We start from the raw sequence: 144,179 nt of genomic DNA on the forward strand, positions 1-144,179 counted from the left end.
CCACCCAAGGTCCCTGTGGCCGTTCTGAATAGAGTAATTATAAACGTGAAAAACTGTTGAGGCCAAAAAAATTTTAAGACCCAAACAGATTAAGTTAATGAATTTTATTGTTTCCTGTGGTATGTGGGTCTTGCAAGTAAGTTGTATATTGCTCCACACAATTCTGTCATGGGGTGTTAACTGCCATTGTTGTAGGGGCTTCAGTTGAATTAATCTTTAAGGAAATCAGAAGGCAGTGCTATGTTGAAAACCACATAAATCAGTTCTGCATGTCACATGTTCTTTTAAAAAACTCTTAAATGTACTTCATATTTTGATATGTTTCCTATAATCACAGGGAAATGGCAGGCAAGAAGAAAGAAACCCAACTCCAGGTATAAATGCTGACTACTTGACCAATTCTAGAGATGAGGAGATCTTTTTCTGCCTTTTTAAATTGTTAAAATGTCAATTCCTTTTATTTCAGGCCATAATAAACAATCAAAACCAGTGGGATGCAATGTTGCTGACAAAAGGTGTAGTAGGTACTACTGTTTCTATTTCTATTTAGTCTCTCATGGAGGCATTTACAGTTTTTCATACGTATATATCACATCATCTTTAATAGATACCTGTTGTAAATCTAGACGACTAGTGCCATATTATCTTTTAAAGACAGGTTATGTTAATATATTTATAAATGTATATATTGTGTTTATGAGTATATACTATCTTCTCTGATAAATAAATAATTGACACAAATCATATTATCCATTATTTTGTGCACTGCTATAGACTGATATTTAGAAAATATATCTTTCCAGTACGATATTCTGTATGGTAGGAGGTAGGACATTTCTGTGGAATTTTTTACTTCAAATCATGTACAGGCCAAAGTAATACTGTATGGTTGTACTTAGCAGTTAATAGGTCAGCTTCCTTGAGAGTGCATGTTCTATGATACGTATTTTCCCCAGTTTTCAGTTTGCTCAGTCCAATAACCTAGTGTCTCCTAGGTCTCCTAGGAATGGTATTTGGGTAGAAGGAAAAAATCTGTAAAGGGATCATATCTACAGAGGAGTAGTAATGGGAAAGAAATGATCGGCATGGGCTCATGGAGGTAAAAATTCTGTAGAATAAAGATCTAGGTAAGAATGAAAACCAGCAGTGGGAAAAGAAAAAGAACAATTAAAATAAAAAGGAGTATGACAGAAATGTAGCTGTTTGGATTATTGTCTCAAATAGTATTGTTTATGTCAAAAGTAAATGAAATAAAAGAGGAAACTGTGATGTATCCACTGAATACACCAACGTATTCACGATGCATTCATTGAGTAGGAGAGGACTGAAAGATGCATATGAACGCCTTTCCGGTACTGTTCCAATATACTCATAAATATGTCTTGGTTTATAAGTTCCACAGGTCGGTTGTTTGTAACTCCAAACTATTACATTTTAGTGATAGATGTGTACCAAGCTTGGTGTGGTCCTTGCAAAGCTGTGTTGAATTTATTCAGAAAACTGAAGAATGATTTTGGTGAAGACGATGTGTTGCATTTTGCAGTGGTAAGGATGTAAATTCTGTATGGAACTTTACTTACTTTTTTTTTTTTAAATATACCTTTTTATCTGTCTGCATATACAGAACTTTCATTTTACTGTCCTTATACCGAGTGATCCTAATTTTGGCCTGGTTGCCCCTTCTTCTGCATATTCCTCATAAGACTTTGTTTAAAGGTAGATTAGAGATGGCAATAAATATGGAAGGAGCTGTAACACAAAGGGAGGTGATATCCCACAAATGTTGTTTTCCTTGATGAGGTTGCAGAAACATTCAAAAGCCAGACTATACGATTTTTTTGTTTTAAGCCTGTACATTATTGATTATCACATTTAAAATTCTTACATCCCAGAAAAATGCTGTTACACCTTTTTCCCAAATATTACTTTGTATTTCATTTTTAAGAGAACAAAATAGGGGAATTGAAAAATTATCATGAACTATAGTGATAAAAATATTCTTCTACACTAGGAGTATAAAATAGGAGGTATATATCGTATTTGAAGTAGATGAATTTGTTCCACAGATTCAATTCCTCCCAGGTGCTGACCAATCTCATCCTTTTTCACGTGACTGAAAACTTTTAATTACCTAATCGAAGCTTTTTTGGAGAAAATACATGTAATGTTTACACAAAAAAAAAGAAAAGTAGGCAGTTGTGTTCAGCGATTATCTCAAGTGCTTTCATAGAGCTGACCACACGTCACAAAGAACTTAATACAGTGGATAATCTCTTCCATCAAGAGGTTCAGATTGGATATTAGGAGAAATGTTTCCACAGAAAGGGTTATTGCACATTGGAACGAGCTGCCCAGGGCAGTGGTTGAGGCCCCATCCCTGGAGGGATTTAAAAGCCAGGTTGACATAGTGCTTAGAGACGTGGTTTAGTGATGGTTTTTATCAGGGTTAGGTTGATGGTTGGACCAGATGATCTGAAAGGTCCCTTCCAACCTGGACAGTTCTATGATTCTATTCGATGACTACTTCCTCATTTATCTATGTTATTATAACCTACATGGGAGAAGAGTATTTTTCTGTGATTAGCTGTTTTAATATGAAGGGAGACCAGTCCTGTGTTACCAAACTAGCTCTTTCTTCATCACCAGCAAGTGCCATAAGCACTACTCATTGTATTTAAGACTGCAGTTTGAGTGTGTAACACCAAAGCATATAAGACTGCAGTTTTCTTGCAGGCAAAAAGATTTGTGTGTGTGTAAACATATATATATGCATACATATACACACGTAAGTAAATAATATTTTTCATCTGATTTCAGGCAGAGGCTGACAGCATTCCGACTCTGCAACCATTTAGGAATAAATGTGAACCCGTGTTTCTTTTTTGTGTTGTAAGTACATGGCATCCGTTTCTTTTAATGTGCTGCCTACTTTTGCCTTAATTTTTCAGTAGATTAAATAGAAATGTGAAGCTGTATAAAGCATATCTTTACATTTTACAGTATGTAAGATCATATACTCAGATGTTTACTCGGGGCTGTTTCCCATGCCTAAATCTGTGGTTCTCGAGCACGTTTTTGTTGTGGTTGCTGCACGTATAGCCACAGAAGATTTGTGGTAACCACAGTTTTGGTAGCTACTTAGTGAAAAATCCATCTCAGTTCTCCAGGGCTGCCTCACATAAAGTGCCCGCACGTGGCTACACTGAAATGATTATTTTATGCACACTTTCCCTCAGGGAAAAAGAGTTTCTATTTCCTGCCACTTCAAGGTTTTTAAGATAAACAGATAAAATTGCATTTTTCACACCTAAGCAATTGTAACAATTAATTGTATACTTATTGTCTCTCACTGGTGGATACAGAAAGACTGACCTCCTAGGACTCCACTGTGAAACAACGCTCACTTATGAGGCAGTGGGTTTTTTGACTTGAGGATGCTGGGATCCGAATTCACGCAACTAAGGGGCAGGAACAGGACACATTTGGGTTTGAGTCTGGGCACTGCCAAGTGAAGTTAGCAGTATCTTTGATCACTAGTTCTTTGATCACTAGTGATCTTTGATCACTAGTTAACTTCACTGTAGTGCTCCTGAATGTGGCAGAGCACGCGCTGAAACGTAACACAAATAAAAAGATAGAAAGCTCCATGTTATAGAATGAAGAGCCAGTAAATTCCATATTTGCATTTACTTCTGACTGTATTATAAATGGCAAGCCTAGAAGTAAATGTGGTAGAGAAGGAAGGGAGGAAGTAAAAGCTAGGACGGTTTGTTCTGAACTAGTAGAGGCGGTAGTAGATTTGGTATTCTCTTCAGTGGGCATGGGAAGTTGTTCTGTTGTTCATCTTGGAGAAGAGAAGGCTCCAGGGAGACCTTAGAGCAGCCTTCCAGTACCTGAAGGGGGCTACAAGTGCGATGGGGAGGGACTCTGTATCAGGGAGTGGAGCCATAGGACGAGGGGTAATGGTTTTAAACTGAAAGAGGGGAGATTTAGATGAGATACTAGAAAGAAATTCTTTCCTGTGAGGGTGGTGAAGCACTGGAACAGGTTGCCCAGAGAAGCTGTGGCTGCCCCATCCCTGGAGGGGTTCAAGGCCAGGCTGGATGGGGCTTTGAGCAACCTGGTCTGGTGGGAGGTGTCCCTGCCCATGGCAGGGGCGTTGGAACTCGGTGATCTTTAAGGTCCCTTCCAACCCAAACCATTCTATGATTCTATGATTCTGTTGCTGGAAAGATAGCAAGATACAGCATGTTCCAAGACTCAAGTTAATGTGTAAACTAAGCAATGAAAACTCACCAAGAGTGTTATTTTCTCTTTTACAGAATGGCAAAATTATTGCAAAAGTGAGAGGTGTAAATGCTCCTCTTATAAGTAAGAAAATAACAGAGCTAGTGGAAGAAGAGAGGAAAATTGCAGCTGGGCAGAAGAAACGCTCTGAGGTACTCACAAAACAGATAGATACTTAAATATAAATGAGGTTTTTTTCTTACGCTTACATGGTTTCTCTCAATGCCTGTGATAATATTTTCTGTAATATAATATTTAATTTTTTTTGTATTTTTTTCTTGAGAGTATAGTACCATATATGAGGGGGTTTTTTTGGAAATTTCCATTAAATGGTACTTTATAAAAACTTAAGAAATTTATGGATTAGCCTACTGATGCAAGAAATGAAGAGACGGACAAAATATCACAAGCACATAAAGGTTTTAGTCATCTTTTGTCTTCCAGGACTGAGTATTTGTCATATATAACAGCAAGAATGCATCATAAGAATGCATCATATGAAACAAAGACTTGGGAAATAGTCCTGTTTCATTGTTTGTTTTGAGTGAAAATGGAGATCAAAGAACTCTGCTTACGGTTAAAGGAAACTTTTAGCAAACTATAGCTCAGTTCAGGAAAATCAGGCTAGCCCAAGGTCTTTCCTAGAACTCCTCGCTTTCCTGGATAGCAAATATCACATTAAGATAGAAGTGTAAAGTTCTGAGAGCTATGTTTGGTGACTTTAGCTTCACACTGGTGATGTACTGTATTTACAATTACCTTAGGTAGATGAACTTGTTTTCCTAGAAGAGAAATCATCAGAAGAGACCATTGGGGAGAACGTACACGAGGGTAAATATATTTGATTTATTTTTAGAAATGTTAGCAGAAAGAAAAAGAACAAATGTCTTTAGTTATTTGACTAAGAATTGTGTATGTCCAGCACCAATACTCCTTCCTTTGAGTTAATAGCATGAGTGGTTGTGACTGAGGTTATCAAACTGAGGGGAAGCTTTCTTCTTTAAGGAATCAAGATATTGGACTGTCATCTTTAGTGTTTTCACCACCCCCTTTGGAAAGCTTCAGAATTCCCTGGCACATAGAAGCAGCGCTACCTGACAGGAATTTTCCTGAGTAAAACTAGTGCCTGAAAGTCACTTCTACACAGTCCCTGCGTTAGCTATGTACTTTTTTTGAGATGGTGCATGTTAACCCTTGGATGTTCGACAGAAACACCAAGATGGGGGCAACCTGTGAAGACCAGAAGAGTTAATCTCTGAAGGAATGGCATGCCTTATATTTCAGGTTATTTTTAATTAACTCTTTCACCAGATTAGATTTAAGCACTAAAGAACAGACTTACATATGAGCATAAATCCACAATAGTAGGATAAGATTCCAGAAATACTGAAAAATATGCACCATCCTACTTGTGGGTCTCGTGATTTGGCATGAGCTGGGAGCTACATCTTTTCTATTCTTATTGTTATCTGTGGCTATTGAAGATTCCTACTGCTTTATATACGCAGAAAATGCATATATGAATGCATATATTTGGCAATGTTCAGATGGGATAAACTCCTCCTTCCCCTCCCTTGTACTTCATTATCTTGGATTCTTTTCCTCAGATAAGGCAGTCAATCACTGTCAGAGACTAAGTTGCGTCCATTCTCCTTCCTCTTCATGTCTTCTTTATTATATGGTTCAAGCGACATGTTCCAGACCTCAGCTTTATACCCTCTGAGACCTAGTAGTACAGTATCATAAATCCTTTAGCAATTATATACAGACTTTGCACTAATCCACGGAACCTAAATGGGTAACAAAATCAAGGAACAGAGTTTTCAGCGTGGTTTAGCTTCAGGTTAGGGGATTTCTCAGAAGCTATAACACGCTAACATGTTGACGTCATAAATTTGACTAAGTGGTTTTTATCAGAGTTAGGTTGATGGTTGGACTAGATGATCTGAAAGGTCTCTTCTAACATAGACAATTCTATGATTCTATAATATTTTCCTTACTGCATGCAGGCACCTATCGGTGTTTTCTACTATTGGAAACAAGTAGTAGTCTGATATTTCCATTAGAGATCAAGCTCTTCTGGAGTGTTTGGGATCTGATTGAATGTAATGCTAACGCTTAACTGTAAATCCCAGATTCTGTAAAGAAAGATGCAGTTTATATTCTCTTCTGACTGTTTTCTGTCATTTTGCAAGGATCTGTATGCTATGGATGTTGTAACTACACGTCTACAACCAGGAACACCTCTTGTTTTAAGCATGAGATTGTCTTAGCAAGCATGCATTACTTCAACAATTATTGTAAATGACTTCAGCATTCGCAATGCTAAGGAAAGAAACATCTACTATGATGATAAATGTATATTTTATTGGAAATCTCCCATATTCAGGGGGCTGGAGCACCTCTCTTATGAGGACAGACTGAGGGAGCTGGGGTTGTTCAGCCTGGAGAAAAGGAGGCTCCGGGGAGACCTCATAGCGGCCTTCCAGTACCTGAGGGGGGCCTACAGGAAGGCTGGGGAGGGTCTGTTTACAAAGGCCTGCAGTGACAGGACGAGGGGCAATGGTTTTAAGTTGGAGAAGGGGAGATTTAGATTGGATATTAGGAAAAAGTTCTTTACCATGAGGGTGGTGGAACACTGGAACGGGTTGCCCAGGGAGGTGGTTGAGGCCCCTTCCCTTGAGATATTCAAGGTGAAGCTCGACGAGGCCCTGGGCAACCTGGTCTAGTTGGGGGTGTCCCTGCTGACTGCGGGAAGGTCGGACTAGATGACCTTTGGAGGTCCCTTCCAGCCTGGACCAATCTATGAATCTATGAATCTATTCATACAGACTTTTACTTAGTGAATTTTCTCTAGCAATATCCATTCTTTTCACATTTCTAGTCTTGTACATACAGAACTCCCTAAACAAACTGTAATCGTAAATTGTAGGTTTTCCACCACACCTAGCTCCATGTGAATCACTTCACCATCAGACACAAAACACCAGTGGTTCATCAGGAATGTGTATCCCAGGGATGGCCAAGGATGGTCCCACACTCCAAGATATACTTTAAGTGCTGGAGTCACTTATTTTCTGGAGCCACTGTTTGGTCATCTCAATATTAAAATGGAAAAAGTATTTAGGGAAACCCACCTGTAAGTAATGGAAAATTTAGTTGTGTATGTATTTTAATATATGTATTCATTCACAAATGTTTTTTTTCCCTTTCTCAGAAGAAGCAGTCAGATATTCTGTTGGAATTATAAAACCTGATGACGTTTTAGAGGGACGCGTAGAAGAAATTAAACAAAAGGTAGATTAAATTCGAAGATTCTTTCATTCTATTTAGCTGAGGCATAGCAGCAAGATGTACGATTAAGTAGATCCTAATTTATGCTCAGGCTTTAGAACAAGACCTGTTGATGCTTCTCTGATAAGGATGATAAAAGCAAGATAATTTTGACCTGAAATAATATTGCATTCAGAGTGACAGTATTGGTTTAATATATGATGTCACTAGGTGAGGTGTGACATTGATTCATATTGTGACGACCAGCGACATGTGGAATTGCAAACAGAAAAGTGTCTTTTTTTCCTCATATTGCAATAGAAACAAGAAGAGGAAACTGTGGCGGTGAAGTTAATTCTTCACATATCTTTAAGAATTGTAGGCACACATAAATCAACTAGCAAGTTCCCTGTGGAAGAGCGTGTGTGTGCAGGTGCATATGACAATATATGTGTGTAGGTAGCGAGGTTAATTGAGGGGCACTAGTAATCAGAGATTGTACACTAATATTTCTCACTAGTGAAATATTTGCTGCTGCAATATGATTCCAGCAAGTACACAAGGGCGCACCCAAGGGTTTAGTAGGTGTTTAAGCCATCATACAGTGAAAGAAAAATTCTTTTGCCTTCCAGAATATGATACTGTAGGAACACTCCTTTCAATTACAGGAATTTCTCACTTTTTTTCTGTTACAAAAAAAAAAAAAAAAGTCTCATAACACTATATATTAAGATAAAATTATGCTAATTTTAAAAAGTGTTATGACAGGGACAGTGACCTTGGCAGGAAAGAAAATCGAGAGTGTTGTACAGGTTATTTCAGCAGTTACTTTACCTTGGCCAGAAAGGAAGGAGGATCAGTAAATGCAAAAAAATAGGCAGTGCTTGAAAGCAATTCAGCTGGAGCTGAGCAGCTACTAGTTGGGTCTGCCTTTGTCCTGCCTTACGAGGCGTGTATCCATCATGTTTCCGTACTCAGCCTTGTCAAGGCAGGCTGGAAACCCTTAGCAGCTCACAGGGGCTTTTAAAGAGCAAAGTGCTGGTAAACAGACTAATATTGGCGTACAATCGCTATTGGAGCTGGGTAGCGCCTTTGTCATTTAAATACCGGTATATGGTATCAACCTCATACCAGTGGACTATGAATTTTGATATAGGTCATGTAAGTGTGCATCTCTAGCACATATTTGAAGTTAGTGCAGTAATGTAATTTAAAAAAGAAAAACATAAAATAGATTTTATTTTCATTTATTTGCTGTTTCTAAAGCCAACTAGTTTAGCCTAATACAACTGTTGACAAGTACACATTTATATGACTACTGGGATTATAAGATAGTTTATAACAACATTTTTAGAAATGTTTGCATGTTAATCACTCACAATGGTTAAAATGAGTTTATTCAATGTTAAACAAAAGGGATTATTTACTAAATGAATACATACGTTGAACTGCACTATATTTTTCATAAACTTTAACTTACTGGGCATTGTAATCCTGAATTTAGTGAAATACTTTGAAAAGCTTTAGGCAAAGTGTAAGTTATATTTGGAATATTTCAGAGAATTTTAAACTTGAGATAGCTTCCAAAATCAATCAATCCTTAGATTTACATTAATGTATGCTTTTGTGTATATCCATTTTCAAATGCCACTGACTAATAACTGAATAATTGCAGATTAGAAAGGCAGGATTTGGCATTGAAGTAGCAGAGGAGAAAATGTTAACTGAAGAGCAAATCAGAGCGTTCTATGCCCGGAATAAAGACCAGGTAAAAGTAGACTAAAAACCTAAACAAATAGAACAGGTAAAACATATAGTTGTAGCTATATGTGTTTGCAAATCTCTGGCTTGTAAAATTTCAATATGTTGAAGAACTGAAGTAATCTAGATTTAGTACATAAAAAAAAGGAAATATGATCTCTCTTATTTTCTTGTCAACTCATACAAATATGGCTTGGTAGCACCCTAACATTCCAGCTAAATTAAACTGAGCTCCTATTAAACACCAAAGTTTTTGTAGTTCTTTCTGTTATCAGAACGTGTATGACCTTTAGTCCTGACCCTAAACAGAGGCTAAATTAGGGGCCGACATGTAGCACAAAACCAAAATCTGGTGTCATCTATATGACAGTATGTATCTATTTGACACATACTCTTCCAGCCAGAAAATAAGTGATAGTATATATTACATCTTTTCTTCTTTACATGGGCCAATACTGGGAATAAGCAAGGCAGAAAGAGAAAGCATCTTTCTGGCCCTATCCTATTTTAGGAGACAAAAAATAGCTAAGGACAGAGAAAGAGTTCAAGAAAGCAATGAAATTGTTGGTCGTCGTTAGATGGTAGTGGTCTAGCAAACGAGCACCAGGATATTGTCAAGTGTTTTGCCAGTGTGATAGCTAAAGTTAACTCTACAGAAGGATCTGAATCACAAAAAATGAAGGCGCTTAGCAAATAATTATACCTTCTCCTGTTTAAGATCTGCATTAGATAGACAGAGGCTGGAATTACATGCAGACAACTAGTTTGTTTTGGTGTTTAATTAGAGGGGCCAATGGCAGGGATCAATGAAAAGGTTGGCGTAATCAAAAGAAGCTGGGAAAGCCTTCCTGTGGCATTCCAAATGAATGAGAGTGAGACAAGATGGTTCCTACTGAAGCCAGAGGGAAAAAAGGAATCTGACAGTAATCACCAGATAACTGCACTATGGTTGAGAAAGGAAGTAACAGGGAGAGCTTGTAAGGAATTGTGAAAAGCTTGGTTTTGGCAAAGGTGGGATTCTCATTCAGACAGAGACAGTTTTGAGATAGAGGTAAAAATAAAGTTATCTTCATGGGAACAGCAGCCGATTTTGAGATTAGTTAGGTGTAGAGGGAGATGTGGGAAGAACAAAGACAGGGATAAAGAATGCAGTGTTTGATATATGGCAGCACTACTACACCGCAGCAGATCCTAGCCTAGGGAGAATAACAAAATTACTATGAACTATCAGAAGGGGTTCAGAGAACCCTATGCATATTGAGAAGCAATCATTTGCCATTCTTTAAGTGTAATTCTAAGCTGAAAAATAATTCTGTTAAACTTACAATATGGAACATAGATTCCTTTGTGCTCACTGGGCAAAATTATTCCTGATTTAATACTCTGCAAGCTTGCTGAAGGTCCAGAGGCTGCCTAATGTAACAGAATGGAGACTCAAGTTAATAGACCTTCAGATATAACTGGAGGCAGAAATTGTTTCTTTTTAATGATGAAGCTGGGTGAGCCGGGAGAGCCAGACCTAATAGCCACATTTATTTCTTTTAACATAAGCAAGTGTACTTTTAAAGCCATAACTGTATAGATATTCCCTTTATGCATTGTACTAAATGTTTTCGTGTTTGCATTCATTCTGTCTCTTTTGAGTTTGTTCATCTCGTGGAACGGGCTTAAGTTTATGCACAGATACGAAGATAATTAGAAGGGAGATGTAACAAATTGAAAGCACAGATGTAAATATTTCATCCTCGTATTATTACAGGAAAAATGTATCATATTCAACCAGATGAGGGTGACTGGTAAAGAGAAGATTTAGTCAAATATTTAAAAGGAGAGAATATATTTGAGGAAATTCACAGTACTGAAGAAAAAGGGGACATACAAGAAAAAAAAAGATTAAAAAGTCAAACCAGCTTCAAAAGTTATTTTCTGTTGCAAGTGTACATTTGTAGGATTGAAAGGCAGTGAAGGAATGGAAAGAGCATAGCAAAGAGAATGAAGGAAAAGCCTACAAACATCTTGCAAATATCTCAGTGTTCTATACTTGCAGCCAGATGCATGATTTTTAGTTTCAAAAATTATGCCTGGAACTGTATGGCAGTTTTTTATGTCACACTATATGTGCTACTGCAAGCATAGCATTTGGTCACATTTAGTTTCTAGATCATTTTCTTCACTCTCATAATTTGCATTTTATCCTGGAAGAACATGGTACTTGCTTAATGTAATTTCATGACTTCGTTTACCTCAATTAATTGTTTTAGACATTTTATAGTGGTGGTGTCTCAAATGATTGATCAAAAAAATTCACAATTTGACAGATTCTGTAGTGTATGTGAATGCCATTTTAGATCAGGAATTATGAGTTACTTTGGAGAGTCATCTCATTTCTGATGATAAGCTCAAAGTTCCTGCAATTCATAGGGGAAAAATTATGTTTTTCAGCCTGATTTTGATGATTTTGTTCAATTCATGATGAGTGGACCATGCCACGTTTTGGTAATCGCTAAAAAAGGAGCAACTGATCCTATTCCTCACTGGAAAGAACTACGTAAATTGAGTGAGAGGGGGCCTGATGAGCCTGAGGCTGAGAATCCAGACAGGTAACTAACAGTGAAAATGTGTAGATGTGGCTCAGTTACAGTGTTTGGAGCACACCGTAAACCAAGGCACATTCTTGCAGATGCTCGTGTGCCCGTATGCACGGGGTCCTGGGAACAGGCAGAGTTCTTCACCTGGTCTTTCACAATTAGAGAGGCAATCACAGTTCCTGTGGGACGCATAGAAAGTCCCTGCTTCCTAGGTAAAGACAACAAGCAAAGGGCACTAATCTCTTGCCATTTCTGAACTAGCCTTGAATGGGTCGTCAGACCTATGGGGAAGGAGCCATTCTTAAGGGTTGACGTGCTCCATGCAATTCTACTTCACGCTAGTTCCCCCAAAGTGACCGCCAGCATTGGCCCATTGAGGGTTGCACTCTTGCCCACGTTTACTCCTGTGTATGCTGGGAAGGTGTAGATGTGGCCCAAGGGAGACCGGGGGACACCTGAAAATGCTGTGCTCCCTGGGACCACTCTGTGAAAGTCAGCAAACAAGACGGACGGTTTTGTTCCTCCCCCCATCGCCGCCTCCCTGCATAAAAACATTGTGAGGATTAGCTGTTCACAACCATGGTATCTCGAAATCTCTGTTTTCCTCCTATGCCAAAAATTTGTAAAGAATTTTGAAGAGGATGATAGTTGTATACACAGCATCAGATAATAAAGAGCAGAGAGCATTCGCAAAAATTCAAGTATTGGATCGAGTTTTATATTTAGACATGAGATTTACTTAAAGCAACATGAACTTGAGTACTTTGTTTCAAAGAAGAACTTGTCATAATAATTGATATTTTTGTTGATGCCTGCTGTATCCCTTTCTGCATTAATTTGGTACAGCTGGGGAATATTGCATTTTCTGTAAGTGGCCAAGAATGACTATTTACATAGCTAAACAAAGCTTAGAAATACAGGCTAGTAACGATGAGAAGTATCTCTGTTAAAGATAACCCTGCAGTGATATCGTTTTTATGATCATGCTGTACGTGAGTTAAGCACAATCCTTTTATTGGTCATTCATTATACACCGTACCCTCGTCAGCGGTACTTCTGTCTAGTGGGAGACCGTTTCTAATAAGCTAGAGGGGAATTAGAGAAGCTGCATGGCTGAGTTTTCCCTTTCTCAGCACATGCCACGGCACTTCTTGAGAAGATAAATAATTGTCAGAAACGTTATTTCAGTCATGGATTTGAATTTAGTAAAATCTTAGCTTGGCATTTTATTCTTAATTTTAACTGACCTTTAAGAAAGTACATTTTCAAGAAGTCCATTGTTAACACAATGCATGCAGTGGCTTAAATGTTATATTACTTTGTGTCTCCTTAGGTTGGAAGAAGTTGTGGAAGCTGAGAGTATATTAAATATATGTGATGTGCAAGACAGCGTAGAAGATGCCAGCAGACAACTTGCCTTCTTTTTCCCAAATTTTGATGAAAGCAAGACAGGCCAAAAAGCTGAAAAGACTTTGGCCTTAATTCGACCTTCTCTCTTAAAGGAAAGACGGCGTAAGTGTTAATAACTACGTTTTCCATCAAGGGTATATAACAAGTCTCATTTTTTAAGCTTTAAAAGTTCTAACTCTAATAATGAAGTGTTCTTAGGCTATGTTGTCTCCCCAGCATTAAAGTAACAGGAATCTTTGTCAGGAAAAAAGTTACATGGTTAATGTTTTTGATATATTGAGAATGTAAACGTCAATGCTATTTTGTTCCTTTGCATGGTTTTTCAAGAATTTCTTTAGATTGTATATTTGGGTGGAATTTTTTTAGAACACCTCTCAGAGAAGCTAGCAATTTTGAAGTATAGTGCAGGGGATCCTACCTCCTGCCGTAATGAAGCAGCTGATATTATCCTCAAATGGTAGGCCAGAGGTCGATCAATGGCAAGGTGAAAAAGATCAGACCCAGGATGTTCTACGCGCCCTATTTTCATTTTTTCCTAGATTCTAGATAGCACCTTTATTTCTAACTTCAGGATCTCTGCATTGGAAATAACCTATACACAGAGATATGAAAGACTACAATTTTGACCTCTCCTTCTGCATTTATTTTCTGGATTGTCATCTGGCACATTGCTTAGGGCAGCAGTTTTGCAGTCTGTATATAGGCAATTATGGAGTCATTTTGACTTGTACCAAGCACTGTTTACTTACTCACGTGGTCTTATAGGGATTAGTCAAATGAATATTTACCTGTTCAAAATCCTTAGACCTTCTTCTAGTGATAGTAACACATATCATTATTTCTCAGTCAGGAATTCCTGCTGAGGTTTCTGAAGTGAGAGAAAGCCTTAAGGTGAGCGTCAGCTTTCTGAGTGTCCAGGCAACACTAGCAGTTGCTTTGAATTAGTTTTCTGTTCTTAAGAAATTAATTAGTTAAGAAATTAATTCACCTGTAAAAAATTAACGTTCTGATTGGAAAGCCCATGGCATTTCTTCACAAGTGTGCAAATTAAAGAATGCTTGGCAACTTAGCATTATTTCAATATTTTAAACAGATTCTATCATGCAAAGAATAAAGGATGATGGCTTCGAAATAGCAATGCAGAAAGAAATAATCCTGTCTGAAGAACAAATACGTGAATTTTACAGAGAGCATGAAAATCAAGACTACTTCCCAGTCCTTCTAGAGCAAATGACCAGGTACGTTGAATGAAAAATGAGCATGTGCATATATAAATAAGACTGAACTTTTCACAATGAATAATTATCCTGAATAATCCACGGCTAGAAGATACACATGTATCTGAGCGTTTAGTAAAACTCAAAAACAGGGCCAGACAACTGCAGATCATTCCCAAGTACAGTAGAGAAATAAATCAGGTTTTTAAAAATTACTAGCTATTCCATATCTCTGTAAGTAGGATCTTGAAGTCAGTGGCAAATTCCATCAATTTGGGTGAAAACAGCTGAGCTCTGCTATGGAAGGCCGTGTTTAGGTTGTCTGTAGGAGAGTTCTGAAATCTTCATCCAGGCTGTGTGCTGGATTCCTCCGGGAGGAAAAATAAATGATTGCTTTCATATGAAGCTGGGACATTGCTGAGACAAATACAAAAACCGAGCCGATCTGCATTTCTACATCTAACAATAAAGACATAGCCCAATTCTGCAACATTCCTGCTCTTGTGTTAACTTTCAGTAACTCTGAAATTTAAATTTGCATTTAAGCTCCTTAAAGTTTTATCAGACTGTATCTGTTTGATGCCGATGAGTTTTTTAATCCTCCAATACTAGGGTTCACTTTCCTGGCCTGGACTATATAAATTACAGAGAATTTAATATTTGATGGTTTTAATGCCAGTTTTCCCATTTTACAGTGGTCCAACTCTTGTACTTGCTCTAACACGAGAAAATGCCGTAGCCCACTGGAGAGATTTATTAGGCCCAAAGACTGTCGAAGAGGCTAAGAAGGAAAATCCGAACAGGTGATACTTACACTAGCAAACTACCATTCACAATTTCCAATTTACTTCCACTTTCCTCACCTCAATGACTACTGCATTCCAACTGGTGTAACTATAGTGCCATCATGTGGGAACTGATACATATTTCTACACTTTGTTAAGCTTTTCTTGGAAGAAATGTTGTATTACACAAAGTGACTATAGATTTTTTTTTTGAGAAATAACGGCTACTAAACGTAATGAAAAGTTGAGTTTGAAAGAGCGTATTGAAGCGAAAGAAGATCTCTTGAGTCAGAGAAAAATCCTTGACTGCTAAAAGCACATATCACAGGAAGAATCTACCTGTAAGGATCTTTTTATAATCTCGCTCTGAGAGTCGCAAGAGCAGGATACTTGGCCATTAAGTTGAACCTTTGTGACCTTGGATGGAAATTTTTAGGCTATGAGGTCTACAGAAGTATTGCTATTAATTTTCCGCATGCAAAAAATATTGGTAATACCTCAAGTTTATTGATGTTTTGCTTGAAATAGTACCATTATTTTTTAGAACATAAGCTTATTTTCTTAGCTTAATGAAAACTTCCTATCAGTAGTGTATTTTATTTGTGAATAAGTTTCTTCTACACGTTTTATAAATGAACAGCTTAGTTTTACCTGCTTATTTTATTGTTCTAAAAAACTGCTGTGGTATCATGTTACCTGTTGTTTCATTAAGCCAGAACTGTTATTATCTTGGAAATGTAATAAGATGACAGTTAGGAGGGGAGATGTTCATATTTCAGGTGGTTAACTAAAAAGTTGGTTGTTCTTTCTCTAGGCAATGAAGGTTTCTTACTCCTACAGAGGGATCGTCAAGCACTTAAGTTGCCAGATCAACATTAACTTATATTCACTAGGTTAATTTATAGTTGAAGCTCAAAATGGCTATTCCTGTAAGTAACTTCCTCTTTTGATGACTCTTAGTTTACGTGCACAGTACGCAGTCGAAAACATACCTATTGGTCAGCTGCATGGTAGTTCTACACCCGATGATGCTCAGAAAGAATTAGAGTTCTTCTTCCCTCAGGAGCACACGCTGGCATTGATCAAACCCGGTGCTGCTAAGACTCATAAAGGTAAGTGTTCTAGAAAGTTTGGGCTAAGTCTACAGTTGGAATTTCTGCAAAACATTACTAATGTACACTGCAGTAAATCATGTCAGATGCATCCTTTTTATTGTCTGAAAAGCTTTTTCCGTGCAGAGAAATGCTTTTACAGGGCTTGCATAATTCATTTTGAGGTCTTAAATGTCACATTTCCTTTGTTTAAAGCTGCCTATAGCTCTCTCTTCACAAGAATGGTGGTGAATTGAAGTAAGAGAGTTACTAGCTAAATTTAAAAGCCAGGAACTTGTGCAAACTAGCCATCCAGCATCCTTCTGAGTCAAAGGAGAGGGAGGCTTTCCAAATTCATGTTACTTATATTAGACAGGTATCTCTACTGACTCAGAAGAGGTCATTGCTCAGTTAGATGCACTTCCATCTTAGGTTGAATTCACTGTCAGACAAAGGGAATGAGGAGGAAAGGTCAAAGCAAAAATTACGCTATGTACAATTTGGAATCTTACCTTAAAGATTTTTGCTACCACTTTTTTTTTTTTTTTTTAAACCCTCTATCTGGAGCCTCTTCTTGGCATTCTTCTTTTCTGCTCTAACAAATTTTAGTAGACTTTCTAAATGTTAACTCATCATTGGCTTTAGTGAATCTTTCTTCCCCTCTTGTAACAACCCAGATTGGTTTTAGCAGACCAGCTGGTGTGTGACGTAGCATTATGACGACAGTCCACTTTCTGCCCAGCGTGAGAAACAGCAGTGAATGCTACTGGTATAATTTATAACAGCCCGGGTTTGTCACCTCCATAGAGATGGATTAGTGCAATCACAATGGTTGCTGTATATTTTTAGAGGACTGTAGAAGTGTTTGTCATATTGTCCATTACTGTTCAACACTGTAAGTAGAATTTTAATAGGTATTGGTGATTTTTTTTTTCTAAAACAGCATCTGGTATTTTCTGAAACTTTTCAAGTTTGGGTGTTTTTTTGCATCTAAACTTTTAAATTTTTTTTTGCATCTAATCTGTTCCAATCAAGAATGAGTTTGCTTTTTATTCTTCTAGATGACATTATGCAAAAAGTTAAAGATGCTGGATTTACCATCTCAAAGATTAAAGAAGAAGCATTAACTCGTGAAATGGCTGCACAGTTTTATAAGGACCACACAGGAAAACCCTTTTTTGAAGAGTTGGTGACTTGTATGACTGAGTAAGTGTCTCGTTATACAAAACTGAGGTATGTAAGTATACATCAAACTTTGAATTTGCAGTGCAAACAAAACATGCTACACCCAAAGTGGGCTAAGGATTTTACATTCTTTTACTCCTTCTGGCAAGTTTAGTGGCTTCTAGCATGGACTGCTCTCCCTTTAAAAGGAAGATTTAAAATTATTTCCAAACTTATGGATAGTGACTATTATTTTGGATTTTTTTCTCAAAAAAACAAAACAAAAAAAGAACTAATTTCTGATGGAATCCTTGTTCTTTCCCTGTAGGAAAAATATCTTCCTCATAATATCATCAGTAGAGCTATTGATAAAACAGTATGTATTGTCTTGCTTCAGAAAATTTTGGGTGGGAATCTTTTTAGAACAAAAAGTCCAAATCCAAATAGCTGATCATCATAACCTTTTTGGCTTTTGAATATAGCATATTTTCTTAAACAAAAAACTCAAAAAAAAAAATTTTAAATTGAACCAGTTTAACAAAATTCTGAGAGCTTAATGCTTAACGTAACCCTTCATGGTACCTCTGAAGTCAAAACCAGGTCTGCACCTCAGAATAGTGTAAGAGTTTCCTTATATTGATTTTACAGGGGCCCATCGGTGGTAATGATCTTAACAAAGGAAAATGCTGTGGAAGAGTGGAGGCAACTAATGGGTCCAACCGATCCCAAAGTGGCAAAAGAGACCTCTCCTGAATCAATTCGCGCTCAGTTTGCACAAGATATTTTGTGTAATGCTGTTCATGGATCATCTACTAGAGAACACGCACTGAAAAGCATTGAGTGCGTATTTGGAGAGATTGATATAGATTGAACAATTAAGATGCAGTCTCTGAAAACTGATACTTGTGTCATTAGATGAATTTGTCTACCCAATCGCCTATATTTAAGGCTCTGTATACAGTCATATTTTCCCTCATACTGCGTCCATTTTTTTATCAGCTTTGTTTTTTGTTATCAGCTTTGCCATCTTGCAAAGGCTATCAATGTAACTAGTAGTACCTGCTAGAAGTTTGATGTTGGTAATTATTTCTTTATGTACACTTATTAGATAGTGTTTCTTTTATCATTTTAGCAGATTTATGCCTTTCCAATAGTTCCAGGAGTCTAAGGTGTTTTGTATTTAACTACCTTAAAAAAACAAGGTCAAGGAAGATCAGTAAAACACTATTAATGGTATGTCTACTGTGGTGTGGGTAGAGTCCTCCAGTTAGGCAGCCTATGAAGGAGAAACGCTGAAAGGCAGTGGAGGCACAGCTACAAGGTTGGTAGGAAGCAGCAGCAAGTGTGAGAATGCTCCACAAGGGAGAAGGAGCCAGGGGCCAGGCATGACCCAGAACCCTTGCCACAGCATCCAAGCAGAACTGGGTAGCCACATCAATCAACAATCCCAGACAAATCAAGCAATGAGACAGGTCCAGGACCCATTAAGGGTCCAGTCAGGAACAACAGGCAAGAGAGGTAGAGACAGATAGTCCTGCAACACAGCTCAGGCAAGGGTTAAGGCCAAGTGCGAGGTTAAATGGGGCTCCAGGGTCTGAGACTGCTCAAGGCTATTAAGGCCTCCTGGTTCCCTCAGGGCCCTGAAAAACATTTGCATTGTTTATTTATCCTTTCCCTAAACATCGTCTAATGACTACTGTCACAGGTAGGATAATAAACTAGAAAGTCCTTTCCAGTCCATTTACTCCATTCAAATATATCGGATGAAGTAAAACATAGAGTCAGCTCTTTCATAATAGCTATTTTTGACATAGACCTCCTTGCCAAATTAGTGAATTTGTATCCTGTCTCAGTCTTACTTGGCTGGCTTTCACGAGGAACACAAATACTCTTCTGAAGCTGATACATTCTCACTTTTGCTGTCCGAGTCTGCTGAAGGTTGAGCTACTAAAGAATAGCATTCAATTAAAGCATTGATTATAATTGCAAAGTCCAGAAAGAATGAAGTCTTTCTCACACCTCCTTTACTGTTCCCATTGTGTTTAATACAACCAGCTGTTTTAAAGAGCTTCCTGACAAATATTTCTGTTGTGATGGGACTTTTGTTATTATAGACATTCCTCCAGCAGAAATTGGCCTGAACGTTCTCCTGGTGGCCCATTTTCACCTACAGCTGCTTTACTGCCATAAACTCAACTGGAGGCTAGCTAGCCTGTAGGAAGTTGTGATTAGTGCAGAATTTATATGTCACCTCGGTGAGGTGAGTTCTGAGAAGCATACTTCAGGATTGCTGTATGTTCTTTGGCTAGTTTTTTACTTCAAAAAGCCATTAAAACCGTTCTTCCTGGCATTATTTCACCACTCTGCGTTTTTTTGGGTGCTGGCACACTGTACTTTAAACCAAGAAGTAGTCTCAGAAAAGGCCCGAGCAGGGCGATTTCAGGTACCTCAATTCAGCTCGTTTCCTGAGACCTTTGCTAGTGTTAATGACTTCCCTACCAAAGGGGCAAATACGACGTTGAAAGTTTAGATGGGATTGTTTTTTGACAGAAATGCTGAAAACAGCAAAATATGTTTATGTCTTATTAAGAGGTCATGAAACTTCTGACAGAAATTCACAATCAAATAGCTTGATAGCTATCATGCACAGATTTTGAATATTGTGGATCGTTTATTGCACTGGTCTTAGAAATTTCAGCTAGCTGTGGGAGTATCCTAGCTCTGCCTCTTTAAATGTGATATAATTTTATATACTCAGTTATTGCTGGTTTAACCATCCTTCCTCATCCTCCGTTACATCACTCAAGCAGTACAGCATTTTTTTCTGATTGATTTAACTACTAGATGTTGAAGGATTCCATTTATCTGGGTTCACATACTCATGTGTGTCAATTATGATTCCTGTTTTGTGCTTGGTTAAAATGATCCAGTAGATTACATATTATGCATAGATCTGTGACAGTTTTTCATCATATTGCACAAGTATCCAAACCCAGATTGAAATGTGGGAACAATTAATTTGTTAATGTTTATTTGCTTCTCCTAAATATGATTTGGATCTTAATGTCTTTTTGCAGCTTTGGGAAGGAGGAATTTAAGAGATTCATTTCAAAACAATAAACAAGAGGTCCATTTCTAAACAACTTTCAGTCAGCTGATGAAGCGATTCAGGTTCACGAAGGCTTTATATCTTTGAGATACAGAGTTCTGTAGAATTATCAAGATTTCATGACTATGAAAACTTGGTAATTGAAATCTTGTCGATATTTTAAGAGATCACTTTGTCTCTTTAAAAGTTTAACTCACCATTTAGGTATTATACACATAATTTAGACCTCCATCCACTGTTATTCAAATTTGTATTACTGTGACATAGACATGGATGTAGTTTTTAAGAATTTGAGCACTTGTGATGGTATCATCAAGCGTGTGCACTTATAGAGCCGGGAGGAATGTGTTCCAACATAAATTCCATTGAGTCTCACAGATTAAAATCTTCTTGCAATTAAATTTGCACGATTCCTCCTGCAAATCTTACAGAAACTCTGACTCTGTCCTTTTATGTCTTATCTAAATGCCAGACCAAAAGAGAATGTGACCTTCACAACTGTTTATTTAGAAAATATCTTGTGGTTCAGCATAGAATTAGGTGGTGCAGAGATGTGATGAAAATTCTTCCAACACTAACAAAAGATAACATAATTATTCTTCTGATTTTTGTCCCAGCAGCAGAAAAATGGAACCACAGGGCATGTTTATTTTTACAACAGACCACATATTTCCTTGTTTAGGAACTTTAATGAAATCATAATCTGACACTAAGACTGTATTAAAGGTCTGTTTCGGTTTAGAATGATAAACAGGCTGGTTCTAACTCTCAAAATACCGTTTAAGAAGAATTAGTATGTCTGATCATAGCGAGTATTTGTGCTGAATTACTGCATAATAAAATACGAGAAATGGTGAAAAAGCTTTTTTCCCCGCCAAGAAGATGGAGTCAATCGGCTTGTGGTTGTGGTTGTGTACGGCTGCACTGTTTTTCCTTTGCTCTGACTGTTGGATGGGCTGCACCGGCTAGTCGGACCTTGCAAGTATCTGCTCGCTTTATCCACAGCTTTTTGTGAGCAAATGATTAGCTTTCTGATTACTTCGCTGAGAGGATAAATACCGGTGTGCTCTGAGTACCTACAAACTGAAGTTTTTATCCTACTGTAAACCGAAGGAATCAGAATATTTAGTGTGTTGGTCTCTTTGGGGCATCTCTTCGTCGCTCTGATGTATCCTTTAACCTTCTACCTGTAACATAGACTGTCTGACATATTTTGGATTTTGAGCTTAGTATTCTCCTCTAGAGAAAAGGAGTGTGTCCTCCCTTCCGGATGCATCCCTTTCTGCTTATTGCCACGCTGATTTATCCACAAGCCTTTTGGCAGAAACAACAGGAGCCAGTCTGATATTAATAGGTTACCCGGAATTCTGTGAATTTACTGTATCTCTAAGCAGCAAGTTTGAAATCCTGTTTCACCTCCCAATAAAGACGGTGTTCAATTTCAGAGATGCTACAAGAAATATACTGTCAGACGTTGAAATCAAACGTAGAGACTTGACTAAGTCTAATTAGAAATAACGTACCTCTATAGAAATTAAATACAGATTTGTAGGCCTGTGCAAGTCGGGTTGGTTTTTTTGACCATAAATGGAAACATCGTTCTGAATCTTTGTTGACCTATATTGATGGATTTATATTTATTTACAAAATTAATCGGAGCTGATGTGGTTTACCAGAAAAATCTGGTCGAGGAAACGTTTTCAGATGTGCATTTACGTTCAACTACTAAGCACAACCAAGAAGTGTGTGTCGGTTGTGCGTAATTGGAGTAAATATTTTTTCAGGTTTCATTCATTTGGAATCTAGGTTACAATGCTGGATAAAATAATTTAAGAGCTGTTTGAGTATTTTGGACTGGAAAATCTTTTTATTTGCACAGGAAGTATTTCTCAGTTATATGCAACGACTGGACAAAAGTAACAAAGCTGCAACACTGAGCTGAATTCAAGTGACCGGGTCATTCAGGGCCTGTTGAAGGGGTTGTTTTGTTTTTTTTTTTTTAAGTGTGGTTCATAAAAGAGTTCTGATTTGCATTTACAGTGAGCTTCTAAACCTGTGCCAATTATTCGCAATCAGAGTAAATATTTTTTCAGGTTTCATGCTTTTGGAACTGAGGTTAGAACATCCAGTGAAAATATTCAATGGCACTTCTTACTAAACCGGGGACATGTGTGTGGGAGGTAGTAAGAAACACACTAGAAACATCTGTGTTCCAGGCAATTTTTATTTTATATGAAAAAAAAGTGCCTTCCTTAGTAGAAAGGCAGCTGTAACACAGAGAAAAAAAAAAAACAAACCAAAAACATTTGACACTTCAAGTTATGGCCTGTTAAATTTTTTCAGCTGTCAATAGGTACGGTAATTACTTTCCTCCATCAGCAGACTGTTTGCCCACTCGGCCAAACCGAGGTTTCATGACTCTGGTGCTAGGGTCCACTAGGATGGCAATGACTACAGCTGGCCATGGATGGGCACGAGGAGAGGCGAGTCCGACTCTTTGCGGGGAGCAGAAGTGATGATTTGGGTCCACGTGGGGACACAGGAGGACGCGTTCGCCTGCTCAAACAGCCCTCGCTGCTCCAACGTGGTTCACACCTTCGCGAGAGAAGGGCAGCAGGCTGGAGAGTGGGGATGCTCTGGGTTCAGCTGACATCCGACGTCGCAGTGAGTTAATAATCCTGAGGGGTTTTCAAAACGGAGTGACCTCTGTTAGCGCTGAACTGGGGAGACTCGTGGCTTCTTAAAAAATAGAAAAAATGGATTCGGGAAAACACACTATCTTACTAATTCATCTCCCCTGTCTGCACATCTGTTCTTTGTATTATGATATCCCCTGCTTTTTGTTGTATTGCCTTTCCTTTTTCCACATTTTTACCATATCGGAATGAAAGTCAGTCAGCATAAAGCATACATAAAAATGTCGAGGAGTTTGGAAGCACGGAGCTCAGTGCATCAAAGTTTATTCCAACGTAGTGGAATGGTCAGTCTAATGGCAACTTACAGAAGGAATGGTGACAATTCCCTGGAAAAAATAATTTTTGCATTTGTTTTCTCCAGCATAAAGAAATGAAAGACGTTTTATTTTAAAAGTTGTAAAATAATATGTGATGTTGCTATGAAGCCTAGCTATCTGTTCCAAAAGTTTCATTCAACAACATGACACTTGACCGTGTTCACGATAAAGCCTGTTGGAGTGAAATATCACAACTTTGGTATTTGTTATTTCAACATCACATTGATAGGATGATCGTTCATTTTAACAGCTAACCTCAGGCATATTTATTAGGGTACTTTAAATTGGGATCAACGTGTAATCAAAGCTTAAGAACTCCTGCTGCACAGTAGATAAAACTATTTCAGAAGCTTTCCAATCACGCTGATCTTTCAGATCATGTTTACTTAAAGTCAGCATTTTCAAACTCACCTGATTTAGTCACCTGCAGCGAAATTCCGTCTTGTTTGATTTCAATTTCAGTTTTTCCATTTCCTTATACAGGATTAAGATTTCACCTCTAGTCTCTATTTAGGCACCTAAGTTTGCGGTCTGGTTTTTTCAGACGTGTCAAATGCACGTTAACTCCCACTAAAGTCAATAGATACAACATACACTCAGCACTCCTGGCACCTGGATTGAATTTTGGATCTAATTCTACAGATGTTCCATGGAGATAAAAGTTCTGCATCTGCCCACAATCAGCAGGAAGGGCTACATTCAAATGCTGACCTTTGCATATTTTAACCCACTGCCCAAAGTTCATCCAATGATGGCGTAGGGTTGGTTTCTTTCCCCCCTGAGCTACCCTATACGCTATCATTCCATTTTTCTGCAACGCCTCTGTCTCTTTGTTTTAAGCATTCTAACTTGGCGTCTACATCTTGTGTTAGCCTATTACCAAGTATATTACTGCTGCTACCAAAATCACTCTGCCTTAAATTTCATGCATGCAAATGTCATTGGAATTCTGGTAATAACACAGAGCAATATACTGATATGACCAGTTGTAACTCTTTATGTCAACCTACACAGAACTCTTTTTTTTTTTTTCTTTTTCCTGACGTAGACTATTTTAGAAACACTCGTTTTATAGATACCAGAATTGCCAAGTCTAGACATTAGGTTTGCTGCAGGAATTCTCGAAGGTCTTTAAGATGTCTGTCATGAGCTCTTACAACGTTAATGCAGGTGATCTTACGTGTTAATATAAATCAGACTGCGTTACCCATACTGCCTTATTGGGGTAGAGCTTGGGCAGGACTCGCATAAATGCCACCCTGGAGCTGCGCCAAGTAGATTTATATCACCTTTGCTATTTTAATACCCCACATGGCCAATGCTGTCAGCAAAACTTAGCACATAAACCAAAGCATCTGCTTTGTCTGTGACCCTTGGCAGGTTAAAGTGCAGACAGCCAGTTGTTTTGAGAAGCTCAGGAATAGGGACAAACCTTATTATTTATTTATTTATTGATTTATTTGCTATCAGGGTAAGATTTAGAAATATGGTGTCAAATGATATAAAATTATCCAAATGAACACTGAGCCACATGAAGCCATATCTTCTCTTTAATACTGTACAGTAGCTGTCAGTTATATTTAGAATAATGCTTCTATTCCAGTTTTCAGAACAAAGCTATATTACAGCAAACAAAAGTATTACTTTTAAGAATTCTACAGATCCGTTTCACTTTTAAAAAATACTGATTTTTCCATACGATGCTTAAATATATTTGAAATTATAACAACAGAAGCCAGCCTGAAGTACAATAAAAAAAAATTAAATGTCTGCTTTCAATGCATTTTTGCTGCACAAACCCACAAGATCAAATACTAACACTGTAAGCATATTTCTGGCACACACCTAAAAATAATCACATAGTGCATACTCAGATGCTTATTGGTAATCTATGCTTCTGAATGCTCTGAAGAAGGGCCATGATTCCAAAGAGCAGATAGATTCAGCTCCAGCAGCTGCAGTGGTTGCTGCCCCAGGTGTCTGCCAGAGGTTACCATCCCTCTGCTGCTCCTCCGCTGCCAGGGTTCTCAGCCCACCAGGGTAACTCACACACTTAACTTGCCAACGACTCCATCACTACACTTTCTGTCCAGTTCTGGGCCCCCCAGTTCAAGAAGGACAAGGAACTGCTGGAGAGGGTACAGCAGAGGGCTACAAAGATGATGAGGGGCCTGGAGCATCTCTCTTAGGAGGAAAGGCTGAGGGACTTGGGTCTTTTTAGTCTGGAGAAGAGAAGGCTGAGTGGGGATCTGATCAACACCTATAAATACTTAAAGGGTGGGTGTCAGGAGGATGGGGCCAGTCTTTTTTCAGTGGTGCCCAGGGACAGGGCAAGAGGGAACAGGCACAAACTGGAACATAAGAAGTTCCATCTAAACATGAGGAGGAACTTCTTCACCTTAAGGGTGGCAGAGTCCTGGAAGAGGCTGCCCAGAGAGGTGGTGGAGTCTCCTTCTCTGGAGACATTCAAACCCCGCCTGGACACGTTCCTGTGCAACCTGCTCTGGGTGGACCTGCTTTGGCAGGGGGTTGGACTAGATGATCTCCAGAGGTCCCTTCCAACCCCATATCATTCTGTGATTCTGTGAGAGAAGAGATGCCCCATGCAGCTCCCCAACCTCTGGCAGGGAAGCAGGGCAGACAACCGGCATAAGGAGCTTAAAACCTCTGGCAGCCAAGGCTAGATCTATCTAGAATTGCAAATCAGAGCCCAAAGATAAAGTTCACTCAGCTCGAATATGCCTACCACATATTAGTGCAAACCTACGCTCTATGGCTTGCAGTGGCTTGAAAGGAAATGCAAACCTTTTAAAAGGAAAATGCAGCAAAAATGTCTATGTAGAAATTTTAAAGTCGATGAGTTCTGGATTAATGGAACATGCCGACCGAGCCAGATTGTGACCTTCATCGTGCAGGAAAAGTCTTTCCTTTTGGAGCTTTCACACTCATACTTTTTTAGGGTTGATTTCTTTCTGGCCATTTCTTATTTTAGTGGCCTTTTTGGGGCCACTGACCGGCGGGCTGCTGTTCTTGGTTGATGACTTTGGAGCTCCACTCCGACCACTGCGTCCTGCGTTCTTACTGCGGGCGGTTCGCAGCTTTTGTTCCTGCAGTCTTTGTTCCCACCTCTGTGGAAATGCAGAAAACAAAGAGGCTGAGTTACAGAAAGACATTGCCAAAAATAATTGCATCTTAATCAAAGCTATCCTGAACCTTTGACTTTAGTGCTGCTCTTAACGGGTCTGTGCTCGGTCCCACAGGGCCACTGATCTCAGCGTGTTATGGATGTCTACAGGGGAAATCTTGTCTTGGGTGGGGGGAGTTTCATAGATTCATAGATTGGTCCAGGCCGGAAGGGACCTCCAAAGGTCACCTAGTCCGACCTCCCCGCAGTCAGCAGGGACACCCCCAACTAGACCAGGTTGCCCAGGGCCTCGTCGAGCTTCACCTTGAATATCTCAAGGGAAGGGGCCTCAACCACCTCCCTGGGCAACCCGTTCCAGTGTTCCACCACCCTCATAGTAAAGAACTTTTTCCTAATATCCAATCTAAATCTCCCCTTCTCCAACTTAAAACCATTGCCCCTCGTCCTGTCACTGCAGGCCTTTGTAAACAGACCCTCCCCAGCCTTCCTGTAGGCCCCCCTCAGGTACTGGAAGGCTGCTATGAGGTCTCCCCGGAGCCTCCTCTTCTCCAGGCTGAACAACCCCAGCTCCCTCAGCCTGTCCTCACAGCAGAGGTGCTCCAACCCCCTGATCATTTTGGTGGCCCTCCTCTGGACCTGCTCCATCAGGTCCATGTCCTTTCTATATTGAGGGCTCCAGACCTGCACACAGTACTCCAGGTGAGGTCTCACCAGAGCAAAGTGGCAGAATCACCTCTCTGGATCTGCTGGCAACACTTCTCTTGATGCAGCCCAGGATGTGATTGGCCTTCTGGGCTGCGAGAGCACATTGCCTGCTCATGTCCAGCTTCTCGTCCATCAGCACCCCCAAGTCCCTTTCCTCAGGGCTGCTTTCTAACACCTCATCCCCCAGTCTGTATTTATACCGAGGATTGTTCCGGCCCAGGTGCAGGACCCTGCACTTGCTTTTGTTGAACCTCATGAGGTTCATCTGGGCCCACCTCTCCAGCCTGTCCAGGTCCCTCTGAATGACATCCCGTCCCTCTGGTGTATCGACAACACCACACAGCTTGGTGTCATCTGCAAACTTGATTTCCAAGATCAAGAAATCCACAAGGAATTTCCACAAGATCAGTTGATGAAAATGACAACTGCACATCTTGTGAGTGCGCTGCACGTGAGTGCACATCTCACACTTCTTCAGAAACCCAGGGGAGCTGGCACCGGGCCACCAGAAAGACAGGGTCTGCACTCCAGGACTCCTTTGCAAATCCATGCTTTGCTGTCTTACTCAACGTGCTACCTTTTTTTTCCCCTGAAACGTCTGCAGAGAGCAGGCAATCCTTTCACAATGTGTATTTCAACACACAGTTACAAGGGCAGGTAGTATTTACTTTTCTCTGGAGTGGAGAGGACTGGGCATAAAAGAGTTTGTTACACACAGACAACAGAGGTGACCACCGAAATCACGGAGTGTTGGGAGCTGCAATGGGACAGCTGTGAATGATGCACCTGCAGCTTCATTCAGCAGCATCCCTGAGAAATTTTGAAATGCAATTAGATCAATGAGCCCACCAAAGGGAATAGCTGTCAGATTTCCAAACCCCAAAAAAGCAATGGTTAGAAAACAGGATTTTACAGTGCGGTTCAGAGGTTAGGTCGTCCAAAGGACTGAGAGATCCACAACCCTGCAGCAGAGACTGCCGTCTTTCACCTCTAGGAAAACAAATACTTATCTTAAGGAAAGCAAGGCAGGTAATAGAACCTGGAAGGGGTCTCAGCTTTCCCATCTGTTAATGAACTTTCTCTTCTGAAACTCCCAAAGGTAGGGACCTTGCCCAACGCTCAGAGCAAGAGAAGTGCTCTCCAGCTTTACTCTTAACAGTGTCTCTGCACTGACCCTGTTGCTACTCAGACTCTTGTCCTGGCTAGAGAAGAGACCAGCCATTTCACTGAATTTCACTGAATTTTTAAGTTGGAAGGGACCATAAAGATCATCTAGTCCAACTCCCCTGCTGAAGCAGGATTGCCCAGAGCATGTCAGAGCATGTTACTCAGGACTGCATCCAGGCGGGCCTTGAAAATCTCCAAAGAAGGGGACTCCACACCCTCCCTGGGCAGCCTCTTCCAGGGCTCTGTCACCCTCACCAGAAAGAAGTTTCTTCTCATATTTGAGTGGAACCTCCTCTGTTCCAACTTGTGCCTGTTGCCCCTCGTCCTGTCACTGAGAACCACTGAAAAGACTCTGGCTCCCTCCTCCTTCAACCCACCCTTTAGATACTTGGAAGCATTGATAAGGTCTCCCCTCAGCTTTCTCTTCTCCAGACTAAAGAGTCCCAGCTCTCTCAGCCTTTCTTCATCAGGGAGATGCTCCAATCCTTGAATCATCCTCGTTGCCCTTCGCTGGACTCTTTCCAGTAGTTCCCTATCCCTCTTGAATTGGGGAGCCCAGAACTGGACGCAGTATTCCAGTTGTGGCCTCACCAGTGCAGAGTAGAGGGGGAGAATGACTTCCCTCGACCTTCCCTCGACCACAACAGCCATGTTGTGACTACGTTAACAGATGTCTTCTGTGGTCTACAGACAGCTCAAAATATTCATTTTAAATGGTAACTCAAGAATAAAAGTTGGATGCAAGTCTTCAGAGGTGAATCACGGGCATTAAAATGAAGCCGCTGTGACACCTACCTCCATACTGGCCATATTTGTGTAGTCTGGGTCATTATACGCACCTTTATAAAACAAAAGCTATCAGCGGGCATTTAGGTGTGTGCCACTCAAACATGTTTAAATGAGGATTTAATGTATGAAAGTATTGATATCAGAGGGAATGACACATGCTTTGAGAAGTGTTTTGCTTGGCAGTCATGCATCTATTTGACAGTCTGGAAATCAATGTCCAAAGAGGTTTCAAGACACAATTAGAGATGACAAAAGAGCGTGAGGAGGCCACTAAACATGCTGTGTGCCAGTAACAGCCTATTAAGTTGACAGCTGAGGGACTTCAAAAGTCCGAGTCTTATGGCAGTATTCTCCTAAATCCCATATGGTGTCATCTGCAACTATAATACATTTATTTTTTTAAAGATTTAAAGGATGTTTCCTTTTTCAGACATAGGTTTTACATGAATGAGCAAGGAGAGAAGGGAATGATGAACTGATGGAAACACATCTTTTTTTCTCCTATCAATTGCCAATCAGCCCGTAATTAAAATAAATATATGTGCATCTCCTTAATTCTTTGAAACCTCTCCCGAAGGGCAGAAATAATTTTCTTCCATCTCTAAAAGTGTGAGGAAGAGTCAGACATCATCTTGATCCACCCTTTCTTTCCATTATAAAGAGGAGTTTACAAACAGGGAGTGATAGCAAGTGCTATCCTGAAGCCCCAGGAAGCAGGGGCATCTGCTGCTCCTGCCTCCCAGGTCTCTACACTATAGACTTTTCCTTCCAATGTTCCCTGAAACCAGTAGCTGGTGAGAATGTGTGTATCATGCCTGCAAATTTTAATGCAGAAAATCCCATTTATCCAGTGCAGTGGGTCTTGACTTCCTTTCTTACCCAATGTGGACTATATACTCATCTGCGTATCACCTACCTGACAGTTACTTGCCTTAGTAGTAATGGGAAAGTAATTCTCAGGGTCATTATTGTAATAAGTCAGAGTTCACACAAAGATCACCTAACCATCCTGTTTGGGGGCAGTGTGAGGATAAAATTGAAATAAAATTTTAGAGACCCTAAAATGCAAGACTAAAAATTTCAAATTTTCACTTACATCTGTATGTAGTTATAGGGTATGAAAATGTTGAAGTGAAAATAATAATACCCAGAGGTGTTATGGATATCTGAAAGTCAAGCAAGTTATTCAGTGCTGGAGCAGAACAAAGGAGTATAACTTTTTATCAAGAAGGTCAGCATTCTTTTCTTCGGTTGCATTTACCTTAAATCTTTTGTTTAGTTGATCCTTCCATTTTTCAACTAGACATCCATCAAGAAGCATCAACCTGAAAAATAATGAAAAAATACAAGTTACAGGTATATCTGGATTTGATTCCTGAGATGTCATTCCAGGTGATCTAACACAGACTGAGGCTGAAATGCACCAGCAGGTTCTGGTACTGACAATTTCTTCTGTATGGGACAATAGGCACAAAAATATTTTTCTCCATCCCTAAATGCTTTCTAATGGATTTCTAAATGCTTATACTGCTCCTTTGAAAATTCTGTCCTAAACTCTGTAAAAGCAGAAAATAGTTTCCAAAAGAAATCAGATTTTACAGCCAAAACTGCAGCACATGGCTAGTATTGAGGAAGCATTTGGAGCCCTTTGTCCTAACCTGCAGCTATTCCGCAGAAGAAAATTGTACTGTCTTGATCGCTGGTAACAAAAAGCGATGGGTCAGGTAACATCCCATGAAACCGTTTAAGTGTATAGGTACATATATTTTTAGCCCCTATCCATCCACTTTTCACCAACATAAAAGGACCACAGTCGGCGCAAGCCCTCGAGAATTGAGATCAACATGATCTCATCAGCAGGGTTAGGGTCTCCATTCTGAGGAGAGATTAGAGAACTACCATATAGGATTGAAGCTGAACTCCCATCATGACGAATGAAACCACAACATGGTATATACGTCTGATGCAGCTTCTCTTCAGACCAAACTATTAAATGAGACCCTAACCCTGCTGAGGGGTGATGGGTGTTTTGCCATTGACTTCAGTGGAGCTGCAGCTTCCACCCCTTTTGCTGCTGACATTTTAAAAAGCTCCTGTAACTCAAACTCTTCTGTTTGCATGCCACTGAGTTCAACAGGAAACTCATATAATAGTTTAAGTTTCTTTTCCAAATCCATTTTAGTACACTATATGAAAATGAAAACCTCAATGAACTTTAAAACCCATCACAAAAATATTTAGCAAATGGTGTGTTTTTCCATAGTAATGGAGAAACAGATTGAAGTCTTTCACTTTTGAAATCTCCACACCCTCACAGCCTCCTGAGAGTCCTCTCCAACAAAGCTCTGCAGCTCAGAGCTCCTCAATTGCAGTCTTGGTCATGGTCCTTCTGTGCAACTCGGAGCATTTATCCTTAAAATGGCTAACACAAGTAAAGAGTTCTAAATTCATCTTTGTGAAATACTTCCAGATCTGGATGGGCAAAGTGCTGTGTAATAATAAAATACTGCGTCTGTTAGCTCACACAAAAAAATTTAAGGCAATAAGGTATCAGATGGCAACTTTTAGAAACACCTATAAAATGCTTTTAAAATATTGACATAAAACTCATTGAAAATATGGATATGGCCCATCAAGTTCTGTGTATAGCCGTGCTACGGGCCTTACAAACGCATGTGTTCAATTAACAGTCGTATCGCCGTATGCAAAACCAGCCTGCACATTTTAGGTACAGCCTTTCCTCTGACCCACAGCACAGAGCCACACATACCTACCGCCCCACAACCTGCCCTACTGGTACACTTGGGGTGCTAACGGGGATGGGATGTCCCCTTCTGCCTCAGGATCCCAGAGAGAAAAGGGATCTGTGATTCATCGCTCCCTCCCTTCCAGACCAACATGCTGGATTTCCTTCCATGCCTGGGGCTGGGCCGACCGCCAGATGGAAGGTTTGGTAAAGTTAGTTTTGTTTTGTCTTTTAATCATCCAGCAGGACTGGCAAGCTGCTCTGAGAGTATTTACTTTTCATCTGCCATCTGGGAGCCGGAGCTCCCATGGCTGCAGCTTTGGTTGGTCCCGGTACAGCTGTGGAACCAGAAACATCTTGCTGACGGCACCGGTCCAAAGCATGGACAGGCCCGCGGAGAAGGCCTTGCCCTGTCTCCAGCAACTCTGTGAGCAGGAGATGTGTACCATCTCCTGTCCCCTCCCCTGGGGGTCAGTGAGGCACAACTATGCCTTCCATGCAGTCCTGCCAACCATGGACCACCATCTACAGCCACCATCTGGCTTGTAGCATATGAAGCAGCTCATACCTGTGGAAAGTGGTCCTGGAAAAATACTCCCAAGCAGCTGGAGATGCCTGAACCCGCTGCAGGATGCGCTAAGCAATCTACTGGCCAGCACCTAATGCCACCAGAGTTTATGCTCCATGTGTGTGCCAGCTTTTGTAAACACCGCATCACAGTGCAGAGCTGAGGCTGATTGAGTGGGAAAAGTTAATTGCGAAGGTCATTGACACATGTAAGGTATGCGCGAGTTATCCTAAGAAAAACCATCAGCAGAACATGCTCATGATGAGGAGAGGAGCTTTGCTGGTCCTTCTGCCCGTCTATCCCAGCTATAACACTTTTCTGCACGGCACGGCCGGGGCTCACCTTGAGCGCCACTCATAGCACATGATGAGGACATCCTGCTTCGGTTGAAGAGGTGGACACTGGCAGGAGGAGTTTGTAAGAAGAGGCACTTGAGACAGAGGAATTGGCGTGGAGGACTTGAGGATGTCTTTGACGTCAACCACCGTCGTTACCTCATTGCAGTTCCCTCTTTCTATGCTTTTTACTTTAGCGTGAATGACTGCAATCAGAAAAAAACAGGGGCATGAGAACAACAAACGCTCTTAGAAATTTAAAAAACTAAATAAAATCCATTAAATTGAAAGCTGTTTTTTTTTTTTTTTGTCTGTGAAATTAGAACTACTTCTTCACGTGTGGGCATGTACGGTGGCTTAGAATAACAGAGGCCTGATCCCGATTTGGTTTTCAGTAGGACTGTTGACAATTGTGAAATTAAACATGTGCTTAAATCTTTGCCAGATCAGGCCAAGCGATCTCGCCTGGAATTGCACACACAAACAGCTCCTTTGACTCAGACTTGAACAACCCCTTGCATAAATCAGACGCGCCCGATAGCCGCATCCGGCTATTTCCAACTAAGTAACGAATAATTTACCTCACAGACAGACAGTTAGCAGGAATCCAGTCTTTTCAATAATAAAATCATTTCCCTGTAGGTTGCATCCAGGAACTAGAGTCTTTTCTTAAATATAATAAAGAAGGGAAGATTTGAAGCAAGTAGTCAAAAACTAAGAGGCTTAGGATTATCGTGATTTACTCTAAAACCTCTAAAACGGGTTCTTCTGACTACGAATAAACAAATATTCCTATTTTACCTTTTATTGAGGAAAACTGCATGTCTGCAAGAAGGTGAAACTGTGCAGATTGCTCTGAGGATGATCCCTGGCTCGTTTTGCACCTGCAAACCCCGGCACTACCTACCACCGCAGCGTTTTGCCCGCTCTCTCTTGGAAGAGGTACCAAATCAGAGAAAAGCAGCACAATTTTTACACCGAGGACTTTGTCTCTAGGAAGTTTTGAAATAGGAAGGGTCCAATCGTCAAACTTAAAAAAAAAAAAAAAAATTCTTCAGTGAAAGAAGCACGAGCAGTGTAAGGATGTACCACAGGGTGACCAGCCTGCAGCAGTGCCGCTCCTGGCAGCCACTGGGTCCAGAGCCTTCAAATGGATCTACAGATGTTTGGAATCATCTTCCCACATAGAAAACAGGAGACTGGCAATTTTAATGCACTCCGAGGTTTATACGCTAACTTTATCAGGACACGTGTAACAGCCAAAAAACACATGAGGGATTCCAGTTTCAGAGACTCCCCAATTCATTTTCAGGTCAGATTGAAACCAAGTTTTGACCAGTTAGAAGTACAATTTGGCCATAAATATTATTTTAAAGGATTACAGAAAAAAAATTGGATTTTATTTGCAACTTTTTCTGCCTTGTCTTCTCGCTCAATTCATTTTCCATATCAATGTGTCGATTTATTTCGGAGGAGACTGAATAAAAATCTACCTCTCAAAAACAAAGTCTGGATTTTCACAAATCCAATTGAATTAAATTTTGGACCCCAGCCTACAGTTTTTATTCAAGCAACATACCCACTGAAGTCACTTGAATCGGAATTTGTATGGCTAACGACTGTATTTCATTTTGGAACAGTCATTTTCTATCACTGCTCTTTCACCTGTTTCAGACAACTGTAGAAGTTCATTGTCCCACCTGAACATATCACTATGTTGTACTGAGATGGATTAAGGAACTATATAAAAAGAATATATGACATAAATGCACCAAAACGCCATGACAAAAGAGCGTACAATTGCCCAAGTCCGATGTCCAGCCTGATCATTCCCACCAAATTGAGGTTTGGATTATTTTTTTGCCCCCTATACTAACAAAGAAGCAAATAACTACAAACTTACTTTCATTTGGTATCAGACAAATATGAATCGACTGGATATAATAACCATATTGCATAAGAACTGAATACATCCCTTGAAGAAATAACTTTTATCTGAGAAAAAGCCCAGAAAGTTCAAAAGACCCACGAGATTCCATCTGAAATTCATAGTTAAGGGGGGGTTTCTACTGACATTACACATATTTAATTAGGTATTTATCTAATATTAATTAAGACTTCTTCCTGACTCCCAGCAGCATCAGAAAAGCGGAGGAGGGGTGGGGAGCCAGAAGGGATGAGCGATAAATACTTATATTGCCAATACGGCACGCAACATACCATAAAACTATTGGCCAACTCCTTGCCTGGCTCGTGCAAACTGTCTCTGAATTCAATTAACCTCCGACAATTCCGCACCAGATGAAAACTCAGGCTCACTCCGTAAGGAAAAGCGGATCCGCATTTGTAAGCAGTAACTTTTTAACCTTGCTTCAGCTTCACTCGCATTTACAAGTTTTATTTAGGGGATAAACCTGCGTTTATTCCACCTGCTGGAGGAAAACAGGAGCTGGCCAAGCAGCACACGCTGGCGCTCGCCTTAGTTGCGATTTCATTTACTAGAGCGACTTTTAAAGAAGGAAGTTTCTGCCGACCCGTTGATCTCCGTGCGCGTTGCCCACATGTCACTGCTTTTGTTAAGAAACACGCCGTCACCCGCGCAATAACTACCACCGCCTGCACCAGGTGTGAGCCACCGGTGGGTTTCGGAAGAGGACGGCAAAAACCCACCCGGAAAAGGCTGGGGTTGTGTCCTCACCCCACACTCGCTAGATGGGGTACAGCCCCCCCCCAGGGAGCTGCCAAACTTGTAGGGATGGGCACGGCGAAGCTTTTTTCCCCCCCTCCCGTGCACTTACTGTAGCTGTAGTTCTTGGCCAGGTAGGTCGAGAGCGTTGGCTTTGTCTTTTTGCACCTGCACCGCTCTTCAAAGGAAGAGAAGGGGAAACGGTTGAGGGTTTGTCAGAGAGAGGGTCTGCCTCCGGGGAAGGGGGGAGATGGGGGGGAGGGGGGGGGGGGGCTCCCCCCCGAGGCTCACCCTGGCCGCGGCTCTTGCAGTCAGGCTGCGGGGGTCTCTCCGGCACCAGCACGCCCTGCGTGAAGTCCGTCCACTTCACATCTGCAAACAGAGGGGCGGCGGAGAAGGAAAGCCGTCGGGGAGACAGCTCCCGGGACCGACGGCCGGGGGCGGGGGGGTGGTGGTGGTGGTGGTGGTGGTGGTGGTAGCGGTGGTGGTGGTGGTGGGGGTTACATTTTTACCCCGCGGGGGTAGCAGGGGTCCGCCCCACCGCCGCGCCCCCCGACCCCGTCGCCCCCCGAGGCGCTCACCCTCCGGCAGGTCGGTGACGATGGCCTCGGGGGAGATGCAGACGCCGCGGTCGTAGACGGGGAGGTCGTCGCAGGCCAGGCTCTCGGGCCAGCTGTGGTTGTAGCGGCGCATGATGGGCTCGCAGCCGTCGCGGGCCCGCTGGCAGACGGAGCGGCAGGGCTTGATGGGGTCGTAGAGGAACTCCAGGGTGCAGATGGGGGCGTACATGGCGCAGAGGAAAAAAGGGAGGACCGGGCTGCAGCCGGTACCCACCAGCTCCTCGTACTGCTCGATGGCGAGGATGGCGTTCTCCTGGGTGCTGTGGTGGAGGTGGTTGGGCATGCGGGTGATGTTCCAGGGCATGGAGCGGCACATGGGGATGCGCACCGCCTCGCACGGCGCTCCCTGCGCCCGCGGGCTCACCCGCAGCCACAGGGACACCGCCACCAAGGCGCGCAGCATCCTCCTCCTCTTCCTCCTCCTCCTCCTCCTCCTTTCTCCGCCGCCGCGGCCGGAGGGCGCGGAGCGGTGCTGGCTCCCGCCGCCCGGCTGCAGTCGAGTGGCAGGAGCCTCCGCGCCGACAGCCATGGACATCGCGGGACCTCATTTATACCGGTGGCACGAGTGACGTGGGGCCGATCGCGCTCCCTTGGCAGCACCCGCTCCTCCCGTGGGGTGTGTGTGTGTGTGTGTGTGTGTGTGTGTGTGTGTGTGTGTTGGGGGGGTGTGTGTGTGCGTGCGTGTGTGTGTTTTGCTGTGCAGGCACGGTGACATCACCTCCACCCCGTTTAATCCCCCCGGCGACATCACTGCGTCTCCCCGTCCGCCGCTCCAGCCCCGTTTCAGTTTTCGTCTGTGTCATAAATTCCTTCAGGTGGAAGGGGCGGGGGGGAGGGGGGGAGAGGGGGGGAAGGAGGCGGAGGGGGGTGTAGAGCAAAGCAAACCCGCACCGCTACGCGCTCCGAGTTGGGGAGAGAGGAGGAGGAGGAGGAGGAGGCGGGAGGGACGCGGGAGCCCCCCCGCCGTCTTGCGGGGGGGGCTGAACTTCACGCTGCCTTTTCCCAAGGGACGCGGAGCCGAAACTTTTTGCGGGCTCGGGGGAGCTCCGACGCCTGTTCCCGACGCCCGTTCCCGACGGCTGCCGGGGGTCGCGGGCTCACCGCCGTCCGCTCGGCACTGGGGGGGGGGGAAGGCGGAGTGGCGGACAAGCGTGGGGGGGGGGGTTGCTTTTTTGCCCGGTTCGCTCGGAACGGGGGATGCGGCCGGGGGCTTAGCCCAGCCGGGAGCGGGCGGCGGGCAGTCAGACCCCCTGTGCCCCCCCACAGCTGCAAATGGGTGGGAGAAGGAATTTCAGGCTTTTCCCAAGATGTTTTTTTACTTCTCTTTCCCGGATGCCCCACGGCCACACGCTCCCGGTGCGGCGGAGCGGAGTGCCCACGCCGGAGCGGGGGGGGGGGGGGGGGGGGGGGGGGAGATGCCCCCCACCCCAATGCCTGTGCTGGGAAAAGGGAAACACCGATGGGCCCTTCTTCTGCTGGGGGGTAAATGCCGCCCCCCAGTCTTTTGAGGGACCCGCGGAGGGAACAAGATTAACCCGACGCCACGTTATTGCGGTGGCCAGGGAGAGCCTCAGGGTGGCTCAGTCAGCAGCTCCCGGGCTTGCCCTGGCCAGCCGCTGCGGTGGCACCCGTGTGTCCCCTCGGGGGGAGCCGCAGAGCTCAGGGCAGAGAGTTCCACCTCTCCCTTCGCCCGCGGGGAAAAGCTCATCCGGAGCGGGCAGTAAACAAGGGCTGAGAAACCGGAGCGAGCAGAGGGAGACGGAGAGGTGTATGTGCTTGCTGAACTTGTCTGGCAAGGAAAAAGTAAAATTCCCCCCCCCCCCCCCCCCCCGGGCAGCAACAGTAAAAAAACCTTCAGCCAGCGGGTCCCTCCTGTTCTTGTGTCCCCTCCCTCCCAAAGTCCACCCCGAGTGCTCAGAACCTCCCCGAGGCTCGGGCCTTCCAGGCGCTCATCCGGCATCTCCCCTCCAGGGCACAGAGACCAAACAACCCTCCCAACCCCCCCCCCCCAAACCCCCCCGGGGTGCAAAGAAGGAGGACATTGGGGAAGGTGGGGGGGAGGTATCCCCGTCGCCCCACCGCCCCCTGCTTCCCACCCCCCCCCACGCTTCCACACGGCAGCTCCAGCAGCGGCAGCCGCCTCTCCCCGCCGGGCTGATGCGTGTTTGGAGGCGGGCCGCCCCCGCCTTCCCCACCCCCCCCACCGCCCCCCCCGGCGCGGCTCTGCCCGCCCGCCTGCGCGCTGTGCGGCGTAGGGGAGGGGGGGGTGTGTGTGTGTTCGCGGAGAGAGGGAGCGCGGAGGATGGCGCGGCGTGCGGGAGGGCCGGGGTGGGTGCTGGGGCTGGTGGTCGGCGGGCTCCTCCTGGGGGGCGGCGGGGCGGCGGGGGCCGAGCCGTGCCAGGCGCCGCGGCAGTGGGAAGGGCGCACCGTGTCCTACGATCACGCCACGGGCCGCAACACGCGTGCCGCCCTCTCCTACGACGGCCCCAACCAGCGGCTCCGCATCCTGGAGGAGAGGAAGGCCCTTATCCCCTGCAAGAAGTAGGTGGCGGCGGCGGCGGGACCCCCCACCCCTACACACCCCCCCCCCCTTCCCGGGGCCGAGCGCGGTGATGGTCGGCGATGAGCCCGGAGGCGCCTCCCGGAGGGCGGGGGGGGGGGTGGGGCGGGAGTTGGGGGGGGTGGGAGCGGGGAGGAGGTGGAGGGTGGCCCTCGGCCCCCCGCCATGGGCAAGCGGCACCTCCCCTGAGGAGGGGGGGGTTCCTGAGGGGGGACAGCCTTCTTGGGGTTGGGGGGGGGGGTGCGGGGGGAGGACAAGCGGTGGTGGACAACCTGTCACCGACATGACTTGTATCTGTGCACCCTGTATTTATATATATATGTGTATACACACACACACACACACACATATATATGTGTAGACACACACATATATGTGTATGTACATACCTATGTACATATATATGTCCGTATATGTGATATGTATGACGTAGACGATACATACACATGCATGATGCAGATTTAGATGCTATATACACGTGCATATGTATATATATGTGTATACACACACGCGTATATGTGTATGTACATACCTACGTACATATGTGTCTGTATATGTGATGCATGACGTAGACGATATATACACATGCATAATGCAGATGTAGATGCTATATACACGTGCATATATATGTGTGTACACACACGTATATGTGTATGTACATGTACATATATAGGTATGTACATACACATATACGTGTGTGTATACACATATATATGTCCGTATATGTGATATATATGACGTAAATGATATATACACATGCATGATGCAGATGCAGATGCTATATACACATGCATATGTGTATATATATGTGTATACACACACGTATATGTGTATGTACATACCTATGTACATATATATGTCCGTATATGTGATATATATGACGTAGACAATATATACACATGCATAATGCAGATGTAGATGATATATACACGTGCATATGTGTATATACATGTATACACACACATTTCTATGTGTATATCTATACATATATGTATATATATAAAGAGATTTCTGGTCAACAGCATCAGCTTTTTGCCTTCAGAGATACTCCTCTCTCCCAGCTGTTTCAATTTTTAAAAGCCAGTCCAAAGATATGGCCCAAAATCACAGAATCACAGAATGCTATGGGGTTGGAAGGGACCTCTGGAGATCATCTAGTCCAACCCCCTGCCAGAGCAGGTCCACCCAGAGCAGGTTGCACAGGAACTTGTCCAGGTGGGGTTTGGAATGTCTCCAGAGAAGGAGACTCCACCACCTCTCTGGGCAGCCTCTTCCAGGGCTCTGCCACCCTCAAAGTGAAGAAGTTCCTCCTCATGTTTAGGTGGAACTCCTTATGTTCAAGTTTGTGCCCATTCCCTCTTGTCCTGTCCCTGGGCACCACTGAAAAAAGACTGGCCCCATCCTCCTGACACCCACCCTTTAAGTATTTACAGGCGTTGATCAGACCCCCCCTCAGCCTTCTCTTCTCTGGGGTCTAACGGGTGTAAGGAATTATAGCGTGAAGAGATTATACTCACGTGCAGAAATACTGTCGGGGGGGCGGGGGGGGGGGAAGGTGGTTTCTAGCCCGGTAATTTGTTAACAGGTTTGAGTGACTTTTTACAAGTTCTCTGCTCGTTGTCGGTTCCCAGGAATGCTAAGTCAGTGCAGGGTGTGACGATACATCTGTTTGGTACATCGTCCTCACTCCTGCTGCACAGGCTGCCCGGCCCCAGAGGACCTCCCTGATCTTAATTTATACAGTGCGTGTGTGTCTCTTAAGCCCGTAACTAAACCCAACAAAATCCCTGTGTCATTGTGCGTTTCTTGATCTGCTGAAAACTTAGCGTAGGAAAAAGCTGACTGAAGAAGGGCCTCTTTTTTTTTTTTCTCCTCAACCTGCCAAGCTGGGGCCCCGACAGGCTGGGTGGAAGAAACGACCAGCCCAGAGAGTTCTTCCCGAGTGAGATGTTTCTGGGTACCAAGCGTCAGTAACTCTCAGACACCGTGTCAAGACGTACCTGCCCGTGTGAGGGTAGCTGGTCTGCCTGTACCTCTGCCTCTCCCACCTAAACATTTTTCAAATAACGGTGCGTCAGTCCTGGGGATGTGTAAGCTGAGATGAAGACCAGCCTAGAAACGCTGTCTCATCCAAACTAAATGGTCTCTGTTATTGGAACATCAACATTCCTTTTTTACTCCTGACCTTTTTTTTTTTTTTTTTTTTTGTCTTTCCTGACAACAATCCATTTCTTACCGGCATCACGTCGTCATTGTTTTAATCTTTCCAAAATACCTGCTCTTCTTTGGTCCTTCCTCTAAGAGTGTCACAAAGCATTCTTAAGACTGTTCTCTGAGTTTCATTTTCAAGCTTAGCTTTCCCTCATTGTGAGCTTTTCCCTTTATTACCATTTTCACGTAGGAGCCATAATGGGGAGCGTTAAAGGCAACATCCATACAGTTAGTTGTTTGGTGGTGGCCTGCTGACATACAACGTAGAGTCTGACGCTGGCTCTGCTGAGGGTCTCCTTCTTTTAGAAGTCCTAGATTGACCTTCATGTTTGACAAGCGCGAAACCCAGCTACGGACTCTGATGCAAACCTTTTCTAGCTTCTGAGTTGCATGAGCTCATTTCTCGAAGCTTATGTTTATTTTGTTTGAAGATTTCATTTTAAGATTGAATAATTATGGTACATTTTCCCCTCTGGGCTGGATTTTGGCTTCTGCCGAGATCTGCTCTTTTTGAATTTTTGATAAATATTTGCTCTGGCCGCGGTTTTGTCTGGGCTGATGGTGCTAGAAGGAGTCAGCGCGCAGACAGGTGCACTTGAAGCATCTCTCTCTGTTGGTTTTTCCTCTATTACTTTTCTGTTGTAGACAATCTCTGACCTCAGGGATCCCTGCTGTGTCCGTGCTGACCATATTTTGCTGCCGTCCAAAACTGGGGGTGGTGGTGGGGGGGGGTGGGTTTGTTACGCGCACAGCTAGTGCCTGCTCAGGGCGGCACCCAGCTTCCATTGAAGTCAACGGAAAGACTCCCATCGCTTTCAATATGTGTTGGATCAGCTCTGGAGTTGTGATCACAGCTTCATTTCACTGCGGACACAGTGAGTCATAAACCGAAGCCTGCAGAAGTTAGAGGTGAGGGGATTTATCCTGCCTTTTGAAAAATAACCTCTCCCCTACTCCGCTTTGACGTTGGCAAGAAAAGGGTAATTAGGCTGAGGCAGTGGCTACAAAAGCAAGAAGAAAAATAACGCTGTCCTGGTCTCTAAGGAAATTTCAGTCTAAATTCTCAGGAACGGACACATTTTGCTCCTATCAGATGTAACTTCCAATCAGGGCTGGCCAACAACCAAATTCTTACACAAAGCGTTTTCTGAAGCTTGCGAATGTGGACCTTAATCAGACACAGCCCTGTTGAAGTTGGTTGACTGAGGTTAATCAGGGGCACAAAGATCTGCCTGTGTGGAGCGGCTTGCAGGCTCGGAGCTGCAGGAAAACCCAGAACTTTCAGGTTTTATTGTAGATACACGTTTCAAATTCACGTCATTTGCTATGTGGCATTTTCATACCTACATCAACCCAGTGTTCTAAATAATTAACTCCTGCAAACTAACCGTAAGGTAAACATCCCATCGCTGCTTCATTAGCATCCCTTCTCTGCTCGCCCGTCATGGCGAGAGCGCCCGAGATGCAGTGACTCTGTTGGTGAAGGCCACCCGCTCCCCATGGGCCAGCTGCAGCATCGTCACCTGCCACCGGGAGCACACACCTGGCTCACTGTACAACCGAGGGGAGCCTGGCTCGTTAAAGCAGTCATCCATGATTGTTTCAGCCAGCTTGTTGGGTGGGTGTTTCTCTGGGTCCTACTGTTGACTGGCCACACTCCGGCTTAGAGTGTAAAAACCACCGATGGTGATCCTAAGGCCAAGGTTTTTAGAGGAGAACCTGTTCCGGTTGGGATTTGTTACTAAACTTCCCTTTTTCACTTCTTTTACAGCCCCAGCCTTAGCTGCACTCTGCATCTTAACGTTTTCTCCAGTGTGCCTTGCCCTGCTGCTTCTTTCCTCTTCAGGGTCAGAATTTTGGGGGTAGACAAGGAGGGCAGGGACAGACTTCTCTTTTGGTTTCGTGTAACGCTCAGCCAATACCAGGAGAAGGGAAAAGAAAACAAACAGAGGTGTTTATTGAGTAGATTGTGCCATTTCCTGTTTGGAAGAGCTCATGCCAGTAGGGTTATTACATGATGTGAAAGGAGGGCACTTGAAATGGTTCCCTAGAGCTCTTGAGGCAGAGCTACGTCACCTTAACTGTTGAACAAACACAGGACCTTTTTTTTTTTTTTAATCCTTTACTGTCTACTACCTGGTGCTACTTCCTTTTGTGGTCTCTGTATATTAATCCTTCCTCGCTCTTGTTCAACCCTCTGTTGGCCACCATCTGCACCATCATGCACCTGGGCTGAAACAATCCTCGGTATAAATACAGACTGGGGGATGAGGTGTTAGAAAGCAGCCCTGAGGAAAGGGACTTGGGGGTGCTGATGGACGAGAAGCTGGACATGAGCAGGCAACGTGCACTTGCAGCCCAGAAGGCCAATCACATCCTGGGCTGCATCAAGAGAAGTGTTGCCAGCAGATCCAGAGAGGTGATTCTGCCACTTTGCTCTGCTCTGGTGAGACCTCACCTGGAGCACTGTGTGCAGGTCTGGAGCCCTCAATATAGGAAGGCCATGGACCTGATGGAGTGGGTCCAGAGGAGGGCCACCAAAATGATCAGGGGGTTGGAGCACCTCTGCTGTGAGGACAGGCTGAGGGAGCTGGGGTTGTTCAGCCTGGAGAAGAGGAGGCTCCAGGGAGATCTCATAGTGGCCTTCCAGTCCCTGAGGGGGGCCTACAGGAAGGCTGGGGAGGGTCTGTTTACAAAGGCCTGCAGTGACAGGACGAGGGGCAATGGTTTTAAGTTGGAGAAGGGGAGATTTAGATTGGATATTAGGAAAAAGTTCTTTACTCTGGTGGTGGTGGAACACTGGAAGAGGTTGCCCAGGGAGGTGGTTGAGGCCCCTTCCCTTGAGACATTCAAGGTGAAGCTCGACGAGGCCCTGGGCAACCTGGTCTAGTTGGGGGTGTCCCTGCTGACTGCGGGGAGGTCGGACTAGGTGACCTTTGGAGGTCCCTTCCAGCCTGGACCAATCTATGAATCTATGAATCTCAGGACACTTCACAAAATAGGTAACAATCATCAGTATGGTTTTGCTGTTGCGGCAAAAGCGTTTCATTTTAAGGTAACATCTGCTGGTTCGGATTTGAATGTGACATCCCTGCAAAACTGTGAGAAATCCTAGCACTACAAAGGTCTAAACCCAAAATCCTATTGACTGCATTGTGGCCAGAACTTCATGCGTCTTGCATCACCTTTCATTTTCTTGGAGAAACAGAGCAAGAAGCGTGCTGCCTGACACTGCTGAAGCCACTCGACAGGCGTTAGTGCTCAGTTATGAAGGGGGAAAAGCACGAAGTGGGGAGCAGAGCAGAAATCACGCAGGTGGTCTTTGAAGGCTGGGGTGTGTCATGGTTTGGGCCAGACTGGCCACTGAATCATAGAATCATAGAATCGTCTAGGTTGGAAGAGACCCTTGGGATCATCGAGTCCAACCATCTACCCTACCCTACAAAGTTCTCCCCTATACCATATCCCCCGAACACCACATCTAAACATCTCTTAAACACATCCAGGGATGGTGACTCAACCACCTCCCTCCCTGAGATGAGTGACAGATGCTCTCCCCCACCTGCATCTCCAAGGAAAGGAGGGAGAGAGATAAAGAGATCTGTGAGTTTAGGAAAAAAAAGATAAACTACTTTAATGAAAATATTTATAAATTAATAAAATAATAATAAAAAAAAGAAAATAATGAATTACATACAATATATACAAAACCGTATCAAGCTCCCAGGATGACGATCACGTCATTGGCAGGCATGGGGGAAGTCCCAGCCTGGACCTGGCAACGGATGGGAGCTGGATTCCGGATCTGGGTTCAGGAAGGCATGGATCGGGATCAAAGGCAGATGAACAGACAGGGTCCTCCTCGGACACAGGCCATTGAAGGAAGAGGCTGGCCCTTTGATCCCTCACCTTTTATCCTGAGCATGGGGCAGATGGAATACCCTGTTGGTCAGGTTTGGGTCACCTCTCCTGTCTGCTCCTCCTTGCAGGTGCAACCTCTCCATACTTTTGTATTTCTGACCTTCCAGTGGGGCAAATAACGAAGTTAGCTGACCTTGGTTGTTCTAGCAATAAGTATAAGCAGGAGCCTCTCCGCATACCATTCCTTGGCGTGAACTATGAGTGGAGGTCTTATCACTCTGAGAGCGAACAGTTTCTGCACAACATGCTGTTAATTTCCATAGTTAGAAGAGGCTTAGATGCAAAATAAAATTGCTGACCAGAAAATCGGTTCTTTTTTACCTCAAACCAGGACGGGGTGTTACTTACCACATGCCGTTTCCGTAGAGTTTCACCCTTATCTTTTATGCTGTTTTTTTTTTTTTAGAGCGATTTTCAGGGGAGGCCCAATAACTGTTTGTCCTGTGAGAAATGCGATGGTGGGGAGAAAAAAATTTTCCACGTGGTCAGGAATGTCAGTAGGAGGAAGAAAATTCGTTTCTCTCTTCTATGTGTGTAACACACCAGAACCCTCCATGGGCCGTTGTACGGTGTGCAGCACATCATGGTGCCTGTGTATTTGAGACTGCTAGGGTTATTGTTTTATTATTATTACTATTATTATTATTATTATTATGTTATCAACCATAACTGCAGAGCAGAAAAAAAACCTGGAGATACCGTGTCAGCATTTGTTTAGGAGCAGAGCAGCATCTTGGTAGTTCTTTAGCTTTAGTTGTATTTGCAAGAGACAGATACAGTTACTGGCAGGATTAACTTAACTCCTTCACTTGGCAACAAAAACTGCTCGTACAATAGAGAAGCAGCAAAGATGTGTTTTGAGAAATACGTCTGTTACTCCGGCAGGCTGTTTGTGTGCGTGTGTCAATCCCTGTCCTTGACTGAAGAGAAGCGGCGTATGGTCAGGTGCAAATACGACGGCGTTCATCTGCAGAAGAGGTGATGACTTTTCAAAATAAACAAGAGTGTGGGCACGCATGTCTGACTTATCTCAACTACTTCTTAGTTGTTTTAGGATGTGTGATTGTAAAGGAAAAAACAGTGGTGTCTGACCTATTAAAATCATATAATCCATCCGTTCTGTGGTCATTATGGTGACTCAACAGGCTAAGTATTGAGCTACCCTTAGCGACTGCAAATTTGTTTCCCAGACTTGGTTTTGGGAGTGGTTTCTGCAGCTTAACGTTTAGGGGAATGAACGATGGTCACGGGTAAAATTTTCAGAATTGGCCAAGTTACTTGGGAACCCAAGCCCTGTTTTTCAAGATTATGTAGAGTGTGCAGACTTCCGAGACCCTTAATTTGCAGTGAAATGTAGATCTGAATTTTCAGCAGTTTCTCCAAATCTAATGCGAGTTCTTGCGATCTGAAATGCTTCACAAGCTGCTGTGCATATAAGTCACTTTTGGGAATAAGAACTAAGGGAAGGTGCTCAAACTTCCTGCATTTACTTTCCTCCCGTAGCTGCCAGGTTCTTTCAGGTGTGGGCTGCTGGTAACAGCTGTGAGTTTGGAAAGGTGGCACCAGAAAGCTGCTGAGATGGATGCGGGCTGGCAGTGGCCTGAAGCAGTGGTCCTAGTGAGAGCTGTGTGCCATTGGGGTACGGAGGGTGAGCTGTACAAGCCTCAACTTTCGCGTTTCCATCATAAGCCGATTTACGAGTCATTTTACTGAGTCCCCTGAGTGATGCTCCCTGCCAAGGTGGCCTCTTCCTTGGAGAAGAGCGCTGTACAAGGTTGTCGTGGTTTCGGCCGAATTTACCAAAACTAGACTGACAGATGGCCCTTTCCTTCCCCTCCCCCCCCCCCAAAAGAGAGAGAGAGGAGAGAAAGAGATAAGGAGATTTAGAAGTTTAGAATGAACTAAACTACTTTAATGAAGAATTAATATTAAAATAAAAATAAAGAAGAAAATAATGAAGTAGATACAATATATACAAAACCGTGTCAAGCCCCCAGGATGACAGTCACGTCACCGGCAGGCACTGGGGAAGTCCCAGACTGGACTCAGCGACGGATGGGAACTGGATTCCAGCTCTGGAGTCAGGAACACACGGATCGGGATCAAAGGCAGATGAACAGACAGAGTCCTCTCTGGACGTCGGCCATTGCAGGAAGGGGGTTGACCCTTTGATCCCTCAGCTTTTATACTGAGCATGGGGCAGATGGGATGGAACACCCCAGTTGGTCAGGTTTGGGTCACCTCTCCTGTCCACTCCTCCCCACTGATGTGACCCCTCTACGTTTTTTCCGTTTCCGACCCTCTAAGGGGGCAAATAACGAAATGGGTTGTTATAGCAATAAGGATAAGCAAGGGCCTCCCTGCTCACCATTCCTTGGCATGGAGCACAAACATTGGGCTTATCATTCTGAGAACGAGCAGTTTTCTCCACAATATGCCGTTAATTAGAAGAGGCCGAGCTAAGATGTAAAATTACAGAACAGAAAATTGGTTCAGTTTACTTCAAACCGGGACAAAGGTCCACATCTCGCCTTGCCCGGACTGTTCGTTCCCTTTGTTTCTGCCTATGAGATGCAACAGCCGTTTCCCTCTCTGAGTTCTTCATCTTGTTGGGGTTGGCCGGGCTATAACGGCGCGGGAAGGCACTGAAGCTAATTGCCTTCGTTGTTAGGGGTGCACTGAGCGGGAAGAGGTGGAAACACTGCTCAGGGGGAGGGGGTTGAAAGCCTTCAGAGATCGAGCTGCAGCACTAAGGAGCAAGTGGACTCCTATCAGAGGAAGCTGCGAACCGTTGGCTCAGCAGTGCTTTTCACAGAATTACAGAATCTTCATGGTTGGAAGGGACCTTTGAGATCAGGGAGTCATTGATTAATGACAGACTAATGTTATCATTAATGACAGACTAATGCAAAGACATCATTTGCTGTCTTGTGTTTTATGCTTTTGGTAGCTTCCTTGGACAGCAGCATCTTCGGCAGAGTTTGGGGAGGGAGAGAAAAGAAAAAGAGAACTGTGGGGGAATAAAGCAGGTCCGTGGCTTTGACAGGCTGTATTCTGTTTAGTGTAGCGTTCTCAAAACCCTTGTTTATGCTAAGTAGCCTGGAGCCGTTTCATATGCTACCAAAACGCAGCACCCACCCAAACTGCAAAAGGTAAAGTGGGTTATAAGTTTGGGAGAGCAGGATCCACGAAACCCTTTAGAGCTGGAGAGAAAGTGTAGATTAGTAGTGTCCAGTGACCCCAAATTGATAATTTGCTGGAGTGCTGGTTAGTGTGCTTAGAAACCGCTGTCAGACACCCAATGGGGTCATTACTATCACATCAGTTATTCGTTGACTGTGTGTTCTTGAAAAAATAGAAGTTCTCATCAGTAAGTTTTGTTTTAGTAAAAGCCATTTTTAAGTGATAGCCGCTGGCACCGTATTGCTGTTGATACTAGTGGGTATTGGTTTAAGTCTTCTATCCGTCTGAAGCCTTTAATGTTGGGGGAATACTTTCTCTTATAATCTCTTCCTTGTCTGTTTGAACTCTTTGGAATAACACGTGTTTGCTTTGAAACTTATGGCTCATTTTGTACTAATGGACATTACGGAAAAAACTTAAAGCCAAACCAGGACTGTACTGAAGATATAATAAGCTTAAATTTCTGTAACTCAGACCAGAGGACCAGTGTTTTCACGAGATAAATCACTGTCATTTTCATTCAGGAATTTTTTTGGACTCTTTTCTTTCTTTGGTAGGGAGAGTGGAGAGGAACAGAGGGAGAGATTCAAGTTGATGGTTTGTCCTGTGCTCACAGACAGCACGCAGACAGTTGACGGTGACGTGACTGCAGAGCTAAACAAACTCGATGAAAGAAATCTTTATATTCATGATCTTAATTTGGGCTCCATTCAGCTTGAGGCCTGATGTAATTCGGATGGCACAACTGGCAACATCACACCTATTCTCACAGGGCCGAATGTCATTTGTCTGAAGAAGTATCTCCTCTGAAGGATAAACCATAATCTTCTAATTTAAGGCTGATCTTGCATTGCTGTGAGCTGAGAAAAAAAACTGACTACATTGCTTTCAGAGAAATCTGAGGGATGAAAAGCATCCAAAGGACACAAATTTGCTGCATTAGCCCTTCAGCTGTAATCTGTTTAAGTTAAGGATCCAGATCTCCTTAATGTAAAAGGACCAATAATTTAAAACCGTTTTAGGTATCCAAGAGAGCATTTTCTGAAATGCCTCCAGAAATTTGCCCATTCGCACGATTCGTATGCTTTCTATAACCCTCTGGCATCTTTCCTATCTGTAGGCTCTCCGTATCGTCCCATCCCAGCTTGATTCCCTGCGGTTACTGTGCATGACGCCACGGGGTGGTTTAGGGCACGGTCTCGCCTCGATGATGTGCATCCGTCCGTGTCCTGCTGTGGCTGTGGCTGTCCCTGGGCTGGGTGGTGGTTGTGTGCTGGGGCTCCCTTCCTTGCAGGGCGAGGGGACACACTCCTCTATTGTCCCAACAGCTGTGGCGTGTTCCCCGGAGCAGGATTTAGAAGGTACTACTGCATCCTGGCATTTGGAGAGAGCTAAGAGCAGGGGACACGCTGAATTGTTCAGTCCCACTGTGTTATCTTCCACATGCAGTTGAACTGTATTTTCCTTGATGTGCCAGAAAGAGAAGGGGTATGGACATGGCAGCTGCATACGTTAAAGTTGAGGGTATACCGAAAAGCTGAAGAATTTGGGTTAGCAAGCAAAAGATTTTTTTTCTTTACTTTTTGCTTACTTTTGTAATTTCGGGGCTGCAGACTTAGCGAAGTCGATGAGAATTTTGCCTTTGGCACAAGGATCTCATCCCAGGACTTCACGTTAGATGCACATTTGTAACATATGTGGGAGGTATATACAAGAAATACATTTCTCCGTTTCCAAGTCAAACTCAGCCTTAGTTCCTGAGGTTGGTCCAGGCTGCCAAAACTGAAACCATCATTCAGCCTTTAGCCTTATTGATGACAGCAATGGTATAACTGTGGTGGACAGCTTTCAGTGTTGTGTCATCTGAGTGGAATTGGAAGATGTGGGGATAAAACATGTGCTGCTGAATCCGGTCCGCACCCTGCCTCTGCCAGCGCTTCCAAGGGTGAATTTTGGTAGGTGATTGCCAGTTAGAGGAGAGGAAGTGTTCAGGGAAGGAGGCAGGATGTTTTAATTATAAGAAGAGAATATTTTTTGTTAGTTTTTAGCCGTCCCTGCATTTCATTTCGCAGTCTTACTTGTTCACTAGTGTACTTAATTTTCGTGCTGTTGCTGTTCATTGGTTAGTATCGCTATTGATTTTCTTACGTGACAAGGGAATTTATGTCTAAGTTTATTATTTTGTTATTCAGAGGGTACTTTTCTTGTGCGTTATCCTGTCAGAGGTCATCCTGCTCTGACAGTTTTCTTCTCCAGCTAGAGAACTGATTTGCTTTACAAATCGACAAGGCTTGTCTATTTATTAATTGCATGGGACAGGTTTTCAACTGGATGGCATTTTCATAGGCAAGTGAAGTCAGTGAAAATATAGTAATTTATGTCTTTATATGTATTCCAGGTGATGCAAAATTGAAAGGTAGGGTTCAAATATCCTTCCACCCTCTTTGTTTTGCTGTGAGCTGATGGCTAAACTTCACATGATGAAGATGCTTGAGTTCAGGAAAGGACCGTGGCATAGCAAATAATACCGAGTTATTCAGAAAAAGCATAAATACATAATATGGGAGAAGGTTAAATTTAAAGGAGCTTTGGGAGAGAAGAATGCTTGCCACAGTGGCTAGGTGGTGTGAAGAGGTAAGAGTAAGAATATGAGGAATGTAAATAAATGTATAAGATTAGAAATTGAGGCAGTTTTAGAAATGGACTGTTGACAATTTAGGGATGAACACAGTAGAAAATAGGACAGGTTTTTCTTCTCAAGCCAGGATTTAGGCATCAGATCTGTGCAAAGACTGGAGGAAAGAGTCTTTTCCCACCCCTGTGACGCTATGGCTGCTTTCTGGAGAAAGGAACTTGTGGCCATCCCACCAGTGACTTTTGGGCTGTGGATCTGTGTAGCTCAAGCAGCATCAATCCAACTCCTGACCCTCATGTTGATCAACTTCATCCCTATCTTCAGACAACCTTCAGCTTGGCCCTCCCTGTAGATCTGCAAGGAGCTGCATGCTCAGCAACTTGCCGAGTTCTCTCTCTCAAAGTATTTTTACCTGTTGCTCTTCTTAAGGGGAAATTATTTTCTCCTCCAAAGTGTTATTAAGGCATGGTATAGTGTCTGGCGTGCTGGGGAGGGGGGTGATGTCTGGGTGGAACAGGACCACCTTGTGCAATGTTTTGGCTCTTCTAGAATGAGGACCATTATGCCCGGCAGGGCATTGCATAACCTCAAAGTACCACTGGCCAGTGAAACTTCTCCTCATCTCTGCCAAGCAGACCTGTTTCTCTCAGCTGTTTTTGTTTACTGCCTCGCTTTTATGGCCCTGGGGGAGATGCATGTATGTTGACAAGAGATCTTAGATTCCACAGGGAAACTACGTGTCCTCTCAAGGCTCCGGAGGACGGCTCTTTGCCTGTATCATGGTCACTCTCTGATACCTGGGAATCACAGGTCAAGGACAGGAATTTCTGCCAAGAGTTTGTTCCTATGCGTGAAAGTACAGAAGGCTCAAGATGTGAGACAGTCCTTGTTTTCAGTAGTGTATTAATTTCCGGAATTGGTACCTTTTATACTTTCATACCCAGGAGTAAATTAGGGGTTTCCGACAGCAGCATAACTGTCCTTGTCCAAAACCTAGTTTATGACAGGTGGTAGTAAGAAAGAAAGAATCACTTGTTTTCATCTGAACTTTTACTTTTTTTTTTTTTGTCTTTTATAAATATAGATCCTTGGCAAACATTTATTTGAGAATCAGTTTAATCATTCTTTTGAAGGTTATGTGCACATATTTGGCTTTATGTCCCACTTGATTATTAAAAGATGCTTCCCTTGTACTACAAAAAGTGAATAAGGTAAGAGTAATCTTTGCAATTCTTGCTTTTGCTCTGAGAATTTTATTAGCAACATTCCTACAGTCATTAGGACTGTTCCTTTAACTTAGCAATGACCATATTTTTGCTTTTTCAGATTGTGTCTTCAGATTTTCATGATTTTCAGAATTTCTGGCATCAGAACATGAATTTGGCAGGCACTTTCTTCTTGTACAGTGCTCACACTGTAGTAGTTACAATTTTTCAGTCTTTGGCTACCAAGATTTCATGTATCTTGGGAGCTACTTAGCTATTCATTCCATGAAAGCCTATTTTATCCCTTTCATTCCTTATGAAATTTACCCTTTCATTCTGGCATCATCCAGGCTATATTTGTGGGCCAAGTCCAGCCTTCCAGCCGGCCTTCTGCCTTTCCCTGCTGAATAGATCCTTGTTGCTTTAGTAATTGTCCGGCACTTGGATCCCTCCCGTGTTGCTGGCCCTGTGTCCATGTCGGAGGAGCAGAAGGGACTTGGAAATTACCCCAATCCGTCACCCCTATGGATGAGGGTCAGTGCTATGCACTGCCATATTGCAAGAGTAATGGAAAAGTTACCAGGAATATCTGCATGTAATAGCTTTATTTATTTTTTTATTTTGCATATAAAACAACTCAAGGATCTTAGGACATTATTAACTTTTTGTCTGACAAAACAAAAAACCTGTAAGATTTTGGCAGTTACGAATTTTGGGTTATCAGGTATCATTGATGGATATCAAATTATTCTAAACCTGGAGCTCTGTCTGCATATTTTTGTAAATGAAAAAAAGAACGTGTTTCAAAACCTAATAGAAATATGTGTAGAACTGCATAACTGTCTGATTCGACTCAGACGTCCCCAAAGAGCCATCTAAAAGCTACAAGTATAAAAGCACATAAGGTTTCTAGAATTCTGGAAGAGTAGTAAAAATCTTGATTGCTGCCTTCTTTTGGATCTTAGAGGTCTGAAACTGTTTTGCTCTAGCTCCTCCCTAAATTACAAACAAAGGCAATCTCTTCATTGCAGTTGAAATTGTCTTTTAATATGAAATATCCAAGAAATGGCTTATCCTTAAGTTCATTACACTCACCCTTCTCAAATGGAAGGTAATATTGCATACTTACTGATTATCTTATTTTCTACATGTATTATTTGTCCTGAGGACAGTCCTTAATGAAATGTGATATTGTGACTGATAGCAAAACATTGCAGAAGACCAAAATTACCATACGTACTGCAACATCCCATATTAAGGTTACTTATGATGAACCTTGTTTCTTTACTCCGTTTAAAAAATAACATCGTGATAACACCCTGCATATTCACCTCTTGGTTAGTTGAACTGTTCACAAGTAATTCATTCCAGAAATGGCTTCACAGACCCTTGGTGATTGACTTCTTGTGCAGCCACGTGCTCTTCAGAATCTGTTCCTTTATAGCTGTTGCCAAATATTATTTCATATTTTTGAGTGTATGTTCAAAACACACTGTCAACTGCTTTACTGGAGTTAGCAGTAAAGCAAGAATAGTTTTATGACATCTGTAATTAATATCCCAGGTTGTCTATTGGGAACAAACTGTTTTCTAATAGATTATTATTTTTTTTAAGAACTAACTTACTTTTTCTTAGGGCTTTAATGGGATGAGAGAAAAAGCCCCCCAAACCACCTCCACCACTTACCAGCAGGATAAAGAATAAAAACCTTTGCCTTTGTTCTGCTCTTTTCTTACTGTGAGCTTGGGACCAGTTGCAGAAAAAAAAATGGTGTAAATAGCGATGAAGACAACAATTTAACAAGATTTTCCACTGAGGTTTCAGTCTCTGATGTTGCACATCTGTTTCTCTATCAGTTCTGGTACTTTGGCACTTACCAAGCCTTGTCTGCTGTCCTCCTATCAGCTCTTTGTGGGAATTCACGGTGAGGTTGCTTCTTCATCTGAAAATCAGAGGGCTCGGTAGATAAGAGGGTTCCTAAAAACGTGATGTGCTTGGCATTTGTCATTTATTTTGGTAAAACCCTACACGGGGGAAAGCTGGCATGAGACCTGTATAGTGTGTAGCTGCTGAACAGCTGGGAATTTCTCCTGAAGAAGTCTGTCTGCATGGAAACCTGCTGCTTTTAGGGATATCTGTTGTTTCAGAAATGAATGTTTCTGAGGGGGGAATGGCCAGATTTTCCCCAAAGTTTTCCGAGGGCAGTTTTGTGCATGGCTGTGCTAAAGGCTTTTAAGCACCCATATAGGGCACAGAGCTGATGCAGTAAACACAGCAAAGAAAGATCTCATTTTTCATTCTTTCAGTATCTCCTAATACCATTTGCAACTGTGGTTTTATCATATTGAGGTGCTTTTCTTGCCAGGAAACTTCTGATTCTGCCATACTTTTAGGCAGCCAGCACTGGAAAGTTTACTCATGCAATGCAGTTATGGTAATTCTCAGAGGATGTTTATTATTTGGAAAGCAGAGTTTCATACAGGATGAGGAATTCTTACTACAATTAGTTCCCAAATTAATGTATCACTACTTAATTAGATCCAGATTTGTTGGCTTGCATCTTCTGTACAACAAATAAATTTCTTTTTTCTTATCTGTGGTGGCATCTGGGGACTTGGACACCTCCTTGTATCACTTTAAATACCTGTGCACAAAGCCACACGTAGTTCATTACCCTCCCTGTCCCAGAAGAGATTGAGAGGGACAAATTTGGATAATGTTCTTGATAAAGTGTGAAGGTGTGACATCTCCTGTACTTTTTTATAGAGGGGAAAAAGGAGGTAAGGATATGAGAGAGACACCCCTTGCATTGTCTTTATGCCTTTGTTATTGAAGAGTGAAAATGTCAGGGACCATCTAACTGCCTCAATATAGCATAACATGGAAGACTTGCTATTTTTTTAGCTGATCTTCTGTGCTGCCTGTCTCCGAAACCAAGTGTAAGCGTGTAGATACTGATTCTCAATACTTTTATATGCACTCTTTGTTTATTGACGTATTTCCCTTCATTTTTTGGATAGTTACATTGCCTTTAAGACTAGGTGATCTCACAACATACATACCTCATGGGCAGGTTATTTTAAGTTCCGAAATCTGTAATGTAAGTAATGTAGTCTCCTGAAGGGGAACACAGTTGGCCATCGGAGATGGAGGCAGAATTGGGTGTAATTCAGGTAAGTTCAGGGTACCCGATCTGTCACATCGGTGGTGCTAATATAGTCAAGCCAGGGCAAAGGGACATCACGAGCTGCTGTTTGAGGCCCAGCCAGATGTAGTTACCACAGCTGCTTAGTTGGAGCCTGGTAAAGGGATCCACAGTGTGTCAAGTGGAATCTCCTCTCTCACTGTGTTTTAGAAATCCAGCATGCATCTGAAACACGGTTTGGTTCTCTGGATTTCCTTCCCCTGAAAGAATGGAAAAATACGCTTACGAAGCTTGTGTTCTGTCTCTGCAGGATATGTATTGTAACTGAGATGCTTATATCCTGTGGCAATAGTAACTATAAACAGTGTTCAATGTGTTCAATGTCATTCGGTTTATTGTTTTTAACCCTGGAAGTGTGCTTTAAATAGCCAGTATTCTCTTCCGTGTTGGCCTAATGAAGTATCTGCTGTTTGCAACTGCTAATTTATAATCAGCCTGGTCTTCATAATTCACACCACACCACACACACACACACACGTGCCGGTATTTGAATGCAGTTTCAGGCTGTAAAAATCCATATATGATCATTTTTGAAAATGTCACTTAAGATACCATGAAAAGAGGGAGAACATCTCATCTTTACAATATGCCTGTGATAGTTGCTAGGAAGGTGGTATAGCGTGTGAACCAGCATCAAGTGTAACGACAAAAAGCTGCTTAAATCGTTAGCCCAATCTGTTTACACTGAAGCAGGAGATGCAGAAGTTAAGCTTTGTGAGAGCTGATGGCAGCAGCCTCCAGCTACTCTGCCTTTGAGACGGACCTGCTGTGTAGAGGGCTGGGGCAGGCAGTGGCAGCCTGGGGCTTCTTCCTTGGCAGAGAAAGCCTTTCCCGTCGCTTCTCTTCCTCTGGCTGCTCCAGCAGCAAGCCCCGCTGATCCTGGTGGAGGGTGGCTGGCTCTGATGGGAAGGGCTGACCCGTGCCGCTGGGGACACTGTTGGAAAGGGGACAGGAGCACGGTGGCACGTCTCCAGCCAGAGAGCCTCCTGCCCAAAGCCTGGTAGCGCTGTGCTATGGTTTGAGAGAACCCATAACAATCTGTTGTCGTTAGACAATTATTCTATCACCCGATGACCCCCTCCCCACCCGGAAAGGGGAATCGGGGAACACAAAGAAACACAAGGGTTGAATTATAAATAGATTTAATAGACTAAGACTAAATAATTAACAATAATACTAAAGAACCAGTATTAATGCCGATACTGATATAAGCTATACAGGGATGATACTCAGCCCATTCTGTCAGCAGAAGCTGTGCACTCCCAGCAGGGACAGCAAATGGCAGACACTGGGAGCGCAATGGCTTCAGGAGGAAGGGAAGGGCTCAGGGCTCCGGCACCGGGGCAAGGAGTTGTCTGGACCCGCCGCCATCAAGGGAGAGAGAGAGCTACGCAGCAAACTTTTCTAATTTATATTGGATGTGCCGTTCATGGTATGAAATAACCCTGTTGGCCAGCCTGGGTCAAATGCCCAGGCCTTGCTCCTCCTTGTCCCTGCCCCTGGCAAGGCTCGAAAACACGAACCTTGAATCCCACAGAGCCTGGCTGGCTATAAAGTAAATATTTTCACAGATTCAGACACTAGAGTCTTCTAAAAGTGCAATTTTCCCCAGCATTAGAAGAAAAGTTAGTCCTATGTCTCTCAACCCAGGACACGCTGTTAAGCAGTTTGCTGGAGGAAGCGGATCGCATTGTCATGACCTTTGCTTGCTGTCTGGTAAAGCTTTAAGGATAGGGAGGATTTCCAGGGGGAGAGAAGTGATGTATATCACTCAGGTCTCCTCTTAAGACTTCCTCAGGGCTTTGGGCATACCTCTACCCGGATAATTTTTTTTGTAAGAAGAGGTGAGCAGCAACCGAATCACTCTCTTGGCCAGAGAGAGTTTCCTCTACGATTTTTGCTCCTTAACAGCTTCCTCCCTCAGAAATTGCTTTCCTCTTCCCTGTATGAGTCCAACTGCAGGGCTGGCGCAATGCAGAGAACCTGGGAGAGCCAGTTCCCCAAGAGATACAGCAGACCAGAAAACAAAATGATAAATGAAAATGCCGCAAAGATTTCTCATAAGCAAATTCATTTTTCTGAGTTTGCATCCTCTCAGAGCTGTGGGATTTTTATCAAGTTAGCTGTAGCGAATGACTACATTAAAACGGCCCCAAAGAGGGGTTTTTATGACAAAAAGATGTTTCAAATAATTTCGGTGTTTGCAGTTAAGGATAGAAAGTTATTAATTACTTTGCCTAAAAACAAAGTCCAGAACACTGTAAAGAGAACAAGAAATATTGCAAAAGCCAGAATATTCAAAGTCAGCTTAAACTTGTGCAAATAAATTTTGGGGAGTTGAGAGCACATAAAACATGTTATGTTTCCCTTTCAGCGTCTCCTCACATTGCCCATTTGGGATAAATTGATAGTTGTGTTAGGTTTTAAACATTTTTCAGCTCCTTTTTTTCTTCTAAATGGAAGGGCTAATAAACACCTGATCTAACATCTGTGAAAATCAGTGAAACTTTTCTAGCTGCTTTCACAGGGTCAGATTAATGTATAATTTCGAAAAAGGAGTTATAGAGCCAGATTTATCTCTAATTACATAGCTGGTCGATGGAAATTGTAAACAGTGGCAGTTGCATGAGGATCTGCCGTTACGATGTGGAAAGACAGCCAGGGGAAACGTGAGAGATGGGAGGGAAAATCTGATGAGCAGAAATGCATTTTGTGCTGATGCACCTCTCCGGGGAGAGAATTCCGGAGTTTCTTAGGCAGTCTTTGAATAGAAAATAGGTGTCTAGTAACCTTGGGCACCTCAATTTTGCAATGGTTGCACTGACACACTACATTTTGGAAAATACTGAATACTGTTCGTCTGAAAATTTGCCCCTTTTAAGTATCTTCATGTTGAACATCCGAAATAGGAAGCTGTTCAAAATCACTGGTCAGTTTTGAAAATCTTGCCCACTAAATATATAAAGTAATGCAGTTAGAAGCAGCAAAAAACCTACAATGCAAATAAGAGACGCTGTGTGGATTTTAAATAATTACAAAATCATTTGTACTCTGAAAAGAGGAGTAATTTTCGTATTTGTTATAGGAAAGGTAAAGGAAAATAATTTGGCAAGTACAAAAGTTCTGAATTCATATTAATTAAGGAAAGCTCACAGAAAACTGTGGCTCAGTGGCAGTGTATGTATTACACCGGGCTCTGTGTCAGGAAAACACCCCAAAATTAGGTAGGCATACCTGTTTGCTGAATACTTCAGTTTGTATTTGTGTCAGATGCTAAATGGTAAAGCTATTTCTGTCATGTTTTAAGCAGCATGGGTAGTCTAAACATGTTCAATAGGTCTAGTGACCTTTTCCTGAGTAATGGAAAACTTTCAGCTGTGCCAGTGAAGTATATTTATACCAATATTATTTATGGGTCTTGCCCTACTTGCTACTGCTTCTTAGAACCGTCCCTGAATGAAAAATAAATGTGTCGGGTTTTTAATACAATTAAAATGTCTATAAAAGGTCTTAAAAATAGAAATGTATTCTTAGCTGTGCTTACTTTAGCTGGTCCCTGTTTCTTCAGCAACTGTTGTTTCTGTGATGGACTAACAGATAATCTGTGAAACGGTTCTGCATTAAATATAGCCGTGTGTACGCTAACGCATGCCCTCAATAATTTGAAGAGAAAGGTTTTTAAATTCATATTAATGTCTTAATTATTTATGTATTTGCAGTCCGGTTGCTGATTTTTAAGAATATGCTGAGGTCTGCCAGTTTCTTGTGATGCATCATGGATATTGCTTAGGGAGAATTCCTACAAGCAGGATGTGTGCGGTGACTGCTGGAAGTCCCCCACAAAAGGCAGATAAGTTGTGAGTTACTGGACAGTTGTAACAATAAAATGCCCAACAGCTCAATAGAGGAGCAAAGGAAAACAGTTTTGCGAAGAGCAATTTTATCAGATAGTTTGACCTTCTAATTATTCCCTTTGAATGCTGAGCATGTATCACTTGAGTCCTACCTCCTCAGTCCTGATTTTAGACAGTATTTCTCTTGAATTCATTCAGACACTGAAAGCAATGTGATGGTGTAATTAGGGTTAACTGTAAAAGCAATGTAAAAGCAAGCAGAGCTGAGGATCATCAGTGTGCAGGAGATGGCACCATCCCTCAAATCCCCAGGATCCCTGTGTAAAATAAGGTGGAGGCTCAGCTCTCTGCATGGTTGCCACCATTGCTTTTGAGAGGTCTCAGAAAGCAATCCCCAAAGGTTGTTCAGCACCTCAGGGCAGGTAGCAGTGTCAAGGACCCAAGTCATAGAACTGAGAACGTCGGGACTAGTTGACAAGCTGGTCTGTTACCAGAAGAGATGAGCAGCCATTGATATTCTCTAATCACCTACATGTAAGGCTGGGAAAGTCTCTGAGCTGTCGTATAACCTGTTCCTCCATGCTGGAGAAGCAAAGCTGTATTTGGGATATCTGGGACCCTTGATTTTCTTACCAGTTCTTGTAAAAGCTGGGGCTTAAGAAGATTCCATGGAAACCTGCAGCACTTAAACATAAAGATGTTTTAGAGGATCTCACGTAAACCCTTCTTGCTGAAAGTGATGCTGTTTTGTTCCAATGCTACCTTCAGGTAACATGGAAAACAACTGGAGTTCATAGAGTCATAGAATGGGTTGGATTGGAAGGGACCTTCAAGGTCGTCTCCTTCCAACCCCACTGCCATGGACAGGGACACCTTCCATTAGACCAGGTTACTCAAAGCCCCATCCAGCCTGGTCTTGAATACTTTGAGAGATGGGGCATCCACAGCTTCTCTGGGCAGCCTGTTCCAATGTCTCACCACCCTCAAGGTAAAGAATTTCTTTCTAGTATCTCATCTAAATCTCCCCTCTTTCAATTTAAAACCATTACCCCTTGTCCTGTCTCTCCACTCCCTGATAGAGTCCCTCCCCATTGTTCCTGTAGCTTTCTGGGCTGCCAGTGGACATTGCTTGCTCATGTTGAGCTTCTCATCCACCAACACCCCCACTACACCCCTACCAACACCCTTCTCCTCAGGGCTGCTCTCTTTTTTTACCTTTTTATGTACTGGACAGCTTATCATGTGTCCTACCTTTGTCTTCCTCTTGCAAACTGAACACCCCCAGTTTCTTCATTGGTCCTGCTTCTTAAACGTCACACCATTCTTGCTCTTCTCCAGACTTTGTCCAGTCTGTTTATCTGTTCCCTTAAGGGTGGATTTCAAAATCAGGAACAGAATTACCACCCTGACCTCATCGGGGATAAGCAGAACAAAATAAATGACCTCCCTAATTGACCCAGAATTGTAAACGCCTTTCTAAATCATTACTGTGTACTGTACCACATCTTCATGGAGATGTGTTCAAAATGCTGTTTGCTTTACAACCATAGAACAATTAACATTTTCCCCTAATGATATGTTTTCTCTAACATAGACATTCCTTTCTTTCCCATAATTCTTTTACATTGCACACTTTCAGTCAGATCCACCTGGACTTTTAACTCCCCAGCTCTTTGTGTTTGAATCCGGTCACTAATTTATGCACTCAGCAAACAATATTACTTTGGATTGCTAGCAGGAAGAAGAAAAAGATCTGCGCAAAGATTTCTGGATGAAATGAAGAGTTATTTTTACATTAGAGGTGGAGAGGGAGAACAAAGTGCAGTGCCAGGACTTCAGGTTGCGTTTATTTCCAGTGAAGTGAATCTCCATCCTTCACAAAGTTTATTTAAATATAAGCTATACTCAGATCTTTGGATAAAGATGTTAGAAAGTTAAAGTGTACTTAGCTTTCAAACTGCGTTGTCTGATTATTCTAGCTGGCCTGACTTCCAGACTCCCTTGAAAATAGACCTAATGTTTTTTAATTTTCACATTGGACAGATATCTGAAAGACCTGAATCATCCCTCTTAAGGAAATCATTGCAGATGGAAGGTGGAAATCATTACATCTTGGGGAAGTAATCTGGTACGCATATCCTCACAATTTTTTCCAGGGAATATTCCATTGTGAAAGAAAAGTTTGCTCTATCAGAACAGGGACCTACTCCCCATCTGTTCCAAAGGACAATCTGTTCCTCAGACTTCTTCATAATTACTTTTTATACAAGAATGCATACTGAAGAGCAACCAGTTGGCCAAGTATATGCATGATGGGATTTACAGTCTCAATGAAGAGCAATGTAGGTCTCCCCAATTTCATGTAGTCCCTGTTCATGGTATATGAAGGTCCTTCTCTGTTTAAATACAAAAGTTAAGATGTGTGTGAAGGTGCAGTGACCAATCCTAGCTGAAAAAGTGGGTTTTATTTTTTGTTATTCTTTTATTCCAAATTAAGTGTCTGGGAAAAGTAGATTGTTAAAGCTTAGTTGTTTGTGGTGAGGAACCTCGTTCTGCTATGCCTTCGTTATGTGTAAAAGAGATATTATCATATTGGGGCAGAGCTAAGACCCAATTTAATGTCTCCGAGCCTGATTCAGAAAAAGGTGTGAAAACTAGATAAATCTGACAATTAGAGGTAAAATTAAAACCACATGTATGTCTTTTATGTTGTGGGTTTTTCTTTTTGGAGATACTCTCAATCATTATAACCATAATTTTTCTGTCTCTCTCTACATGTTAAATTTATGCTTCCTTTTTCTTATGTTTTTCCAGGCTCGTAGAATGCCTTAATATAATTGCATGCTCAAAAAATCAATTCCCTGTCTCAGTTTTGAGCATCCACTCTTTCAATTGGGTTATTTACTTCCGTTCTGTACGTAGCACAAAGAGGATGAAAAATACAATAAATAAATTATAATTTACCTTTCATTTCCCTCATCGTTATTCTATCCTTCCTAAGGTCTGTCATATATATTGAGAGGTGAGTCCTGGCCTTCCTCATTCTTTTTGGTCTCCTCTAATCCCTGCTATGATTTTCCAGTAACCTTTATTGTTATTACCCTACTCAGGGCAGCAAGACCTCACTGTATTAGACTTTTTTACAAACCCAGAACAGGAAAATAATCTCTGACCTTAAGTATATTTTGATATCATGTGACTCTACTGGTATATACCATATTCCCTAGGAGATGATTCCATTGATTCATTGGAAAGCATTATGGTATTCTGGCCACATCTTCCATTCCTTTCCTTTTGAGCTATGCCGTTGTCTGTCGAGTTCACGAATATACCATTATTTAGGGAAACACACAGATGCTCTCTCTTAAGGCCAGTGGATCTTTTAGCCCCTTGCAAAAACGTGATTCCCTTAAACACAGTGCTTTATTGTTTTCCTGATCTTCAGCTTCCATAAGAATGCGTTGTTCTCACGGGTGCAACTCCATTATTATGGAGTGTCAAATAGCCAAAGATAGACAGCAGGGGAAATGGAGTTCTTCCTTAATTTCCCTTAGTATTTGGCAAAGTAGCTAATCTAATTTATGGGAAAACAATTAAAAGAAGAAGATGTTGCATAATTTTTTTATTGAGTTTCGTAATTAAAATCACAAAAATATGTCATGCTTAAGCTGGTGTAGCTTTGACTTTGTAGCTTTCTATTCCTATATTTAAGGTTTTCTTTTTAAACAAACTTCATAATTAACTTAGACTGCCTAATTCTGCTTCAGAAACTGGTAATGCTGTCAAAGTTCCTCATATACCTTGCTAATTAGATACCTGATACAGGGGGCTTGGTTGCCTTGAAAATAAAAAAAAAGGCCTTTACAGTCTGTAAGTGATTTCAGTCAGACCAAAAAATACTGCTTTTACACTATATCAGATTACATTTGCTGTCACATGTATTTGCAACATACTGTATTTGTACAATATACCATAGCCCAGCACCGCTGCCAAACATGTGAGATCAAACATGGTAAATTACTGTTGTTGTTGAGGTCTGATACACCAGAAGAAAAACACAAGTCTGAAATTACCGAAAACTTCATGGGAAAGAGGAAAGGAGTTCCCAGAAACATATACTGAAAAATGAATGCTTCTCCGCTTTGAAATGAGCTCGCCAGAGCTTTCCAGTTTCCAAAAGCAGATGAGTGTTCTTGACCCGATGAGTGTTTATCAACTGTCTGCACGCCTGCTCGGCAGCTTTGCTCCCTTGAAAATGTTCTTCATCTAAAGAGCTGAGAAGATGAGGTTTTGTAGTCAGCCTTCTAGCAAAGGCTGCCGTTCTCCCAGGACATCTTTGTTCAATAAGAAATGTGTAAAAGGTAGCGGCACTGTTATGAAAATTTTGGGGCAGCATGTTATCAAGAGGATGCAAGGTAATTAGAGAATTATTTGTTTGGATGTACCTGTCCATGCACATTAGAGTAGAGAATTTGGGATAGTTTTAGTGAAATTTCTTCTAGCTAGAAGTGGTTTCAACTTCTTTCACAGTGTTTAAAAATACTTCTTTACAAACAGAAAGGAAGTTTGACAAACCAGCAAAGAATTAAATAATACTTAAAAGGCAGGCAGATGCTTCAAGGTTTCAATTAATCTCAAAGGAGAAAGCAAAGTCAGCTTTTGAGTAATCGCAGCAGCCTCAGCTTGATATCTTATATATCAAATACCATTCCCTGCTGAGTAATACAAATCTCTGATACAAATAATACATAAAATTTTGATTTTGTTTTTCAGTTGCTTTATAATGATGGCTAGGTAATACAACTCCTGGCTAACACAAGTGGGAGTTTTAAGGATGCGATAGCTGCAGCTGGGAAAACTGAATCCACAGCTTAAAGCTCTGGATGCATGAAACCCCTTATGTCTTTGCAGGAACGGAAAGGAAAAGTCTGTTTTACAAGAACCATCGTTCCGTAGTTTTTTGAGGCAGGAATTGCGGTTTTGTTCTTTGTTAATACAAGTCCTGGCACAACCGGTCCTTCAGCCCCGATTCGTGTCTCTTCAGTGCTACAGCAATCAAAAAATCAATAACAAGAATGGCGTTTTAAGGCTCCAGTACTGGAAGTTACTTATGCAGAGCCACAGAGGAAAATGATGCAGAGCCAGATTTAGCACATGGGGAATTTCTTTTACCCAGTCTCAGTCTCAGACCGCTATTTTGCTTCTCTCTAGCAAATGGCCTTGACTGATGGGCTTCGATACATCACACGGGGCTTGGCATGCCACCGCCGGCGCCTCTGCTCCTCTGAGACACAGCAGCAGAAGCTCCTTCTTTCTAGGCTTGACACTCAGGAGGAAGCCTTCGGAAGTGCAGAAGTAAACCCTGGGAGTCACAGGGATGCGTTAGGTGGCAGGCAGGCTGTCACGCTTCAGGACTGACATCTGGGAAGAGCCTCAGCACAGGGTAATTTTCGGCAGGACTCGGTGCAGACTGAGTACCCGAAACAGAGCTGGGAGCTCTATCTCCTGTCTAAAGACTTTTTTTCTTTTTTCTTCAGACAAATATTGAAAAATGATTCATTGTTTTGAATTGCATCCATAATGTGCAGAGTGATAATCCATTCAGAAGACAAGTCATTAGAGGAGTTTGTTGGTTTCAGTCATTTATGAGAGTCCAAGAGTGTGTCCCTGTGGTGTCTGGGCTGTCTCCTGGGGAGCACCTCTGACCATCTCCCCACATTTCAGGAGGAATCTCAGAAGTAGGACGGTATTTAGATGCACAGCCGCTCCTCACAGCATGTCCTCGGTGCAAGTCCTTCGCCTTGTGATTGTGTGGGCACGGTATTCTGCCCTTGCATTGCCTTCAGATGGTGTCTTACTTGGAAAAATACTTTCCTTAGGTCGGGAGAAGAGAGTACTGAGCACAGCGTGTATCCCACCTGTTGGACATGATTACTTCCAGCAGAGTCAATTGAATTATTTGCACAGGATATGGTCCAGCGTTAAGAAATTCTTTAAAGCATAGGAGCAAAAACCATGTGTGTGTCTTTATGTGCTGGAATTTATCCGTTTTCAGGCACAGACAAAGGGAGTATTAAGGATGACGAGAGAGTCCCATTAAGGACGCAGCGTACAAAGGGTATGAGGCATAGCACAGGGTAGGATGGAATAGGATAGGAAAGGAAGGGAAATAATCTTGGTCGGGCAAATAGGGTAACTTGTCCAAGTAACTTCTCCAAATCTGTTTGAAGGTGCCCAGTGAACAGGTTGGGGCTTTCTTGAAGTTACAGTTTAAGGAATGAAATTATTATAAAAATAATACTAGAGGTGGGCACAGGCTGCAAATATGTTACTTTTTCTGAAAAAACAAACTAATTAAAAATCATTTGCCCTTCTGTTTCTTTGCCAAGACCTATTTTCAGGGGTCTGTGCTTCCCCTTAAGCAGCCAATGAAATCTCAGCACCTAAAACAAATAGAGGCAGTATACTTAGGACTTGGCCGGTTAAAAAAAAAAAAAAGAAAGAGGAAATGATTTTTAAATATTTTGCTTTAAAATATGCTAGATTGTCATTTTTATATTCATGCACATTTAGTTATTAATTTTGGCTGGTAAATAGTTCCCTTTATAAAACAGCAACTTAACCGTTCCCCTTTCACATGCAGTTAAACTCAGATCCTGTGTAATCTTACGTTTCTATGCTTGCTATTTCCAGGACACACACAGGAGCAATTCTCTTTGAAGCTTGGATGTGATGTACATCCAGGCTGAATAATGACAGCGTAAATCATGTTCCCTGCTTACCCAGTGCTGCCACGCACAGTGAGTAGAGCCATGTTCCCTGGGGTTCTCGTCTTCTGCGCCTGCCACTGTAGCTGCTGGGGTCATCAAATCGTATGACTGGTGTCTGTTCAACAATATGTTCACTTTGCCTCTCCCAGAACCAAAAATATAGGTGGTGGAGCCTCTCTTGCTCTGCAGAGTGGGTGCTAGAGAGGTGCTTGGGGATGAGTTTGATTTGTTTGGATTTTTCCAGTTCTCCTTTCCATTGTTGTTTCATGATACACATCTTGCTGTCTGCGCGGAAGACAGCAAAGTCAAGAAAGTAGGCTTTTTAGGGTTGCAGCACTCCTTCTGCAAGTATTCAGGTGATCTGTTGAAGTCAGCAGTGTGCCCAGGTGGCCAAGAAGGCCACCAGCATCCTGACGTGTGTCAGGAACAGCGTGGTGAGTAGGACTCGGGAGGTGATGGTCCCCCTGTACTGGGCACTGGTGAGGCCCCACCTCGAGGGCTGTGTCCTGTTTTGGGCCCCTTCCCACAAAAAAGCCATTGAGGGGCTGGAGGGGGTCCAGAGAAGGGCAACGGAGCTGGTGAGGGGTCTGGAGAACAGGTCTTGTGAGGAGAGGCTGAGGGAGCTGGGGGTGTTCAGCCTGGAGAAAAGGAGGCTGAGGGGAGACCTTCTCGCTCTCTCCAACTCCCTGAAAGGAGGGTGTAGCCAGGGGGGGTCGGTCTCTTCTCCCAAGTCCCAGGCCATGGGACAAGAGGAAATGGCCTCAAGTTGCCCCAGGGGAGGTTCAGATTGGATATTAGGAGAAATATTTCCATGGAAAGGGTTATTGCACATTGGACTGGGCTGCCCAGGGCAGTGGTTGAGGCCCCATCCCTGGAGGGATTTAAAAGCCGGGTTGACATAGTGCTTAGAGACATGGTTTAGTGATGGTTTTTATCAGAGTTCAGTTGATGGTTGGACTAGATGATCTGAAAGGTCCCTTCCAACCTGGACAATTCTATGATTCTATGATCCATGTGCTGGAAGTTAAATACATGCATTAGTCAGATTGAGGTTTGAACTGCTGTTTCACTCGAGTGAGTAAAGGTGACACGTGTCCCTCATGCAATGATATCAATTCACAGGTTAAAATTGTAGAGTAAAAAATACTTAACTGCATGAAAATAATTATAAAGGACAGGATAAGGAAAAAGAGAACATGACAAAATTATTGTTAAAAATGTTAATAAAATTTTTGTGTGAAATATTATCAAGATTTAAAATAAAAAGGAAATATAATTGTTTAAATTTTATTCCCAGTATTTTGTAATACTTCGCTTCTATGTTGCTTTTTTGTTCTTTCACAAAATGACTTTATTATCACTCAGATATCTCAAACACATTTATAGGCTCATCTGTAAGGCATTCCCCCATCCCACTTTTATGGGAGCTGCTGGGCAGCCAGCTGAACAGTAGTTGAGTTGTTAAAAGTCTGGTTGCAAACACATAAATAAGTGTATTTTAGTGTTCTTGTATGTTCTCTGGACTGAACATGATATAGAAGTTACATATGTCCTTAAGTGGTTACAGGCTTGGGTGTATGTAAGGAACCAGTTTGTATATACGGAATTCTTCAGTAGCGTATCACAACTGGGGAGACGTTGCCTTTGACTAAGAAAATGACAGGTGAATTTAGGTATTCCCTAAATGGAAAATGGGACAAGCTACCTCCCCATGCTGTGCAAGGTCATGAGTGAGGTTTGCAGATGACACCAAGCTGTGTGGTCTTGTTGATACACCAGAGGGATGGGATGTCATCCAGAGGGACCTGGAAAGGCTGGAGAGGTGGGCCCAGGTAAACCTCATGAGGTTCAACAAGAGCAAGTGCAGGGTTCTGCACCTGGGCCGGAACAATCCCCGCTATCAATACAGACTGGGGGATGAGGTATTAGAAAGCAGCCCTGAGGAAAGGGACTTGGGGATGTTAGTGGATGAGAAGCTCAACATGAGCCGGCAATGTGCACTGGCAGCCCAGAAAGCCAACCGCATCCTGGGCTGCATCAAGAGAAGTGTGGCCAGCAGATTGCAGGAGGTGATTCTACCCCTCTACTCTGCTCTGGTGAGACCCCACCTGGAGTACTGTGTCCAGCTTTGGAGTCCTCAACACAGGAAGGACATGGACCTGTTGGAACGGGTCCAGCGGAGGGCCACGAAGATGATCAAAGGGCTGGATCCCTTCTCCTATGAAGACAGGCTGAGAGAGCTGGGGCTGTTCAGCCTGGAGAGGAGAAGGCTCTGGGGAGACCTCATAGCAGCCTTCCAATATCTGAAGGGAGCCTACAGGAGAGCCGGAGAGGGACTCTTTGTCAGGAAATGTAGTGACAGGACAAGGGGTAATGGTTTTAAATTGGAAGAGGGGAGATTGAGATTAGATATTAGGAAGAAATTCTTTCCTGTGGGGGTGGTGAAGCACTGGAACAGGTTGCCCAGGGAAGTTGTGGCTGCCCCATCCCTGGAGGGGTTCAAGGCCAGGCTGGATGGGGCTTTGAGCAACCTGGTCTGGTGGGAGGTGTCGCTGCCCATGGCAGGGGGGTTGGAACTCGATGATCTCTGAGGTCCCTTCCAACTCTAACCATTCTGTGATTCTGTGAGGCGTATGCCCCAATGTGCCTCGTGTCAGCCTCCTTGTCCTCCCTTACATTCTTTGTCATCATTCAGTTTGGCTAATGTCGTTTGGCCTGCCTGTGTTTCCACACATGCTGGATATATGGTACTCTGAAGAAGTGGTGGGAATGTTGCTCAGATGCTTTTAAGAATGCTTAGACACTTCTCATAGTGCAACCTTTAAACGCCTCCATGTCAGTGGTGGGTGAAGTGATGCAATTGTATAGTGCAGCAATTAAAACTGTAAATTGTTTTGTCGTCAGCCCTATTTTCTGTAAACTTTACATCCTTCCCAAAAGAATGTGAAGGCTGTGAAGCAAAATATGCAGGAGTAGGGAAATACCACAGAGAAGGTCCCCTCTTGCTTTTATGCATTTTCTCTTCAATTCCATGGATTAGGCACGATTTTCCACCAGTTTGTCATCTTGCTGCTGGCACAGGATGAATACTGTTAGGTACTGTTATGGGTTAGCATCAAGTTTGTGAAGTGGAAGACACCACTGTCCATTTTTTGGGCAGGTAATGGAGGCAGCGCTATGAATGAAGCAAGGAATTACAGATGGAGGGAGAGACTATCACAGATAGGCAAGATGAAGCTGTTCAAGGGAATTAATACCATCCCTTCCTTATTCTCTAGGGTCACTGCATAACAGTAGACTGTAGCCAAATACTTGAGATATTCACAGGAAACCTCTAATAACGAGTGGACAGTTTTGGGGCGTTTAGAGAGCGACTCCTGGCTCTCCTTTGCAAAAGGTGCAGAGCACACATGAGGATGCTTGAGTTGTGCTGAGAACAACTCATCTGATTGATAATGCTGGAGAAGTTAGGCCTCCAGTGTTTCTGGTTGTGCATTCAAAATCCAGCTGATACTTCTGATAATTTTGGTTTTAGTTTCTCTCTGTTTCTGTCCCCAGTTATAAGGTAGGGACCGAACCACCTCCTTTTTATAGGTATGAGAGCAAAGTCACAGTGTTTGTGGTAGACCCAACTACTATTACTAGTAACTAGATGAAACCATCCATGAAGAGCTTCATCATCTCTCCTCAGAGCAGAGCTTGGTCACTTCATACTCTGTAGAAGATTTTTTATAAATCCTTATTAACTATCCATTTTGCTGACCTCAACTTCTGGCCTCTCAGGCTCACTGACCTCCACACCTCTCCTTATCTCTCACTTACTCTTTTGCTCCTCTGCTTTCTCCCTTCACTGCTTCCTTGAGTCTGGTGGCTTCCAGAAAGAAACTTTGCCATTAGGAGGGAGAGCCTCTCAGTTCCCCTCTTGGGACCATGTACTTGCCCCTTACTGACGTGTCCCAGTAAGCTACATGGGTTGCCATGGAAGAGCATCTGCCACGGAGGAGTATGGCAGATACCACATCTAAGCAGCACAGAGAAAGGCTCTACTGCTTTCATGGGGAATTGAATCTACGCAGCCTATGCAAGCAGGTTTTTTTAAAGGCTTATAACTTCACCAAATCTGGACAACTTTTAATAAAAACTTTTCCCCTGCCAGATTTCAAGTCCTTTCTTCAAAACATGGAGGCACTAGAGCTTTTTAATGAAACAGTTATTAAAAACCAAAACAAAACTAGGAATAATAACATGTTTTTCTCTCAGTTGTTCTCAGAAAAGTTGTTCTGTTGTTCTCAGAAATGGCAGAACCAGTTCAGGCTGATTTATTTATTTTGGAAAGAGTCAGCTGAGACAAACTTTCAGCATGGGAAATTTTGACCCAACTGGTTAGCCTTTCTCAAAGTTTGGCAAAGTTTAATGCAAGTGAAAATGGTCTTACACTGAGAAGTCAAAGGCAAGCTTACTTATCATCAATGCTCCTTGCTTAGTATAGAAAAAGACTACATATATTAACTGGGTCTTTTTTTTAATGTTTCAGATTCTTTGAGTATATATTGCTCTATAAAGATGCAGTGATGTTTCAGATCGAACAAGTTACAAAGCTTTGCTCGAAGATTGCTCTGACAGAGCCGTGGGATCCGTATGATATTCCTGCCAATTCAACTTACGAAGATCAGTACTACATCGGGGGACCTGGAGATGAAATTATGGTACAGGAATGGTCTGACAGAAAACCAGCCAGGAAACGTATGTGCATGCTTTTGTTTCATCTTCATAATAATTGTTGTCTCTGCTACCCAGGGAAAAATAAAATTGTTCATGTTTCACCCCAGCCTTCCATATTTCTATAAAGTTTGCTGGAAGAAATAATAAATATACCCCATGCACAGCATATCATTTTATTATTAATGCATTTTATTAAGAAAATGTTTCATATCTCAGCAGGATCAAATATGCCCAAGGGACTCGGTTGCATTTTGGTCTGTATCATACAGATTTTGGCATAGAACAGCATCATTTTGCATCTGAATCCAGCAGCCTGTATCCCAAATTTATCTAGAGAAGACTTGGCAATATAATTAGGGGCATATTCAAACTAGCTTGTGTCATATTTCTGCTAAAAGGCGTAAAAAGAAACAAAGCAGATATCGGTGCGTGTCTACACCCTACCATGGAATGTTGTTGTAGAATCCATCCACTACCTGGTTCTGCAGCAAGGGATGTGGTTAATATACGCCTTAAGTTTTGTTATCCGGTACCTTTGTAAGAAACCTCTGCTCGCGAGGCTTAGCTCTGCGCTTGGCAGCTGGACACCTGCATCATAAAAGAAAGTAGGCTGAATTTTTCAAGGTAGAGTATGTTAGCTTTTGGATGCGTAGCAATTTATTAGCACATTGGCTTCGATTTCATCTATGGTTTACTGATGACCCAGACAACTATAAAAATAATTTTAAAACCCCTATGAAATTTATGGCTTTATTCAGCTAATGCAATACTTATGGTTATAGACACCTAATATATAGGCTGATTATGAACCTGAGCATTTAGCCAGGGGGAAATATTTCTTTCTTGAAAAAAAGTAGAAAGAATGAAGTAGAAAATGAAGGATAAGCTCGTTAGAACTCTGTAACTAGGTCGATATATCCTCTGGTATTCTACAAGAGGCAAACTATCACTCACTCCAAGAATTTTGTTTTTCAGATCCAGTGTTTTTGGAACTTTTATGGAACTTAATATCCAGATACCTTCAGTTAATGATGTGTGATTTTTGTCCTGTAGTATTTTGTATCTCCAGTGTTTTTCTGTATGACCATTCAGACGAATAATGTCTTGAAGTTGTCTACCCATCCACCTTTCAGCTAGTTTTGGCTTGTATTCTAGATATTATACTTATGTTAAAGTTATGACGGTTTCAGTGGAGATGCAGGCTATCTTGGTAGCATTGTATTTTCCCTTATTTTTCTTTTCACAATTCTGAGGAAAGTCTTGTTGAGGAAAACAATCCTTCATTTCTGGATACTCAAACCCAAACTCATTGACATCAGAATGGTTTTGATGTACTAGGATGCCTTGGAGAGGAATGTTCAAATATTGCCCAGCTTGACACCCTTTTTTTTAGATACTGTATGTGCATTTCATGTCACAGGTTATCTATTTCCAATAACGTGATTGTAGCACAGCATGTCACACAATACTGGAAGGACAGAAAGAAAGTATGTTTGATAGCTGCTGAGTGGGAGGGAATAAGGCTCCTTGGGACTGGACAAAGTCCGTAATAGGCATCACTTAGAGGAACTGATTTATGATCACAGTAGGTAGTTTTGTATTTTAACCTCATGAGTTCCCATTATCAAGAGAGAGATCTGAAATGCCTGAACCTACTGGATGAAGTGGTGTATGATGGAAGGGATAAAGAAAGATCACAGAAGAGATGCATGGGATAAATAAAGAGATTTAAAAGTGGGATTTTCAAAGCGGAGGGTGTTCAAAGGAAACCACCTCGATGGTATTGACTGCAAAAATAGATGAGTGATGAAAGTAGAGGTGATGGCAGAGGATAGCAGGGGGAAGAGAGCAAGAGAACACCTGAGATATTTAAACTGAAGTTAAAAAAAGAGACAGATTTGCTACATCACATACGTGGAGGAGATCAGCATTGAGTGCAGCCTTGAAATAATTAATGAACTGGTAGAAATATTTGAGAGAAATAGGAATTAAGAAAATGAATATATGATAACGATGATACGGATTTTCCATTGCCTTCTGTGGTAAACAGAAGGAATGAATTAAAAGAAGAGACAGAGGCACTGGCGACTTTGGGAATGTTCCTCTTTCTGACACAAACCCTCTGTGCTTGAGACAGTAAGATGGGAAAAGATGAAGCAAGGTCATATTTATTTGGCTTAAAGATGTGGTGAGCATCATCAGTTTAAGAATGGCAGTTAAGATTTTAGAGGTCTAAAAGCTGTGGAAGCAAGATGGTATGGCTGGCGGTTCTGGTGCAGAGGAGTCCCCACCACAGAAGACAAATGCTTCTTTGGGTAGGTGAGTGCAGAACTTACTGTGCACAGGAAGGAATGAGATGTCCCGCATAGCTGGGAGGACTACGTGTTTCAGAGTGTCAAAGGCCATGTTGAGGAGCAACACTGTGAAATGGACCACAGGTTTTCAGTAATCACGTCTTTCAAGTTGTCAGGAACAGAGTGTAAAGTAAAACGTTCCCTTGTGCCACCCAAGCTGCTGACAGGGAGAACGGGGCATTTCATTGCTTTACTGGTAGAGGTGCACTTGAAAGGTGACATACTGATGGCTCTCTCCAACTCCCTGAAAGGAGGGTGCAGCCAGGGGGGGTCGGTCTCTTCTCCCAAGTCCCAGGCCATGGGACAAGAGGAAATGGCCTCAAGTTGCGGCAGGGGAGGTTCAGATTGGATATTAGGAGAAATGTTTCCACGGAAAGGGTTATTAAGCCTTGGACTGGGCTGCCCAGGGCAGTGGTTGAGGCACCATCCCTGGGGGTATTTAAAAGCCGGGTTGACATAGTGCTTAGAGACATGGTTTAGTGATGGTTTTGATCAGAGTGAGGTTGATGGTTGGACTAGATGATCTGAAAGGTCCCTTCCAACCTGGACAATTCTATGATTCTATGGTGCCGTGACGGTATTATGTTTTTAAATGTGCTTGACACCAACACATTCGGGTTTAAGATCATTGCAGTGTCCAAATTATACCAGTTTTGTAGTGTTGCCATGCATATGGACAGAACTATGGGCGGTTCCAGCCTATTGGCTTTGCTTGAGGAATGGCTTGGTGACTGGCATCATCATGAGACATTCATGCATTCATTCTTGTCCTCTAAAATAACCACATTTCTGCTTGGTTACAGTGGAATCCTGGGTCGGCGTTTACACAGTCAAAGACTGTTACCCGGTACAGGAAACCTATACGAAGAACTCCAGCGTGACAACCTCCACTCGCTTTTTTGATCTACAGATGGGCATTGCAGACCCTTCAGTGTTCACCCCACCCAGCACCTGCCAGACAGCCCAGCTGAGGAAGATGAAAGATGAATGCTGATGACGGACACTGGCTGCCCTGGGCAAACAAATATTAGCCGAGAGGAGGGTTGTTAATAGTCAGCTGCTGACGTCTAACCTGATTTTTCAAGCTTATTGTTGTTCTTTTGGGAATTGTAAGTTTTCACTGGGAAGAGAACATAAACATTTAACTGAGTAAAACATGTAACACAAAAGATCTCTTTTATCACATTAATCTGTTCAGTGATGCACTCGCAGCATTATATAGTTACCACAGATAATATTTATAGATACTATTTATTTAAGCTGTGGCTGATTTTCCTTTTGCAAAGGTTTCATTATTTATTTTTTCAAGAAGACAAAGTGTAAGCAGACTGCAATAATGGCAACATCAAGAAGGAAAAGCTAGATTTTGCTGTTGTTACTTCTGGGGACTGAAGGGAAGGGGAGATTTGTCCTGGGTAAGACCTCATCCCTAACCAAAAAATACCCCGTTTTAAATAATGTACATCAAAAGTGTGGAAACTCATTCTCTTGGTTTTGTTTTTGATTGTGTTTTTGTTTGGTTGTTTGTTTTTTTTTCCTTTCTGCCCTTCAGGAAGCGAATGTTTGAGCTGATTTCTTTTCCTTCTGAAAAGAAACTGGAGTGGCTCTATTCATGTCATGGTATCATCTGACATGCAAAAAATCCTTTTTGTTTCTGGAGAGAATGATGTGGAAGGAAGGGAAGGAGGGAGAGGGACATCCTCCAAAAAGCAAGCCAAAATCTGATTGCATTTACTAAAGTTTGAAGTGTTCCGATAGGGTGCGAGGAGACGTTTTTCAGTCATATTTTACTTTAGCACCCACTTTTCAAGGCAATACTAGTTTTAACCTATGCAAAGAGATTAAGAGGTACTCTACACTTAAATGGCTTTAATATTTGGTAACTCTTTTCAGAAGTCTTCCCTTACTCAAAGAGTATATGAAAACACCTTTATAATTCCAGGTAGAAGTGAAGAACAGTTGTTCTTAATACATAATCAGCAAAGGCTAAATCAGTGTTTCCGCAGTGCTTGGCGATGTGGACAGGGTGAAAGGCAGAGCTGTGTGAGTGGTGTGGGACGGCGGGAGGAGGAATGGGAGAGGTTTTAGATGTCTTCTGTCTGGTGTGGCTGCAAGGCACTGCAAGCTAAGCAGAAATGACAATCATCTTGCTTTCTTTTGCACCCCCTCCATTGATGCCTGCTGTATTTGCTGTTCATCCGTCTTCTGGCGGGCAGAGTGAAAGTTTCCTGATGGGAAACAAATAAGTAACCAAAACAGGCACAGGAAGTGCACATATTTTGCTTTATAAAATCCAAACCGAGTCTTCATGCACCTTCAGGCCCTCAGAGGTGTGGAATGGTGATGGGTTTTGCACTTTTACCAAATGAAATTAGTTGGTTTGTTCTGTAAGTCTAGGCATTAATTTTATTTATTATTTGCAACTGTGTTTAAAACCAGATTCTTGTCCTCTTACACGTGTTGGGTAGTAGTTTGCTCTAGAAGTTGTCTGGCTGAAAACAGCGCAACACAGGGAAGTCTGGTGTGGTTTTTGGGTGGAGTTACCAAGTTCTATCTCTTCCTCAGCAGCTGCTGGACTCTGTCCCCACAAACAGATTTATTTTTCAGGACAACTTTTAGTGAAGAGAAATGATCCAATTTGACCATGATAGAAAGTCCTGCATAAATAGTACCTGGCCGATAGTACCGTGTCTGACAGAAAACTGTGAAGCTTGCACCATTTCTGGAGAAGGGATGCTGGGCAGGCTTCTAGTGCTTTGTACGCTCATAGCTTTTTGTACATAAGCAAGGGGTACAGTGGCTATTTTGCTTTCACAGTTGTGGTCAGAATGGCATTTTACTTTTTATCTTGTGCCCAATGAAAGCATATACCTGCTAAAATTTAGGTAGTTCATTAAAAGTTTTCTCTCGGACATGACCATTTCACTGAAGCACGCTAGTGGGAAGAAGGATTGGGTTTCCTTGAATTTAGGGTGCATTTAGTCTGCACTCGCCTTCTGTAATTTTTGTGACAACCTAAATGTTAACTGCATATTGTTCTCATTAGGGCCGTGATTAACAGGCATTTCTTAATATGTGTCTTGTTAGAATCTGGAAAATATAATAAATCTGGCTAGCAAACATGAAGCTGTGGTACTGTATCGTTTGGGATGACTTTGTTGTGGTACAGCAGATAGATGAGTAACCAGGGTGTTTGTATTATGTTTTGCTGACAGTGATATAATTTCTAGCAATAACACTAAATGTTCCTTTAAATGTGAATGTGCAAAAGTCTGGTACACAGAAGTGCTTTAAAAATGTTGCCGTGACATATAGGGCAATTTTATATGGCTAAATACGTACCTCTAAAACAAGGCTGTTGTCTTCATACTTACGCTCTGCAAATTCAATAAAGAGAGTTGTCAAAGAGACGTCAATCAAAAAAATTTGGGATTGTGTGTTTTAAATTAGTTGTGAGCCAGATATGAAGCACAAAATGCGTATGCCTGGTTCGTTATCTTTGTTGTCGTTGGCTGCAGTTTGTTATCAAGCACCACAAGAGACATTTTGTCTTTATGCGACGATGCCAATGACTCAAGAATGAGCATAAAAGGATCTTAAAGTAGCCATATAGTGTGCTGCCACGGTACAGTAAATACGGGGCTTTGATATGTCTGATGGTCTGGGGAATTTGTTTGAAAAATTAATAATAAATTAGTATGTACATGGGTTACATTGTATTCTACCGGGTAACAGTGGCAGTACCTCGGAGCTGGGTAGCCTGAGAGACAAAGCTGGTTTTGTGAGATTTCCAGTGCTTCTTGGTTTCCTTGGGGCCAGAAATAGTGCAAACATGGACCTGCCTGCCGTATTTTTGTATTTCTGCTTGGAGGCTTCGCTGAAAGCAGGATGTGTAGGAACACAACATTGTTTTATTTGAAGTTAACCAAGCATTCCTCAACCTCAAAACAGGTTTAGTTTGAGTTTGGGAAGGAGATCTGGGCACTTGGTTCAGTTCCTATTTTAACAGTTTGCTTAACTGTAGTATTAGGGCCAGATTTTGCTGCCTCAAGCCATGCTGCACACCATGGAAGTGCTGCCATTTACCAGGGCATGCCAACTTTGATGAAGAATGTAGGAAGAAATACAATAATCCACAGTCAAAGTGAATTTTAGTCGAGAAATCTCTAAACAATAGAATATTCTTCTTTTGGGACAGTCTAACAAAATCAGTGTGTTTTCCACCTTGGAGGTCATTTCATTCCAGTGCTCACACTTACTCCTGGCATCTCTTTTCCCACCGCCCTTTACTTCCTAATGTCAGTGGAGTCAGCTTCCAAACTGGCATTTACAACCCTCACTTGAATTTATTTCAGTGGGCATTCAGCCCCTAAATACCTGATGGGTCTGACCTGAACCTAACCTCTGCAATTTTGCCAGCAGTCTTATCTTGAGTTGTTATGGTTTGAGAGAACCCGTAACAATCTATTGTCATTAGACAATTATTCTATCACCCGATGACCCCTCCCCACCCGGAAAGGGGAATCGGGGAACACAAAGAAGCACAAGGGTTGAAATATAAATAGATTTAATAGACTAAGACTAAATAATTAACAATAATACTAAAGAACCAGTATTAATGCCGATACTGATATAAGCTATACAGAAATTATACTTAGCGCATTCTGTCAGCAGGAAGCTGTGCACTCCCAGCAGGGACAGCAAATGGTGGACACTGGGAGCGCAATGGCTTCAGGAGGAAGGGAAGGGCTCAGGGCTCCGGCACCGGGGCAAGGAGTTGTCTGGACCCGCCGCCATCAAGGGAGAGAGAGAGCTACGCAGCAAACTCTTCTAATTTATATTGGATGTGCCGTTCATGGTATGAAATAACCCTGTTGGCCAGCCCGGGTCAAATGCCCAGGCCTTGCTCCTCCTTGTCCCTGCACCTGGCAAGGCTCGAAAACACGAACCTTGAATCCCACAGAGCCTGGCTGGCTATAAAGTAAATATTTTCACAGATTCAGACACTAGAGTCTTCTAAAAGTGCAATTTTCCCCAGCATTAGAAGAAAAGTTAGTCCTGTGTCTCTCAACCCAGGACACAAGTGCAAGAACGGTGCCAGCCATAACCAAACGTGAACAACTGACCTACACGTAGGTGACCAGAGGTGAGAGCAGCATTGGCGCAGGGGCAATTGCCAGTGCCCTGAAATCCCGACTGATGAGAGGGCTCAGCACAGCTCCTGCATCTCATCCTGCATCTCCTGCATCCTCTGCCACAAACTGGCACCGGAGACAAGCCACAGGACATTCCCACACGACAGAAAGGGCACATCATGAAATCATCAGCTGGTTGCCTGCTCCCTAGCTGTGAGGAATGAATGTTTCCAAATAGCACCCACACAAAAAGATGGAGGTCCCTGACTGTAATGACCCCCAGGTCTCCCTCACCTACCTTTTCAGCAGGCTGCGTGAGCAGCATGGGCTTGGGCACGTACAGATTGAGTGTTCACCTCTGCACTTGGGCACAGCAGCAGATGAGGTGAGCTTGGAAGGCTCTTGAAACACTCCCGAGCATTTACTGCTCAGTAAAGGGGGAGAGGGAGAAAAGCTTACGATCCAGTGAGTAGTCCCAGAAAACAGCGACAGACGTGGAGGATAGGAGTGATGAGATGCTGCCCTGAAGCTGCTAGGGTAGATTTCTAAGCGTTACTTTGAGTGCACACTGGTTTAACATGCTCAATGGTAAAGATTTGTGTGGTTTGACGTGGCTGTTTTCCTCACAGAGCCTTGAGACTGCGTACTCAATGAAATGACGCGTGCAGTTGGAGTACGATGTTTTGTTTGCAGTGAGGACAGACGGCCCAGCAGCGCACATTTCGCAGGCATGAGTGAGCAAGCGGTGACCTGCATGTTCAGCTGCAGGGATATATCTGCCTTTCGGGGGGGGTGTGTGTGTGTGCTTCTTGCTGCGTCTGAGCGGGGAACAGAGCACGTCAGAGGACAAAAGAATTCCTCTTCTCACCACCCCATCCGTGGGAACCTGCTTCAGGCTCCTTCCTTTCCCACTCTGCAAGGTGGGAACAGGGATTCTGCTTTCCACCTGCTCCTCCTGCCTTCCCGACGGCGATGACTCTGGGGCAACATCATCCCCTCAGCCAGCAGACGCCTGTCGGCATTGCTGCGGTGGCACGGATGTCACAGGCTTTGGAAGCCTCTGCCTTCCAACACGTAATAAAATGGTGCCTGTGTGTGATACCTGTGGGCTTACCCTGCGCGCCCCTGCGTGCTCGCTCAGCGCACGGAGCTGTTGCTCATGCGCTCAACGCCCGGCCGTCACCGTTAATTGGGCTCAGCTCAGGCTTCAGTGGTGCCAGGCAAAGGGCAAAGGAAAGGAGCAAAAGGAAAGGAGAGGAAAGGAGACCCTGCTGGGCTCCTCCCGCTTCCCCCCTGAATTTTTCCCACGCTTGCCCAGCGCTGATAAACAGCTTTGACATTCCTGAAACAGCAGCAGCTGAGTTGCCGGCTCTGCCGTTACAGCCCATGTCACGCTGAAGGAGAAGGTCAGGTTTCACCCTCTGCACTAAAATTATCCTTCAGGCCAGGCCAGTTTTCCTTCCTGTGGAGAAAGCATGCCTGGCTCCCATCATCCCAGCCTGGCTGGCAGGGGGGTTCTGCCCACATCACCCGCCTCCATCCACTGACAGATCCTTGGGGCGGCCAGTGCTCCTCAACCTGTTCCCACTGTCCCCTCTCCATCCTCCAATCCCCAGGACAAGCAAGGGTCTAGCAGGGACCTCACTGTCACCACACACAGGGCTGACAGGTCTTCACTTTCCTGTGGGGCTTGCAAAGGTGTGGGGAAAGCCTTTCCTCTCTTCCCACCGCCATGCTCTTTCAAAACTTAACTTTGATGTGCCTGCTTCAGCTGGTTCTTCCTTTCTTCTTCATACCAGAGCTCCTTCTGTTAATTTGGTGGGGCACTTTGTCACAGCGACGCTGAGCTTGGGTTTTTTTACCCCCCTCTTGGTGCCAGGCAGCAGCCCTTGTTCATTGCTGCAATATCTCATACTCACAGAGTTAAAAACCTGGGGAGGGGGCTCTGGAGAGGCTGTAGACACTTAACTCCAAGAAATACCTGATACCACCCTAAAGGAAAATCAGGAGCTATGCTGGGCAGCCCCCGTTGCATTCACTTTATTGATTACTGAATCCTGTATGCGTGACCATGGCTTACTCTTGAGCAGCTGCTTCATAGAGAGACAGAAAAACACATTTTCTCCCAACACGCTTCTACAGAAAGGATGTAAAACTTAATTATTGGTGGAAAATGTTGACTTTCCAAAGACTTGTAGTGAAATGAAAGCTATATCTATAAAGAAATCTGAAGTGTTAAGATAAAGTCTTTCAGCCTTAGCACTTCTACTTTAAAGTACGTACTGCAACTTCTCAGGACTGATCTCCAAATAAGTACTCTCAACAGGCATTCATCTTTGAAAGATGCTGCTTCTGTTGTGGGCTTGAAGAGGGGTTCTTACCTAAAGTCTGCTACTTATTCCAACCATACCAACTGAGCCAATGAAAGATATTGGCTCTTCCTACAAACCTTGCCCTGTCAAAGGGATGGGGTTCCTTTACCTGTCTGTACGCTCCGTACTCTGCAGATTTCCAAAGGAAAAATGGTGTTTTATGCCAGAACTGGGTCTATCCTGGGATTTTTTTTTCATCAAATGTGCTCGCTTGAACACAGAGCAGGCTGTGAGCAACAGGCAGTGTCGCTTCTCAGGGGAGAGAGCTTACCCAAACTGATGACATTTTTCCCCGTTTATGGCCTGATGGGACACCCTGGACTGGAAATGCCATTCAGGAATCTACAAGGCTCATGTTCCACGTAGGTGAGAACAGGAGAAAAACAGCAATGAAAAAGCAAGGTGAAAAAAAGAAGTGACACGAGGCAAAATTAAAGCATGCCAATCGAGTGGTAGCCCAGAAAAGAGTCAGCCACGCCTCAAAGAAAAGTGAAAGGGGAAAAAAGAAAAGTGAAAGGGGAAAAAAAGAAAAGTGAAAGGAGGACAACAGAGAACCATCTTTGCCTGCCCCCTCTCAGTCTGTGTCATGGGTTCATCGAAAGACATGGGGGACCAAATCCAAATTGAAAGGTTCCTAAACACCAACATTTCTTCTCGGGCAGTACAAGTCCCTGAAAGACCTCACCAGCCTGACGGAGCACCTGTGGGGTTTGCTCATGGGGACACTGTTCACTCAGTGCCCGACGGCCCCGCAGGGACCAGCGCAGGGCTTTTGGGTGCCCCGCGGAGGGAAGGAGGCTTTGGGTGAGCTCCAGCTCCTCCTTGGGGAAGAGCCTGTGGGTGGATTTGACCTTTCAGGCTCGCTCCAAGGCAGAACCAAACATTTGCACCTCCCGCTGAAGTGGATAGATTGAGCGCAAAATCATCTCCAGCCAGTGGAAATCAACAGTCAGAGCTTGTGACCCTGTTCTTCCCTTTCCAAGAAAAGTTTTCTTAACTGAGCTGCTGAATTTGGACATCGAAAGCGCCGAACTCCCTTCCATTTAATTTCCACCTGGTGCTCGCTCACGCTGCCAGAATGATATTGCCCTTAGGATTATTTGTTCCAACGGTCTCACTCTTACAGATGTGGATGAAAAGGACAGATGGCCCCCAGGGGAAGCCTTAGGAGAAATAATCAGAGGGAGAAGTCCAGAATGAAGCAAAGGCAGGACACGTTCCCGTGCACCTGCTGCCTTTCCCATCACACGAGCCACCCGAGCTGGGCTCGGGAAATGGGCAAGCGCGAAAACTAAGCCACAGGAAACAAAGGCTGGGGCTAATATTGACTCTACATTAGCGCAGCGCTCGCACGATGTCAAAGGTGTTGTTCACTAATGAAACCTCCCCCTCTGGAGGATCTTTTTTAAGAGCAGAAGGAAATGTTGGATATTGCCGACATGGCCAGTTGTGTCCCAGCCAGCCAAAAGCACCAGGCAAGGGCGGCCAAGCACAATACGTCTTTAAAGCTTCCTCCTTTATTTCGACAGCAGCTGCCTGAAACGGGGCTGTCCAAGGGCTTTAGAGGAGGAAGACATATGGGGCATGTGTTTGGTCAGGTGTCTCCAGTGCTACAATGAACTCGGGGCCACCTGAACCCCAGGGTGTGAGCAGGACCGTTGTGCTCGAGTGCTGTAAACATCACGCACTTTGTACTGGAGCCCCTCGCACGGCAGTGCCGGGCTCTGTAACAGCAGCTCACAGGAAAACATTTGGGATGAGACACAAACCCAGGATCTGGCCACCAATGGCCATAGTTAAAAGAAAAGAAAAGAAAAGAAAAGAAAAGAAAAGAAAAGAAAAGAAAAGAAAAGAAAAGAAAAGAAAAGAAAAGAAAAGAAAAGAAAAAGAAAAGAAAAGAAAAGAAAAGAAAAGAAAAGAAAAGAAAAGAAAAGAAAAGAAAAGAAAAGAAAAGAAAAGAAAAGAAAAGAAAAGAAAAGAAAAGAAAAGAAAAGCCAGGAAGTTGTTAAAGAAAGAAGAAAGCCAAGTAACACCTGCCCTTCCAAAAAATATTTCCATCCGCATTGGCTAAAAGACATGAATTTTTTGTAGGGTTTTTTTTTCTGATGTGGCAGTCAGTGCGATTATCTAGGATTATGTTACTTCCAGTCTGGATTGTTGCTGCATACAGCACAGTATGGGAGTGCAATTAGTGCAGCTAGAGCTAGTTATTTCAGGATGTGCTAGTTCAGCACTCACTTGCCTTGTGGGGCCCTTTGCACAGAGGAAAGCACGGGCTTAAAATGCACCGGCTACAAGTTGCTTTCAAGAGTAACTCAAAACATCGGTTTTAGCTTAGAAATTCCGTATAGACTGAAATCCTTGCTACTGACAGACTGGCTTTTTGCCTCAAAGCCCTCTGGACAGGGGACACTCATGGCAAGGAACTCTTCTCTGGCCTCGCTCTGCCTCCTGACCCATCACGTCCACGTCCGGACACAGACGAGGGCCTGTCTCATCACACGGGGCTGGCACCAAAGTGTTGAGATCCTTTAACTGAACAGAGACAGCCTGGCAGCTTTCTGCACTCACCGCACCAGTTTTCCCAACTAATTAATTACCAAGTGTGTGCTGGCAGATAGCTTTCCATAGTGTCTTTCATTAAAAAAAAAAAAAAAAAATCCAAACCAACAACCAAACAGAGACATTCCTTTGTACCTGAATAAACCCATCAGTAATCTCATCACAGCGACAGTCTCAGGTGGTTTTAAGGTAGGTGTGTACAAAGCAAACTCTTCAGTTCTTCTTTGCAGCTCTCTTACAGGTGCGTAGGGACTCTTTTTTAAAGAGAGGCACTTGCCTTTTAGTGTCGGACATCCAGCTCCTTACCCATCCCAGCATTACCAGCAACAACCTTCCTCTTCACTAAATGCCCGCACAATTCATTAAAAAAATTTCCAGCAGCCTTTCTTCACATGCCTGGAGAGTCATGTGTATCCCCACAGATGGCAGTGCCACTGACTGCATCGCACGGACACACCAGTGCTTCATCTCCTGTAGCATCTCCTCTCTATGGGCTGCTTTGGCGCTTTCTCCAATGGTACGGCCAAAATGGAAACTCACTTAATGGCATCTGGGGATAGTTTCTTTCCGAGGAGGCACATCTCTAGCTTGAAAGGGACGAGGCTAACACCACCAGCTTCATGTTCAGAGCCCACCCACGCAGCCCGTCCGTTGCCCAGACAGCCAGTGGAGGGCTGGACCTGCAGGTTGTGGCTGCCAGGAGCTGACTCCAGCAGGGTACTGAGGGGTGAAAGACCCCTTAACAGGGGCTCTCTCAGGCTCCACCCTTCACACTTGGGTCTCATCAAATGTATGAAATAGAAAAGTTCATGGTCAAGTCTTTTGAATTTAGATTGCAGAAAACCATTGCTCAAGATATGGAGGCTTCCTGCCTTCTCCAGAAGATACACTCGTGGTGCACATCATATTCTAGATTTCCTGGCACCCATGAACCAGACAAAGCTCTGTCTCATGGTATAGCTCTATGGCCCCCATACTCCCTACCAGCTGAAGCTCTCTCAGAAGAGGCATCAATACCCTACATCAATAAACCCTTAGGGAAGAACTGCAGGGTAGAAATAGGTAACAACATCAGGTGGAGGAGCACCATGAGTTTCTGCCACAGTTTGGAAACATCGGGGTAGGCAAATGCTCTTGGTGAGAACTCACCTGAACCACTATGGACATTAATCATTAATCAGGTTCAAGAAGGACAAATTCCACCTGGGATGAAGAAGCTGATTAGGGGCATGGAGGACCTACACTAAGGGCAGGGGCAGACCCCCAGGCCTCCTGGGCACAGGGACTGCCTTGGGGCCACCGCCCCAAAGGGCTTCCTCCAAAGGATGCTGGGGGCAGCGGCGGTTGCCACGGCTGCCCACGGGGTGACCTGTCACCCCCATGTCACAATGCCACCGCCCGACAACGCAGCAGTCACAATAGCCCGGGGCAGGAGAAAAGGGGCATCCTCCCACGTACCGCTGCCACAGCTGGCCTGGGGGCAGCCTGAAGACATTGGAGAGCAAGTCCTTGAGGAGCCAGTGGAATCACTTGCAGAGCCTGATGGAGGAAGGTCAGAGGCCGGACCACGCTGACGGAGTCTCTCTGCTCCAAGGACAGATCCGGGCAGGGACACCTTCAAAGCTCATCTCACGCATGGACATCCTGCTTCAGCCTTTGGGAAGCCCCTCGGGAGAGGAGAAGAAACACCAACCCCTCGAGGTGCCTGAGCCTATCAGGCCTTTCAGCTGGGCACCAGTGGTAAGACCAAGGCAATGCCTTCTTGAGCAGCACTGCAGAGCTCACCATCTTCCTCCCCTCTAGACCATGGGGTAGGAGCCTTAACAGGTGGGATGTAGCAGAGTTGCAAGGGGTCCCAGTGCTTTGGAGGACCCACTGGTGCCCTGCCAGGCGCAGGAAGGATTCCTACCCCAAAGCTCAATTCAAGCCAGGGGCATGAGGCCATTCTCAGACACCTCTGAGATGGCTCCAGGTGGAGGAAGAAGAGGGCTGGGGCATCTCCTGGGAGGCAGGAGCAGCCTGTGGGACAAGGAGGCAGGTCTTGCTCACATGCTCAGGGAACAGCCGATCGCCAGATCTGGGGTCAGGAAGGAATTTTCCCCCGAGGAAAATTGGCACTGCTCCCCGGGGGTTTTTTGCCTTCCTCTGCAGCATCCAGCATGGCCCCTTCGGTCCATTTTGGCCAACAGGTGCCTGCTGCTCCTGCTCCACAAAGGTGCCCCACACCCAGGGGGAGGAAGCTTGCTAGACTCCCAGCCAGGGCACCAAGGGTGGCCCCTGGGGTTGCTTCTTGTCCTCCAGAGCGTTGAGCGCAGTCCCTTGTCACAGCTCCTCAGGGCCATTTTGACTCGGTCCTTCCCTGCTGCTCTCGCACCTCCAAGGCACCTCTCCTGCCCTGGCTCTCCCCGGCTCTCTTCTCCAGTGAAAGCTTGGAGCGGGAGCGAGCTCTGCTCTTCCCTTGGCTCCATGGCCACAGGGCTTCTTGCTTGGGAAAAAAGGCCTGTGCTCGGAAGGGCTCCGGCCTCGGGGCACCATCAGGAGCTGCCACCTTTCAGCTCTCCCGCTGCCCAACACAAGCACAGGGCAGGCACAAGAGCGCTTTTCATGCCTCACAGCAGCAGGGCAACTTCTGGTAGGCAAAAGGAATGCCTGTCATTGCTTGTCATGTGGTACTTTTCTTCAAAATACCCCAAGGAGCCACACACCACCAGCACGTTTGCTGATGATAGGAAACTGGGAGGGTGGCTGACACACCAGAAGGCTGGGCTGCCATTCAGCGAGACCTGCACAGGCGGGAGAACTGGGGGGAGAAGAACCTGATGAAATTCAACAAGAGCAAGTGTAGGGTGCTGCACCTGGGGAGGAATAACCCCATGCACTGGTACAGGTTGGGGGCTCACCTGCTGGAGAGCAGCTCTCTAGAGAGAGACCTGGGAGTCCTGGTGGACAACAGGGTGACCAGGAGCCAGCAATGGGCACTTGTGGACAAGAAGGCTGATGGCATCCTGGGGTGCATTAAAAAGATCGTGGTCAGCAGGTCGAGGGGGGTCATCCTCCCCCTCTACTCTGCCCTGGGGAGGCCCCATCTGGAGCACTGGGTCCAGTTCTGGGCTCCCCAGTTCAAGAAGGACAGGGAACTGCTGGAGAGAGTGTGCGGAGGGCTACAAAGATGATCAAGAGAATGGAGCACCTCTGTTATGAGGAAAGAATGAGAGACCTGGGTCTCTTTATCCTGGAGAAGACTGAGAGGGGCATCCCATCGATGCTTATCAATATCTAAAGGGCAGGTGTCCACAGGATGAAGTCAAACTCTTCTCAGTGGTGCCCAGTGACAGGACAAGGGGCAACAGACACATGCTGAACCCAGGAAATTCCATCTCAACAGGTGGAAAAACTTCTTTACTTTGAGGGTGGCAGAGCCCTGGAACAGGCTGCCCAGAGAGGGTGTGGACTCTCCTTCACTGGAGGTATTCAAAACTCGCCTGGATGCATTCCTGTCCAGCCTGCTCTGGGTGAACCTACTTTGGCAAGGATTTGGGCTAGATGATCTCTGTAGGTCCCTTCAAACACCTATAGCTCTGTGATTTTGTGATTCTCCTCTTCGTCGTCATTGTAGTCATCATCTTAAATTATGATATTAAGGGCATTGTCCAAATGCCTCTTAAATGCTGACAGGCGTGGGGCAGTCCTGTAGAGCTTCTGTGGAAAATCCATGACTGGCCTGGATGGGATTATGTCTCCTAAGGTCTAGTGCTATTTGCTGTGCGGTGAGTCTTGGTGGAGCTCGGTGACTGCTGTCAGGGCTGCTCTAACGAGACACGCAGGAAATGCACGAAGGTTGGAAATGGGTGATTTTGCACTGGGCTCTCCATAGGCATCCATGTGCTCCTGACCTTTGGATCATACCATTTGGGATTCAGGTCTACAGCTTGGGTGGCAAGACAGGGGAGAAGGCAAGGGAAAAGTCCAAGAGAAGGATTTAGCATCTTCTCTTTCTCATGAGTATCCCAGCACGCAGGAGACAGCACGCACGCTTCTGCATTCCTCACAAACTAACCGAGTCCAAGGTGAGGACCGTACCTTCAGGGAAAGCCCATTCTCCAATTGTGCTCTGTGTTTGCACACCCCAGACAAGCTCCATCCAAACCTCTTGGGGAGTGCAATGCTCTGCAATAGAAGGGCCCTTTCACCAACACCAGAATTTCTCTTGATGTGACTATTTTAAGGAGGCTGCGGGGAGGCCAAAGTCACAGAAAGCAAGAGATGGGCACACCTGAGGTTCCTAATCTTTGGCAGGGGGCATGAAGGGCTGTTTTCCCTCACAGAGCTTCCCCAGAGCCCAACTGCAGAGAGGGAAGGGTGCACCAAGAGGATGAGAGAGGAAAGAAGGGTTCAGTCCTTGGGCCAGGGAGGGAGCACACTGTCTGAAATGAGACGTTAAACTAGGCTTAACAGGAACATTGGGAACTCTAGAGCTGCAGGTGTTCAGGAAAGAAGTGCAAGTCATCAGATCCCCTCCTGAAAGAGCTGAAATACCAGGAGGGCTAAGGAGAGTCCTTCCTGGGAAGCAAAATCATAATGGTCCAAACGAGGTTGTTCAGCCATCTTTGTCACTTAGCTTTATTTTGGGGAATTGATATTCAGCTCCTGAGTAAGTCTTCTCCAGTGATGAAGCTGGCTGAGGGCCCTGATGTACACCAAAGTGCTGCGCTCCAGTCGCAGCCTTTAACATCGGGGTCTTGGACTACCTTCTCTCCCTGCCCAGACGCCTGCAGCAGGTTCAGGGCACCCAGAAAGCATCCCATACCTTTCCATCAAGCTGCATTAGTCTTTGTAGATGGGAGTAACAGAAATCTGTGTGGGAGATGCATTTTTGGGGACCATCAAGTGCACACAGGAAAGTGGTGGGGAATCCCAAACTCTCCAAGTCCTCATGATGGGAAGCATTTGTACTTAGAGACCTAGGAGCAGAGGCTGCTGAAGTGTCGCCCGTGGGCCACGTTGAATTTCTGGGAGACTCTGTCTTTCTGCATTTGCAGGGTCAAGTCAAAACCCAAATTTTTGACCTTTTTTTTTAAAAAATGAAATGGAGATGAAAATGAATTTCCAATCTGAAGACTGTTGATCAGTGACCAAAATGGCTCTTAAAATTTTCATTGAAAACCTCTCTGGAAAAACTTGGTTGAAAGAAATCAGACTGTAGTGATTTGCTTAGCTATACCCTCGATGCACAGAGGTTTGGACTTAGTATATACTTAGCAGAGATGGAAAAAACCTCCTTCACGATGCACCTTCTGAAGGATGCAGTGAAGGCTGTGATGGTGTTGAGCATACTGGGATCCTACCTGCACCAGAGCAGTGTGGCTACTGGGTTTTGGGAGGCAAAGAAATGTGTTTAGGATTTGAATGCAGCCAGTGGAAAAAAGAGTTCATTTCAATAGACTTCTGCTGCTCTCATAGATAGGTGGCTTCTGTGATCCACAGCATGCAGGTAGCCACTGATCCACAGACCAGGGTAGCCACTACCCACCAGTACAGAGCAACTTAGGGAGCGGTGGGAAAAGATGTGGGGCTTTTTAAGGACCATATCCAAGCTTCCAGGAAGGTTTCCACACTTCACACCCCAGTGGGCCACAATGGTGAGCTCTGTGCCCTCATGACCAAAGTTTGGGAAACATGCATGCATCAAGGACAAGAAACCAGGTGGATCCAAGTCCTCAGACAGAAACCTCATTCCTGAGAATGAAAGAGGTGAAACTTTGATTTCTCCTTCACACAGACTTGAGTTCTGCTAGGACATGCCATGGAAAGAGGTGTTTTCCTACACCACATGAGGAAAAGAGCTATTGAAGTGCAAGGAAAAATATAGTAAAGACCACAAAACAATGCAGGACTTCTTTCCAAGAAGAAGACCTCACCATACACAGCGTGTTCTCTACATCTCTGTAAAGTTCATGCAGAGGGAACTAAACCCCTTTCTTTCACCTCTGGTATCACCACAAAAAAATGAATAAGGACACAAATGTCCTTATTTACATAGTCTGAATGTACATACCAATTTTGGCACAAAAGTACAAAATGACAAGAACCTTGCCTTCCTTACTCTTTCAGTACTCAAAATACTAAATCCTAATCAAAAAGGAGACCTGCAAAGTTTTAGATAACATCTGAACATCTTCCCACAAAGTGAGGTAGGCAAATGGGATGGAGAGCTATAAGCTGTTCGGGAGGGATATGCAGGGAGGTGGAGGAGTTGTACTGCCTGTCAGGGAGAGGTTTGACTGTCCAGCCCTTACGGTTAGGGATGATGCGGTTGAGAGCCTCTGGGTGAGGATTAGGGGGATGAAAGACAAAGCAGATATTGTTGTGGGTGTCTGCTATCCATCACCCTCCAAGATATTTGTTCAAGATGGTCACGTGACAAATATGGATAAAGAAAAAGCGAAGGTATTTCACTGAATTTCACTGAATTTTTTAGAGTTGGAAGGGACCATAAAGATCATCCAGTCCAACTCCCCTGCTGAAGCAGGATTGCCCAGAGCGTGTCAGAGCATGTTACTCAGGACTGCATCCAGGCGGGTCTTGAAAATCTCCAAAGAAGGGGACTCCACAACCTCCCTGGGCAGCCTCTTCCAGGGCTCTGTCACCCTCACCGTAAAGAAGTTTCTTCTCATATTTGAGTGGAATGGTATTCAATGTTTTTTTTGCCTCAGTCTTTAATAATACTGATAGACTTTTTGCTGTCTGGTCCCCTGAGTCGGAGGACCATGAGTGTAGAAAAAGTGACTTTCCATTTGTGGGCAATGAAATTCTAAGGGATGACCTGTATCAGCTGAGTGTTCACAAATCCATAGGACCTGATGGGACTCACCCCGGAGTACTGAAGGAGCTGGCAGATGTTATGGTAGCTCTCAATTATCTACCAAAGGTTTTGGGAGTCTGGGGACATACCCACAGGTTCAGACTTGGCAGAGGAAACGTTTCTTTACCAAGAGGGTGGTCAAACACTGGAACAGGCTTTCTGGAGAGGTGGTGGATGCCCCAAGCCTGTCAGTATTTAAGACACATTTGGACAATGCCCTTAATGCCATGCTTTAGCTTGATCAGCCCTGAATTGGTCGGGGATTTGGACTAGATGATCATTTTAGGTCCCTTCCAACTGAAATAGTCTATTCTATATTCTATTTTAAGGCTTCCTTCCACAGAAGCAGTGACATATTGCCTGCTAAATCACCTCCCTCGTACTGATCCTCATTCTCACTCTTCGGGAAACAGTGACTGCTTGGTCTGTATTCATGCTGCCATTGTATTTGAGTTTTTGCATCCTTAAGTGGTACAGGACATTAGTTATATCCTTTCTTCTCAAAGGCTAAAAGTAAAGAAATAATTTAGTAACAAGACAGAAAATAATTTTAAACTAGATGTGAGAATGTTTGGGGTTTACTTTTCTTTTAATGCCAAAATATAAATTTATGTGGAAAAAAATAATTACCAAAAAAAGAGAGAAAAAATCTCATTCTTAAATCTTTTGAGTTTGCTCTACAGAGAGCCTTCTTGTGCATCAGTTATTTCCTTTCCTATTTCTGGGAAATGTTAAAGTTTTATAGTTTTTGTTTTTCGATATCAGTTACATATTTTCAGGACTGTTTTATCATCTGTGGGTTGATCCAGTGTCTGCCTCTGATTTGAAGGAGGCTGGCTTCAGCTGGCACCCCTTCTTTCGGCTCCAGGCAGAACCATTGTTTGGGTTATTCAACAGGGCAGGCTTCAGGAAGGATGTGTGGTCAAAATAAAGTATGTCCTAGGAAGGAATGATGTTTACAGACCAGCATGTTCATTCTCTGCAGTGCCCTGGTGAAGGACATTCACCAGGAAGATAAACTGCCCATAATTCATGATATTGCAAGAAACTCCATGGGAAAACTTGCCTGGAGAGATGGAGTTCGTAGCAACTATGCTGGATACTAGCTGTGCCATTAACTCCTTCTCACAAAAGACTTGAGTGAACCAGAAATCAGTATTCCCAATGCAGTCTCAATAGCACATGTCTTTCCACAAGTTGTAGTGGATTTGAGACTTTCTGTAGCTCTCTGAATTTCCTTTGCCAGACTTCAGGTCATGTTTTTTCAAGCTAAACTGAGGATTGCATCAGCCTGCCCCTGGCTACACGTGCGTATTGTGTTAATGCTTGTGAGCATCGGCTCTGAAGCAGTCAGAAAAAGAACTTCCACTGTTTCCACTTGTATCCTTTGTGATTTGTGTCCTTGAAAGTGTTTTTTGAGCTGAAAACCCCCCTGGCATTTCAGGCAAATTACAGTCTCATTGTATTTGACTCATCATGAGTGCAGGAGAATGAAATAGAATAGAATAGAATAGAATAGAATAGAATAGAATAGAATAGAATAGAATAGAATAGAATAGAATAGAATAGAATAGTTCAGCTGGATGGGACCTACAACTATCATCTAGTCCAACTGTCTCACCACTTCAGGCCTGACCAAAAGTTAAAGCATGGCATTAAGGGCATTGTCCAAATAAATGTCACTTAAACATCGACAGCGATGGGGCATTGACCACTTCTCAAAGATGTCTCCTCATGCCAAGTCAGAACCTCCCCTGGCAGACACAGCTTTGAGCCATTCCCATGTGTCCTGGCACTGGGTACCAGGGAGAAGACATCAGATCAGCACCTCCCTCTCCACTCCCCCTCCTCAGGAAGCTGGAGAGAGCAATGAGGTCACCCCTCAGCCTCCTCCTCTCCAAAACTGCACAAACCCTGTGTTCCTCAGCTGCTCCGCAGAGGACATGCCTTCCAGCCCCTTCCCCACCTTTGCTGCCCTCCTCTGGACACACTCAAGGATATTCACGTCCTTCTTAAATGGTGGGGACCAGAACTGCGCTCAAGGTGAGGCTGCACCGATGCTGACCACAGAGCGATAATCACCTCTTCTGACCGGCTGGTGATGCTGTGTTTGATGCACCCCAGGACCTGATTTGCCCTCTTGGCTGCCAGGGCACACTGCTGACTCCTGTTGAGTCTCTTGTCCACCAGCACCCCCAGACCCCTTTCTGCAGGGCTGCTCTCCACCCACTCCTCTCCCGGTCTTTGCCCAGTGTTATTCCATCCCAGGTGCAGAATCTGGAATTTCTTCTTGTTCAATTTCATCCCACCGATGATTGCCAAATGCTCAAATATATCTAGATCCCTCAAGAAGGCCTCTTGTCCCTTGGGAAAGATGGCAGCACCTCTCAGTTTGGTGTCATCAGCAAACTTACCAATGGTACATTTAACTCCTGCATCCAGATAATTGATAAATGTACTGAACAGAACTGGCCCTAGAATTGAGCCCTGAGGAACACCACTGGTGACTGGTCACCAGCCAGATGTAACCCCATTCCCTACAACCCTTTCAGCCCTTCCATCCAGCCAGTTCCTCACCCAACGCACCATGTACCTCTTCATCTCACCATTGGACAACTTATCCAGAAGGATGCTGTGAGGCACAGTATCAAAAGCCTTACTAAAATTCACAAAAACAACATCCACCACCTTCCCTTCATCCAGTAGGTGTGTGACCTTATCGTGGAAAGATAGTAAGTCAGTTTAACATGAGTACCTTTGTGAACCCATGTTGACTGTACCTGATGATTACATTGCCCTTTAAATGCCTTTTGATAGCACCCAGTATGATGTTCTCCATAATTTTTCCAGGTGCTAAGGTTAGACTAATGGGTCTGTAGTTTCCTGGATCTTCCCTCATGCCATTCTTATAACTTGGAATAACACTGGATAGCTTCCAGATGGCAGGGACCTCTGTTGCGTAAAAGTACCTGGTTCCATCACCATGCTAGCTGGAGTAGCTAACTGGGCTACAAAAGGAGTCTGAGAATGCCTTCAAGAATATAGCTCTTGTTCATTGGTTGTAATGCTTATATACTTGTAATATGGCCTCCTGTGAAGAGCACTTGGACTACTGGATTATCTAACTTCTTTAGGAAACTAAAAGCCTAAACTCTCTGTGCATTTACACGAGTATGGTGCCAAGGACAATATAGTTAGACTTTCCAATCTTCCTTATACCAGACAGATCTTAGAAGATGAATCCAGGGAGTTCATTTTCTTATTTCGCTGGCAGGCAGTGAGAAGTTAGTCTCACCCGTTGCGTGGCATCAGATAACAGAAATAAAGTATTCAGCTTCAGATCCTGGCAAGTATGACAGGAAAGCAGACATCCCAGCAGACGATTCAAGCTTCACAGTGCAACCGTCAATAGCAGGAGCCTCAAGGGCTCTGTAATCTGCAGATGGAGCATCATGAAAGAGTCTATCTTTGGTTCCAGGTCCAATAAAGCAATTAACTGGGCTCCTTATTTGTTCATTGTTCATTGCAATGATTTTGTTCATTGTTCGGATTTTCCCTTGTGAAATATCTTTCTGGAAGACTGGAAAACTCTAAGACAAAAAACTGCTATCCTGAATTTATGCAGCTCTCAGAAGAGCACAGGCGTGTTGGCTCTACAGTTCTTAGTATTTTATTTCAAGTTATCTGCAGAAGCTGCAGAGCTCAGTTGCCATTCGTTGAAGTTTAAGCTTATATTTTCCTGTCAACAATCCTTCCTTCTCTACTCACCCTATGGCTGGCCTCTGCTCCAGGCTGTCTCATACCACCTTGTTTTTCCAGTTACTCCATCCCACTGCTTCCATTTTTTGAGTGTTGTAAAACATTCATGAGGGTATTGTAAACATTCTTTGTATGGTACTGAAATGTTTGATCCCTTTTCAGATGGCGTTTGAGAACAACCTCACCCCTCACTCTAAACAGCACATTATATTACAGACGCATGTTGTACATATATGTACAGTACATGATAACATATGTGATTGCCAAGTATGAAAGCGCTGATTACTGCGGTTATTTTCATAGGAACTATTGTTAAGAAGACTGTTCATCTTACATGCAATGGTTATAAACACCATGTTTGGAAGTTTCCACCACTGCTATGCTCATTTTTTTCTAGCCTTATTCCTCTATTTTCCTCTTCCTATAAAGCTTTGTTTCAGTCTACATTAAAAAAAATAAGTTGACATCTGCACATGAAACTTGTTTCTGTTTTGATGTTCCTTTGCAGCAAATCCTGGCAAGGATATCAGTGAGTGTGATGCTCTGTATCACTGTATATACCCTTAAAATACATTTTTTATAGAAAGCTTTTCATTTGAACTTCTGCTGTCCTGGTAGGGGTCTTCCTAAGTTAAGCACGGCATCTCCAGGAGAGAAGTCTTTGCAGATGGTGTGAGCTCATTCTCGTTCTGCGTTTAGCTTTAGTGTTGTTTCCACAGGATCTAAAGATGGGCTGAAGTTAAAATGCAAGTGGAAGGCTAAATCACCAGGGAGATGGAAAAGAGTGTTTTCATGAGATCTGTAAATCTTCTCGAGACGTTCTAAAATTACAGATAGCTGCCTTGGCTGGGTTTGGTGTTAGCAGTCAAGAAACTAAGCACTAACTTTACATTTTTAAACTGCCTTAAAATGGATTGATTTTTCGGTTGGAATGTGGATGACTCACAGCAATCAGGAGGCCCAAAAGATGGTGCACCAGACCCTCGCACGGTGCAAACCGGCATCAGTCCACAGCATCCAGGGGAGCTCCACTGGCTGGCACCCAGCGAGCTGCTGACACTTATTTACCATTTGCTACCCGTGAAATCCAGGCAAAGAGCTCTTCTGGGCTGGGGATGCTGGGGAGATCCAAGGGCTGTATCAGAGAGCTCCCCGTGATGCAACCTGCCGTGTTTTATCTCCGTTTTCACCCACCTTAGCAGTGGCGCTGTTGGCCAACTGCCTCTGAGATACAATAAGAATCCCCTCAACTTTGCTGGTCTGTCTGTGCAACTACACCAGGGGACATGTGACATGACACCGGTAGAGTGACCTCATAATATTAAGCGGTGACATTGGCCCCTTCCTAGCATGATGAAAGCAGGATGTTTTGGCGTAAGTGGTGGACGAGCGCACCTTGGAATTCACTGTCATTGCCTTGTCACCCTGCAAGGCGCAGCGGACGCCAGCGCTGTCCCCAGTTGCATAAACACACGCCATCAAAGACCTGGAAGCTACACGCTGGTGCGGCGCACAGGCAGCACTCCTGTTCTTGTAATTAATGAACTCCTGGCAGGAGAGCTGCTGGGGGCTCAGCATCCCCTAATGAGCACATGCCGGACCGCGCAGGGGTGGCACTCACTGTGATTAAAGACACTGCTCCAGCAAAAAAGAAAGCAGAAGCAAACAGCAGCCTTCTGCCAATAAGTGCATTCCATAAGGTCAAAGCCTGGGAGCTGTGCAAGCTGGTGCCTGGCACAAACTGGATTTTCTTTCTTTGTTCTCAGCTCAGTGCTCCTCAGCATCACTCATGGGCTCCGTGACGTTGCCTGGGTGTCCCGTTTGATGCACGGACCCCACGGGTCTAATCTCTGTGCACCTGAAGCACCACAAAAGGTAATCCTGATCCAAAAACCAGAAAAGTTAATGTTTGGCCTACTGAGTTGTAGTGTACATACAGGCATGCAAACAAATCCAAGAGGTCCCTGTTCCTTGAGATTTCCATACAATGTAATTTGTGTCATCCTCTGTTAATAATCTGGATAACCAGTTCCACTCGGAGGAAATGCCTTGAGAGGACCCAAGCTCAGGGATGTTTTCAAGGATGCCAGAAGAAGACTTGAACCAGAACATCAGAACTTGAAATAACCTATGGGAAAATCCAGTGCATAGCTCTGTGCTAACACCAGGACATCATGATACCGAGCAATGCATCCGTTCAAGGTGAAAGACTTCAATACAAGTCTCAAACCTTAACTGGAGGACTGGGAATGGGCACCTCCAAATTCAAGGCCAAAAGCTTAACCCAAGTCCGTTAAGGTAATTTCAGAGCAAGCTTTACCTTTCCAGGCAAGGACCGTCCATTTTTTTGACATTGTGGCACCCAGCAGGCAACGTCGCAGTCTGAACTGGAGGTCTGAAACGCAGCATATTTGCTTTTACTCAATGCTCAGCATCAGGCTCCACGGGGCAAGCAGGAAAATGTCCCACTGTGATGTCTTGCCTTTGTGAAAGCTGCTGGCACACAGACAAGGTACGGTGGATTTCGTGGAATGATTTGTTCAAAGGAGAATTTCTCTGGCATGAACTCAGCAAATCTTGCTCCTCACCCTTACTTCTTCAGAGCCAGCACAGCTTTGACCTGTTTTGTACCCCCGTGTCTAATATCTAAGTCTTAGTCAGTATTCATAACTCTTAATATCTTCAACTTTCCAGAACTGGAGACTCCTTATCACTATTTTTAAAGTCACGGTAAGCATTAAGAAACCAAATCACCTTGCTATTTATGACTTGAATGGATTTGTACTGTTAGAAATTATGTTAACCTCTTCTTTTTTGACCTTCTTTGCCTATATTTTCAATTCAGGAGGAAACTTTCACAGAATCACAGAATGATATGGGGTTGGAAGGAACCTCTGGAGATCATCTAGTCCAGGAACCTCTGGAGATCATTTAGTCCAACCTCCTGCCAAAGCAGGTCCTTCTAGAGCAGGTTGCACAGGAAACTTTGGATAGAAGCTATTTCTATTTCAATAACCGTGCAGATGTGCCTATGAAAGGAAGGGCAAAGCAACCACAGATAGCAGACACGCATAACTGATTAGAAATTCTTTTTACATCCAGTTTGGGAAGTAACACATACTTTGCAAAATACCTAAAGCACAACTGCATTTAGTTCTAGTTCTATCTTCTGAGAAAACCTATGTAAGCAATTAGGCACTAAGGTCAAAGCCTTCCTGACTCATTTCATATTTCTCAAATGAAAATAAACAAAATATTTCAGTTCAGCAGGAAGTTTTAATTTAGTGTCTGGAAAAAACAAAACAACCCCCCCCAAAAAACCAAAAAACCAAACCAAATCAAAACTCCCCCCAGAAGTCATAGATTTATGTTTCTCAATTAAAAATCACTCTGATATTTTCAAAGCTACCTGTGCAATCTGGACAAGTTTTGGCAGGACTCATTTTACCTAACCTTAGATACCAGCATGGGAAGCTCTACATGTGGCTGAGCAACCTCGGTTCCCCTTCAAAACAGTAAATGAGAAGAGGTCCTTCATGGGGTGAGGTACATAGCCTAGGTGAGAAGTCTGCTTTAGGAGGAGGGAAGTCAGTCTCTCAAAAAGCTTATTCATAACCTTCATTGACTAAACAGGTATCTTTTCCCCAGGCTGCAACACAGGTAACTCGTTGTCACCTGCCTTGGACCATGTGAAGTCTGCCTCTGTTTTCTACTGCTGTTAAAGGAAATTGTGAAAAATTCCCTGATTGAGGCACCCAAACTCAGATATTTATATTTTTTTGTGTGCAAGTATTATTGCCTCCTACTCCGGGTCTTAACAAGAATTGCTATGATTTTCCCTTTGGATAGCGATACAAACCTTACACTGTGTGGCGATTCACTTCCTAGATCTTTTTTCATCCTCCTTTATCATATAACTGATTTCTTGGAGTATTATTTTCATCTGAGTTGAAATTCAAACCTTTAAGTCTGTAGCCAGACTTTTCATTTACTTAAATACGGAGAAAATACTGTATCTGAGGATAAAACAGGGCTTTCTTGGCTTAAATGAGAAAGATATTTTCTTAAGGAGACAAATATCATGTATTTGCTAGTCTCTGCAGTGTATTGCATTTCAGTGAGAGGGGAAAATACCTGTTTTTTCAAATCACTTTATGAAATTAAACCTTGTCAGTGTATAGGCACATATTTAAGGTTAGTTTACAGCCAGTGATCTTTTTAAAAAAAATTTAAATGAAGCCAAAGAGATGTCAACCAACTTCAAAATTCAGTTTCTTAAAATCATATTTAAGTCCTTATAAGACAATATCAAAGACTGTGGTTTCCTAAATGTTCACCTCTGAAAAAAAAAAAAACCAAATCATTAATATTTCAAATGCCAGCAAATTCACTTGAAACCTGACTTCTGACAGCCTGGGTTGCACATACATTGCACAGAGTGGAAGGAAAATTTTGCCTGGGTGCTTGAAACCTTTTTTACCTCACCCACACCACAATAACTTGTCCCTGTCCGAGGGGAGTGCAGGGGCTGGACAAACTTCCTGCATTCTGCTCCCAATGTCTCCTGGCTTGGGAAGTGACAACATCTTGAATTAATTTTTTTAAATGGGGGTTGATTTTAAGCATATTTTCCAAACTTTTTTTTTTTTTTTAATGTAAGTCTAATTCTTTTTTTTTCCTTTTTCTTTTTTCTTTTTTTTTTTTTTTTTTAAACCTCTTGGCAGAGGAAAGAATTCTGTGCAGGGCCTTGAACGAGGGACACTTGGGGCAGCCAAAGACATCAGCAACATCTGCCAGCCACCTCTGGAAGGCGGGAGCGTTGCCGAGGGCTGGATGTAGGCTCCTCCATCGGCTGAGCCCTCAGCCACAGACAGGGTCAGTAACCACAGCCCAGTCTGCTGCTCTTTCCACAGCAGACAGTTGTCCTCTTCCTCACAGTCAGGTACACGGCTTTTGGGACAAATTTGGGGGTTTTCATCACTAGCGGTGAGGGAGTGGGAGAGGAGTTGCATCCAAATAAAGGACCATCACGTGTTGGGCTGGAGTAGAAAAGTCTCCTGTTAGCCAGGCTGCAGATGAAGGGAGAGGCTTCCTCTGTAATTTCTCCTTCTGGATGTTAGGAACCATTTGAAGAGCAGTGAAATGGGCAGCCAAGGCTTCCTCTCCCCCCACTGCCTTCCCACCTTCGTGCAGCCACTCATGGGGCTTCCTTGGCACGTCATGAGTCTGCACGACAGGGAGGAGGACTTGGCCGGCCCCAGACACCTCAGGCTTGTTGGCTCACCTTGCATGGAAAACAGATGAAGCGCCAAATATCATCCAGTGAGCCTGTTTTGCCAGCCCCAAGCATTCAAGCATCAAAAAAAAATTCTCCCAGATATAGTGAGAGCGGTTTAAACCCCCTAAAATTAAAGCGAGCTTGCTGATGGATAGGCAATTGTTTCTTTGCAACTCATGGTGGGACACTCCTGCACGCCAGTGGGGACAAAGCTCCCTGAAAGCTTTGCTTTCCCTAGGCTTGCCTGGTGCAGTGGGGTGATGACGATGCCGCAAGATACCCCACGGTCCCCACCAGCGGGACAAGAAGAGGCAGTTGGCAGAGCTATCACCTATTGTGGTGCTCAGGAGGGCGAACCCAGATTCTTCACGTAGATTTAAGTTTTTCTGCCTCTGTGAAATTTTCCACCTCCTTCGCAGACAGGCTTCTCCAGCTCTAGGCTGGTTTCCATGAGGCTGGATGGGAATGCTTTGTAGCAGCAGGATGTTTTATTGCTGCCTTTTGTATTTTGCCCAGAGAGCATTCCTCTGTCTGGGTGCCCAAGTGTCAATGACTGCGGATTTTTTTTTTTTGGTGCATAGAGTGCTTTTATCTTCCTGGAAAGCCAGCTTCAAAGACTATGACTGAGAGGTAGCTGATATCGAAGCAAGGAAGTGTTGTCGAGGACCCGTCTCTGCACAGTGAGATGTGGATCCTGCCGTGCAGCAGAAGGGCATTTGCCACGTCACTCCCTCAAGCAGGGTGAGAAGCCAGGAGTAGGTCCTGACGCCCAGCCTAATCCCTTCGGGCAAACAAGCAGGCTTCCTGAAGCAGGGAGGAGCTTTTTATCTGGATGTTGGTGTTTTACCCAGGGACAGGAAATTCATAAGAGGTGTTTGCCCAGAAAGCATCCTGGTTATGGACAGCTTTCCAGTCCCAGTAAAGTTACAGCCCCACTTCTTCACATCAATTTCATGTCCATCCCGCAGGTTAGCCCTTTATATTAGGCAAAACTAGGCTGGAGCTAGTTCTCGCACCTCCACCTCTCCAGCAGCTAAGACAAAGAGTTGTTTGACACATCATAATTATAGTTCCACCCTGTAAGCTACATATTTTTCATTGTATATGTTGCTTTACACTCACAGAGAGGGTTTTGTCCAGGTCTGCCCACCAGCATTAGTCTGTAAAGGCCTGGGCTTTTTAGGGAGTGGGTAAGATTGGGGACTGGGGATGGGAAACTTGCCATAAACATGGCAATGAACGGGGTTGTTCAGCTTGGAGAAGAGAAGGCCCCGGGGAGACCTCATAGCAGCCTTCCAATATCTGAAGGGAGCCTACAGGAGAGCCGGAGAGGGACTCTTTGTCGGGAAGTGTAGTGACAGGACAAGGGGTGACAGTTTGAAATTGGAAGAGGGGAGATTTAGATTAGATATTAGGGGGAAATTCTTTCCTGTGAGGGTGGTGAGACACTGGAACAGGTTGCCCAGAGAAGCTGTGGCTGCCCCATCCCTGGAGGGGTTCAAGGCCAGGCTGGATGGGGCTTTGAGCAACCTGCTCTAGTGGAGGTGTCCCTGCCCATGGCAGGGGGGTTGGAACTTGATGATCTTTAAGGTCCCTTCTAACTCTAACCATTCTATGATTCTGTGATTCTATGATTCATTGCATTGCAGCTGAGGTACCGGGCTCAGGCTTCCTGCAATAAAATGTTAACTATGGTAATAAAAGACCTCAGACTGAGCTAGGACTCACGTTTAATATTTAGAGATTACGCGTACAAATCCCATGGCACCATACCAAAATCTCACTCAGAGTGAGCGCGCACACTGGAGACCTCGAAAGGCTTGCGCTCAGCCCTTGGTTTAAACTTAAGAACCAAGTGGGGAAAAGGAGCCAAATCAGCAGTTTTGCAATAAGAAAGAGGGGAGAAGTTTGCCATGTGAGGCAGGCGGCAATTAGCCGAGAGCGGGGTGGCCGGGAGGACTCAGGCTCTGGCTGTGCAAGTGTTTGTAAGGAAAGGAGCAGTGTATTTCGCTGCCTCGCTAATCGTTTCACAGCAGACGTTTTCATTAATTATTCGACTACGTCAGAGGGTCTATCGCCAAGACTGCCACTGAACTTCGTCTAAATCCCCAGAACTGTGTTGGGAAACACTGTCATTGACACAGGTCCGTACATCATGACTTGGAGCTAGAGCAGGCAGGAGTGCAGTTTTCAACTTGCATTTTTGCCTTTATAGGATGCAGATGTTCAGCATTTCAGAACATTATTTCTGGTGTGTTTGGGTTTTTTTTTTTAATTTTTTTTTTCTGAAATGCTTGCGATCTGGTAGCCTCTAGCTCTGCAAAAACATTTTAAAATGTGATGCGCTCTTAAACACCATGGGGCTGTAACGATTGGCGGGCACAGCAGTTTTGGCAGGAAACAATGCAAACCCTTCACTTCACCAAGTTCAGCCCCTGCCACCTAAAACACACGCAGCCCTGCTCCACGCAGGTGGAAAATGCTGTGTAAATACAAAGGCCTGAACAGGGGATGAGGGTTGGAGTGCCTGGGCTGTGGCTGAGGACGATGCCTCCCAATAGCAACAGACCCCGCTTCTGTCTCTCCTCCCCGCTCCCGGCAACAGCGGGATGAATAAGTTGGCTTCTGCAGAGTCCTGCTTCCTTTTGTGCTTTGGGATTTTTCTTTTTGCAAAATTGATTTGCATGGATGCAAAAAGAAAAGAATTGCAAAACTGGCTGATTGCCGTGTGATGCCTGTATCTATGAGACAGGTGAGCATCAAAAATGTCTTTTTTGTTTCAGGTAGCCTTTTGACTTCAAAGTGGCTGGAGGAGACAGGGCTAAGAATCCCACGCTCTGTGGTAAGATGTAAGACTGTATTTTATGCACTTGGAAATATCGAGATCAGGCTCAACAGCGGGATCATGCCAAGCAAAGAGCTCAAACTCACTACATGGACCCCTAGAGCCACCAGTAAGAGAAACTAAACCCTGAGCACATCGCAGGTGTCTCCTGCAGCTACATTAATTAGGGGCATAAGGGGACGGCAGGAGCCTTGGGACAGATCTAAGAAAGGACTTTGTTCTTGCAGAGGATGACCTGATGCCCCTGTAAGATCTGCAGCCTGAAATAGTGGACTGTGCATCCAGTAACAGAGGTGGATGTCAATGTTTCTCTGTAGATTGTGTGGACTGCGCCAGGGGAGGTTCAGCTTGGATATTGGGAGAAATGTTTCCAAGGAAAGGGTTATTGCACATTGGAATGGGCTGCCCAGGGCAGTGGTTGAGGCCCCATCCCTGGAGGTATTTAAAAGCCGGGTTGACATAGTGCTTAGAGACATGGTTTAGTGATGGTTTTGATCAGAGTTAGGTTGATGGTTGGACTAGATGATCTGAAAGGTCCCTTCCAACCTGGACAATTCTATGATTCTATGATTCTATGACTGTTTGCCACAACACTGAAATGGGATGTTTAGTACATGTCACTACTGCACCTCAGACCCAATACTCAGAAACTTGTAGCCACTCATTGCTTTCCCTTCTTTGCATATTCTGCATGGGAGCAGAAGGGGATTAAAAAGACATAAGCACTTAAATATTGTTTATCTTCCAAAGTCTGAAGTGAATTCACTGGAAAGATTCCAGCAAGTTTCAACTGGCTTTGAACCAGTGTCTCAAGGAAAAGATGCAAACTTTGGCTTGCAACCTACTGTACCATCCACTTGAATTAGTTTGGGAAGCTAACTTGTAATTTAGCACTTAAAACATTTTAACCACTTTTACTGAGAAATTTTAAACCTAAGCAGCATAAAAAGTCATTACTCATAGACTCCTTCATAAAACCAGGTTTTTAATTTGCATTTAAGTTGTCATTTTACCAAGCACGATCTTCCTTTTCAGGTGAGACTTCAAATTCAGAAAACTGTTAATTTCTGTTTGCATATCTAGCAGAGGACTAGAAAGCCTCAACTGATGTTCATAAAGCCTTATGTTAAATGAGATTTAAAGACTGTGGTAGTTTTGTTTATATGATAGTTTAGGAAGAGATGTCCTCTTTTCAGAGTATTTTCAGCTTGAAGAAGTCCATCACTTCACTTATGAGAGGTTTTATTTCTTCCTGTCTCACTACAATTACTTTTTTCTCAGGGAGAGAACACAGAACGGAATTAAAGGCAGAGCTACTTCTGGGAAAAAGTTTGCAGAGAAAAAATATGGTAGAACATTTTTGAGGATTTTAGAAAATTGCACTCATTTAAACTTATTATAATATCACCGTTACGGATACAGTGAATATTTTCTAGCAAGAACTTTCTCTTAAATGAAAATGAAACCCACAATACCATTAGCAATTGGAAGAGGAGTTAGATTCCAGAATCTGTATGGCCCAGATAGCAACGGCTTTCAGCTGCTTTACACTGTTGTCAAGGTTGCTTCTGACTTAGGGATTTGTGCTACTCGGAAGACAACCGATTTCTCACTGTATGTTGTAAAAGTGCATCCATGAGAGAACTTTACAGAGTATTTTCTATAATCTGAGAATCTGAAAAAGATTTCTGTTCTAAAGCTTTCTTCTGGAGCCATTTTTCTTCTTTCTCCTCATACCTCTGAAGGGTGTGAGAATGTTCTATTCAGTCTTTATACCTCTACCCCTATCTGGATATCTTACATGAGTGTCATTGACCCATGGGATAGCTGAGGCTGGATGTGACTGCTGGTGGCCCTCAAGTCCAACCCTGCTTAATGCACGGCTATCTCCAAAGGGGAGAGGTTGCTCAGGACCATGCCCAGCTCTGTCTTGAGCTTCTTCAAAGAATGCATCTCCAAGAATGATGCTTTCCCTCTCCCAGGGCTGCACAACTCCCCTAGGGGATCTTTTTTCCACTTAACGTCTAACCAGCATTTTCCTTGCTGCAGATCTCAGCTGTTGCCTCCTGGCCTTTCCCTGAACACCTCAGAGAGCCTGGCTCCATCCACTCTCTAGCCAGACCTCAGGGAGTGAAGGGCAGCAACTATCCTCCCCCTTTGCCTGTTCTCTGTACCCAGCTCAGACATGATATCACCACTTTGGTGGGTCTGTGGTACTAATTTCCCCCCCAGGTTAATGTCCATCTCAGGCAACCCAAGAAACCCTCTGGTTCTGGTATGCACCAAAAGCTCTCAAGGCTCAAGATCCTGGGAAGCACCTTCCTCTTCCTGACTCCAAGGGTATTTGGGTACCGAAATGTTGGTCTCTGCCACCCTTGCTGTGTGATTTGCAGAGGTTTACAAAGTCTGGACTATCGAATCCTGCACCTCAGTCCTCTTCACTGTTTCCGCTAAATGTATTTCAAAGGTAGTAGGAAGAACAGAGGAGATGGCAAATTAATTCCAAGAAATCTGAAAGGTTGAAGACTTGTTTTAGATTTTTGTCAGTATTTTACAACATTTGCCATTTTCCCTTTGAAACTAAGCTTTCAAATTTTGAGGTGAATTTGGGAATGAAATACTGATCTGTTACTGAAAGGAACCTATATTTTGACACATAAGAGAACAAAGAGGCATCTGCAGTAGCTGAAGTCCCCAGCATGGCATGGTAAGCCAGATATGTAACAGACATTTTGTAAAATGAAGAGTAATTTATGGTCTCCTATTAAAGTATCTTTATTAATAATACTATCCTGGAAATTACTTTCAATAGCACCAGCTACATTTTTAGAAACATTGCTAAAAAGCCAGGTCTTCTAAATTTCAAGGACATTTTCAAAATATCATAAAACACAAATGGGGTCATCAGAGTTGATCACCTTCAGATCACAGAGGAAAATAACTTCGATTTACTTAAGTTGTTTTCACTGCCATTTGGACGGAGCAACATCCTCTAGAACTAAAATTTCAACTTTCTGTGGCAAATACTTGAATTTCTGATGCAGTGAGGCAAAAATGTTTGTGGAGAATAATGATAGGAGAAAGCAATATGCTTCTTTAACGACAACAGCAGTTACAGAAAAAATAATACTGAGGTTGATACCCAGCCATGAACTGCTCTATTTCTCCGTGCCTCTATAGATTTTCCTGAATCAACCGGGAGCATTGTCTAAATTAGAGCTGTAAAAGCTGCTATTAGCTTATTATTCAAACATTCAAAATTGATGGATAACTTAAAAAAATAAAAAGCTGGGGGGGGGGGAGGGGGGGGGCGGGGAGAACACACACACAAAGTATTAATCCCAGGAGTATAAAGAGCAGAGACGTGGAAAAGTCAGGCAAATTTTAGTTTTAAACCTAAGCGGTTTCTCCAAACATAACCTCAGCGGCTGGTGTAAATTCATGTTCTGAATTCATAACCAATAATTTGATATGGTAGTATTTTGCTCTAGCTGAAGCGGAGCATTCACCCACCTCTGAACTAAGTTAAGCACCTGGGTATGTAATTAGGGAGACCAAGCATTCTTGTCAAATTTATTTTTCACTTTCACTTCCTCCAACAACCTAAGAAGTTTCCAGACAAAAATTGCCATACTGTACAATACAGGGCAACAAACTCTAGCCCTTCCAGGCCAGGGTTGCTCAGCCATCCCCAGGCAGGCAAGTATCCATGCAGCCAGTACCGCTGGCTGTTTCATTAACGCACCGCTCGAAAGAAAAAGGAGCTGCTAAACTGCCCTGACCCTGTGCACTTTCTAACAGCCCTGGGAAGGGTTGCTTTTCCCTCTCCTCTGCTGGTCTGTACCCTGGCCACAAAGGGCTGACAACGGCACGCGTGCCCTCAGCCCTCTGGAGATGTCTTCAAGGGCTGCACCTGTCAACAGAACTAAAAGGAGATTTACTGACGGATAAAATACAAGTCCTTTTGCTGGCCCACTCTGGAGGGAAAACCAGTTGCGGGTCGGCTGACAGCAAAAGTTAGGTGTAGCTGAATGTCCTTTCCCAAAATCCGTTTCTGTCTTCTGCACTGGAGATAGAGCACTTGTGTAATACTATCACTGCCCCAGGAGGAACCCTAGACAGATATTAGACTGCATCTGAAGGAATAATTGAATGAGAACTTAAAAAAAAACCCCTCTTATTTACCAAAAGGCCTCCAACCCAAACCACGACAGAGACAAAGCCATTACATTTCACAAGACCAGTCTGGAGGGAAATTCTTGTGCGTCACTTAAAAGGTCATTTATTTTTAAAATACAGGACCCTCTAACGGAATAAATGTTTCACCTCCAGCTCACTTCTATCATTTTTGTCATATTAAAATTTTGCTTTCCTTCATGAAGACTTATGACCATTCTTCAGAGTTATGAGAGAGAAAATCCAACAGGACTGTCCGAGTGGATGGCTAATGATAGGGTATCTTTGTTTGTACTGAAAAGACTTTGTTAAGAAAGTTAAAGAATAAAAACTTCAAATATTGACCTTGCCATCAGCTTCCAAAAGTATTTTCCTTGGCAGAAGTATTTTTAAATTCCTCCCAAATAGCCCTTTGATAATATTTTAACTTTATTTTTACATACTCTTTGAAAACAAACCAGTTTATTGAATCTTTTTTTTCCCTGCAAATTTAACAATCTTATGAGGTCTTTTGTTGTAACAAAAACAATATTTTAACATAGAGACATCCAAAACTTCCTGCAAATAAATTATCGCATAGTGCAATCTTAAATAACAGTAATTACAGCCCTGGCAAAGTTACCTGAAAGATTAAAAGACCTTATCCCAAGGTAATCGCTATTTGTGCTCCAATCTTCTCCTCTCGAAGCTTTAGAGGAGAAGACAGATGGGTGGCCAGACTTGAAGATGTCTGAAAATCCCAGACTGCAGTACAGGCACTGTTTTTCAGAATTTGACCTCAGGTTTCCTTGTAAGTCCACGCTTTGGTAAAGATATAACCTTTTACAGTTAGAATTCTGGGGCCCTGTGAAGAGAATTTAAGCTAAGAGCGTTACAGCTACAAGTGGTGAGCAGACAAGATGGGAATCATTCCTGTACACATATTTATTTATTTTTTAAGTAACAATCTAGTTGTCATTTTAAAACAATTTTTTGTTTGAGTTGTTGAATGAAAGAGATACTGATGTACTTTTCCCTCATTTTGAAGACACGGTGGAAGTTCAAGGGCAGTGTAAGCTCAGGCAGGATGTGCTCAATGTCAGGCTTTGAGACTGCAAATTTTGAAGCCAATTAAAAGCAACAAAGACAAATACAAAGCTTTTACGTAAGCATTTCAAAAACACGCTTTTCTTCTGCTGACATTTTTTTAAAAAAGAAATAATCCATTCTAGAAACTCTGGGTTTGTCCAGTCAACAATAAATCAAAGAAACAGCAGCTGAAAACTTAGTGCATAGCCTGAAATCAGATACAACGGAATTACTCCCTACCCTCAGGAAAGCCAGAAAGCCAAATGCCAGTGGATTTTTCCCCTGTCTCCAAAAGAAAACTGTATTATCTATCAGTGAAAAGGAATCCAGCTCTGACCACGACCGTAAACTGCATGGCACAGGAAGAGACAGAGACCAAGATAAATAATTACAACCCCGTTAAAGGATTTATGAACAAACCCCAATATGGCAAAACTCTCGTCAGCGTTCAACAGAAGAATGTTTCAGTTCCCGGCACACGGGCATGAGGTACCGTGGAAAGATGGAGCCTTCGGTACCAAGCTGAGACCTGAATCCCGGTGCTGCTTTCCACTTTGGGAAAAGCATCAGGTGTAACGGCGCGGTATGTCGCAGTAATTCAGTCCACAGCTAACAGGTGAGGAATAAAAACATTCCTCCACGCCAGAAACCTGTGATCAGCAGCAGCAATTATGACTTCATGTGACTGACGTGGATGTTAACTAACCCCTTAATCATTGCTTTTCCAGGGGATATCACTGTGGAGATTGCTTACTCAGACTGACTGACATGGAAAACTACTCATCACCTTTTGCAAAGTGAAAAATTTAGCAGATAATCTTCCCTTTGAAGAGCTTTGCAGAGTTGTTGAAGTATCTGCCAAATGCCTCCCAAACACCTTACTCTGCATTCCCAAAGCTGGTCTTAGTTTAAGTGTTAATTTGTCACATCTATACGTGCAGAGCAAGCACTACAGACACGGGGATTTATTTGAAAACCTGTTTTTCTTATCTGGACTATGCATGAACACTGTACAACAATTCACATTGCTATGAACACTTTGAAGTGAAATCTGGAAGATGCATCCACGCTTGCTTTCGCATAAAAAAAATCTGTCTTCTGTCCCAGACCTGTTGCTGACTTGCTGTGACCACTAGCAAACAGCTTAAACTGATCTCGCTTCTATATTTCTTGAATTATTTCTTAATATTGCTCACTAATCGTTACCTTTTAAGAAGGAGCCCATTTGCTGTATATACGAAACATTTTTTATGGGAGGTGGTGGCTGATACTTAAATCTGGATAAAAAATGGGTCTCAGAAATTATTTTGTTTTGCAGAACAACCAGCAGTAGATCCTACTGCAGTATAGAGAAGACTGTTTAGTAAGACGTCCATTAACAACGCTGCCTCACCCCCCAAAAAACAACCCCAAAACCCAACCAATAAATCACTAGGTTTTGGTATAGAACTAAAAAAAAACCATGAAAACTACTGTAAAACATTCTACTTCTGAATAAATGTAGCAAGCACATCCATCAAATATGCTTCCAAATATTCCCATTACCATTTGCTCATCACATTTTTTTTGGAAAAGGACTCCAGAAGACAGAAGCCTGTTCATTAGCCAAAAATTTAAATGTTGTAACAGTTGTCTAGGGAGTCGTAGGCTAAGTCTGAAAGGTTAAGAGTCTATCTTAGTCTGTAGGCTAAGATAGAAAGCTGAAGCAGCTCAGAAGCTGAGCAATCTTGGAACCGAACAAGAAAAAGACGTATTGTACGATGTGGAAAACATGGCATCATGTATGGAAGAGCTCCCTTATTTTCTACTTTGTCAAGCCCCAAAATTGCATCATATCTTTTTAGAAGCAGAATGGTTTTCTAAACCTACGCAGAGAGCACATGAAAATTCAGGGAGAGTACGGGATCCTCAAGCATGAGACACAAATCCTTCCCATGGCTTGGTTGCTGTTTCTGACAGCCGTCCTTTTTTAGGCTATGTTGACCAGTCCAGATGTTCATCTTCAACATCGTGTCACAAAGTCCCTATGGGAACATCTGTTATCTTGGCTACAGAGTGAGGATAAACAGCTTTGAGGTCCTGGACATAAGCGGTAAAGTATAGACTGTTGCAGCTGTACTGCAGAGATCATGGGATGTAGTAATAGATCCCTGCTCTTAGTGGAGGCTGGTGGTATTTGATAGTGGGTAGGAAAAACTGACACAGGCAATGCTGGAAGCCAATTTCCAGCCTTGGGTAAAGATCCTACTGTAACAGGCTCAAAACAGGGCAAGCAAAGCCCATCCCAAGGAGCCTCCGCTGACTCATAGGTGTTAGTGGTGTCAAACTTAACTGGGATCAAGGAACAGTTGCAGACATGCGGTGAATCATTCTTCCAGTTTTATTCTAGGCGAAAACTCCCCACTCCCCCAGCCATATTATTAAAGCATAAAACATTTCAAAAACTGCTTCAAACCAACTTCAAGACAACAAAATGTTTCCTCCCTTGACCCTTCTCATCCCAGTTACTTGGAGAAACTTGTCTCTTTCTATGGTCCTGTCTCGTTCTCATCTTTCTATTACGTTTCTATCTATTACACCTTCAGATATCTATCAAGAAATGTAACATATCCAAGAGAGGCATTAAAATTGTTCCTCAGAGATATATTTATTTCTTTTAAACAGTCCATTTGCATTGGTCGGGAGAGGGGGTTATTTTAACTGAGATTACAACAAAGGATTTGTTGTCTGATAGAGTTACTGCTGTCCAAATAATTAGTAGCAGGCCATCTGCAGATGGTTTTATGTGTTAATATAAAAGAATGTTTTTGTTATCCTTCCATTATCTAGAATGTGGTTGTTAAAAAGTCTGGAGATTTTACCAAAAAAATTAAGAACAGTTATTTGGGCAACCAATTTTTTCTTGAGCTCAGCATGAAGTTAGGAAACTAAATACAATTTGGGACCTCAGAGACCTGGCTGACTCAGGCTCCTCTTGGCTTCCCAAATCTACCATGACAGACTAGGTGAGTGATCTATGGTTTAGCATCCCATTTGTAAAACAGACAGTATTCTTTCCAAAGACTTTTTTTTTTCTCCACTTCATGATAAAAGAAGAAGAAAAAGAAGTCTTTCATACATAGAGAGCTCCCCAGAGGAACTGCATTGCAGCAAGTTCAAAAAGTTACATGAAATAGAAGTGTGCCAGATGTATGTGGAAGACTACCCACTTCTGGTCATCACATTCCCAGTTTTTGTTGGTCTGACACTTGGACTAATCACCATCAAACTTCAAGCTGCTGAAATAAGTGTCATTGCGCCTTGATGTTACAAGAACGAGTTAACAGCAATTGTCATCTAATATGTGAAAATGTTCAGAAATATAAGCTGGGGCAAGGGCACAACGAGAATTATTCACATCACCTCATGTTTCTGATCACAGAAACCTGTGAAATAAGGTTTCTTTCCATTAGCAGTTGTAAATTCATTAAACTCAGTTCTGGCACTATGGTGAACACTGTTTTCTGCTTTCACTGTTCTAAAAGGAAGCAGGGGGAAAGGAAGGGATCATCATATTAAGGTCTAAGAGATACAGCATGTTACAGAGCTGAAAGACAGACTTGTCAACCTCACTGTTAATCATCAAACGGATAGAAAATTTCAACTTGAATGTAGAAGGTGCCGATCATTACAAGAACTGTTATTCAGACAACAAAAACTTGCTTGATTTTGCTAGTGTAAGAAGTGAAGGAGTTTTTCCATCATCTATGTACTTTAACTTGAAAATGAAGCACCGGCTCTAAGAGACTTCTGAATTTCTTCCTACATGGGCTTACTAAACATCCAGATGTTACCACCTCAGTGGCTGATATTTGACCTCCTTCTCTTAATGGTTTCCCACTTAACATTTCCCCTGTCTTGTGTACCATCTGGTTGCAATGAAAGCATTCCAGGGCTTTGCATGCCTTCTCAGCCCAGAAATCTTATGTAAAAACCTGCTTATGCAGCTCTATAAATCTGGTAGGTCTTTAGCATCTTGACCACTTCAGCAATACCTTCCCTTGCAAGATTTTGTTTGCTGATTTTACTGAAACTGAAACTAGCACCAGGTAGGAAATCTCTTTCATCCATGTTGTAGCAGCCTGCTGTGGTATAATGGATGAGGAAGACCCTAAGAAAATATAATTATGTGGTTAAGCTTCACCCCTCCATGTTCCTGTATCTTTGTGCAACTTTTGATGACACTCACATTGGGTTCTGTCTTTTCAGGACTTTTCATAGGAGGCTAAACTTCAGAGCTACTTGTTGTAAAACCTCGATAAATAAATCAAGCAATCCTGCTTCAGCAGGGGAGTTGGACTAGATGATCTTTATGGTCCCATCCAACTCTAAAAATTCAGTGAAATTCAGTGAAATGTTCATAGTAAATTTTCAACAAAGGCACAATTCCACCCCTCAGTGAAACATTTCATGTGTATCACACCATCAAGATAGTATTTAAAAAAAACCCAAGTATTTGTAGCACCAGGGTACTTTTAAGCAAAAGCTATTAGACATGTTATTCTTCACATCAACTACCCACAGTTCTTAGACGCTGCCTTTTGTCCCAAGGCATTATCAAAAGCTGTTTCACCATAAGCACTGGCACTGCTTATGTGCTTGGGCACATTTGCTGTTTCGAGAGACAGCGTTTCACTACGTGTCACGTATCACATAAACATGGTCCAGAAGATGTATTATTGGGGCTTGCTCATGAAAATGTCCCCCTCTCAGTCCTTTCACGCCATGGGAGAGCTCTATCTAATAAAACCTTTGGGAACAGCAGCTCTTCGCTTCTGAAAGTGGTGCCAGGACCAGCTCTGGCTATGGATCAGTTTACCACAAGGCTGATTTTGAGCTTGCATTTTTTGCCCCGTAACCCCCAGCCTGATGCAGTTGGTAGGAGAGGCCTGAATGGAGCATGAAAGGAGCTCCAGCATGCTGAACGTAGCAATGTGGTGGTAATGCTTGGTGACAGCCTCTGAAGTTATCTAAGGACCTGATTTCCAGGTAGTTCAGGGCCCTCGTGCATAGATACCTTATTTTGCATGTGTTCTGAGACATAAATCAACACAAACTAAACTCCCTATCTCCTTTTCACTATTTCTCTCTTTATCTGAAGGTCAAATGCTGCAACCTAAGACATGTGGGATAAATGCTTTCCTGGTTATGTTGCAATGGTGAGAAGAGAAAAACTAAACCAGACACTAACACAGAAACTTTTTATTGCCGCCACTGGATGGTAAGCATTAAACCTTTGCTTTCTGGCAAGTGCTTTCAAGTGGTATTGTGCAGCCCCATCTCCCCACAGCACAACTGCCCAGTGTTTCCAGGCAGGCATGAAAAAAGAGTTGTGCAGCTGCATTTTCTTTGAAGTGACACAGGCTCATTTTTAAAATAGCTTCGGGCCCTCATCCATATTCCCCAGTGTTGTTTTACCAGGTCAGTGATTTCCAGCTCACAGGGCTGGATGGTACCTTGGCAGGCTGTCTAACCCATCTCTGCTGTCCCGTGGCTGGGTCAGCTCTATCTGCATGATTCCTGACCAGTCGGCTCCTAACAGTCTCCAAAACTGAAGACCTCGCTGGCTCCCCCTGATCATTTATCCCCTGCTTTGCTTCCCATGCTCCTAGGAATGTCCTAGCTGATGTTTAGCCCACAGTCGTTTGTCTTACCCTATGGGCGTCAAAAAATGATTGTTCCCTTCACCATTGCAGCAGCCTCTCATGATTTAGAAACCTGTAATGTCCCTGCTTAGCCACCCCTTCTTCAGGAGAAACACAAGTAAATTCAACCTTTCTTCAAAGACTGCATTTTCTCCGCTGCTCTTTGTCATTACTCTTCTCTGGACTCTTTCCAAGTAGTTGTGTCCTTCTTAATGTGCCCCCAGCACATTAAGCTAGTCCCCCCAGCTAGACATGGAGCTTCAGCTGTGGCTGTGCTGTAACACAATGGTTGGGTTTTTCCATCCACGTGTCTTATAGGTCATCCTCTTGTTTATGCAGCCCGGGTTTTGCTTTTCCCGCAGCTCTACAACCTTGTTGATTCACGTTCAGCTTGCAGTCCCTTTCCTACCGACGTGCTGCCCAGCCAGTCGTTACTCCTCAGTGGCTGCACACCCCTCACTTGTCCCTGTTGAAAACTGGTTTGTTTATTTTTATTTTTTTTTCCATAATATATTTCCAATTTGGAAGGATTTCTTTGAGTTCTAACCTTGCCCTCCTTCCCAGCTTGGTGTCATTTGCAAATTTAATACAATACTTCATTCTATCATCAGGTCACTCATGAAAATGTTGCAGAGACTCAGACTCAGACCACTCAGACTAAGCTCCTGCAAAACCTTACTTACTGTATCCCTCTGACTTCACAGGCGATATGGTTTTCTAGAAGCTTTCCCCCTCCTGGAATATTAATTTCATCTTGACCATGCTTCCCTAGCTTATTTATGAGTGTTATATGAAAGGTGGTTAAGATATATGACACCTACCGCTTTTGCTTTGCCCACAAAGTCTATGACAGAAGGAAATTAAATTGACTTGACAGACAACTAAGAGCAGGGAATGGTAACTCATAGCTGTGGTGAACAGTAACCAGTTAGACCTTCTGAAGAAGGACTATCTGGACTGGTAGTTCAGATTGGAAATAATTGAATTCCCAACACTATACCCTGACAGTAAGTAACGTATCACTGATTTTTAGCTCAGTAGCTGCAGAAGACCACCCTCAGTGGAAGGTCAGCCAGACATCAAGGAGTTTTGAACGCTCATAAACACAGGGAGGTTGTTGCAGTACATCTTAAAGTGGGCCAGGGCTGGCAGTGAGAGAGGAGAGGATAAGTGCTCCGGCAGTCACATTTTAAACATTTGCGGATTTTATACACGTGCATGAGCCAAAATGAAACCACCTGATGTGTCGTAGATGCTGGTAGCTGTTGTGGCACAAACACATCATGAAACCCTAAACCCCCAAATCCAAGACTTGTTTACCCAATAGTAGATAAGAGCAACACATCTGTTTTTGAAAGGTTTTGTTGTTGGGTTTTTTTTTGGTAAAAAACAAAGAACTCAGAAACATGACGCTTATCTTCAAACATTTGGTTATAACCGATGCTTAATTGGGCAAGGGAAATGTTCCCAGGGCTTCATTAACCACAAGTCAAATTAAAAAATAGAGAGGCTACATTCCTTGTTTTGATGGAGTACTCTGCATTTGTAGCTATGAGTGTTTCCTCGCTCACTCATGTTACAGAGGTCCGTTACAAAACACCTCCAGAATATAGAAAAATGAATGTGTTTTGCCCTATACGAATAAGCAGCTTTCTTAAACTCACCCTTCCTATGGATCAAGGGAGCACTAGGATTTCTTGGAGCACCGAGGCCGGGTCCTTCTATTACGACACTTCAGTTCACAAGCACAGGGTTGCTCCATCTTAAAAATAATCATGTTGTTTTGCCTCCTGCTGCTCCTATGAATAGCGTACTGCAAGATCTCCTTACTCTAATAGTTAGACACCTTCTACTTCCCGGCTTGAATTTATTCACTCCTGCTTTATACTCCTTTGCTGTATTTTATCACAGAGCACTGGCTCAGTTGTGGGGGCCCATATTACTTGCTTCTGTGGGTGCATGCCTCTCTTCTCCTGCTTCCTCTTTAGCCCTACCAGGAACTGATATTCGGTGAAGTAAACCAATGGGGAAAGCCACAAGGGTTGTGCTCGGATAGTGCAAGTGCTGGACGTAACATTAACTGAGCAATGCCTGAGTCAGTGAAGCAAAGCATTCACCCTAGCACTGATTAGCTTTCCCATCAGTGTCAGCCACTTAAGCTCTCTCCCAGAAATTCATCCAGCTTGGTTAAAATTTCTGGGAAGGGAAGGTTTCCTCCGTTGTCTGTCCAAGTCCACAGCTCTAAGAGTGGGAAACATAAGGACAAGTCACTTTTAGCAGATGGGTAATAGAAGTTGTGTTTATTTCTGGCTCTGAAATCTTTTGTTACCCCACACAGGGTTCACATGTGCTACGCTACTATCATGACTGTGGTGTGTTAGAACCCTCCTGTGCTTTTCCCATCTTAAATACAACTCCTTAGGTCAGCAGGGAAAATCTGTAGGTCTCCACTAGCTTTCCACAAGACACCCTTTCCCGGGGCAGTGAGCAGTAACAGTGATCTTAGACCAGGGGAAGACATGACCCAAAGGCAGGGGAAGCCTTTGAATGTCTGTGCTCTAATGCTCTCCAAGCCTTCAGTTGTACAGCACTGTCTAGCTTGACTCCTCAGGCTGAACTAACCTGGCAGGGTCATCTGGGGTGGGACCTCAGCGTAGCCTTCTGGGGTGCAGGAGGAAGTTACCAAGAATGGGTCATCACCTTGGGGGCTTTCGAGACCCAAGCGCCTTGTGCAACATGGTCTGAACTCAACTCTGACCCTTCTTGAACTATAGACCTCCCTGAGGTCCCTTCGTGCCTGAGGGCCTCTGTGAGTCCACGCACACAGACGACACGGATTGGTGATCTAATCCATGACCAGCTCCCTGGCTAACGTCCTTCATACATACAAATTGCCAACTGTCAGGCACTAACGAGGCCTGCAACTGAGAGCTGGAGATGAAGGAAGGTAAATAATCCAACACTGGAAATACAGAAAGCAAGATGAAACAGCCATAGTTACTTCAAAGAAGGTACCAGGCATTGGAAAACTTAATCATGCTGAAGAGCTGTGTGAAATAAGTTGGCCTCTGCCTTCAGTTATAGAAAATATGGCTTCAGAGCCTCCCACTGAGATTCTGGCAAGAGTTGTTCCTGGACATCATCTATTGGAAAATGATTGATTCCCCTTTGACACAGCATCAGAGCATCTTTGGAATTTAAGTTTCCTTATGTTTGGCAAGCACTTTGAATTATTAAGAAATGGAAACATCAGAATGCAAGTGTTCAGTACTCAGTTTTATGACTACATTGCCCAAGTGACAGATCTGTGCAAGATTAGAGACCTGTTAACGTTGGCTATTTCTAAGCCTAGAAAAGCATTTTTTTTCCTCACAGTACCATTGTTGTCTGCCAAATTACCCAACAGAATGTCTCTAGATTCCAGGACTTCTCCAAAAGTTCTTTGCACTCATAATGTTGCAGGCAATAAAGTTCAAAAATTACTAAATATCAGAGAGAAGCAAGTAAAACGAATGTTGCCATTGGTGACCTCACGTGCTACAGGGTCAGTTCTGAAGCTGATAATTTTTTTAACCATTTTAACGTGGTGGCATTTAAAACAAATTACTCCAGAATTATTCCTTCATTGTATTCCAGTCTTGCAACCAGAAAGCTAAGCCTAAGAGGGTGCACGTATAGCGGTCCTTGCTTAAACACACAGCATACTAGTAAAAGACAGTGCACGTCACTACCACACAGCGCATCTGCAACACTCCTTCAATTTGTTCCAAAACTCTAGCGCTAATGCCTCTTCCAAGCAGAACGGGTGATCTCTCCTTCTGTGTTGGTTTCATACAACTCACCTGTGTAAATTCATGAGGCATTAATGTTTAGTGAGGCTACTTCTCTCAAACGAAATGCAAATGCAAAATAAAAAAAGATCCAGAAATTTGTTCCCTTCCCAAATTAAACATCACATCATTGCATGTTTTTGCTGTCTCCAGTAAAGGCTATAGACTATAACATTACGGAACTTTTAAGCCTCTTACGTTCCTATGAATGCATGAAGAGTACATATTAATTTCTGAATGCAATAAATTACCTTAATTTTTTGTATGAGGGGTATTGAAATACTTGGTTCAAATTTCTCGTTTGGACAGAAATGATCTTTATATTTCCATTCTCTCTCAGTCTTCATTTGACAGATCTCAGTTCCTGCTCTTCCTCTTCCAAACGCCATTTGCATCCCTGCATCCTAGCTCAGTCCTAGCTCAGAAAACTGCTGTTTTCTGCTCATTTGCTCCAAGTTGCCATGCTAGAACATCATGCATCATGCAGGGGACGGGGAGTTTCTTTTAAGGAGGATCTGGGAGCACATGGTTGCAGAGACTGAAGGAAATTTTCTGCCTTGAGGTATTGACCAAGGAGACCCAATATTTGCAGCCCTTTGCTGGGTATCCAGTCTGGGCATGCCTCTCAAAGCACCTCAAGGCTGTAACTAGTTCAGACTCAGCCTTCACACATCAGCTGCTCTACATTGTACTGGTGGTGAAAGAACTGAGCATGAAACCCAGCAGCAGGGTACAAGTAGTGGCATTGTAGGCCTTTTGCAAGCCTTGTTGAAGCTTTTTTGAGTATTTAATCCTAGGAAAACCTGCACGCCTTGGAAAGGCGTTGTCCTGTGAAAAACAGTCGTTTTATTATGGTTTCCCTCACCAGCCCTCAGTCCTTAAATACACTTCACTAGTTCACCATTAGTCTGTTGCAAATCAGGCTTCCTCAATTACTCCTCCACTGAAAACCTGCCAGAAGTCTGTTTCCCTATATCCTTTACTCAGGTCAAACACTATATTGCCCCAATCTCGACTTCTCCAAGTAGTTAACTCCACCAGTCACTGCTGGATTTTACCCCAGGCCTTTTCCAGTCTAAGTCCCAAGCCCTCCCCCCGGGCCAGCACTTGGAGACCCTTTGAAATGTCTTGTGTTCCTGAATAGTTTCCCACAAACCACACGCTGGCTTCATCAGATGTTGGAGGGCACAGAGCTGTCTTGCAGCAAGCTTCTGATGCCTCAGCCTCACAGGGCCACCACAGCAAAAGGACTATGAAGCTACTCAAGAGTGGAGGGTAAGTCCTGGGATGATTCCACTCTGCCACAGCTGTGTGTTTAGCTTGGTTGACTTCTCTGATATGTATGTGCTACAGTGCCTGAGCAAACTCGTGGTGCTAATAGCAACATACCTTTCTGGAGCTTTATTTAGGAAGGCACCTGTTGACCCGGGTTGTCTCTTGCCTGGGTACACTGGCCAGTTCTGAGCAGCAGAAAGCCAACGGTAGTGGGCTCTTCACCCAACTGCACTTGTTGGGTGGCTGCTGCCATCATGTCCTGTCTTTTCAATACAGCTGGGTTCGTACTTTTAAAACACTGCTTTTCATTCTTTGGGCATTAATTACACAGTCAAATTAACCCCTTCTTTAGCTAAAAAAAGCATGTCTACAAATTATAGAAGTGCAATTGGAAGTGGAGCACATTTTCCCACTAGGGAAAATCCCATTAGGGTTTACTTATATACCCAAAGCAGCTTCAGAAGTTTTTAGAGAACTTTACTTATAAGGTAGAAAACTCATCCACAGTCTGGCAGGACACATATCTCAAGAAGGTGTTTAAAGGGAGATGATAGTGTTGCTGTAGATTTGTTGTTGGCAGCTGGAGAATGAAGAAAAGATTCAGTCATAAATAACTTCCAGGTTTCATGTTTTAGCAGAAATATTGCCACTTTTTCAAGTAAACCCAGATTCAACATAAAAATCATACCTTATCACTTATTCAGCCGGTCTGATTTATAGGGATGGCTGTGCTTGGTGCTAGTCCTTCTGATTGCATCCTTGTACTTTTTCATATGTTGCTAACTCTATCTCACTTTGTGACAATAAAATCTTGGGTTGTAACACTTTTATTAGGCTTTCCCTTATTTATTGGGTAAGAGCTGATTATAACTAGTCGCTCGAAGTCACATTCCCTGTCGTGGAGGCTACTTAACAGAAATGCGTTTAAATAAATCAGCTCTTAAGTTTTACAGTACAGCACACTACATCTCCTTTCAATGTATCCACATATCAGTTAGATGAAAAATACACAAAACAGAAACAGAATTAATACCACTTTGTCATCGTCCTTCTTTCCTTGGGTAAAAACTTCCAGGGATAACACAGTGTCTTGGAAGGACTAAGTGGATTGATCCTGCCTCAGCGGGAGATTTTACATGCGGTACTGGTTGCCAGGCAGTATAGATTGCCAGACTGTAATCGATTTATGGAAATCTTATTTTTTCCCACCTCTTCTTCCAAGAAGGTGGAGTATCCCTCTGTACACAAGGAGGATTTCAACCCAACTGTATTCCCAGTAGTCTGGGCCCCATTCTTGTCATGTGCTGCCGAGGAAGAAATGATCATGTGTTTAGTTTGTCTGGGAAGGCAGAGACTATAAGCACAGGGCCTGGAAGAGATGGGATGTTTTGGAATTTCTAGAAAAGGACGGTGGTTTGATTTGCATAGTTTTGCTGCTGACTGGTGGCACGGAATTCGGACAGCATCTGTTTCATTGCATCACCATTACTGGACACCACGTGATATGATAAGACTGACCCACCCTGGCATGACTAACCGAGTGGGATGCTTGAAAAGGTTTTTTTCTTTTTTACAACCCTCAATTAGAGAAACCACATTTTCCAGGGAAAAAACAGTAACTTTTAAGCGTGTGTGAATGTGCATGTGTGTTGTGCTTTTTGTTTTTAGGTTTTTTTGGCTTTAACAAAGGCGGCCCTCCTGCCCACTAAAGAACTTGGTCAGAGAGGCTTTTTGTTTTTAAACCTGTAGTGAATCAACATGAATCATCTAATTTTAACCAGCGCCTTTATAGTTTGAAGCAAAAAGTGAGACTTGCTCCCTAGGCAAGGCAAAAATGGATTTCCTGGCTCCCGCAGCTTGTCGCCCCATTTGTTGTGAGATATACAACCGCGTTACTTTCCCTGCTTTCAGCTATGCCTATTGGAACTGCAGCTACACCATTTCCCAAGAATATGCTTGGTGCGTCAGCTAACCTTTAAATATTAAAAATGGAGAGTGGCTTTGCAAACTTATGCCAAAATGGAAAGGTGTAAGGAAACCGCAGTCTGGAACACGAGAACTTGACGTTCCTCGTGCTGAGGCCCCTCTGCATCTTTCAGCACTGAGGCCATGGGTGGTTTCTAGAAATAATATTGTGTTTGTAGCTGTGCACTGATAGAAAATGGTTTTCAGACCTACCTGTTTATGATAAAGCCTCAGGCAATAAGCAACCGTCTTTTTCTCTCCTCCTGCTGAAATTGGCATGCTTGGTCCCTCAGTAAGGGCTGTGTCGCATTTTGCCCCTCTGTCCCCTTGCAGAATATATATTCTACTGACCTTGGTAGGGCTTAACTATAACATGCAGCAGATTGAGTGTGGGACACCCACCTTTCGTTTGAGATGTTCAGCTGTGTTCAGATCTCTTCGGCAGTTTTGTGAGAGTTTTAGAGTAAGAGGCACCATGCACCACAGTTGAGGTGGGGGGTCATCCATACCCTCTGTAAAATTTATCATGAAGCAGATTGAAAAGATGTCCTACTAACCACCACAGTGCAATAATAACTATCTTTCCAGCCTGGTTGCGTAGGCTAAGTAGAGCCTTTGGGGGAGTAGGCAAACAGTTGCTGACCCAGGTCTTGGACTGCTGATTTAGGGAAGATTACTGTCTACAAGGCAGCCTACGGAAAACTCCCAGTCTTCCACAGAGGCTGGGAGGTCGGACATCAGATGTGGCAGGATCCATGGTGTCTGGCCATCTCCATAAATAAGTGTTGGGTTTTACAAACCACCTTCACATACGGCATATATGGCATGTATCGGGGCTGTGAAAGGGGTGGAGTATTATTGTTATTTCTTTGTGCTCTTCAAGAAGGTTTGAATCTAACCAAAACTGAGGGGTGGAGGAGAGGCAGTCCTTCATTTACAGCATCTACCCACTATCACTGCAAGAACACATCTCCATCCCTCTAGGGATGCCAAAATACAAGTGAGCACCTTCAGGCAAATCCTGGTGAAATGCAAAAGTACGGTTGGGAAAGCACAACTAGGGCCTCCAGGGCTTATATTCCCGTCAGGTACATGCTCTAGAACAGTGGAGAGGGGTTGTGGTTTGCAGCTTGTAGTCAACTGGTGGATTTGAGCTGCCTTCAGGGCCCTTGCAGGCTGTCAAAAGAAAACAAATGGTTGCTGCTGCGGCTGCCGCCCAGGGAATCCCTTGGGCCGCTGGTCACGGTCTTCACTCCCCAAGCTTCAATTTCCCAGTAACAAAACAAAACACTGCGAGGAGCTTCATGAGACATCAACTTCCAGCTGAGAGAGCTGAAGGGAGACAGGTCCTATAAAAGCATTCTAATACGTTACGGGAAGGAGCCCAGCCTGCTGTAAAGGTAATGGTCTGTCCGCAAAATACACTGGTATTTTAGGGAGTTTTCCTGCTCACTACAACAGCTCCTTTTGGATCAGCCAAGGGCTGACAGGGAGCAGAGCGAGTGCCGGTCACTCTTCACCACCTCCCACTCCGGCTGCACCTTCTTCCCAAGGAAGGCCTTCTGAAATAACACAGCTCACATCAAGTTGGGGATTTTAAGAAAGCAGTCATAAATACGTCCCAAGACTTGGCTGTTTTATTAAAAAAGACTGACCTCTAGGCCAAAGACTGCCCCCAAAACAGTCTGCAGACAAAGCCCAGGTTATTTAGAAAAATCTCTACCTTCCCCTCTTTCCTTTCTTCCCTAGAAACCATGACGTAGCTGAGAGTACAGCTGGAAGGTTATAAAGAATTCGAGGAGCGCTACGTAACTCCTCTTCTTGCTGCCTACACTTGCAAAATGGTCTGGCTTCTGAAACCTTGGAGAACAAGTCAAGGTTCTGGGACAACTGAAAAACTATGCCAGGCAAACTCCTGCTTCCAGGCTACTTACAGGACATGTGGCTGCTGCCCTCTCCCTCTGCTCATGCCAATGCTCTTCAGGTCCCAGTGGGGCTCACAGGGAGGCCCCTGGGCTGCACATTCAGGGACCATTTGGTCCCTATTAGGAGCTGAAACAGCAGTTCCCCACCTTCTCTCGGGGCAGGGCAATAGGGATTGCATCTTAGGGGCTGCTCACAAACTTATCAACTACAGCTTTTGGCCTTCCTACACTTTAGGACACCAAAGTAGATAAAAAAAAGAGGTTTGAAAAACTACTTCTTTACATTCTTGTCAAAATCTGACACCCGTTTGGAGATACCGATAGTGTGTGTGCGCTGGCTTTTCAGTTTGTGCTTTACCACAAATTTCCTATGGCTGTAAAGGCAAATACAACCATGTAATTATCATGGTTTTCATCGTTCAGTGGCATTAACTGGCTGGTTACGGTGGCTTTTATACCCTAGTTCCTAGCCATGTTCTAACATTCACCCTTAAATTTGATCCGAGTCAGATCCATGGTTTATGTCCTATTGTGGTAGATTAATATTTCCTCTAGCTGTTCTGTACCTTGCCAGCTCTGTGCCCGCTCACTCTTACTGTATACATACCCCAAAAATCCTAAAGAAAAACTTAGGATAAGCACAGAGAAAACTCAGCACGGTACTGGTGAATGACTGATTTAAAAGAAATATGTGCTTTCATTAAGAATTTTATTAGGTTAACTTTTAAGGTGTTGGATAGAGTACAACAAAATAACCATTTTTCAGGGGAATCACAGGGGGCCAGTGGGACAGTTTGTTAAATACCCATGTTTATTTCTTAGCAGAGGTGGTCTGGCCATGGAGGTGGCATTGAAACTCCATAGCTGTGCCTCCTCAGTGGGCACAGATAATGGTAATGGACAAAGGGGAAGGCAAACCTTTCCTTGCACTCTTGAGCATCCACAGATAAATCTGTGCTTTACTACATTCAGAGGAGATGGAGATTGGGTTACTTTTTCTATCACTCATTTGATACAATTGCCATTTTCATTTAAGGAACAATATATTGAGACACTTATGGGGATGTTTAATTTTTGATCAATGGGCAATCCCATGGTAAGCAAAATTTTTAAATCATTCACCAACCCATATGCAAATGCACATAGCAAATAAAATCAGTGGAACATGATTTAAAATGCCCCTTGAAAAGACACGGCTAGAGCTCTTTCAGTTCTAAGTGAAAAACATGAAAGGAGTTTGATATCAGACCAAGCAAACTTCACATGGTTGAACCAGCCATAATGAAAGCCTTGCTCTCTATTCATCTGGAGCATGATGAAAGCCTATAAGTAGCAGGAATCTCAACACAGAACTTTAACTGCATCATGCAGAGGCTCTTTTAAGAGCCACGGACAGAAGCAAATCCTTTTCTGCAAGGGGAGTTCTGCTGTGAGCTGGGGGGAGAAGGAAGGTGCAGCAATAGAAAGGAGAAAGTTACTCTCATCTTCATAAACAGTTCCTGCTCAGAAACTCTGTAGATCCAAATTGTCTATAATATATACAGACAATAGAGCAGGAGGGGAATTTTTTTTTTTTTTTTTGCAGGATATCATTAGCTGTCCTTTTCTTGCAAGAGATACTTTTCTACAGTGCCCTCATACTAGAGACCATCACACTGGTGAGCTGAGTAACACAACCGGCTTTACCACACTGCCCAGTTTCCTTCCTGAACTGAAACCAATTCCTTGAACAAGGCTGGAAGCCAGAATTTTGCAGACTAAAACATGAAAGCACTATCTGGCTTGATCAAGAGAAACACGAACCAGCGGCATAGCGTAAGGGTCTTCGTATATTCTGGGATAAGACACATCATGCCTTATCCTCCAAGCTTTGTCATAGCGCTACAGGATGGGTCATAGTAACTAGAATAGAAATGCCAGGTAATACATGACTACTGGGTGAGTGATCTTTCCTCCCCATCCCTGCCTTTCTTCCCCCCCCAGGTCCAAGAGGTTACCTGATTAGAGACCTGTGGCATCAAGTATATCATTTTGACTACTACTACAAGAAGTTAAAAGATTTACAGACGGTGGCGTACGCCAGCACCTCTTGTTCAATTTCTCAGGCTCATTATTTGCAATGAACAATAACTCAGCACCAGGGTCATGCAGCTCCTTTTGTCCGTAAATCTGTTTAAACTCAGACATTGGAAGCCTTGTCCTTCAGCTGAATGTCTTTTAATATATATATATATTTTTTTTTTTAATATGTTAAGGTGGTATCTCTGAGGACCGATGCGAGGAATATTGAAAAATTAATAAAAAACAGAATCACAGAAGGGTATTGCAAGTCTCAAAGGCACCTGCGAGCAACCCCTGTTGTTTTTAAACTCTGCTTTCTGACAAAGCATTATACACCACTAGAAAGCTGTATAGTCTAACTTTTGACTCGGGTCCGGCAGGTGGAAGAGTTATTAAAAGAAAGGCTGCAGTGCCTGGAGGTTTCATCTTCTTGAACAAACATAAGGGTACGTTGGAGCATGTGGTGTTGATGATACTGTGGGGACAAAGCACAAACTACTCGGGCCATTAAAAACCCACATCCCTGACTATGCCACATGGTAGCACAGAAGAAAAACCAAGCATTTCTTGCTAACACAAACCAATTAAATTATTTTTAGCTTCTGCAAAAACAAAAAACACAGAAAAAAAAGCAGCCACACTGGTCACTAAGACAAGAAGCATTGCTAAGATTAGTCTTGAAATTCTCTAAATACATGCACCCCCTCCCCCACCTTCCAAAAGGAAAATCATAGGGACCATTAGGGTGTCTGCATTTATGACTAAAGCCCATAAAACAAAGGCTTAGGTTAAACATTGAAGTTTTTACTTTTCATTCTGCTGGGCAAAAGGACTGGTTTTGCTCTTCTTTACTGCCAGTTCAATGATCTATATGGCCATTTTCTGTGACTGCATATTTAGCAGAGCCAGCTAACGGATCCTTTGATTTCCCTGTCCCCAGGTTTTTTTCACCATACACGGTAAATTGGGATATTAAGTCTACCATCTTTGTGCCTTGTTGTTGGCTTCACAAGTGCAATTCCTGTAACTCAGTTGCCCAAGGTGTGCATCACTCTTCCCTTTCCTCTGCCTTTACCATGAAGTGTTTTTTGCTTTCAGACTTTTACTGTAAAACATTATGCAAGAAAAAAAAAGTCGAGAACAATAAAACCATGCATATCCTGGATACACTTTATTGCCTTAGGACACAAGTTAATCATAGAATCATAGAATCTTCTAGGTTGGAAGGGACCTTCAAGATCATCTAGTCCAACCATCAATTTAACTCTGACAGAAAAATAAAAAAAAAAACCAAAAAACCCCCAAAACATCACTAAACCATGTCCCCCAGCAGCATGTCAACCCGTCTTTTGAATACCTCCAGGGATGGGGCCTCAACCACTGCCCTGGGCAGCCCATTCCAATGTGCAATAACCCTTTCCGTGTAAAAATTCTTCCTAATAATGCTTGTTAATGCAAGTCATAGAATCATAGAATCATCCAGGTTGGAAAAGACCCTTGGGATCATCGAGTCCAACCATCTACCCTACACTACAAAGTTCTTCCCTATATCATATCCCCCAACACCACATCTAGACGTCTCTTAAACACATCTTTTTGTTAAACACAAGTCTTTGTGTGTCTGTGTATAGATGTGCATATATATGTATGTCTGTGTATGTGTGTGTGTTTGTGCGTGTATCTAAGGGCCCTGTTTTCGGACAGCAGGGCCAAAATGTAAGAACAGAAGACTAGAAAAACATTCTTTCATAGCCTGCGAGTATGCAGCACTGAGGTTTTTGGGGGAGATTGCAAAACGCTGTGCAGGCTCATACAGTGAAAATACCCGCTAAAGGTGCCGTGGTGACACTCATTAAAGAAACAGAACTCGTGGAATACTTTGTGGATGGTAATCATACGAATCCCAGAAACAACACAAGAAAAAATATTGGGACTTAGATACTGTGTAATAGTGTTCTTCAGCAATTTCCTCTATTATAGCAGAAAGTGAAATTGCTATTCCTCTTAACTAACATGCGGTGACATGAGCTGTTGCTTTTATTACCTGAAATACAGCTCAACGACGATTGCTGGAAACTTTACAAAAATAAGCATACGGATATATATTTTTCAACCCTTTGCACCTAACACCTGCATGTAATTTTCAGAACAGCCGGTTTACGCAATCACCCTTGGCCTTGCAGAGGGCTGGCTGACGGCTTGGGGCAAGTGCAGCTCCCATCCGAGAGCCCAGGGTGGCTGGTGGCTGCCTCCATCCAAGCCTTCAGAGAGATAATGAAAAGAGACCAGCAGGTGGCCCTACATAGATCTAGTTCACGTCCCTTGATACCATATTTTGGGTCATTTCATTTAAAAACCATTGAGTTCCTATAGATGAGGAAATGTGTGCAGCTAGGTGTTACTGTTGGGGTATCCATTCATTGGTGCTGCTCTGGTGGCTTTGGAAGGGCTTGTGTTTAGCTTCTCAAGCTCCTTTCCGTATTTTCATGTTGCTCACCATTAACATAGTTCTGCATCATCATGACAGGGCTTGGGTCAGCTGCCTCTGCTCCTCCAGCTCTATCTTGGCACCAAGGAAAAGAAAGCACTGCTCTCCCTAGTGCCAGCCCCTCGGATTTCCCGCTGTTAGCGCAGTAGCGCTGCCTGACACAGTACATCACCTTCAGCAATCTCCCTCCAGGTAGGCTGGATATGCCTTTCAGGCTCAGCTCTTGCAGGAGGGAGCTCATGCAAGGTGGGAGGAATATATTTCCTCTCCTTTTTCTACACTAAGAACTTGATATGGGTTGTTCCTGTGATCATCAGTAAGAATCATAGAATAATAGAATTGTCCAGGTTGGAAGGGACCTTCAGGATCATCTAGTCCAACCATCAACCTAACTCTGATCAAAACCATCACTGAACCATGTCTCTAAGCACTATGTCAACCCGGCTTTTAAATACCTCCAGGGATGGGGCCTCAACCACTGCCCTGGGCAGCCCATTCCAATGTGCAATAACCCTTTCTGTGGAAACATTTCTCCTAATATCCAATCTGAACCTCCCCTGGCACAACTTGAGGCCATTTCCTCTTGTCCCATGGCCTGGGACTTGGGAGAAGAGACCAACCCCTGCTTCTCTACAACCTCCTTTCAGGTCCATGTCCATCCATACATTGTGCTCTTTGCTCTTTTAACTTCTGGTGGTTACAGGCTATGAATCCTCCTAATTTTTCTATTCTTACTCCTTCTTGGTTGTCAGTTCCTTCCCTCAGCAGTGGTAGTATGCTTCATATCTGAATCTCATACTTGGCATCCCTGATGCTTTGCAGTGGCTGTAGTTATGTTTTTAAAATTACGGGGTTTTAGTTATTATGAGAACATTTCAAATGCAGAAAGTGCCTTCTGGCAGCGAAGAAAACATGGCAAATTCACCATGTGACATAAACACTGTATGTCACGCCACTGATTACAAGACTACCCAAGAAAGTTCTTGAACACCCTTTTAAAATTCCTTGTTAGCAAAGCTGTTTTGTCAGACCATTGGCTTTGCAGTCTAAGTTCATGGAATCTGAGCAATCACTTCCTTAATGAAGGATGGTCAAAGATGGCAAAGCCCAATAGCCACTTCACTGACCATACCTCACAAAGATATATAATGCAGATTTTTTTTTAAAAAAAAGTTAATCATAATTAATAACGTTTTTATTTTTTCAGGATTTTCATTTTAGCTGTACTTATCTACTGAATTTTACTTCAGTGAGTTTCAACTCTCCCTTCAGTTTACGCCCAAAATTTGGTCTAAAATCCTGGTCTGACAATTCATGTTGCTGACTCCAGGGAAAATGGAGCTGCCGGTTTTAATTAAAACAAATTACTCTATGGTCTGGGTTAACAATTATTTCTGAAGACCAGCAATTTCACAGATTTTATCTGCCTTGTGCTTAAAATTTAATGATGACTCTGCTGTCTGTCTTCCCAGCTCATCCTTCACACCCTTCTCTCCCAGTGAGTCATTTCAGAAAATTCCCTTGCAATTGGGATACTGATTTATATCTCACTAAGGCAGCAGCCACATGGGCTCCTGCTGTCTATCAAACAAACATAGCACATATTTTAACAGCACAGGTATCAGCTATAAACCTGTTCAAGACCTTTGTTTTTTCTGCATTTCATTATAAAAAAAAATCTGATGTACAAGGTTTAGCATAATATCAGAATGATTCCTATTGGTTTTGTAATGTTAAACAACCCTTTTATATTAATCCCATAACATTGTGTTTCATTGCTGGCACATATTTTTGTAGAAAAAAAGATACTAAAAAAATTTATTATATGCCATTTAACCAGAAAATGGCTATGTAATTCTTAGTTACATTGAATTTTTTTTAATTTTATGAACCTAAAAAACATCAATTCATTTTATGCATGAGAATTTTTAATAAGCTGAGGAAAAGCTTATATTGCACACTCTATTGTATATCCAGGCCATACCAACCATGTGAGCACATAGTCTCCCTTTTTGACCAAAAGTCCTCCCAGAAATATTTTTTGGCCACAAGTAATATCAAGTTTCAAACCCCACTTTGGCCACTGGAAAACAAATACATGTATTTTATGCCTAATCATTGTAACAAGACCCTGTGCTCGCGCTGTGACATTTTGTTCTGGTTTCCTCCACAGCAAATCATGGGATGAAAGACAGTTAATGCAGAAAGGGTTAAAGCTTACGAGTGGCTGGTTAATTAGACTTCATGGAAGTTACACGCACATAGTCTAGATACAGAACCCCAAAACTCTTATTTAAAAACCTAAAGGAAAAAACCTGTTGCTCTCACAGCAACGTTTCCCACGTTTATAGTTCCTGACTTTACGCTTGTTTATATAAATGTGTGCACTACATTCTTCTGAATGAAAGGATTTGAGGTTCTTTGGTATATGGCTTTAAAAAAAAAAAAAGACAAAAAATATATTTGCATTTAAAATATTTTCGTATACAAAACTGATTAAGTCCTTTTCAGCCAGTACAAATCTCAAAAGAGTGTCAACACGCTTCAGGTGGGACAGTAGTCCTTATCCTATGGCTTTCTTGAGCAAAGAGGAAAACTCAATTTCCTTGCCCAAACCACAAAGACGTAAGACGTTCAAGAGAGCAGACAAATTGTGGAGGCAGCGTTCAACTTCAGCACCCTTAGCCTGGAAGGGCGTAGAAAGCTAGATCTGGAGAACTGGCTGAAAAGCTTCAGCAGAGAAAAGCTTGGGCAGGATTTTGAGACAAAAGAGAAACTCCATATCAGGATTCAGGTCCTGCATATCTGAGTCCTGCCAACATTTATTTAGGCATCTGAAGCACAGATAGGCCCTGAAAAAAACAGATAAGTTTTGATGAACTTCTGTCAAATGGATGGGTGCCAGGAGAACTTCCTGAAGACAACCATGCTGTCAAAATATTGACAAATGCGACCCGGGGTGTTTCTAAAGGCTAGTCAGAAGTGGCTGCAAGAAATAAGCAATTCAGATTCTTCAGCCCCAGAGATGTAACAAGAAGAATAAGACTTGGAAGAATTTAATTTCTCAGTGTTCATCACCAATGGGCACTCTGATCCACTTGCTTATCTTAGGGACAAATGTTCTTGAAAATAAATTCAAAATAAATTCACCGAGCCTGAAACCTGTCATGGGCTTGCTCCATTCAAACAGTCATGGTCCTGTGAAACCCATAATGCAAACTTACAACAGTCCAGGACAACGAATGCTACAGACCTTGGCTGCCAAAATACAGATGCTGATGTTCTTGGCCTCCTTTTAGGCTCCTACCCCAAAACCTTGCTCTGCCCCCTAATCCTTTCACTCAACGGCAGCAGGAGTTGCCAGACCTCAGACACATCTGGAAGACCTCAGGACATGGTGGGGCACAAAACAGTTCTTGCAGGTCTGTCCTCTTTCTGTGTGACTGGGAAGCCTGTCCAGAGACAGAGAGCAAGCCATGGAGCATAGCCTTCTGCTCCACACAGTGGATGGTCAGCCCTGGGGTGTCTCAACCATGCTGGTGAACATAAAACCACACCATTCAATCCAGATTCACTAAACCTTCACCAGATTCACTTAGCTGTAGATATCATTTCCATCTAGAATTCAATACACTAACCAAAGTTTTGCAAATGAGAAATAACAAATAACCTGACAGGTGTCATTTCAGTAAATGTTATCCTTTGGCGCAAACAAACATCATTTTGTTTCCAGTTACTTAAGTGGGTCTTTGTAACAAAGTTGGTACTTAAAGAAAAATTGAATTTCCTATTGATAAATAAGGGTAATCATGGAGAAAGGTTCAATTTCCCAACAGATTCTTTCCAAACTCAAATATGTCAAGACACCCTGCTAAATAAATTCAGCCATGGCTCATAAAATAGAAACGAAGCAAATACTGCATTTGGTGACAACCATTTGGTGTACACCTAATGTGGAATACTCCTGCGCGTGGGTTTGTGCTTTTTTTCTGGTATGGTTCAGCTATGTGTGTCAGTAGGTCTTCCAGGATAGAAAAAAAAAAACCTCTCTTGCTTTTAGAGTGTTATTGCAACGATGATGTTATTCTTTGGTTCAGGGTCTTACAAGATGTATTTTTGTGATCATGGAGGCCGTCACAGTGGAAAAGAAGCTGCTCCGAGTTTGAACAATCTTGTTGACTTCCCCAGATGTCACTTCTTTTTTCTGGTGGCCAGGCCTATTGTCTCACTAGTCATACTCCATTTACTTTTTAGAGTAGGGCACAACAATACTGCAGGATGCGAGTGTCTGTAGATTGCTAGCGGGTGCTGTTCTGGTCATTTGATTTTTGTGCATCAAAACTGATTAGCGTCTTCTCTTCCTACTAAGCAGACTCGCAGATGGTGTCATACGCTATATTTCCTTGTGGTCCTCCAGATGTATTTCCCTTCTGAGGCTCAACTGAACAAATCAGCCAGTTAAGTGCTGGCAAAGGTGTGGGCCAGGAGAATCTCAGAACTACGCTTTTTGATGCAGTGAGAAGGGTCAGCAATCTGGGGAAAAAAAGGCTCTTTCAAATCATTATCAAAAACAGTTTTGCTGTTTCAATGGGGACTTAGATACCCCTGCACCCCTCTACTAACTAACTACTAACTACAAACTAACAACACTTCCAAAAGCCACTACTTGATGCCTGCCAACCCCTCCATGTGACTGGGTACCTATCCACTGTCTTCTCAGCCTGTTACTGACCATGTGGACATGGCTACTATCCCATTGCTGCTCAGTGCTCCGCAACCACTTAGTCATCAGCTTATTCATCTGCAGATCCATGTTCTTTGCTTCACCTCCCAGCCATCCAGGCTTACACTGTAGCACAGCTCCAGCACAGGCCACAGGCAACACTGAGGACTCTCAGTACTAGAGCTTTGTGGAGATAAAGTTTGGTTTCCAGCCTTCTTTTCTAGGCATTTCTTTTTTAGCAGTCAGAGTCACATCAAGAAACATCTTTTTCAACCCCTTCAGCACCCTCAGATTTCACCATGTCCCTAAACCCTACCAAGCACCCTGATGAATGTGCCAGAAGTACAAATAAATAACGATTAGGAAGTGCATTAGGAAATTCCACTAGCAAGTTCCCAGGCTGTCACAAAAAGAAGGAAGGCCTTATTTTGGTTGCCACATTCTTCAGGAAAAGCAGTTTTATCACCATCAGTTTCAGCAATAAGCAGCTCAAACCAACAGCAATTTATTGACAATACTCTATGCACTTTAACTCTTCAGAGAGACTGGTAGCAGCAGTCTCTAGTCCTCATCTATCCCACAGGGCTTCCCTTACAAGTGGAGGGAGGAGATGCCTTTTCAGCCCATGCATGAGCAAAGAAACCTTTCCTCTTCATTCCCTTCCCTCCACATCTGATATTTATTCACAGTTCAGTGGGGTGGAGTGACCTCAGCAGCCCAAGGGCCATTCGCTGGACCTGGATGCTCCTTGTGCGCTCTCTGGGGATGACAATCACCCTCCACCCTACGTGATGCTGCGCTCAATGTTGTGATTAGCATGACTGGCAAAAGATGATGGCTCAGCAACTAACGCATTGATAACAGTTTGCTCCTCTGTGATGGCAGTCTAACTACCTGCAGTTGGGCTTAATTTTACTTTCCAATGTTTTTTTTAGTTTTGCTGTGGGTGCTGAAGCTTGTGCAAGCATAACATAAAATGCAGCTGGAAGCGTATCTGCCCTTTGAACTCCTCGCTTGCTCTTCCCAGAAGGTCTGTCTTATTATTCCTGTTCAAGGATACATGAAGTTGGCTGCATGCCTAGGTTTACATCTGGTGCCTAAAAAGAAAAATAACAATTTGCTTCAACACTATATTCAAAGATGACAGAGGACAAGAAGAAGCTGAGGCTGAGAAGCTGAGCCATTGTCATGGAACTGAGCAGCCGCACACATCCTACATGTAGCTTGAAGATGTTAGTCCTGGGCCGAAGAGCAAGGGCCAGGGAACACAACCTTTTTCCTTGTATACACACCCTTGTAAAAGCAAACTATGATAGACTAGAATGTGGGGTTTTTTTCAAGATCACACCAGCTTCTAGTTATATTTTATGATTGCTTTGCTTGTAGAAGTCCTCCAGAGAGGTGGAGCAATGTTCATCCTCCATAGTCTGAAGAAGATTTGTGCCAACTTGCAACTCCTACTCTGAAAATCTCTTGAGGGTATAGAGATAGTCTCTTGGCACTACAGCTCTGCAGGAGCTTCTGCAGTGCACGGGAACATTAAGGTTCTTTAAGACTTCAGGCATACCCAGGAGGAAAAAATCATCTCTCTCTTCACAAGTGCACAAATGCCCTTAATCTTGAAAAAACCAAGCAGCTACAAGCCCCTCCACTTTCCCCTTCTTCTGTGATAGAAACCCAGCAGTAGCTTATGGATAGCATCCAAACAAACAAAATATTCTCTGGAGTTGTCAACTGAATGTCTCTACTTTTGACTCCTTTGCCTCTTGCTCACAAAGTTAATTTCCTGCTGATGATGCTACAGCACTTTAGAAACTGCATTGATCCTCAGCCTGCTGTACAATTTTTGTCAATGGGGTTAGCAATGCTTGCAAAATTCAGTGCCTAGCATGCAATAGCTGTTCCAGAAAGAAGTCTACTGCTTCCTCTTAAAGGTGACACCCTTGGTCGCAGCCCAGGTGTCTCACACTCCTACTGCCTAAACCATGACTTGGAGCCCTGGTCCTCTGGGGATTATTTTCATCTGCAACTTGAATCACTACATCTCAATTACACATTAGTATTATAAGCATTTCTATCCTGAAAAGCAGCTGAAGAAAATGTCTGGTGTACCTGATCTCTCGGATAACCGAGTTAGCGTGAGGAAAGCATGTACTTACTGGTCCACAGCTGAAGACTTAACGCAGTATTTTGCATGGTGTCAGCATCTCGGCTAGCTAATAACTAACCTGTAATAACTATCCTGTTCTTACCACAGGATGTGCAGCCTCCTAATTTTTGTGGGATAGATGACCAATTTTTGCAGGATGGGTATTTCCATGGATTGGATCCTGTTTTGCTGAAGTATGCCTGTCTAAAGAAAAACTCAGCCCTTTCCCAGGCTTGAGATTTGCACTGAGCAGGAGGACAATAGTCATTCTTCTGAGACTAATGACCAAGTGAATTTTCCTTTCCTTATACAATTATTTAACCAAGACTATTGGTCTGAGTTTTCAGTCACTCTCAGTCCTAGCATTAGTTTGGACGCCTCTTTAAGGAAACCAGTGTTCATATTACTTTAAACATAGCTTTATAGTGGAAACGCATATCTCAAATAATGTCTATGTATTGTGGCCATGATATATTGTGGATGTATTTCTATAAATGCACCCTAAAATAAGCCAGAGAAAGAACAGATGGAAAAGATTTTTAAAGCCTTCGTAACAAATCCCAAGCAATTTCCAGAAACTATGTCAGTTAGTATAACAATAATTGCACCCACAGTTCTTCCTTCTTGAAAGATTTGATATTGTATGTATAGGACTTCATAGTCCTGTATTGCATTTCTACAGCTTTTGAAGTCTCATTTAAAGTTTGGAAAGTGAAGCTATTGGAAACTTGGCTATCCCCTCGTATTTGATGGCCAACCAAAACACTGGATATGTCTTGTCAGATGTAAATGATAGGATAGTATGTTGTGATGTGTGTATTTTAGAGACCAAATCCTTGTTTGTAGAGGTTTTATGTTGACATGGGAATCATGCACCACTTCATCAGTAATTTCACTCTCAAACCAGTGTAATTATAATAAAATACAATAGAGTAGAACCAAGCCACAACTGAAACATCAGCTTTCTGTCCCGTCCCATCGCTTGTGAATGAGATGTGAAAAGTTCAGGCTTACCGTAACTCTGCTCTAGTACCCAATACACAGGATTTCAATCAGTAAAAACAAATATTTTCAAGTCCTTATTGCTTTTTTTTAGGTTGTAAGCAGAACAGTCTATGAAAACACTGCCATAATTTATAAACCCATGGCTTGCTTAGCTTCGTCTGCTTTGTTAGTAGATACTACTAATACATCAGTAGAACATACTTTTCTAACTTGGCCATCATAGAATCATAGAATTGTCCAGGTTGGAAGGGACCTTTCAGATCATCGAGTCCAACCATCAACCTCACTCTGATAAAAACCATCACTAAACCATGTCTCTAAGCACTATGTCAACCCGGCTTTGAAATACCTCCAGGGATGGGGCCTCAACCACTGCCCTGGGCAGCCCATTCCAACGTGCAATAACCCTTTCCGTGGAAACATTTCTCCTAATATCCAATCTGAACCTCCCCCGGGGCAACTTGAGGCCATTTCCTCTTGTCCCATGGCCTGGGACTTGGGAGAAGAGACCGACCCCCCCTGGCTACACCCTCCTTTCAGGGAGTTGGAGAGAGCGAGAAGGTCTCCCCTCAGCTTCCTTTTCTCCAGGCTGAACACTCCCAGCTCCCTCAGCCTCTCCTCACAAGACTTGTTCTCCAGACCCCTCACCAGCTCCGTTGCCCTTCTCTGGACCCGCTCCAGCCCCTCAGTGTCTTTTTTGTGGGAAGGGGCCCAAAACTGGACACAGCCCTCGAGGTGGGGCCTCACCAGTGCCCAGTACAGGGGGACCATCACTTTTAAAGCTCCCTTTCCTGATTGTCTTTTTGTATGGGACGTGTCTGATGAAACATGTCTAGCTGACTTCCTCTTTATTAAGGTACCCATTAAACAGAAAAGCTTCTTACAGATTTACATTTGGCCCTAGCATCAGTCTCGCCTTCTCCAGACTAAAAAGACCCAAGTCCCTCAGCCTTTCCACATAAGAGAGGTGTTCTAGGCTCCTATTCATCCTAATCATCCTTGTAGCCCTCTGCTGTACCCTCTCCAGCAGTTCCCTGTCCTTGAACTGGGGAGCCCAGAACTGGACACAGTTCGTTACTGTGTTTATGCCAAATGAACTGTTCTCATTGACTTTCAGAATTAACTAACATAATTCAAAACGCAAGGGAACTAGTTTGCTTTTCACCACCAGCTCAAAAAATTACAATGTTTTTCTAATTACCCCTAAATGTATCCTAAGTCATGTCTTCAAAAATTAGGAAGAGGAAAGGTTCTGGTTACATTTATGGATTAGGTCACGGGAACATTAAGCAAGCTTACTTTGGCCCTGATACATCCCCCCCATTCTAGCGTTTGTTACTGTTTGCTTCATTTGAAATCTCTTTCTAAAGGCAAACACTGGCTTTAACCAAAGCAGAACTGCTCCTGTTACTTTTACCACGCTAAAAAAGTCTAGGCTGGAAGGAAAACAAACAAACCAACCGTAGTTCTTCTTCATAGAGGCTCAGGCAGATAATACTTTTAAAATAAACATTTGTCTGAGAAAGACTTTCTCCTTTGGAAGGCGAGATCTTGCCTTTGAAGTGCTTGAGGCATGGCCTGCTGCTTCTGATGCAACCATGAGCTCTTTGACACCTTCTAAATCAGAGTGTGTCTACAGATATTTATGAAAGCATTTAGCAGTAGAGGAGTAAGTATGTCTCTGCACCTCTCCACTCCCAGATCCTTATGTATCCTCACCATAAAAATTGGCAGGATTTAAAGTTCCAGTAGCATTTATTCCAAATAAGTTTCAGCTGAATGCAACTTCTACATAAAAGGGACTAAAATTCGGTCTCTGTGTATTACTTATTTACTATTTGTACACAGACCTGTGGTCTATTAATTTGTCTAACCCCCTTTTTGCATTAATCTCTTTGAACTGCCTTTCTGCACCTGCCTCAGTCTCTGTCCCAGAACTACATAAAGTGTGGCCTATTAACTCCACAGCCTTCATATCATAGACTCATAGGATGGTTAGAGTTGGAAGGGACCTTAAAGATCATCCAGTTCCAACCCCCCTGCCATGGGCAGGGACACCTCCCACCAGACCAGGTTGCTCAAAGCCCCATCCAGCCTGGCCTTGAACCCCTCCAGGGATGGGGCAGCCACAGCTTCTCTGGGCAACCTGTTCCAGTGTCTCACCACCCTCACAGTGAAGAATTTCCTCCTAATGTCTAATCTAAATCTCCCCTCTTCCAGTTTAAAACTATTACCTCCTCATCCCATCGCTACACTTCCTGATAAAGAGCCCCTACGTAGCCTTCAAATTGAATATTTTATTTGGTACAAGACTAAGTTAATTATCCTGCTCTTCATCTGATGCCTCGCTAAATTGTCGTTCCAGTAAAAATCCACCTATGGAAGTCCCCATTCCAGCCCCCTTGAACTATAACCATACTTAAACACAGTAACTTGGTCTGCACCTTTAACAGCTCAACAGAGTAGCTTTTAAGTCCTGTATCCCCGAAGAAGGTCCTAGGAGCGTTCCCTGCCAAGCCGGTGATTAACAAAACAGAGGTGCAGATGGTTTCCAAAGCTTCCCAAGGTCTGAAATGAGCCCAGGATGAAAGACTCTCTGTGAGACACCGAGCGGGACATAACACCCTCCCCATCCCTTTGCTGCCCAGCGCAACTGCAGAACCCCGAAGGCTCGGGGTGGGTGATGAGCCCAGGTGCCCACCATGTTTGCAGACATCGTCTGCTGCCACATATGGTTAGACACCAGCTTTTGGCAGAGCTGCTGCCCAGTGTGGGAAAGGCTTAAGCTGTCAATGCCGTTGTGCAGCAACAGGTGCCAGCCTGGAGCCAAATAATAACCACCCAGGAATAACCACCCATTAACCGCGTGCACGTTTCTCTCCCTCCAGGGCAGTCACAGCAAGAGAACAAGACAGTATTTCCCAGCAAGGAGGTAACAACGTGTAACCGTGAAGGTATTTGGGAAATGTGTGATAATTGCAGCATGGTCTTACGGTACACAAGAAGAAAGAAGTCAGCAGAGCCAGGAGGAAGGCACCTTTTCCACCAGCCCTCACTCTGGGAGCGACGCACCTACCACATCTGCCCTGGTCGCCTGGCGTGCGGCAAGACGTAACGCTGCCCAGGGCAGGAGAGTTTCGGGAGAAGTTCAATGAGGTATTCCTGAGCAAACGAAGCTTGTGGGCATGAAGTCACAACCCTGTCAACAGCAGCTATCGTTAATAAGGTGCAAGTGCAAAATCAAAGCCTGTCCCCACAGGGGACACAGTTTTGTGGGCTCGGTGCCACGAGATGACGACTCAAGAGTTTCTTCTGTGTGCTGGAAAGGGAATTGGCTGTGTTACCTAAATAAACTGCCAGTCAAAACATATGTCAAAAAATCAAATCCAGCTCCCGCAGAGCCGGTGGCAGAGGTTGCAGCCCACAGTTGCTTGCGCTGCTCTACCCTCTCGACCTAACGGATGGGATTTCCCACCGTAACAAGAGATGGTTTTAGGCTTCCATACCACAGACTGAAAAACATGAGTGTTTTCTTCCCCATTTCTGTAGCGCAGGGCAGAGTTCAATGCAGCTTTAGAACAGCAGCCTTTTTCAAGCACCTATACCAAGCGCATTATTTTGCATCTGAAATAAATAGCTTTAATATAAAGTTTTCCAAACTATCAACATTTTATGTTTACTTTTTGAGCTCAAAGTAGTTTCTTCTGGGGATTTTATTAATCAGGTTTAAGAATTCTTAATTAAACATACAAATTATCATCAACATTTGCTTAATCTCTAGAAAAGTTTCATTTTCTAAACCTAAGGTTAGATTTTTGAAGCTGATGATTTGGTTACCTCTTCTTTAACTGGTATTCTAGTAGGTATATACTATCTATACAAATGGTGTTCTCGTTTGCATTACTATCAATATATACCAGTATAAGATTATACAAAATATGTCACTATAAAAATCTGTATGATTTTAAAGTTGCAGAACCATTTATTGCAAATAAATTACAGCTGAATGCAACCTCAGCATAGAAGGAAATAAAATGTGATCTCTACTCTTACATATTAAGTATCTTTTTCTAATAAATATGTGAAGAAAAATAATGCTCTTGATGCCTGCTGCATTAATTTCTTTATCCAAATTTATCTACACGGATACAAATAGTTATGAAATGCAATGTTTCATATCTACATTTCACTAACTAAAAAAAAACCCTTTATTATCTGTAATGCATGTGAACTTGATCTGTTGCATCCTGCCCTGTTTTTAGAAAGCTGCAGATCACTGACATACAGATAACGAACCTGTCCTCTCTGATAATAAAATGACTGCACGAAACAAGGATTTTCCTCTGCAGCGTGTTATTTCCTGGAAAGAAGGAAACACTCCTGGACAAAAACCTGGAAATAATGTTTCTTTTTCTTCTGTAAAGCTCCTGCAAGAAGTAGCTCAAATACAGCAGTGGTGGGTCAGACACTATTTTTTAACTTTCGTAGTGCAATGGTTCAGGATTGCTAGACTGACCTCTAAGAACGAGAATAGTGTAGCGGTTTAGCTTGGCTGACAACCAAATGAAGGTTGACAAGGTATTTCACAAGTCTGAAAGCCTTTTGTCAGTGTACACTGTTCTTAGGCATCTTCATCTCATCTCCAGCACCCAGCTTCTACATTTTCAGGGCCAAAAGGATTTCTGACAGTCATCCTTTCTAGGACATCTTTTGTTTGACGAAAGAGGTAGTATTTTCTTGCAAGTTAGCGTTTATTGCCGTGCTGAGCCACAGGTGGCTTTTACGGTCCCTTTCAACCACGGAAGAGAGAAATGCCTCCGCGTACGGAGACAAAACGCTCCGGCTGGCTGAGCCCGGCTCCGCGAGCCGGTTCCCGCCTTTGCTTGTGGGAGCAGAAAGTGCAGCATGCCGGTTGCCCAGAAGAGGGGGCTGGCTTACCGCCCCCGAAAAAGCTCTTCGGGCGCCTTTCCCCGGGAGAGGCGGCGCGTCGCCGCCGCGGTCCGTGCGCAGCGCCGGGGAGGGCGGGACAGCCCTCCAGCCCTTCTCGCCAGCCGCTGCGCACCCGCTTGGGTTCGAGCTGCGGCTCCGCGACAATAGCGCTCGGGCCGCCCGCCACCCAGCCTCTGGTTTCTGGTCTGCACTCACCAGAAGGCGGCTGATGGCCAAAAAACCACCACCAAAACAACAAAATAATCAACTCCTCTGAGTTTGGTGGTAGGACAATTGCAACGGGAAAGGATCTCGGTTGTACCTATCCAGAGTGAGACCATTAAATTTCTGAGCAGCTTGAAAGATCTTTACTGAGCACCATGAGAGTGTCTGAATGACCAGTTCTGGGGTCCCCAGTTCCAGAAGGACAGGGAACTGCTGGAGAGGGTACAGCAGAGGGCTACAAAGATGATGAGGGGCCCTGAAGCATCTCCCTTATGAGGAAAGGCTGAGGGACATGGGTCTTTTTAGTCTGGAGAAGAGAAGGCTGAGGGGGGATCTGATCAACGCCCTATAAATACTTAAAGGGTGGGTGTCAGGAGGATGGGGCCAGTCTTTTTTCAGTGGTGCCCAGGGACAGGACAAGAGGCAATGGGCACAAACTGGAACATAAGAAGTTCCACCTAAACACGAGGAGGAACTTCTTCACTTTGAGGGTGGCAGAGCCCTGGAAGAGGCTGCCCAGAGAGGTGGTGGAATCTCCTTCTCTGGAGAAGAACCCACCTGGACACGTTCCTGTGCAACCTGCTCTGGGTGGACCTGCTTTGGCAGGGGGGTTGGACTAGATCTCCAGAGGTCCCTTCCAACCCCATAGCATTCTGTGATTCTGTGTTATGCTTTATATCCTCCTCAAGCCAAAAGGGGCTTCGCAAGGGACTAAACTGAAGCACAGGTCCTGAACAGTGGCTTCAAAAAGGGCCTCTCCAGTTAGTGACTCACCTAACCAGATTCAACTGAAAATGCCCCCAATACATTGCATGAGTTCCGTGTACATTATTTTAGAAAGCAAACCTAAACTGCATGGGGATTTCAGAAGAAACTGCAAGTGTGGGAACAGTAAAAGAGGTGGAACGCAGTACAAGATATCTTTCAGATAGGAGTGAGTTAAAGGAACAGAATACACAAGCTTCATCAAATTTGATTACAGAAAATTAATAGGTAGGTTCTGCAGTTTATTCTGCTGGCTTTGTGTATATTGTTTTGGGATAAAGGACTGCAGATACTTTAAAATCTGATACCCACTTATGTAATCATGTGCTAAAGCATGGAGGAAAAAAGAAGTAAAGTATAAGGTTTAGTCATTTGAGTTTTTCAGGTTTCCTTGCCATTTGCATAATTCTGCTTATCTCATTTTTTATTTACATGATTTAATACTTTTTCATCCACTTACTCAGAACTCCCCGCAAATATTTCGATCAGAAAAATGTTTGTCATTCAGACAGGAACAACGTATTTGATGTCAGTGGTGTTCCTATTAGAACATCCTTAAAGCAAAACAGAGAGGAGGAAGAGAGAGGAGGAAACAAGGGCTAGAGGGACCTACTCACTCCATGGCCACTAAAGATGAAAAAAAAGTAGACAGCAGCTATTTCAGCTCCCCTTTCGAATGGTTTGAACTGCTTTTGTCAAAACACACTTTTAAAGTGTTTGCTGAAGCAACATACCAGCATTTTCAACCCTTCTAGAACTGACAATGCTTTAAATATACATAATTTCCTTAGGGTGCAGTGTATTTATGGTCAGAAAAATGTAGTTGAACGTAAGTGGGGACAAAGGACTTTGTATATATGAAAATTTTTCAGGAAACAGTTACTCATTTATTAGTAGTAGGTTGTTAGCCATGTAAATCTAAAACCTGAGAGGTATTGACTGTCTACTGAGATGATGATAGTCATACTGATAATGCTGTAATTGTATATTTGTTTATTGAAGGCTACAACTGTACTTAACTCTGCTGGTGCACTGTCTCAGGCTTTGCAGAATGAGCATTATAAATACTTTCAGGGTAAAGTCCAGTTTGGTGAAAAACCCCTTCTTGCTTACGGAGCAGTTTCTGTACAGTAATCTGGACGTATTTCCTCTTTTTAGCTGAGGAAAGCATATCAAAGGGTCATACTTAAAACTTCCAGACTAGGGTGTTGGGGTATTTTTGTAGTTTTTAACTTCTCCTTTTTCATTTGAACATTTTTGTTTTAATAAGTCTGGTCACAAGAATGACAAAAATAATGTCTTCCTTTTAAAGCGTCGTGAAACTACCAGATGTTTATTTGGTCCTACAAGCATATACACATACTCCTAAGATTAACATTACTAGATATATTTCCATGTATAAAGGAACTCGTTTATGTGGAACCTATGGAGAGTTAAACCCAGAAATACATAAAAACAGATAAAAGAGACTAAAGCAGATCAAGTATATGCATATATAGTAGTTTATGCACAAAACCATAGCTAAACATGCCTATAAGGATTGCATAAAGAAGGTTTTTGATACAGATAGATAGCTTTAGTTACAGGTAGAGGGTTTATCATCAGTTTCTAGGAAAAAGAAGCTGTAAAAACTCCATTAAATGTTTGAAGCTGCTCATTTTTTTCTCTCATTAAACTTGTAAACTCCAGCTGTGGGTGAGAGCCCTTTTCCTGGTGCGGAGGCTCGATACAAAAGAAAAAGGAAGCACAATCTGAAAAAGTCATGTATAGGCACAGAGCGTCTGTAGATGGAACAGAGAGGAACTGATGAGGGAAAATTAATAGAAAATAATAATACGCGTTAGAAAGATAAGGTAGTTGAAGTGAAAAAGACAAAAAGTTTGCAGGGAGATAGAACATGAGTGTGCACAGGCAAAAAATGAAAAATCAGCTGTGAGATGGCCCAGCAGCGCTCTGCCTGCTCAAAGCACTTCCCAAAAGCCAACAGGAATTCAAATGGGTCTTTTGTTTAAAACTAAAGTACAAGCATTTCTTTCTTCCTCCCAAGTGAATAAGCTCTTATCTTTAAGATAGGATTTGTTTTGCTTTGATGAAGGGCAAGAGCTCGGAGAAGAACATTTCTGTCACCCAGCTGACTACCAAACTGCTGTGGGTTTCGGTCAAATAAAGCTCCCTTTAACATCAGAGAGAGTGGGATTTTTGTGTCGTTTCTTTTCCAGGGAAGGAGAAGTTCTCTTTAGAGCAGAAGGTCATAAAGTTTGATTCGTGCACATGAGGTTTGGGGGCTTTTTAGCATTTAGGAAAACTAAGGTATGTAGAAAGTATCTAATTTCATGGCGTGCAAAGGGTGGCTGCAGAAGTAGCACGTCAGCCTTTTAATACAGTGTTGTTATGAAATATGCTGAACGGTGCTGCTCAGCTACTGCGCTGAATATTCAGCAGGAATTACTCCTTGCACTAAAGCCATCACGTCATCCTAAAAAAAAAAAAAAAAGATGTAAAAAAGAACGTGCTTTATTTCAATAACTGACAAATGGTTGGAGTTTGGCATTGGGTTTTGCTTAGTCATTTTCTTGCCACAGGATAAGCTTACAGTTCCTAGACTGGGTGGTTCATCCACTTAAATTGAACCACGTCATGGAAGAAAGCATTAACATAAGCTACAAGAATGAAGTGTAATAGGTAAGTTAGGTGAGCGTCCTAACTCCCTTAGTCAAGAGACTTTTTTTTCCTGCTGTTTTGTAGAAATACTTGGTTGCCTCCCGACAAGATAACACGGTTATCTGATCACTCCCGGTGCAACCTACTTCACTTTTTTTAAAGGAGAAATAGACATTAAGAGCTTGAGAAGCAGAGGTGTTAACTGAGCTAGGCAGGGATGTCTTTGGTCGCAGGTTTGCAGCTTGAGGTTTGAGAACCAGTCGTGCACAGGAATATGAACCTCCCACCACATCCTTAAGTGTATTTCAGCAGATCACTTCCTTCGATTTCAAAGGAGATTTGGGGATGTAATGACTTTGTACATCTTAGCGCCTACCTTTAGACGCTACGTTTAATTACAGGATTATTTGTGTATGTTCTGTTGCAGGAACTAACTGGCTCATTTTGGAAAAAGCAGGAAGGAATACTTGAGACCCTTACATCAGAAGTGGCTCCTCTTACATCTACCTGTTTGATGTAATAAGGCATATTAGAGATAACTGTTGCAGTGCCCAGGCTTCACCTTAGAGCATTAGCTGCTGTGAGAGCAGTTAGCAGATGTCCCAAAGCCAGAGTGGACAGCAAAGAGCAGTGCCCTGCTTTAACCAAGACACCCTGCCTTTAGAGCTGCTAATCACCCTGGGTGAAGGATCACGCTGCAAAGACGACCCATATTCCAGTTCTAGCACAGGCTAGGAAGTTCTACACCACAATCCATCCCCTGGTAAAGCCAAGCGATGAGACGGCCGCCTTGCTCCTTCCCAAACTGCCCTCAACCAGTATTGCAGAGTGACACATCCTCTTTCTACAGAGCAGCATCAGGAAGAGCTCAAGCATATTTGCCACCATTTGCCACCTCCTGCCCTACCCCTGCCACAGCTTCAGGCTGAGGAATCTTTAGAAAGCAATTTACATCCAATGGCTGTAATTAGATTTTACCTATTATCTGTCAAGTAGCGATAGCACTTTTGAATGTGGAATTAATATTCTTTTACCCTCAAAGAAGTATCAAACCCTAATGGTCTTTCCCCAGAAAGAAAGAATATAAAGATGAGAATAAGCATATTGGGAACGATACACAAATATTAACCTGTCCTGGTTGCTGGCTACTTATTCTGCCAAAGAACCTATTTTTGCCATACACTTTTTACAGTGGGAGCAGACCTAAAGACTGAAAATAGGAACTTAAATAGAGACAGAAGAAAACCAAATGAGGAGGGCTTTAGGATGTAAATTATGAGTCCTGACCCTGTGCTTCTCTTTCCATTTCTCTTGCTCCAGAAGATTACAGACACTCTTTCCTTAATGCCCTGTAATAG

General features: G+C 43.4%; 3 protein-coding genes across 3 annotated transcripts; 2 read left to right on the top strand and 1 right to left on the bottom strand.

The window, feature by feature from the left end:
• The first annotated feature begins 341 nt into the window (after positions 1 to 341).
• On the top strand, positions 342 to 18,447 carry NME8 (NME/NM23 family member 8). The gene is made up of 15 exons (XM_074150776.1): positions 342 to 374; positions 467 to 524; positions 1,439 to 1,545; positions 2,818 to 2,889; positions 4,323 to 4,439; positions 5,052 to 5,118; positions 7,505 to 7,584; positions 9,236 to 9,328; positions 11,764 to 11,921; positions 13,243 to 13,421; positions 14,413 to 14,557; positions 15,232 to 15,339; positions 16,282 to 16,433; positions 17,474 to 17,618; positions 18,225 to 18,447. The coding sequence occupies exons 1-15, from the start codon at positions 342 to 344 to the stop codon at positions 18,445 to 18,447; spliced, it is 1,737 nt and encodes a 578-aa protein (XP_074006877.1).
• Positions 18,448 to 25,160: 6,713 nt separating this feature from the next.
• On the bottom strand, positions 25,161 to 37,276 carry SFRP4 (secreted frizzled related protein 4). Its single transcript, XM_074150485.1, has 6 exons — positions 36,421 to 37,276; positions 36,131 to 36,211; positions 35,952 to 36,017; positions 33,161 to 33,359; positions 30,766 to 30,829; positions 25,161 to 26,826 (listed from the first exon to the last, which is right to left on the bottom strand). The coding sequence occupies exons 1-6, from the start codon at positions 36,992 to 36,994 to the stop codon at positions 26,644 to 26,646; spliced, it is 1,167 nt and encodes a 388-aa protein (XP_074006586.1). The 5' UTR covers positions 36,995 to 37,276; the 3' UTR covers positions 25,161 to 26,643.
• Positions 37,277 to 38,761: 1,485 nt separating this feature from the next.
• EPDR1 (ependymin related 1) lies at positions 38,762 to 76,497 on the top strand. Its single transcript, XM_074150788.1, has 3 exons — positions 38,762 to 39,000; positions 70,538 to 70,746; positions 73,883 to 76,497. The coding sequence occupies exons 1-3, from the start codon at positions 38,762 to 38,764 to the stop codon at positions 74,071 to 74,073; spliced, it is 639 nt and encodes a 212-aa protein (XP_074006889.1). The 3' UTR covers positions 74,074 to 76,497.
• Positions 76,498 to 144,179: the final 67,682 nt, after the last annotated feature.

The sequence above is a fragment of the Numenius arquata genome, chromosome 7 (assembly GCF_964106895.1).
Source record: "Numenius arquata chromosome 7, bNumArq3.hap1.1, whole genome shotgun sequence".
Lineage (NCBI taxonomy): Eukaryota > Metazoa > Chordata > Aves > Charadriiformes > Scolopacidae > Numenius > Numenius arquata.

Bases quoted from the DNA above. Each gene is read 5' to 3' on its own strand.
- SFRP4 (XM_074150485.1), bottom strand. From the start codon at position 36,994: ATGTCCATGGCTGTCGGCGCGGAGGCTCCTGCCACTCGACTGCAGCCG. The intron at 36,212-36,420 runs GTGAGCGCCTCG...CTCTGTTTGCAG, and splicing joins CGTCACCGACCTGCCGGAGG to ATGTGAAGTGGACGGACTTC. The intron at 26,827-30,765 runs GTAAATGCAACC...GCATTTCCACAG, and splicing joins AACTAAACAAAAGATTTAAG to AGGTGGGAACAAAGACTGCA.
- NME8 (XM_074150776.1), top strand. From the start codon at position 342: ATGGCAGGCAAGAAGAAAGAAACCCAACTCCAG. The intron at 1,546-2,817 runs GTAAGGATGTAA...ATCTGATTTCAG, and splicing joins ATGTGTTGCATTTTGCAGTG to GCAGAGGCTGACAGCATTCC. The intron at 17,619-18,224 runs GTAAGTGTCTCG...TTGATTTTACAG, and splicing joins TTGGTGACTTGTATGACTGA to GGGCCCATCGGTGGTAATGA.
- EPDR1 (XM_074150788.1), top strand. From the start codon at position 38,762: ATGGCGCGGCGTGCGGGAGGGCCGGGGTGGGTGCTGGGGCTGGTGGTC. The intron at 39,001-70,537 runs GTAGGTGGCGGC...TTAATGTTTCAG, and splicing joins GCCCTTATCCCCTGCAAGAA to ATTCTTTGAGTATATATTGC. The intron at 70,747-73,882 runs GTATGTGCATGC...GCTTGGTTACAG, and splicing joins CAGAAAACCAGCCAGGAAAC to TGGAATCCTGGGTCGGCGTT.